Source organism: Nymphaea colorata, chromosome 7 (genome assembly GCF_008831285.2).
Source record: "Nymphaea colorata isolate Beijing-Zhang1983 chromosome 7, ASM883128v2, whole genome shotgun sequence".
NCBI lineage: Eukaryota > Viridiplantae > Streptophyta > Magnoliopsida > Nymphaeales > Nymphaeaceae > Nymphaea > Nymphaea colorata.
The window spans coordinates 12,589,758-12,695,304 of NC_045144.1; the positions used below are offsets into that span (position 1 = coordinate 12,589,758).

Consider the following 105,547-nt stretch of genomic DNA (forward strand, 5'->3'; position numbering starts at 1 on the left):
CAATTTCTGAATACGAAAAGAATAGCTTCGATACATTAATTCTACAGACTTTTTGGTGTATGGAATTACTGTACAGAGCAGTACAAAAAAAATGGAGTGGAACCACAAAGATAGAGAGGGGCGGTATCTATTTGGCGTCTGCTGTTGGCCAAGGTCAGGTCGCCAGTTCTCAGAACTTTGGGCACTCCATAAATGTTTTGGGAAGCTTCCTCCATATGCTGGTCCCATATTTGTTCAGACCAACTATGGTATTTCGAAGGATGGGCTCAGTACAGTAATGCAAGAGGAGATAGGTAGCCTGGGTCAACACTATCAAGTAGCGAAGCACATCAAAGGCTTAAAGAATCGGCAACCAGCAACCTCTTGTTGAAACCTGTATCATGATCTTTTTGTGTTCTGATGATATGGGATACAAGGAATGTGAGATGGGTCAGGTTGGCTGGGCTCCCAGTCAACTAAGTTTTTGGTAATGCCATCATCCTTGTTGGATTTTATTTTTGTCTTGTAAATATCCCATTTTTTGTGAATAAAAGGTAGAGGGTCTACCCCTCAGCAGGTTTTCACCGGAAGTTAATAAACATAAGTATTAAAATGTTCCTTATAAAAATAAGTGAGTTTTTGTTTCTTCTTGCTGCTATTCAGCTTCTTCGGTCCACCTACCACCATCACCAACTATATATCATCATTATCTTTAGTAAATGCTACCATGCAACAAGCAAAGCTACTTTGTCAACTTTCTTTCTATTACTAGAATTCACTACAAATTCATAACCGGAAATTCTCTTGGAGCTATTGTTACGGTGGCTTGTAATTTGCTAAGAATGTTTTTGCCAGAAGGCAAACAATGAACATTCTTAACTCTGTTGTTATCTCATAGCCATATCATTATCTCATAACCTTGCCGTTATCACATACCCAAGTATGAGATAATGACATGAGATATTAATGAAAGAGGTATGAGATCATGAGTACTAAATAATGATAGGATATGATAATGACATGAGCGAGACAAAAAAGCGAAGATGCTTCTTTGCTACTCATAGAGGTATATTGGTCATAATAACTTGCATATACATACTGACTGTGTGTTTCTCAAGATTGGGATCTCTGTAACGTGGATCATGTTAAAAAATATGGATTTAAGGTCTGACCTTAGGTATGTTTGTTTTACCACGAATCTTAGATCCGCAGTGATCTGAGATATAGATCTATTGATTCAAGGTTGGAACCACTCCTCCCCCACTTTGCTCTTCCCCTTCCCACAGCCCCACCCCAGCACACCCCTTCCTCTCGTCCTGCCCCAATCCGACCTTAAACCCATGGTTTTTAAAACCAAGATATAACATCATACAAAAAATAAGAAACAAAGCAGACAAAGAAAATCCATGGAGGATCTTAGATCATCGCAAGATCTATAGTCGCACCCAAGGTTGTGTTTGATAGCCTTGTATCTTAGATCCGAGGCTGCATAAAAATGTGTGTTTTGCCTGAGTTTTAGTATGAATTTTAAATTCATGCTACATTTTAAAAGCTATAAAATTAAGGTCAGATGGGCGGGTGGTCAGATCTTAAATCCATGCATCTTAAATCCTAGAATCTCAAATCACTGTGGATCAGAGATTTGTGGTGAAACAAACGCACCAACCTTAGGTATGATGTTATTTTGTGATGATTTTTTTAGTATGATGTTATTTTATCTTGTGAAACAGCTTATCCTTCTTTGAACAACGGTTAGCACTAGGTATGGTGAGTCTAAAACTGGAGATGAAAATCTCCCGCTAAAACAAAGAAGCTTGAAAGGGGCAAAGAACAAACCCAACTAGCTAGATCTGCTGAAAGATCAGGATTGATTGAGTCTAATCAGTTTATATTTGGTCTCTTTCATTTTCACGACTTTCTTTTTATATCTATAGCTATGAAGGAAGAATACCAACTCCGACCTCATACCCCTATGGATGGCAACTATTGTTTTGTCGTTGCATGTCGAAAATGAACAAGGACAAAACCATGCTGCTGGAAACAAGCATATTATATCAATACATCACATCTATATGATGGTGCTTTCAATAAGCTATGATATGATGTCTGCTTGGCTCTCATTGAGAATCACTAATTGAAGGATATATTGATTGAGCTGATCAACCTCTAGCTTGAAGGTTCAAGCCTTCTAGTTCCTGGTTACTTGCTTCAAGCCTCCTGAAACCTTTAGGAGCTCTTCCAAGAAATAACCATTCCACTTGAGAAAACATCTTCTTCCACTTTTCAGGATTACATTGTACTTCACTTCTGTATATTGTTTTTTCTGTTTTCCTTGTGGTTTGTTTGATATACCGAGAAATCAACATGCTCCAAAAAACGGGATCGAAATCCATAGCCGACTGTCGGATTCTTGACTTATTTGGACAACTGAGATCGCTGGCATCTGAACCATTTATGTCCCTCCTAAATAGAATCAAATTCGGTTGTGAGTCCATTTTCTTTTGTACTTTGGAAGAACAGCAGCCCTCCAAAGAAGGGCTGAAGCGTTCTCTCTTTTCTTTGGCCTCCAAGGTCCAGGGCAGATTGGGGACCAGGGTGGACCCATGGTACACCTGTTTAGTAAACAGGTGTTGCACTATCACTATTTGCAGTTTCCATGGGAATAGAAACTCTTACAGGCCCGGCCAGCTGCTATGCTATGCTCCTCGGAGCAATTTTCTTTTGCACTTGAACCAAGTGAGAATGCAAGATGGATCGGATCAGCAATAAGGCAGGTGGATATCGGGGCATACTTATTTGGATCTACCTAACATAGGTCAATTAATTGCAGGATCTGTACCCTAAAACTGTAGGCACTACAGGTTTATTGGCCGCACTTGAAATTAGCAACTCTCTCGTAGTTGAATAAAAGCTTCATTTTTTTGGGATGTTCATTCTAACCAGCCACATGAAGGAATTTGCTTTGCCTATATTCACTTTTATCTTTTACTAAAAACTTTTTACTATGCTTAACACTCCCACTTATTCTCACATTGACCTAGCGCAACTAGTTTTAACATTTTTGAAGTTCATCGAAAGTTAAGAATCAGGACAACCAACATTTAACTACCAACTTTTTTAAAGATTTTCAAAAATCTTCAATACATGCTTTCATTTTTCTCTTTCCATTCTAACGTTTCTTGTAAAAGCCAAACCTATGTACGTCTCTTCCTCGAACCAAAAGGGTCCGCAAACCTGTATCTATCGTTGAAGAAACTTACGGCTGCATTTTTGGAATAATATTTTTCAAATATTTAATTTTGTCAGGATTCCGTGTCAATAGAGCGAAAAGTTCTTAGTTGAGGGGTATCAAATAGCTTTGATGAATTCTGATGAGTAGGGGCAAAGTTAAGATTTTTTTTTTTTTCTTAGAAAAGGGTCAATTACATTTTTCAAAGTTTTTGCAGGAGCCGAATGATATTTTCAAACTGTTGAGAAGGGCCAAATTAAAATTTTAAAATTAGGCCATGCACTTTTTTTTTTTTCAAAATCTCATAATAGAGAGAGCCATGGCCCCTATAGCTTCTTTGGTTGCGGTCCCTGTTCCTTAGAAAGGAGAGCACCTATTTGGATACCGGTACCTCTTCCTATGTGGATATGGTTTAGAAATAAGTTTCTTTGCGTTCTGAACAAATGACGCCGGCAATGACATAAAACCGAGGCGCGTCAATTGCTGGTTGCTATTTGAATGAAAGAAAAAGAAGAAAGAGGAAGAACAAAGTTTGACAATCTCAAACACGAAGGCCGACCAATGTTTACTTCTTCACCTTCCTCATCATTCCCTGTAAAGAAACAACGAGAATACATTTCAAAGAAGCTTATTCTAAGCTTCTTAAACTCATCTTCTATTTCTAAGAAGAGAAGAAAGTGCCTTGGATTTTTTGGATCGAACTTCTGGCAATTGGGGGGGTGCAAACTATGAATGATGAGAGAAAAGGAAAGAGAAGAGCAAGCAAGACGCCCATATCTCCCCTTTTTTTTTTTATGAATTTAAAAATGATTTAACATATTTCAAATGACTATTAAAAAAAACTAAAAGAAATATATTGCCCTTGCATCTAGTAGCAAGGGGTCCATGCACTCCGATAACCAGTTTGATTTGATGACACCATTCTAGGGTTGGATGTAACGCACTGGGTGGCAAGATGGTCCATTTTCTAAAAAGTTTGACTCATAAAGCTATGTTACAATAATCATGCCCAAAGATTGCTTACAAAGGAAAGACCTAAAATAAATAAAGAAAATTTGACGCATTTCGAAGTATACAAAAATATAGATGAAACTATTCGAAATGTTGAACAAAAAAAAGTTGTAATGATCAGTTGTCGTACTTTTAGTTTTTTACCATGTTATGTTATGATGAAGCTCCAATTCCTAATTTCCCTCTCTAATTGAGTTTCCAGAAAATATGTGCAGCATAATCCTCCCCATGCCACGGCATAAAACTCTACAGCTTGATAAAGCGGGTCTGGAGAAGCTCTCTGTCTCTCATCTTTATAGAGTCAACTTATGTTTCACCAGGGTTGGTTGGAGCCAGGCAGAGCCATGGCCCCACCTTAGGTTTTTTTTTTTTTTAAAAAAAAATCTAGATGTAATTTTTAAACAATTTTATTTAGCGTATATAAAATTTTGAAAAATTATACTTCGGCCCTTGACAAAATTTTGAAATTATGGTTCAACCCCCCAAATGAAAATTTCCTAACTTCGTCCATGTGTCTCACTATCTTCTTCCTGCTTTCTTTCTCTTATCCAAAATTACATATTTACTTATAATTAACATCAGGAAGAATTCATTCACCATACATTACAATTCTTCTGTTTAAACCATGATTCTGCAAAATTCAACCACACACTCACCAATGTTTCCAATAATCATAGAAGAGAAACTCCCATAGAGTTATTCCTATAAGCAAACAAATAGCTTTCCTGAGTCGATCCTGCATGCCTTCTTTCTTCCAGAAGTTTCAAGCATCAACTTAGATTTTGCTAAAACTGGCTTATTATTCATCATTCAAAACAAAAAAAAAAAAAAACACCACACAAGCGCTATTGACTTAGATAAGATTTTGTGGGGTCTGTATTATTTGACTTGTTTGGTGGGTGTTTTTTTTTTTAATATTTCATTAAGTCGAACTTTTAACTAGGGATGTCAACAGATTAGATTTGAATCGGATATACCCTTAACTATATTCATTTATTTTTTTATATTCATATATTCGGATTCAAATGCAAACCGGATTCAAATGCAAACAAAAGAAAGAAAAGCAACAAGGCAAAATTGCAAGATAAACTTGGGTTACTATTCCTCATTTTCACTATGAACCACACGTACGCTTCACAACAACACCCCCCAACCTTCTTTAAATAGGTGTTTAACTACTTTGGATCTTGGATTCATCATTGAGATAAAAGGTCCAAGTTCCACTTAATAAGTAAAAAATAAAGAATCCTACAAACAAACCAAATAATATGGAACCGATATGGACCCAAATAAATCTTATCCAAATTAATTAATAGCTCTTGCGTCAGAACTTTAGAAATAATCTATCTCTCTTCTATTCTCCAAATCTCTGTTTCCTAAGGATCAAGCAGAGAAAATGATGGGCACAGTTAGTTATTATTAAAATACCAAATCATTCACTTGAGAGTGGAGAACCGTGCCGGTTGTAAGTGATGCGAATGTGATTGCTTAACTGGTTTCTGGAGTGTTTCTTGTCTGTCTTGTCTTTACTATGAGCGATTTTTATTGGTTAGCAGGATTAAATTATAAGAATTTTTTTAGTTCAAAAAATAAATATTTATGAACAATGTGGATACCACGAGTAATTCGGATAGATTCAACTTTTTGATTGATCCAGGCACTTGGGACCCTACGGATGGTCTCTAACTAAGAGGACTCTTAGCGGGATTATATGTGCAGAAAGAACACAACGTCAGCACGATGAACAGACTCATTATCACCAACAAAAGAGCTTAATTTCATTTGGTATCTTTCATTTTAAAACATTGTTAATAAGTTCTGAGAAACATGACTATGAAAATGTTCCTTAGCCTTTTTGTTTCTTCCTGCCGCTATTCAGCTTCTTCCGTCCATTACCAACTGTATATATTATCAAGTGCTACGATGCAGCAAGAAAAGCAGCTTTGTCAAACTTTCTTTCAGTGACTATAAGTCATTACAAATTCAATATGGGATACGCCATCTCAGAGCTATTGGTATGCTCTTTTTACTTTTTACTTGGTGCTGCCTGGGAAATCTTAATGGCATTCTCATGCTCACCCACGTTATGTTCCTTGCATTTCTTACGGCCTATAGTTAATCCTTAATTTCCATTTTCCTTGCTTTTATGTTTCTCAAGGTGAATGCCATCTGACCGTGGGAAGCTCAGGAGGCAAGAATTTGATGTGACTCCCCGCTAATTGGAAGGTCTGCTTTTCTTTTTCTATTTAAAGGAAAAAATTGGTTGACTGACTATTGTATGTATGATGTTCTTTTATCATGTGAAACAGCATCCATTATCCTTCTTTGAACAAAGGTTAGCACTAGGTGTGGCGAGTCTGAATGAACCATAGTCACACAACACTTTTTTTGGCTTTTAAAAGATCATATTTCTCTCCGCTCAGGTATAATATGGTGAGCTTGAGAAATTCCAAAAAAATGGAAAAAAAAATTGAAAATTTAAAAAACTAAAACGAACGACAAATAAAATAAATAAATAACTAATAACACAAACACCAAAAAGTAGATTTTCAACGAATAAAAATTTAAAAATGAAAAGAAAAACTATTTGGTGTTAAAAAATGAATAAAATGATAAAACGTAAAAGAAACCATGTTTTTTCACTTTTTTTTTCAAAAAATGGCGCTTTTAAAAGTTTTATGCGGCAAATTCATTTATCATGTTTATATTTGACGAATAAGCTTTGAAGGAACAAAGAAGGAACCCAATTAGCTAGATCTGCTGAAAGGTCTGCATTGATGAGTCTAATCAGTTTATATTTGGTCTCTTTCATTTTCACAATTTTCTTTTGATGTCTATAGCTATTAAGGATGAATACCAACTTCGACCTCATTGGGCTGTTGATAGCAACCATTGCTTTGTCGTTGCATGTTGCAAATGAACAAGGAGGAAGCCACGCTGGGAGAAACAAGCTTATTATATTGCTTAGAGACCCTATCAAAACATTACAGATTGGCCGCGTGAAAACTGAATGACGCGTTCTAGACATATGCAAGAGTTGTATCCAAGTGAAAGGATCGAAAAAATCATCTTCAGCTGAAAGATATGAATGGCATGTTCTTTAAAAAACTGGGTTTTCATAGAAACAAAAAAGAAAAAAATTACAAAAACTAGTTTCGATATTTCTAAGCAAAAACCTATGAAACTACCATGGAAAAGGATGAAATTTTAACCTAAGTTACTAGATATGTGCATAAGTCAAACCAAGTTATAAAATGGAAAACTTTACCTAGAACTCGACAAACAATTTGAACAGGGAACGGAAAACAGCCATGTATAAGATCAACCAAAGACCAATCTAATGACCCCGGGTTCTCATAAATCTTTGAAGGGAGATATTAGATATGTCTGTGATAGAAAGCAACTTGCTGTAAAACTAACGAAAAGCATGTTAACTAAACATGGATTTGCTTCAACATTGAAAAAAGATATTAGACACATGTACAAAGCATTTCAAAATGGTAGAATAAAAAAGCTATTATAGAATGTGGGATATGAACCATATAAATCTGCTAAAATAGGCTTTATTGGAAACAAAAAGCAGAAATTATGCCAAAAAAATATTCTACTATAAAACTGGTCTGGGAATACTAGACATATGCACGAAACTGATCCAAGTGAAAAAATAGAAAAATTTGGTCTAGAACCAGAGATAGAATGCCAATAATCCATATAGAAGATGGGGATTTTGCATTATAAGGTATAAACGAAAGGAGGGTCAAAACTAGTTGGATTTTCATAAAAACTGGTCTGGATCAGCTAAGCGTGTGTTACAAAAAAGTCTCTTTGGAAGTGAAAAAATTGGTCTAGATTTTGAGAAATGAGTCCATGAAGTTGGGTGAAAATATGGATTTTTTTTAGCAATTTCAGCTCTTCTAGAAGATAGAATTTAAGGACCAAAGGATACATGAAGATGCACTTAGAAGATGGGGATTTTGCATTATAAGATAGAAACAAAAGCAGGGTCAAAACTAGTTGGATTTTCATAAAAACTGGTCTGGATCAGCTAAACGTGTGTTACAAAAAAGTCTCTTTGGAAATGAAAAAATTGGTCTAGATTTTGAGAAATGAGTCCATGAAGTTGGGTGAAAATCTGGATTTTTTTTAGCAATTTCAGCTCTTCTAGAAGATAGAATTTAAGGACCAAAGGATACATGAAGATGCACTTAGAAGATGGGGATTTTGCATTATAAGATAGAAACAAAAGGAGGGTCAAAACTAGTTGGATTTTCATAAAAACTGGTCTGGATCAGCTAAACGTGTGTTACAAAAAAGTCTCTTTGGAAATGAAAAAATTGGTCTAGATTTTGAGAAATGAGTCCATGAAGTTGGGTGAAAATCTGGATTTTTTTTAGCAATTTCAGCTCTTCTAGAAGATAGAATTTAAGGACCAAAGGATACATGAAGATGCACTTAGAAGATGGGGATTTTGCATTATAAGGTATAAACGAAAGGAGGGTCAAAACTAGTTGGATTTTCATAAAAACTGGTCTGGATCAGCTAAACATGTGTTACAAAAAAGACTCTTTGGAAGTGAAAAAAGAGGTCTAGATTTTGAGATATGAGTCCATGAAGTTGGGCGAAATCTGGTTTTTTAGCAATTTCAGCTTTTGTGGAAGATAGAATTTGAGGACCAAAATGCCTAGAGTACAGGAAGATGCACTTAGTCACGACTCTAATTTAACGAAAATACATGATGGATTAGCCTAACAGAGATACACATGAGAAAAACTAAAACAGAACAAAAACTAATCACTTTAACATGCAGGTTGAGCCTGGGCCTAAAACACATAGCAATAATTTAAATGCGTGAACATGGGCAGTCAAACTAGCCTTGGCTTGAAAAACCATGCATAGTTTGAGCATTGTGGACCATTAATGGCATGCGTGCAAATAACAAGGGAAAGCAGCCGTAGTTGATGTCAGCCTTCTTTTTGGGGCAACTGCTCTTATGATCGGTTCAACCCCACCCCATGTATGGCCCCTGGCCTTATGGTGACTGACATAAAACCATAATAAAGGTATGTAAAATAAAACAAGGGGAAAAAGAGGGATGAGGGGTTAGAACTTCTTTGGAAACTAGAACACAGACCTCAGCCTTGGACCACAAAGAAAAGACAAACAATTGAAGGGGAAAAAATAAAAGACAACTAAACCTGAAAATCCTGAATAGAAAGATACAAAGTACGTCCCCTCCTCTCTCTATTTACAAAGGAGGAAATCAATCCTGGAGAATGCAGACTTTCAGGAGGAAATTAACAGAGCGGAGAAAAAGAAAGGGAGAATGGGAAAAGAAAAAGAGAAGAAGAGAAGAAGGATGAAAATAGAGAAGGAGGAAGGAAGAAAGGTAGGAGTTGAATGGCACCACATCCTGCTCTGTTAATTATCTTGATTTGGATGGCACCTGGGTTTTTGAGGTTGTGTATCAAAATCTGGTTGATTTAGATCAAGATCTTAGACAAGAATCAAATATTTAGAATCGAAATTTGGATCCAGAATAGGGTGGTGCCACCTTTAGAGGATCCTAGGGTTCAAAGAATTTTTTAATACATGAAACTATGAGATGAAAGTCATCTAGGGATCCCCGGGTTTGGTGGCATGATGTTCATGCATTTAAATAATAGAACTGGCTGAAGTTTTGGATTGAAATTTGAATTTAGGAGCGGATTATTAATTATCTTGTTGTCGAATAGTTTACCTTTAGTAGACTGCCAGTTAAATCGTGTTGTGTGATCCATTCTAATACGTGCGAAACGTACTTTAGGTTGTCAGTGGTGTCGGTGTGTAGTCTCATTTATTTTTTTATAGGTAGCCATAACTTGGTTCATTAGTATTATTGATTTTTAGTTCAGAATTCATTTTTACTTATTTTGGTGACATAAAATATCATAGTAGAACCATTAACCGACATTTCTGGTAGACTGCTGGCTGATGGTGATGTAGGTTACAGCAGTTATTGGTAATAATGTTTAAGGTAAATCTTGCCTTTACTAGTTGTCTTTAATAATTAAATTTCATTCTGATACTTTTTTTAGTTGTTGCCCTGTTTGGTCATTAGGTAGTGTTCGAATACATGGTATTATATACTTGGGAATCATAATGATGGGTATTTAGTACCGGGTACCTTTCAGGTAGGACAAAAATTCCACCTTACATACCCCCCATGTTGTTTGAATACCTGGAAATTTTGTTCCAAGTAGATGTTTGTTTTGTGGATGTAACTAAAATTCCACATGGAAGGCGACCATGAAATATGTGTGCTATTTAAAATAGCACAGTGATCTCCTTCAACTAAGTAAAAAGGTGCTCAACAATCTCTCACTACCATTAACATTTCAAACGAACTAAGCAACAAATCAGTGACAAAAAACAAGAAAATTTTCTGTTACAGGACTGTTGTTGTCAGCATGGGGAGTCTATCTAATTGGTCATCCACGGTAAATTACTTCTTGAAATAGACATCAATCCCCTTCTGAAAAGGTGTAAAACAATCCTTATAATTCTCATCTCAAACGAGCTAAGCATTCGGGATACAAGGTTAGCATGCACTCGAATGGCGACAACAATTAGTGAGAAAAATTAAGACAAAATCATGTAATATTACACACCAACTCCCATGAGTCCATTAAAAACAGTGTCGGGAAGAAAGCAAAAAATGATGAGAAGAAAAACTAATCTGAAAAGCCCCAAATTACAGCAACCAAAGATCATTGGCCCTCCCTCCTCCAAATTACAGAGACCAAGATCTTCGCCCCTCCCTCCCGCAACCAGATAAATAAACAGGGAATCCGAGAATCGCATGCAAAGCTGGTGATTCAACTGGTCATCTCCGATGTTCTCACGGATGCACGGGACGATGATGGTCCAACTTCAATCCAAATTTATAGAGAGATGGCAAGAATACAATCATGGAAATGAGGAATACGATGGGAGGGAAAAGCTAATGTCGAGTGCTTCCTTTCGTTTGAGGAGATGCAGGAAAATAGGAAGCAAGAGGGAGAAGTGATGTAGAAAAATAAGAAGCAAGGGGAAGAGAAAAGGCCAAACGCCAATGACCAAAGCCGCCCGACGGATGACCGGAACCATCGAACATTTGGGCACTTCCTCTCTCCCTACATCTCAGATGCCGGTGGAGCACACGAAACAAAATTTGAAACGTGAATGGGGAGAATGATTGCCTTAACGGGCAAAAAATTTGCCCGGCATTTCAGTTCCACCACCTTTTTAGTTCGAACTTAAATGCCGGTACTAAAGTTTCATATATAGCCAAAACTTTCAGAACTATTGTTACAAGTTTTATTGGTGCTGGAACTTTTTCAAAAATCTGAATTAAAGTCTCACTGCTACAGTACAGTTCCAGCAGTTCAAACGGGCCCTTAGTTATTGATAGTTTAATAGTAAAAGTTCTTATTTTTAGGTTAGTGTATATGCATATTACTCTATTGCTTATTGTAGAATGGTAGGATAAATAGTAATTACAATAGTTTTTAGACAAAAAAAAAAATCCTTATTTATAGGTGATCTAATATTATGAACTATTGTGCTCTATATTTTCTGGTCTAAGAATAGGGCATGTGCATTTTATTTGGTTTCTTAGCATGTTTTACTTCAATTTCTTTGAAAAATAAAAGATAATCTATTATTTAGATTAGCTTTTAAGGGAAAACTAGTTGTGAATCATTAAACATAATTAATTTCAGCTTGTAGACTATTCCTCACTACAATTTCAGACTTATAGTATAATCCAGTATAGTCTACTCAACTATTTATTTATTAAGATTAATGTAAGTTTATGTTGTAGGTTCATAGCTTATATAGTTAACTAGTTGTTGAATTTACTGATTTGAAATGGAACCCAGATCCAATTACAGACATAAGTCTGTCTTCCTCAATTATGTTCCGGATCATGTGTGGAAATACGATACCAATACTAGTCGAGATCATGCAACTTCTTCCTTCTCTATCTCTGCAATATATCTAATTATACTTTAACCTTCACCCTTTATGCTAGCAGTTGCACAGGAAATCCAAGTGTTGAGATCTTTAGCCACATAACAGTTAACAAACTTGTCTTTGCAACAAGGTGTATTTTATTTCCTTGGCCATCAGGGAGTGGGCTTGGAACATTATTGTGGCACCATAATAGCCATCAAATACATATAATATTTGAAAATATCCTGGAGAGCTCAGAATTTTTTGGCATCCAATAATGCTGGTAAAAAGCCATGATATTTCAAGACATCACATGTACTAATGCCGTGTTATCAAGACCTTTTTGGAGTTGAAAAAAATTATTATTTTTTAAGCACGTTTCTAGAACAATTTTCTGAGGAAACCAACATTCAGAAAAAAAAAAAAAGGAATACCCTAAATTGTATAAAACGATGCCAATGACGATTTTTCTGACGATCCATCGTAAAAGGTCTTTACATATTCCAACGTTCCTTTTTACATCTAAATACGTTGTAATTTGCGTGAATCAATTAGACCACATGCCAACTATTTTTTCCTTGCTTTCAAGAATCTCGTGTTCTAGGAATCTGAACTTGTAGCAAATCATGAAAGCTAGAACCTAGGTGTTGTCCTCAAGGAGACACCAACACACATAGACAGGGGCATGCTGTGTGTGCATATATGCATGAGAGCACAAGTATGAGACACTGCCAGCACCAAGTGTAAAGTGTAAACTTCAGTACGCTGGGCAACTTTTAGCAAATAAAAGCATGCCAAATTGCAAGTAAAGTAATGGCCGCCTCTCAAATGGATAAAAACTCAGCTTATAAAGCATTCTCTCAACTTTCAGCAACTTCAAAGGAAAGAAAATTGTAGAAAAGAATGCATTGGATAGTTTACTTGAATAAGGGTGCTATGAACATGAGCATTATCAGTATATATGCATTACAAAGGGGAGGAAATGCTAGGGTGACAAGGGAAAATAAAAGACCTTGAACCACATTCAGCGTGCAACAAGGTTGGGCAAATAGCATTGGACAACATCCTTAAAGTCTTCTCAATGAAGCCACCATTTTTGTCTTTGCATATGAGAATTGTATGCATGGTGGGGAGAACAGACAGACAAACAAAAAGTCAGATTGTTCTCACAAGGTAGTCAGCATCAACGTCGGAATGTTGCCAAAAACAAATGAAATCATTACTCATATAATAGCAGCAGTACTCCCATTTCTTTGACGTAGGAATTTCATTTTCTGGCATCATTTCCACATAGGAGCCAAAGTAATCAATCAGAATAGCTCAAAGCAAATCTTAAACCTATTCTCTTTGTACCAACAAAAAGTACTGTTCTCAAAGTTTGTGCCAGTGAACTTTTTCTCTAAAGCTTCTAAATTTTGCTTTTCATGGTAAAATCTCGGAAGCTTCTAAAATAAAAAAGAATAATAGAAAAAAATGAAATTATGAATATTTAACTAATTGCTTGCAAAAATATACTAAAAAAAGTTTGTGTTTGCCTTCAGAATTTCAAGAAAAGGGAACAAATACGCACTATGTCTGCATACTTATTTCATATTGGGAGAAAGGGACAGAGATGGAATGAAAATCCACGCATATTTGCTTCTCCCTGCCACCCAATAAAGGATACCTTCTCTCTCTCATGCACACACAACAAAACATTGCAAACTTTTCCCATTTTTCCATTATCACAATATTATTTCCCTAATCATAGATATAAGCAAACATTTCAAAATATTCCATAATATCACCAAAAACAAGTGAAACCAAAACATGGGAATTTATCACAACCAGTGTTTAACTCACCGATTCAACTCGGGAACTGTGGACGCAGTTGACTTGGCTCACTCAGCACAGCTCCCTATCAGGTCAACCTGGTTGGGGGGACTCATTTATGCTTGAAGCAGCTGTAAGACTGATGCTGTGTACCGTTTCTAGTGCACATGCAGTGCCGATGTGGTACATCTCAAGACAATTAGATGCAGAACTGCGGAGAAGGGGTGTATATATATAAATTTATTTTATATATATATATATATATATATATATATATATATATATAATTATATGATTGTTTCTTAGTTTAATTCAAAACCGCAAAAAGAGCGTTATTTTAGAAAAAAAAACACGAGAAATTCATTTCCACTAAAAAAAATGAAAAATTCACATTTCTTTTAAAAAAACGGAAAAAATGGAAAAGACTAAAAAAAGCACTTAAAACGTGTTTTTCTCGCTTCTTTTTTGATGCATTCATTTTTTTGGGGTTCAATGGCATAACTTGTAATATTTGAACAATATAATGGCTTTAGAGTAAAGAGACGTAAAAAGAAAAGGTCCAGTTCATCGATTACACCTTAATCGAGTTCAAAGGAAAGAAATGAGCCTTGTGGATGGAAGCTCATCACCTGTCATGTTGTTTTTTTATGTTTTTATTGAACTGAAAAAAACAACCAGCGACGAAACAACGTCTACCCCGCAAACAAAAATGGAGAAGCTCTCTCCCGCTGTATTATCGATGGGCGGGAGGTTCCTCGCAGCGATGGCGGGAGGTTCCTCGGAGCTCACCGACAGGAAGCCCTCCACCCAGGGTGTCATTGTTGAGGTTGAGCCGCTGGAATGCAGCCATAATATCGACGACGGGAGGTTCCACGCAGAAGCCCTCTCCTTCTAGGGTGTCATCGTGGATATTTAGCCGCTGGAATGCGGCGATAAATTCATCAGAGAGGGCAGGATACAAGAGGTATCCATGACTCCACAACAAGCTGTTGAACATGATGAGCCTTCGGGTGAGATACGCGTTTGCCTCTCGAAGGATCACATTCTCTTCCTGCACAGCAGCAGCCTCCATGGCTGCCTCCCGAAGCATTGCGTTCTCCTCCCGAAGCATCAAGTTCACCTTCCCCGTTTCTATGGCTGCCTCCCGAAGCATTGCGTTCTCCTCCCGAAGCATCAAGTTCACCTTCCCCGTTTCTATGGCTGCCTCCCGAAGCATTGCGTTCTCCTCCCGAAGCATCAAGTTCACCTTCCCCGTTTCTATGGCTGCCTCCCGAAGCATTGCGTTCTCCTCCCGAAGCATCAAGTTCACCTTCCCCGTTTCTATGGCTGCCTCCCTAAGCATCGTGTTTTCCTTTCGAAGCATCACCCTTTCCCTAACTGCCTCCCGAAGCCTAGAAACCTGCCTCTCGGGCATCTCCTTGTAGTTGAAAATTAAGCGAGTGAGGGCTAGGGGGCTGATCTCTTCTTCCTCTTCCCGCGGAGAAATGAGTTCCGGAGCGACGGTAATGGCGGTGCTGTACCCTGGGGTACGGGCGGCACCGTTGCTTGAGCTATTTGTTGGCTGCATCCTCCTCAACAGAACCTGCAATGCCTAGAGCTTCTCCAAGAGAGTGAAATCAGACATGTTCGGAAACAAAGCTTCGAAATCATATAGCACTCCTTCCGATTTTCTGCTCCCCTTCTTCTTGCTCAGCAAGAAGAGAAAAAAGGATTAAAAAAAAAAGAGAGAGATACATGTAAGAAAACAAATATGAAATGATGCTCTCAAAAAGGGACGTACTGCATACCGGGAGCCCCGATCTGAAAACAGTTACAGTTTCCAACCCAATGAGGGTGGGCCCTTGAACTCCCGGCGAACGCTCCCCCCATCTGCGCGCTCTGAGCAGGGTGTGCGCCATATCCCGACGGAACTGACCACTAATGACCTTCAAGTCCTCCAGTCGAGTGGAAGCGCAAAATGCAAGGATGCAAACGCGGATTGTTTTATCTGGAAGGGCATTCTCGCCAATCGGAGCAGCGAGTGAACTTTCCACCCAGAGAGAGTATACTGGAGTCAGTCAGCACGAAATGCCCCCAAAACCTTTGGAGACTATCTTTTATTTTATTTGTTTGTGTTTGCTGGAATATTTTATATAAGTGTAAGCTTCTATGTAATACCACTAAACATTATGGAACCGTGTAGAACTCTAATAGTTGCAAAATGAATATTTCTTTGATTGTTATAATTCTTGCCTATCTTGATTCCATTTGAATTCATAGGTATTGACTTTATATATTATTACTCAATAGTTCGACCTGGATAAATAAATATAACTGGTTTGTGGTTTCACATTATAGTACAACAGATTATTTAATATTGTACATGTGAATAGGGATTTGAATGATACTACCAAATTATATCTATATCCAAAAAATGCACCATTGTGGCCAATAAAAAATCCTAGGCCCTATATAAGATGGTAGGGTTTCAAATTAATGTCTAACACGAGTTCTCCTTATAACTCATTGAATAATTCTCATTCAAAGTCTAGTATGTAAGGGTATGGTAGCTATTGGCTCATACATACACAAAGAAAGTTAATTAGCTTTCAAATATTCAATTTAGTGGTAATTTTTATATATACTTTAAAGAAGAAATTAAACAAAGAAAAATCTTAAAAATATTCCATACAACATTAGAAATGACATGTGGAAGAATCTATATCACCTATTTGTAGTTGAATAGGTTTGCTACCATTTGAATTGGTCAATACATCAGTTTCTATAACTACAACTTTACACATGGGAGATCCTTTCACATATTCACGTAGTTTGCCTTTTTTCGAAAATGATATTTTTTAATAACGAAAAATCAAGTTAGAAAAATTATTTTCCAAGTGTTACATTAGTTTAAAAACAAAAGTGAATTAGTTGTATTTGGATCAAGTAAATGCATAAAGAATTCAAGCTCGAAAAATTGATAAACTAAAATTTGCAAAGCCTCAACCCTGCATCAAACACCGTTGCTTTGCTTTCTACCGAAGAAGCTCCAATAGGAGAATCGACAAAAAAAGTGACAAAATTATGTAATGTTTTCCTGCTTTTTTGCTCACTGCAAACGTAAAAAAAAACACAATGAATACACGTTCTCAAGAAATATTGAAAACAATATTGTACAAATTGAGCGCAAATCAGGCTTAGCCGATTCACTGCTTGAGCTTGTGAATTGATAAAAATATAAATTATTCAAAGAATGGGCTCCATGGGATTTATTGGTCCACGGAGACCCGTCTACTTCCACCCATGTTCCGTCTCCCTTCCTACATGTTCAAGATTGACTTCACCAAAACCTTGGGCTTCTTGTCTTGGGACTTAAATTTTTCAGATCTGTTGTGTGTCATGCTTAGGTGAGCACTAGATGAGAGCCTGCTTCCACACTCTCCATCAATAGCATTCTAGGTGAATGCGTCCCCCACCTACATGGCATTTGTTAGGTTCCCTGCCATGGAGGAGCATTGCATGGGAGTCGGTGTAGTCTAGCAAATTTTCAAAAAGAAAAGTCCTCTTTTTATACTTTTAACTATTTCTTTACTTCTTTTGTTCTTTATTTAAAAAAAAAAAGACTTTTTTTTTTCAACAAAAGTACTATGGTCATTACACAAGGTGGTGCACAATTTTTTATGCACTTATAGCCCCTCTCATTCCATGCTCCACCTCTCTATCTCACTTAGTGTTTGTGTATACATATATACATATACAAAACTATGAGTGAGAGGAACAGGAAAGAGAAGAAATAAAAGGCCCATATCTACCGGCCATTTTTTAAAAAAAAAAATTATGAATTGAAAAATGATTTAACATATTTCATATGACTTTTAGAAATAAAAATAAAACAAATATATCACCCTTGCATTCTAGTAGAAAGGGGGTCAATACACCCACCCCTTAGAATGCTATTGACCGATTGTCATTGGGTCAAAATTATTGGGTCTAGAGAAGCTTTCTTTTAAAAGGTTAGACTCAACTTATTTTTCACCTATCCTCTTCCAATTTTCTTTCTCTGACCTGAAATTACATATTTATGAATAATTAACATCAAGAATAATTCATCCACCATAAATTACAATTCCTCTGATTAAACCATGATTCTGCAAAATTCAACCATGCAATCACCAATGTAGCCATGTCCAAGATGAGCAAATGGATTGCAATATCTTTGTTATCTAAAGGAGTAAATAATACTGCGAGTTCTTGTAATAGATGGGTCAGGGGAGCATCCATCCTGAACAACTAGAGGTTGAAGCTAGATTAATTCCATGGCATATTACTCTGTGATTCCGAAGCGATGACTTGATTGGGAACTTTTTTCAACTCTGATGACTTAGTCAATCTGAAATTTCCTGCGCATCCCGCTCATGGAAAGAAAGGAAGAGGATATCAGCTATACTTAGAAAATACGTTCTGCAACGGTGATAAAAAGTGGCAACAAGTGCTGTTAAGATAGAGCAGATTGTGGAAATGTTCCATTAAAACTGTCTGATAGATTAAAAATATAGTGCAAACCATACATATGTTCATATCATAGCATCTATGCATCGGGAAGATTCACATACCTCTTCGTTTGCAGTAGAGGATTCCAACAAAAATGAATGCTGCACAACTCTGATATCGACAGGTAGTGATGCCCTGTTTGGGTGAAGGGAAAGGGCATGAAAGAGAAGGTCAATCTTCTGTTTGGTTGGTTAATTAAGAAAGAGGTGAAGCAATGAAAATAGAAAAACATGTTTGGTTGCAAAGAAAATGAAAGGAAAATAATAGAGAGGAAATGGAGAAGGGATTGGGATGGAAAATAAAATAGATTTTTATTTCCTTTACTTTCCTTTTTTATCAAAACAAGCTTTATAATCATCTTTTTCCTTCTCTTTCCTTTCATCTCCTTTTCATTCCCCATTTCCTTTCCCTCTCCATCCTTCTCTTTCATTTCCTTTACAACCTTTATTGCTTCAAGGATCCTCACACGCTCTCTCCATCTTCACCCTTTGATTTTTCTATACCTTGTTGTATATCCTTTTCTATAACCACCACACTAGTGGTCGGTTTATGGGGGCGGTTAAGCAACTCATTTCAGTTTGTCTGTGGGTTCTGGATCCTATTCATCATGGGCATCTCCAGATCTGCAAGATCCAATGACACTGTCATTTCGCACTAACCATGAAACTAGTCGCCAAAGCAGTATTTTGCAAAGACCGAGAGACCAGAAAATGAATGGAATAAGTATGATTGATCATGACAAACTACAATATCTAGAAGCAGCAACAAATGCATATAAACACCATTGGAGCCTCCTGAGATACACATGTGTTAGGAACAACACAAACTCTTCTCACACACTCACAAGAGGGGTTAGAAGCAACAAGGAAGAAGACAAAGATTTACTTGGTTCGGAGCAATAATCTCCTACGTCCATGGTCGCACAGATCTTACACTATTTACTCATAGATGAACACAGACACTCTCAGAGAAGAAGACAGATGAAACTGCGGCCCTCCTCTCAACATAAGAATTATGGCAAAACCCGCATTTGTACAAAATAACATAAATATCCTTACAAAAATTTCCATGCAGGCAAATAAATTTGCATATATGCGCATTTGTATGTGTTCTTAATCATATTCTCTTAGATAAGATTTAGTGGGTTCCATGTAATTTGAGTTATCAAGACCCAAACAGGTTAGAAAACCTATTTAAGGGCGGCGTGTGGTTCGTGGAGAATTCATTGGGACATGGGATTCAATGGTCTCTGGATCCAGAAAATCATGATGGTTGTCTTGTCTGCACGATCAAGTCGGGGCAAGCAAGGAAGCTGGTTTGCTCCGTGAAGGGGACCCGCTCTTCCCCTATTCATAATAGTGATGGAGATAGTTTTCTAGAGGCCAAGATTAGAGGTAAGAAAATCAGTATGGGCGCAAAGAAAGACGGTACCTCCTGCTTCTTCCTTCTATGCAGATTGACATCTTATTTTTTTATATCCCTTAACAATTTCTTACTCCTGACAAATTCTCCAGCGGATCGGGACTGACTACTAGTGAGTATGGAGAAACAAGTGTGTTATTGGCCTTCAATATGGAAAGACCACCTGATTCGTTGGGTTGAAAGGGAAGTGGGCCGGAGGAGGGAGCAAATTCCCATGCTTTCCGGAGATTATCTTGGGATTCCACTTCAAACTCAAGATATACCTGAGGAAGAATGCAGACCTCGGGCTTGCCAGAAACTGACAGGCACTGTGGAAACAAAAAAGACCTCTCTTTTGCTGAACGGCTGTGCTTGACAAAACATGTTCATGTTCTGTCCACCCTTCAAGGATACTGGAGTCTTGTCATAAAATTACATCAACAAGTTAGCCGCTCACTTTCGTTGGGGTGATAGCTTAGATAACAAGGGAGCTCACAGAATCAGCTTCGATCCTTGGGAACACGAACATTCGCTTTTCATGGCCGGCCCTCGACCCCAACAAAGCTGACGCCTTAACTTGGAAAGGGGAAATTAGTAGAAAAAGGGTCTGTGAGCACTGGCATTCGATCATATGGCATGGTAGATGTCTGCCTCTCTACATTGGAGTTGCAGGTCGCCTTCTCACAGACTCTTACGTTTGTCCACAAGTAGCATAGACATCTTCAAAAATAAACGAACAAAGGCAACAAAGTGACAAACTGTTAACATTACATCCACCACAAAGAGTCTATTTTCTCACTGCTTCAAGGAGAGAGTTATTTATTGATATATATAGTTGGAGTTACAACAAAGATCCAATAATCATGGATCTTGATTTAGAAAAACAAGGCAATTTTGAATTTCAAATTATTTTTCTTTATCGTCTTCTGATTGCTTGATTTTAGGAAGTAATTCTCCATCATGGTCTTCAGCCAATTGCTTGATTTTAGGAAGTGATTCTCCATCGTGATATTCAGTCGAGTGCTTGATTTTAGGAGGAGATCTTCCATCGTGATCTTCAACCATTTCATCTAATGCTTTTATTTTATCATGCCCTCTCAAGTCAATACTTATGTCAACAAGATTGAGTTTGTCTTTGTGAAAATGAAGCCTCGGCCATAGTAATGTTTTAGTTAAAGTATATGCTATCTGATATTTAGATTTGACAAATTCAACGTGAATTTCTCCTTTAGCAATCTTCTCTCTAACAAAGTGAAAATATATTTCGATATGCTTTGCCAGAGCATGAAAGACAAGATTGGTTGCAAGATACGTGACTCCCAGATTATCACACTTTAATATAGAAACTTCTTGAAGTGGGACTTGTAAGTCGTTGAGAAGGTGCCTTAGCCATGTAAAGTTCTACAATAACTCCAACCATGACTTTATATTCTGCATCTGTACTTGAATGTTGTTTATTTGATCCCTAAGAAATTATGTTTCCTCCCAACATAGTGACGAAACTATTTATGGACCTTCTGTCATCAAGACAACCGGCCCAATTAGCATCTGAATATGCTTCAAGTTTCCAACGTGATGATGCATTTATGTATAGATCATAAGTCTGAGTTCCTTGAAGGTAGCGAAGAATCCGTTTTACATGAGTCTAGTGAAGATTTGTGGGTTCATGAAGAAACTGACACGCCTTGTTAACTGCAAATGCAATGTCTGGACGTGTGAGAGTCACATATTGTAGTGCACCCACAATGCTTCTATATAGAGTTTCGTCTTTGAGTTTTTCTCCTTCAAATTTTGAAAGAGATATTTTAGGGGCAACTGATTTGACATCTTTGGCGTCTCCCATTTGAGCTCTAATAAGAATGTCGCTTATGTATTTCGTTGTGAAAGATAAAGTTCAGATCTATTATATTCAACTTCTATCACAAGAAAGTAATAGATCTTTCCCAAATCCTTGATGGAGAATTTGTTACTCATCGTATTTCAAGTGGGGAGTTGTCTGTCAAAATAATATCATTAATGTATATGAGAATATATACAATGCATGATGGCGAAATATATATGAACAAAGACGGATCAGATTTGGATCTTGCAAATCCTTTAGATATGAGATACATGCTCAAACTTTCAAATCAAGCTCGAGGGGCTTGCTTAAGCTCATATAATGACTTTTTAATTTGTAGACATAATCAGGATGATCATTGCCTTCAAATCCTAGCAGTTGACTCATATATATTTCTTCTTTTAGTGTGTCATGCAAAAAGGCATTGTTAACATTCAGTTGGTGAATAATCCTTTTCCGACTTGTAGCAATAGATAAAACCAATCAAATAGTAATGAGTTTAATGACTGGACTGAATGTTTCTGAATAATCAATTCATTCTCTTTGACAGTACCCTTTGGCTACAAGACATGCCTTAAACTGAGCCATTGCATGTCTTTTGACTTTGTACATCAACCAGCAATCCACAACATTATAATGAGACTGACAAGGTACTAATTCCTAAGTTTTGTTTTTGTGAAAAGCATGGATTTCACTAGACATTGCATTGACCCGCCTAGTGTCACTTTGAGCTTCCTACTGAGATAAGAGAAAAAGTTGGGTCTTCATGTCCCATCTTGTGATCTAGTGATCATATAGTGACTTTTGTTATGGTTAGTATGTGACAATGGTGGTTGAGGTTCAGGTTGATGAAGATGTTCAATGTGTTCAATATTGGTTTCAATGCTAGTGAAAGTAGAATCAATATTTTCATGTTCAATACTTTGGTTACATGGTTCAATAATTTTGGAACAAGGGTTTGGCAAAGAAATTAGAGATTTTATTATTGGTGGATTAGGGTTTATTAAATGTTTTAGATTTTTTAAAAATTTGACAAAATTTTTCTGAGATATACAACTTTGCCATATTATACCCAAGAGATAACAATGATCTCAACATGAGTCACCATTGGTTTGGTGGCGAGGGACTTGCTAACTTGCTTCTTTTTCTTGAGGGGTCATTAATAATGGGCAGCACTTCCGTTCATCTACCTACTTATGCTAATTCAATGAGAACTTTTGCTTCCCCTACTCAACGGTTGTCATAATTTGATCATCGCCACGGGTAGGAAGCACCTTTGCACTTTTATGTGCTTTTGGGCCTGATTCATCGACTACATTTTCTTAGGTTGTTATGAATCAACTATTGCTGGCGATAAGCAGCATTTCCATAGTTTGTTCGGAGATTCAATATTAACATTTCTGGCAGCACTGTTATCTTTTGCAGAATATCTATCACTGCCTAAGTGCCTCAGTCGACAGCTACAAGCTCAGGACTTCATGATATGTTTAATAATACTTACCATCTACTCTAGTTCATTGTTTCATATTACGGAAAGTGCAGCTGTTACATTCGTCAATGATGTCCACTTCTTCCTTCTTCCCAACAGCTTTCTATTTGGTTTTCATTCTCATTTGTTTTAGTCGGCTGAGGATAGTTTGTCATCCTCTTTTTGAAACCACAAAGAGCAAGCAACCTGATCAAGACTGTACGTGAGAATACGACAAAAGAATCTCAGCAATGTATCGATGAAAATGTCTTCACGGTGTGCACCAAAAACTCTTCTCCAGAGACTTTGCCTGGAACATTGTGGATGCTCTTCTTTATTGCTGATTCTGTGCTCCTCTCGTTGCTGATGCTTACAAGGAAGGAAGAAGAAGAAAAAAAAAAAAACCAATAGAGAGGTCCCGATGATTCGCTGCTGGTCACTCTTCTTCACATATATGGTTCTCTAGAAACTCATATTCCCATAAAGAGGCTTCTTCACCACTGATGGTCGTACGGAACATGAACAGAGCAATAAAGCCAGAACGAATACAAAGAGAGAGGACGAGATGATTCAAATTCAAAGGGTCGGGGGGTCTTATTCGCAATGATTCGATTCCAAAGTATGGGGGCCAGAAAATTAGGGTGGTCATTGAGCCAGCCGAGGCTTGACCAGGTTCATTTTTAATAAAAATTCAAAATATATATTATATATATTTGTAAAAAAAAATATATATATATATATAATTGAAGTTACTAAAAAGTTGTCGAGCCTGACCCGATCTCACTCGACCAGATCGATTTGAACTCGGGCCCGGGCGACGGGCTCGAAAACCCGACGGGCCCACTCTTTTTAGCTACAACCATCGTCCAAGTTTTTTTTTGGCAAGAAGGTTAGGGTCATTCTAAATATAGGTGCAACTTCTGGGTTGCGTCAGAATTCGAATATGATGTTAGAATGACAAATGAGAATGAAGTTATCCAATTATATATAAATGTGGATCTGCTGATGCGTTTTGAATTTAACTTTTAAAAAGAAGCCATGTTTACAGTCTAATAAGCTTGAATCCAATCTTGTGAAATCCGATGGAAATAAGACCCCCGACCCTTTGTTGGCTACCGGCCTCGGCGTCTTTCCCATTCTCCTTCCGACCTGCCGGAGAGAGAGAGAGTCAGAGATGGTGCACAGCGCTTACGATTCCTTCCAGATCCTGAGAGACGTGCCCTCCCGGATCGAGACCGTCGCAGCCTGGAACTCGAAGCTCTTTTTGCCTGTGCCGACGGGTCCCTCAGAGTGTACAGCCTTCCCTCCGATCGCCTCGCAGTGGGAGGCACGACCCTTTCCAGGGACGAGCCACCCTCTTACGTGCTGGAGCGGACCTTCCCAGGCTTCTTCCGCAAAGGAACTTCCGTCTCCCTCCTTTCCTTAGGCTCCCGCAACCTCCTCCTCTCCCTGTCCGATGCCGTCGCATTCCACCGCCTTCCCAGCCTCGAGGCCGCTGTCTCCCTCAGTAAGACCAAAGGCGCAAGCTCTTACGACTGGGACGACCGCCGCGGCTTCCTCTGCGTCGGACGGCAGAGGAAGGTCATCATTTATCGCCATGAAGGTTATTTGTTCATCATCACATTCACAATCACCATCATCATGGTTCTAAAAATATCGGACAAGTGGTGTTGTTTGATCCAGCTTTCTGATATCCGGGACGCGTGCTTAAAATTTGGGCATTTTCGTACAACATTTATACCATCATTAGCATGATAGCCGGTTAACTATGAATGCCATGATCGTTGCCACCGAGATGGAAAAACGTCCTAGTGACAATTGACAACTATCTTATAACTTGTCTTCGTCCTTCCACTCTCTGCTCTATAAAAATGGCGAATATTTTGCCTACTGGAGAATGAGAAGTGTTTCTTATTTGTTGTTGATGCATTTTTCTGAACTTGTATCATAAACATCGTCTAGTGAAGTGCTGTTTGATCATTAGTACTCAAGGGTAGCGGTTTCTGCTTGAATAATCTGGGAAACATGCGAAACAACACCGTGAAGATCGTTAAATATAATTAATGTCTCCTGTCATTATTGTCATCATAAACGGTGGTGCTTTCGTCCTCGAGAATGATGCTGGAGCTGCATGATGGTTGCTGGACACCACCACCTAGCCTCTAAAATTTTGTCGGAGGAGCTGAATAATTTTAGGACCTCACAGTGGTGGCGATGGTCGGGATGAATATCCTTGCTTTGCCGGGGAATGATATGTTGTGGATTGGTACTTTTTTTGCAGTACGTTAAAACTACGCACCAGAATCACAGTGAGCGGACAAAATATTCATGCATGAGTGCCATATTAGTATTTATTTGGAAAGGGCTTGTGAATGGTGCATTTTGTATTATTTTGCGACTTTGAAGGAATGATCTCACTTTGGGGGCATTTGGTGAAAAATTTTAATATGTCCGGGAACCCTCTTTCCTTATCAAGGACTTTTTATTCCTGAGATTTTAAGCTTGTTAGTTGTAACACATGCTTGATTCAGGATGCTACGGGCAGGTGAAGGTTCAGCAGTCCAGTACACCATGATGTTTTCCCAGGATAATCAAATGCTCCCTTAACTTGCAGAATTATTGTTCTTGTTATGCACTTAAACCGGAGTTACAAATGATTAGGTCTATTAACAATTGATTATGCAAATGCACATGAACCATCTTGGCAATGGAAGCTCTGTATCACTTTAATTTTAAGAGATAATCTACGATTGATACATAAGAAGAATGTTAGTCCAATATTTGATGAAATGCAGTCGCTATGCACTGGTGCTATGTAAGGCTGAGATCTCAAGAATACATACCTGGTGGAGAAGAAGATGACATAATTGCCCTTGTGAAGATAATGATATATTAAGCAGAATAAAAAGGCTCCATTACTTGAGTTGGACCTGCATCTAGTGTGTTGATGAGTGTCAACATTGTCCTTATTATCTTCTCTCACACATTTTAGACACGTGCATTTTCATGTTGAGATTCCTGCTTGAATAGAATTTATTCCAATAGACGAGGCTTATGAGGCTTCACGTAATGTCTGTGGTTAGCAATGACTAAGGCATTATCATCCTCTTGTTGTCCCTTCTCATTTGTTTTCGATGACCAGGCAAAGAAAGCACATTTCATCTTCTTTATATTTGTGTCCAGGTTCCTCATTGCTCTAGTGATTGTTTTTCTCTATTTTTCTTGCTTATATCTTGTTCCTTAATAGTTAATACTCTAACAAGGGCATCCTCAATGGAGGTAGGGTGAGACCGTGAGAGTTAAAGAAAGGATGCCATTATTATAAAGGAAGTCTAGAAAATTCTCTTTTTAAGTTGCTTCGATTCCTTGTATGATTTTCACACTCTGGTAATGCAGGGTCATCCCATAAAATCCAAAGGCTGGTGAATCAGCCTCTTGCACTTCTACCTATTTGAAGTACTTAGCTTTATTTTGAAATTTCTGAGACATATCCTTTAATGTATTCATCCTCTCCCAAGTCTCACTAACCTTTTTAGTTTGAAGAGAAGGGTAAAGCTTAAACTGTGCTAAAATCCAACTATATATTTCTTGTCTAGTTTTTAATGCCTTCTCTCTTTGATGTGTCTCAAGCATCTTGACTTTGACTTTTTTCGGGTGAGCATGGGGAATAGTTTGAGAATGGTCTGTTGACAGATCCACAAGATTAAGGAGGGTAGGACAACATTGACCAAGACACTCAAGAAATAAAGGACAAGTAAAAATGAAAGAAAATAGAAAATATCATTAGAAAATAAAATTCCAAAGATTCTTTATAGGCAATGCACATTCATATTGTGAATCTGACAAAACTTAGTTATGCATGTGCACCAGTTTATATATGTGTTCTGCACGTTTACTTAGAGAGTTTATACAAAAGCAATATATTTGTTGTTTTTACAAAAAATGTAACATATGTAACTACCTCAACAATCTATGTGGAACAGTAATGAGAATTTTATGGTTTGGTTAGATAACATAGTTGCTCGATGTAGTTAATATGCTCAATTACTTCCTTGCTGAATGATATGCATTTTCTGGCTATGACTACCATTTCCTTCTCTAAAACAATCATCAGGCACTTCTGTCTTTGGCGTTTGGGTTATGAAAAGTCTATAGGCAGCACATTATAGGTACTTCTGCTGTTTCATGAACATATCAAGTAGTTTGTTAGTTTGTTATTTTGATGTTCAATTCCCTTTTCTTTGGTTTTCCTTTTCCTTGTGAAATGTGCGAAAGTTCAACTAAACAAGGCTCTATGATTATCACGTCCATCATGTGGACAATTCTTTGGCGATCTCTTGGATGCTGTTGGCTAACATTTACTAGAAATTGCTGTTTTCATGTTGATAGGAGGTAAGGACTTTACAGAGGTGAAAGAGTTCAATGTTCCTGATGTGATAAAGTCAATAATATGGTGTGGTGAAAATATTTGTTTGAGTATCAGAAAAGAATACATGATAATGAACAGCACAACCGGAGCACTATCTGAGGTGTTTCCCTGTGGGAGGATTGCTGCTCCCTTAATCACACCACTTCCATCAGAGCAACTACTACTGGGAAAGGTACTGTTCATGGTTCAATGTGCCTCTTGGGTCTAATGAGTCCTCAAGCTTGCTGACAAAATTTGCTTATGATAATAAAAAATCCTTGTATTTGGGATTGTTCATTCTACTATGTCATTTGCTTAATATGGTTTTCTAAATATTGATACCTATGTCACATAGGTACTGGTACGGGTGCCGGTGCGGGTATAGGTACGGACCATTTTTGAAAAACTTGGGTGCGGGGTTACGGCCGTACACACACGCATATATATATATATATATATATATATATATTTCAAACATAATAAGATATTCACACACACACACACACACACATATATATATATATATATATATATATATATATATATATATATATATATATATATATATATATATATATATATATATATATATATATATATATCAAAAAATTACAAATATATATGTATATATATATATTTCAAACATAATAAGATATTCACACATATATATATATATATCAAAAAATTACAAACAGAATAACATATTCATAAATCATAATCCAAGATTTATAGATACTGTCATATTACTAAGGGGGAGATCAACAAAGAGTCTTGACCATAATGAGGAACAAAAACTAGAACCGCTAGATTGCAACAATAAGCATGTAAAATGAGCATAGAACAAGGATCAGAGAGAATACCAGACGGATCCTCTCATAATCATTCAGACGAAAATAGAAACAGGGATCACGAAAGACTGAGAATGAAGTTTTCTTTTTCTTTTTTTTTTTTCTTTTAAAGGAACACTACGAAGCAAGAATGAAGAATCAACAACTATCAATATCATATCAGGGGAAACAAGGGAACTGAAAAAAGAGACACAAGATAGGCTAACAAGACAGAATCAAAGAAACGGTAAAGACTTTAGGCGAGAAAAAGAAAAGCCATCCCAAAGAGAGAGAGAGCATTGTTCCTCGACGCCGGCATCTGGTCCACTGGCACCGGAGACGATGGAAGCCTTAGCGCATTGACAGAAATTGAGAAGATGATGAAAGCAAGCAAATACCGTCGTCGTCTGCTGCCTGCCGTTGCCGTTCGCTACCTGCCGTCGCTGCTAGCCGCCTGCCATTGCTGTTTGCCACCTGCCTTCACCGCTTGCCGTGCGCCGTCGTCGGTCTTCGGTGAAGAGTGACGACAGACAAAATGAAACGAAATGAAACGAAACGAAAACATGTTTAAGGGTTTCGAAAATTTTAACGTTAAAATTGTTTAAAACATTAAAATGTAAAAATCGTTAAAATTAAAATAGGGCAATTTTGGACTCGGTCAACTTTGACCGAGTCTGAAAAAGGTCGAAAATGACCTTGGGTACGTTGACCATACCTGGTGCGGTCAACACCGCACCGTACCCGCACCGGTACCGGTGTCGTACCGGTTCCGTGCGGGTACTCCTCCTTAAGAAGAGTACTCGTGTGGCAGAGATTGATACAGTTAATTAACTATATAATAATATATATATTTGTATATATATATATATTATATATACACATGTCTAGATATATATATCCTCGCCACACCCGCACCTAAATCTTTTTGAAAATTGCTGCGTTTACAACCACACCTGCGTCTGCACCAGAACCCAAAGCCCTGCACCCATGTGACATCGGTTGATAATTATATTCTTATGGGGTTGATGGCTTAAAAAATTATATGTAGAATTATTTTTCTTGAAAATAATCATACAGAAAAAATTGCTCAAAAACATATAATTTAGAAACTAAATCATTTTCTTTATAAATATGATTGGCAGTTTAGGATAACTTAAAAATGGAGTCTAAAAATAACAAAAAGTATCCCCTTCTCTCTTGCTCTCCGTATGCAAACACACGCATCTACACACTTTTATTTAAGCTTGCTCTCATATGTGTGTGTGGTGTATGTATTTTATTAATGAAATTTGAGTAGAAGGCAGTTTTGGAAAAAGGGAACTGCAGTTACGACTTTTCAGAAAAGCCTTCAGCAAGTATATAGCTTCGAAGTGTTTTGTTAGACGTTTAAATTTTTGAGATAAAATTTCCCCTTCAACAACACATTAGATGTATCTACATAATAAACTCAACAAGCTATTTGATTTTCCTTGTAAAATAGAGCAAAGTGGACATCTAGAGAGAAAATGAAAATTATGTCTTGAGTACATCAGTCACATCAATCTCTCTCTCTCTCTCTTTTTCCCTCCCTCTCTCTGACTAGCAAACAAAAATCGGAGGAGCAGCTCTATGTTTTTCCAGCATATTTCCTGCAAGCTGCAACTTCTACATAGTGGTTGCTGAAGATACGCCTATCATGACTTGAAGGTGTTATTTTGGCACCATTTTGACTGCTTTTGGGAGAATTTCACTCAGGTTCAGTCTGCAAGAACATTAATTCTCTATAGAGTATGGTCAGTGACCTGAGTGCATGGTTTCTTGTGTGGTCTAAGGCACAATCAAATCTCTGACCTCATTCCAGTGAGACTATCCATTAGTTTGTTCATTGCTTTGTCAGAATTCTAGGTATCTGTGTCAAAGACAACCTCTTCATCAACCGGACATTCACAACTTTGTCAGGATGTATTTGCTAACTTAGTCCCTAGTCCCTGCATCCCTCTCTTTAACCTTATTCAAGTTTCATGATTTCATCACACTAGTTGTGGTACGAACAGGTCTGAGCATTTGTGCATTTCTTCATTTCAGTCCATCTTCATTTGTGTGTCAGTTCAAACCAGCGTCGCAGATATCAAGATATTTTCGAAAATATCACGATATTAACGTCAAAAATCAGAAAAACGAAAAAAAGAAAAAAATCGCGATGTTTGAAAAAATCGGGGAAAAATATTTATCGCGTTTTTTTCATGATTTTTTGCAATTTCTTAATTTTTTTATTTTTAGCATTGATATTATCATGGATTTAAATATAAACTTAAACTAAATTATTTTCATAATTTTTATTATCATTAAAACACTTCATTTTATCACTTTTAGTTTATATAGTTTTATTCATGTTTTCCTATTAGTTTCTCATTTCTTTCATTTATACCTAATTTTTTTATTTTTAAAAATTTCCAAATTTTTCCCTAGATTTTTCCAAACAAAAAAGACAACTTTGCCGTTAAAAACCCGAGAAAAATCTCGTCGATAAAAACCCGAGAATGATATTTGTGACACTGGTTCAAACTCCTAGTGCAAGAGACTGCTATTGCACTGCTGGCGCTTACTATAACTTTTGCAAATGAGTTTGCTGCATGCATTGTAGTTGTCATTGCTCTCAAGGCCGCAACATTTAGCTTCCTCTAGTTTCCATTCGTAGTAACATGGTGGGGCCAATCAAGACTTTCACCAATTACTCTCACTCAATGCCCTTTAGTCCCATTACTCATAAACTGGCTTGATTCAACGATGTTGTACAAATCAATTTCGATAGAACCTTTCTTCCATTCTCAGCATTTCGTGTTGGCTCCATTTTGGTTCCATTATTCCCATTCATGCAATAGGCCCTGCCCTCCACCTTCTACATTTATTTCCTTCTATAAGCTCAAGGCTAACTGCCTCGCTTACCCTTCCTTGGCTGACATTTCCTCTTCCCAAGTTGTAGCTAGCTCCATCCATCCCATCTTTTCTTACCCTTCTTGTCTTTTCACCCAAGGGCAGGTCAGTTGCCTCCCTCCTTTGCATGCCTAAAAGTCATGCACAAGCTTCTTTTTCGATCCTGCCAGTACGCCAGTTACCAACAAATTAAACGGCTTTTTCCCTCCTATCCTTTTTTTCACAATGTTACATTTGCTTCTTCTTTTCCCTTTCCTGATGTGCAACACTTCCCTTTAGATGCCTTCTCATCTCCCCTTGCCGCATCATCCTCTTTCTCCCTCTCCCTATTCATTCAGTCCACTTTCGTTTGCTTGTCAACATTGATTTTGGCTTTTAGGCGTTACCTTCTTTTGTTCTTCCATCAACTTTTCATTGCCTAAACCCTCATGCCGTATGATATCTCCTATTCCCATAGCGTACCTGCCCTATCTCCTCCACTTCCAAGTGCATGTCCTTGTTTGCTTTACCATAACTTTTTGCTCTAGGAAGAGGATGGCCTCACTACTGTTACTGCCAACTTCAGTTTTTTTAAAAGCCAGTCCACATACGACTATCAATTGAGCACCTGATGACTGTTATACTCCTCCATAGCGCACGACATAGGCTTCTCCACGAAAACTACTCCAGACGACATCCACGAATAGCTTTCATACCCATGATCAGCAGATCGATTCTACTCCACACGATCCACTTGAGGATTTGATCACGCTTTCCACATAGGCGTGATCAGGTCCTCCTCCACACAGCATGATTCCCTTACCGCCTCCTTGCTGGTGGATTAAGAGAAAGAAGACGAGACAGAGAAGAAGAGGGAGGGGTAGAAGGAAGGGAGTTGCTGGAAAAAAAAGGGTTGCCGCAAAACTTACTTGGCTGCCGGCGTTAGGGAAACCTTTGCTCTGATACCATGTTACGACCAGAGAGAGAGAGTGTAAAAACTTTTTATTAACTTTACCCTAATCTCAAAGTTAAAAGAGATAAGGGCTGGCAGTAACAAAAATTACAATATCAGTCCAAGTAAACTAAGATAATCTTTAAAAATGCACTCTAACTTCCTAATATTGTAGAAAGACTCTAGACAACAGTTAAAGATATTTGACAGAAATAAAAGCGGAAGTGACACTGATGTATTTATGCTGAGGTCCTGGGAACATATGTTTAACATTTCACGTAAAAAAATTTTCATATTGTTTGAACAATGTGGGTTCATATTTTTGTTTCTGTTTTTCTTGGCAACTTAACTTGCAATTATTTCTAAGAGTAAAACTGCATAAGCACCAAATTTTACTGTGTTAAAGTTAGTAAGTGGTCTTTACAACATGCAGGATAATATTGGAGTTTTTGTCGACCAAAATGGCAAGCTATTGCAAGAGGGTCGTATATGTTGGTCAGAGCCACCAGGATCTGTGACCATCCAAGTGCCGTATGCTATAGGCCATTTGCCAAGGCATATTGAGGTATAGTGATATGTTGTAACAAATTGGCCAAAGAAATAGCCACATGCCATGTTATTCCTTTTCCATGATCTTCATGTGGAAAATTGTTAAGACTTTGGTTAAGATATTGTCTTGCAGATTCGTTCTCTCCGCGTGCCTTATCAGTTGGTGCAAACTATTGCCCTCAGAGAAATCCGTCATCTTTTATCAGCTGATGGTTTTGTAGTAGCAGCATTAGACACTTCTGTTTATGGGTTATTACCCGTTCCTCTTGGTGCCCAGGTATTTATGTGTAATGTGTTCAAAATATGTGCGTTGATAACAGGGCTGAACATCTTTCTCTACAACCGTGTGTTGCTGAATGCTGTTATTACTTCCAACTTTTCTACTTTATTTTCCTTGATATTTTTTTCAGGTTCATTTGTTAGCTCATTTGTTTTAACCATTGTCACATATATCACTTCTTTTATGAAAAAATCCAATATTTATGTTCAAAATGATTAAAACAAAAAAAGGGAAAAACATATGTTTTAATGAAAAAAATGCTGAACTAAATTCAACATGTGCTTTTTTGTCATTTTATCACATTTTTTTCATGTTATTTTTACACTATTTGAGTTTTAAAGGCTAAAGGTTAAGTTGAATGATTAATCTTCATTTCTATCGTTTCGAAAGCATCATTTTATCTAGTTAGTTTTTTATGTTTTCAGTTTCTCATATATTTTGTTTTTATCTAATGTTTTGGATTTTAGTTTCTTAAAAAATTGCGGAAATTTACCCGAGAAAAACAATTGTGCAGAAGAATATCTGAGAAAATCTTTGCCACTTAAAACACGAGAAGAATATTTCTGACAGTGGTTTTAACTATTATAAGTGACTGATGTTCATGTAAATTATTAAAAATCTCCTGATATTGTTAATATAAAAAATCAGGACAACTATATTAAACTAGAAAACGAGCAATGCAAGAGAACAAAGGTGCATATAAACCATTTATGTCTAACAGCCAAAAGTTTACTTGTTTATATAAGTTTATCTGGCAATAAATTAATAGTTATCTCCCAAGAAGTCCTTGGAGCTCACAAACAAAACCAAGAAGACTAATAAATAGAGAATTACTGAACAAATATTTTTAATAATTCTATCATTATAAAAAAGTTCCTAAAAATTAGATGTAACCTTGCCTTCCTATCCTTAGCCTCACTCACAAGTATGGTAAGTTCTCACCACTTAAAGGGGTAATATGTAATAAGATGAAAACAACTACCCTTCTCAATGTGGAAAGAGTTACATGACATCGAAAATTAAGCAATTCAATACCGCATCTGTAGTAGTGCAACTTGTTCAATTATAAACAGCTATCAATTGCAACAGCCAATTGCAAAAGGAGAGAAGAAGATGCTCTGAAGGGCTGCATCAATCAATTGAAAACTCAACCCTAATTCCTAATGACTCCTAATCACATTTACAAGATGGACGATAATGCCCCCCATTACATAACAAGAGGTACATGTAATTAATGAAACAATTTGGCACATGTTAAATTGGACATGCAGCCCTATGCTGGATGTGTCTGGATCTTGATCCAGATCCAGACACGATCTTATGTTTTAACAGAAAGTTCATCTTGACAAGTATACCTTATAAGAGGTGGGCATTTACACGAACACCAATACGTATATCATATGGATTGGACTGGGTCCATATCTAATATGAACATAAATAAGAACAATGAAGATAAATGTATATACACACTTCTTAACAAGTATATTGCAGGATGTGAATGTAATCTTTCTGCACAGTGCAAACAAAGGTCTTTGCAATTGATTCTCTCATTGATCTCTCATATAGCACCTTATCTATCTATATATTTCGGCAGAAGGTAATAACTCTTTGGAATTTAGAGATGGCCTTATGCTAATTTTCTAAAGTATTGACAAGTTGAATATCAATTGCAAGCATTATACAAATTTGTGGCCAAACAAGGATTCAAAATATAAGCTGATTTTGACTAACAGAGCTGAATTTTGACAAGTTTTAGGCCTCTAACAACCATGATGAATAAAAAATTGGACCACTAAGGCAAAAAGTTCTAAGTAGATAAAGATGCACTACTGACAGGTTTAAGGCAGCATGTATAAAATCATAAAACTAGGTTTATAAAGAGTAGAATGTACAAATCATTAGGTTTAAATGCTCTATTGGAACTGTTGTTTTTCCATGTGGATCTGCATTTAATTTTTCTCTCGACAAGAGAGAGAGAGAGAGAGAGAGAGAGAGAGAGAGAGAGATCCTCCTCAAAGAGGTGCTGTTTCAGTAGAAATGTGTTTGGAGTCTTGTTATTTTCTGTAGCGAATTTTATCTCCACTTTATGTTGGTGCAACTTGAAAAGTAACTGTAGGTTCCCTCAACTACAGATAGTGCAGTTAGCAGCATCAGGGAACTTTGAGGAGGCACTGGCTTTATGTAAACAACTTCCTCCTGAGGATTCAACTATGATAGCTTCCAAGGAAAGGAGCATTCATCTCAGGCAATTTCACTGTTCTCAAATTTTATATTTCATTACCGCATCTTACTGATTTTGCTAATTCTAGACCTTTTGTCTCTTGATTCCTGGAGCTGATATTTATGTCTCTATCCGAGCTGGTTTCATGTAGCAGGTGCAAGTTAGTTTCGATCTTGTATTGAGCCTCGCTATTCATGTTGATATATTGTTAGCAGTCGATGTTGGTAAAATGGCTAATAAAAGTATTAAATGAATTCATTTGTATAAAATTGCAGCTAGTAGAAAATATCATGAGTGGCTGAAGTTCGATGAGGACGTAGAGGACTTTGGGAGGGCTGAGGTTGGATTTGACATTTATATGACAGCAATTACATACTTTTGCAGCAGAGTTGCTCTGATGCACTCTATGCTTCAGGTCTATACTGGCGCTACAGAGGTTAGGCTTAACATCTAAAAGATGGTCAACTACCTAAGTTTTGCAACTCTTCAATTAAGTCACATATCCTTCCAGCTTGAATCTGCCTTGCATGCACCAACAATGAAAATCAAATGGGTTCGGTGCAGTCAGACCTAACCTCTTCCATCAAATGCGTAGGTGCGCGCTAGAGTAAGCCTGATTCTCACCAGCCCATATTTGTCAGAAACCAGGTTCATTCTGCCACGGCACTGTCTATCTCATAAAATTTAACATCAAATGCGTAGGTGCGCACTAGAGTAAGCCTGATTCTCACCAGCCCATATTTGTCAGAAACCAGGTTCATTCTGCCACGGTACTGTCTATCTCATAAAATTTAAGTAAATTTATGAGAGGAATTGAAGAAAGGTTAAGGAAGTATGTCGAGTCTCCCTCTCTCTTTCTCTTCTGAACAGATATATCTCTCCCCTCTTGTATGCTATTTCTCCCTCCCTCAAGCCATTGCTCCATGGTGATCTCTCTCTCTCTCTCTCTATCTCTCTCTAGCAGACCTAGCTGTTGCAGGCCTACACATTGCTAGATCTGCTTAATGCAAACAGACCTCATGGTTGCCTACTGCTCCATGACTGGTTTTATCCTATGTCAACCAAACCTGGCTGCTGACCAATGCAAACTTGGACATGGCAATCATTTTTACTTAATGTAAACAGACTTGGGCTTTGGCAAGATCTATTCAGGCTTGGCGCCCTAGGTTTTCTTACTTTTGTGGAATGCAGTGCTTGTCATATCCAGGACTTCCTTCATGCCGTCGTGTTTTGTTCTTGGTTTTCTTTTCCCTGGTGATTGATTCCGTAAATCATGTTTGTTTATATACACATGTGTGTATGTGACTGTGTGTTTGTGTCCATATATGTGTATATTTATGTATGTGCACACACACTTTATACATTATAGCGTTTTGCATGTTTGTGGGGGTATGCATTTGAAATTCAGATTATGTTATGCAAGAAAATAACAGTTCAAACTGGTTGCTAACTGATAACATACACAGGGGTAACTTATGATTCAAACAAGTACAAAATATCTTCACATTCTGTAATGTGGGCTGCAGTTCCCTCTTTCTACAGAAACCTCCTTCCAGTTATGATACACAGCAACATAAGTGCCTTGCAGCAAAAGATATGAATACAAATATTAAGAATTGTAGGCGATACATCCCAATATCTATATCCACACAAATGTGCTATGCAACTAATTACATATTGTGATATCCTTCCACTAGTTTAGTTTGTCTGTCATGATAACTTGCTTTTAAGAATCTGATTTTTTGTCTCACTATATGTGGCCTTCTTAAATGTCTACCTCATACTTGATCAAATGCAGGTTGATTTCAATATGTTTTTTTTTTTCACCGTTCTGCTTGAGTTCGAGAAAATTTTGGTGGCACTTATGGCCATAAAATGAATTATGAAATAGATTTTGGCAAAAATTTGCCAGATTTGACTGAGAGTTGTTTTATCAAAGTCAACTCGGAGGTGACAGAACTAAGCAATCGCACGGTATTCAGCTTAGGTGCTTGATTCTGATTATTTTTTGTTTTTTCCTTCTCCATGAAATTAAATTTCCACCAATGAATATGTAATAAGTACACTGGCCTTTTAATTAGTGTCTTCAACCCTGTCTGCATTAGAGTATGCTTTCCTAATCAACATATTTTTTTTTTGTTTTCTTTTTTCATATAACAATTACCAAGCCATTTGTCTAGTGCCCTTTAAATGTTTCAATACTCTTGATGATCTTCATGTGAACAGTTCCGAGTTTGTGCATTAATTGTGATTTGTGACTCTTGATGAACTACATAAACTATATTTAGATTGGGAAAAGTCAAATATTGAAGCATGTTAATTGTGCTTCAATTTTGGGTAGCATCTGTATATATTTCTTCACCATTACCACTTGAATTTTTTTATGTATAGGAGGTGCTGTCATTGGCTTGCAATGTATCATCCACTTTTAGCATGTAAATCAAGAGTTACGTTCAGTCATTGTGAGTTCATTTTTCCCCTCCTGTCAGTCTCAATTCCAAAGAATGTCTCAGCTTTCTTAGACCTTTCATTTGAAATACAGAAGACCTTTAGTCTCCTGAATAAATTCCTTCTGAATTCCTTTTGTGGACATATCATTTACATATATAAGAACTGCTGGGCAAGTTTTTCCCTTACAGATAAACAAGGATTAGTCAAGTTATGATTCTAAAAGTACATGCCTGTGAATTTCCTTGGGAATCGAAAGAGTGATAAGACCTTCAATCCATAAACACACATCTTCAATCTATGGAGCTGGTTTCTACATATTTGCATGCAAAAATGCATTTCTTACATCCATTTGGTCAAATTATCATAAGCAATAACTAATGGAAAGATGATTCAGATAGTACCACCATTTTATATGATTAAATGTTTTATCGGAGTTCAACTCATGCTCTTAAGTGAACCTTTTTGCAATTGGTCTTGCTTTTTATGTTTATACACTTTTATTAGGACTGCATTTTGTTTTGTAAATCCATTTAGAGCCGATTGCATTCTTATCTAGTGGGCTTCTCACAATTTCTCATTTTTGACGCACAGAACTTTTATTTCTTCACGTGTAGCTTCAGATCTAGGGCAAATTCGGTTGATGAAGAAATAAGAGATGACAAGATAAAGAAAAAAAACTAGGATGGATCTGATTAAGAATGAAATTATAACCAGAACAAAAAGAATGAAATCGAGAACAGATGTATAGGACTGAGTGAAAGCAATGACATGCCAGAACTGACACACAAGGCAGCAAAGATTTTACTCAGAAAAGAAAAACAATATATATATATATATATATATATATATATATATATATAGAGAGAGAGAGAGAGAGAGAGAGAGAGAGAGAGAGGTATCTATTTTCTATACGGACCTTGAGAATGCTTGTAAACATGCATATGTATTATCTTTCTATGAAGAATTTTCTTTAGGGCCTGTTTGCTGGGCAGGAAATACATTGTTCACCAAGAAAAAAATTCAAATTTTTAAAAAAATTTCCTCCCCATCTAACTAGGGAAGGAAAATACCGTTGGGCTTCTTTGTCTCCGACTCTTCACAGCAGCGCCTCAGCCTCCTCTTCTCTCATTCGCAACAGCTCTTCTACGGCAGGAACTGTGAGAATCTTCACTAAAACACCACCGAATCACGTCTCTCCGTCTGAAAATAAGGAGGATGGAGAATAGAGAATAGAAGAAAGCAATGAAGGGAAGAGAACCGTCGGCCAATGCAGCCACACGATGCTTGATCTCTGTTAAAGATACAAAAAGGGGTTTTCTGAAATATTAGGAAGTGAGGGAGGATCTCTTTAAATGTTTTGTTATTTTTAGTGGACTTCTCTTGTAATTTTCCCTAACCCTAATCTCTTAATAGAGATTAGGGTCACGTAATGAACTTCAACTTTTTGCCGCCTCTCTCTCTCTCTCGCAACATGGTATCAGAGCGGGTGTGGGCGTCGACGGCAGGGTGTGCTTTCCGGTGACCTTCTCCGGCGACCATCTTCTCCGGCGAACAGCCAAGTGAGTTCCTTTCTTTTTCGTCCTCTCTCTTGTCATCGCTACTCCTTATTCCCTCTTATCACCCAATAAGGAGACAGTGAGGGAATAGGGGTTGGGCGTGCCGTGTGAAGGAGGACCTGATCACGCCTATGGGAAGGCGTGATCAGATCCTCATATTGGTCGTATGAAGCAGACTATTGTGGATGTAGCGTGACGTGTGACGCTGTGGTTTGTGATGATCGTAAATACAATTTCGGGAAAGTCAGGCTGCGTGAGGTGTTGTGGATGCTTTGTGGAGTCTATATGCTGCTTATAAATTCAGTTTTTTGAATATGATCAGAATTTTTCTATAGATCGTGGATACAAATTCAGTAAAGTAAGGCTGCGTGAGGACTGCTGCTGATCCTTAGTACAAGTTTTTGTTTGATTTTGTGGATTTCTTTGACACGTGGACAGGAAGTTTTATGAGAACTAGCTGCTGTTATAAGTGGCAGCAGTCTTCAGTCGTTGGGAGCAGCAGTCTTCAGTCGTTGGGAGTTCATTCTTGTTTTTTTTGTCATCGGCTGAACCAGATCTGAAGTGACAGTAATTTCCTAGCCCTCTTTCTTTAAACGTTTGCGTCAATCTGGTCTTCTTTATTTACTATGGCTGAAAACAGTAAATCTAAAGGGTCTACTGACTACAAGATGGTTGGGAATTCATTCTCTTATGGAACCACGATGAAACTTAATGGCTCAAATTATGAAATATGGTCTAGGGTATTCATAATGTCGGTGGCTGGTCATAGGAAGAAATATATTCTTGAGGAGGATGAACCTATTGAGAAAAAAGGAATATATGCTGCGTGGGATGAAGATAATTATATTGTTATGTCTTGGATTATGAATAGTGTGGAATCTCATATAGCCCCAACTATTGCATATTATACCAAGGCCAAGGATATGTGGTCTTTCTTGAGAAAGACATACTCGCATGCCACTAATGTAATCAAAATCCTACAACTAGAAGAGGAGTTATGTAACATTCGACAAGGGGATCAGGACCTATCCCAATATTTTGCTACTTTGACTGCTGCATATGAACGGTTAAAGGCTCTTCGTCCACCTTGCCAGCATTGTTATGTATCACACGTTGAGACTGGTATGGTGGCGAAGTTTTATTTGGCCTATCTTCAGAATACTCTGTGGCAAAGTCTCAAATTCTAACAGGCAGTGAACTTTCAGATTTAGCAGACACGTATAATAGGCTGAGTCGTTTTGCAGCCACTTTTTCTCAGACTACGCATGACACACCAGTCTCTGCACTTGTGATATCAGGAGGACGGGGCCCTAGTTCTTTTGGAGGCACTAGGGGACGTGGTACAGGCCGTGGTGCTGGACGTGGCAGATTTCAGTGCTCTTATTGTGGCAAAATTGGTCATCTAGAGGATCGTTGTTGGGACAAACATCCTCACCTCAGGTCTAATGTTTCATCTGGACGTGGTGGAGGTAGAATCACCACAAGCAGAGGTCCTTCTTCATCCCAAGCAACTCATTCAAAGGCAACAATATCTATGGTTGAGTCTTCTACTGATCCTTCTATATCTATGTCATATTCTCTTAACCTAAGTAAGGATGAATATGATCGTGTTCTTGCTCAGAGGTCTGCCTCTACATCTACCAATGCCGCTGTTGTAGATTCAGCATTCTCTGTTGGTGCTCCTACTGCTGATCCAGGTATGACATGGATGATAGACTCGGGCGCTTCTAGACATTGTTGTAATCAACCACAAAATTTTTCATCATTTGTCAGATTTTCTACACCACAACATGTTAAGCTGGCTGATGGCAAGTTGTCCCCTGTTTTGGGTAGTGGTGATATTTACCTTCCATGTTTAGGCACTATTACACATGTGCTATATGCTCCTCAGTTTCCTGTTAATTTGATATCTGTGAAACAGCTAGCTATCGACTTACAATGTAAAGTCATTTTTGAATCTGACTCTTGTTCTTTTCAGGACTTACCAACTGGGAAGATGATTGGTGGCGGCCATGAGCGTGAGAGCCTTTATTTTTTGTCAATCCCAGTTGATGTTGCTGCATCTTCAGTCCCTTCCAAGCCTTCTCCCTTCCAATGGCATCTCAGATTGGGTCATCCTTCAGTACCAAAACTTCGTCGCATGTTTCCAGATATTCCTGCATCAGAGTCCTTCTTATGTGATGCCTGTCAGTTTGGCAAGCATACACGGAGCAGCTTTCCTTCGAGTCAGAGTCCGTCGAGTCAGAGTCCTTTTGATCTCATTCATGTGGATGTATGGGGTCCTAGTCGGGTTCCTTTTCGATCATGTTTTCGATATTATCTTGTTCTAGTTGATGATTTTACTAGAGTCAGTTGGGTTTTCTTGTTAAGGGAAAGATCTGAAGTCATATATATTCTTCAAAAATTTATCAAGGAAATAAAAACTCAGTTTGGACTCATTGTCAAAAATATTCGCACTGATAATGCTCTTGAATTCAAGTCTTCCATTCTACTTCAGTTTTATGCCGACCATGGAATTCGACCTCAATATACTTGTCCACATACGTCCCAACAGAATGGTGTAGCCGAACGCAAACATCGGCAACTCCTAAACGTAGCTCGTACCCTCATGTTACATTCTCACATGCCTGCCTATTTTTGGGGTGATGCTATTCTTACTGCGTGTTACCTCATTAATAGATTACCCTCTTCCTCCATTCAAGACCGTATTCCAATTCAAATTCTATATCCAGGGCATTCATTATTTCATTTACCTCCCAAAGTTTTTGGAGGCACTTGCTTTGCACATATCCTAGGCCCGAACAAAAGCAAACTTGCTGTCCAAGCCATCAAATGTATTTTTATTGGCTATTCAGCCAATCAAAAGGGATACAAGTGCTTTGATCCCTTGACCAAGAAAGACATTATCAGTGCGGATGTTACCTTCTTTGAGTCTCATCCTTATTTCCCTCCGTCAAGTCCCTCTTCATCTGAGATGCATGCACCTATACCTCTTCCTATTCCACTAGTGTCACTTGAGTCATTTCCATCATCTCAACCTAGGTCACATGAACGTTTTCTTGAGCCTCCGTTGGTTTACACTCGTCGTCTTGGTCCCTCTCTCAACCGTCCACCAGCATCGTCTCAAGAGGTAAACTCTACTGATAAGACTGACTCAGGTTTAAGTAATGACTATTCTGCAGCAGATCTCCCTATTGCTATTCGCAAGGGCAAGCGACAGTGTACCTTACATCCTATATCTAATTCTGTCTCTACTGCTCATCTGAGTACACGCTTAGTACAGTTTGATCAAGCTCTATCTAGTCATGTTATCCCGTCCTCGCACCATCACGCCCTGTTAGATCCACGTTGGTGACAAGCTATGCAGGAGGAAATGGATGCTCTTCTTTCTCGGGAGACTTGGGATTTGGTAGACCCCCCAACACGCTGTGATGTGGTTAGCTCACGATGGGTATTCACCATCAAGTATCATTCTGATGGGTCAGTTGAAAGGTTCAAGGCCCGTCTTGTCGCAAAAGGGTATACTCAGACTTATGGTGTTGACTTCTTTGAGACCTTTTCGCCTGTGGCCCGGTTGGGCACTATTCGCTTGATTATCTCTCTTGCTGTCCAACGAGAGTGGCCTCTTTTTCAATTGGATGTAAAAAATGCCTTTCTGTATGGAGGCCTTTCTGAAATCGTTTATATGCAGCAACCACTTGGTTTTGAGCGACAAGGGGAGTGTTCCAAGGTATGCAAGTTAAAGAAGGCTATTTATGGACTCAAACAGAGTCCCCGTGCATGGTTCCAAAAGCTTGCTGAAGTGTTATCTAAGTGTGGATTTCGCCGATCCCAGCTTGATCACTCATTGTTTATCAAGCGAGGCTCAACAGGACTTGTGATATTGATTGTCTACGTGAATGATATTGTTCTTACAGGGGAAAATGATCAAGAGATAGCTCAAACAAAGGAGTTTTTACAGCAACACTTTGTTACGAAAGACCTTGGACAACTTCGTTATTTTCTTGGTATTGAGGTGGCTCGTAGTAATAAAGGAGTTGTAGTGTCTCAAAGGAAATATGTTCTTGATCTTTTGCAGGAAACGGGACTATTGGGGGCTAAACCTGCCATACTTCCCATGAATCCTCGCATTCATATACATGATGATGACTCAGAGCCGTTTGACTCTAGATCTTACAGATCTCTGATAGGGAAACTGTTATATTTGACTCACTCGTCCCGACATTAGCTTTGCTGTTAATAAGTTGAGCCAATTCATGGAAAAACCCCGAAAAGTTCACTGGGATGCAGCTCTAATGATTGTAAGATACTTGAAATCAGCCCCGGGAAAGGGGCTATGGTTCAAGAAAGGAGAATGTGTTGACATCGAGGCGTATAGTGATGCTGATTATGCTGGATCTGTAGATGACAGGAAGTCTACTACCGGTTTTTGTGTCTTTGTGGGCGGTAATCTTATTTCCTGGAGGAGCAAGAAGCAGAATGTTGTGGCTTGTTCTAGTGCTGAGTCGGAATATAGGGCTATGGCTCAAACTGCGGCTGAAATGTCGTGGGTTAGATCACTACTTGTAGAGTTGGGTGTCTCAGTGAATCTCCCAATGAAGATGTATTGTGACAACAAGGCAGCTACATATATCGCTAACAATCCTGTCTTCCATGAGAGGACTAAACACATTGAAGTGGATTGCCACTATATTCGGGACTTAGTTCAAGGAGGAATTGTTAGCACTATTCATCTCTCCTCTGAAGATCAGGCTGCAGATATTCTCACTAAAGCTCTTCCCATAGGCGATTTCCTGAGATGTTGTAACAAGCTGAGCATGATTGATATATATGCTCCAGCTTGAGGGGGAGTGTTAAAGATACAAAAAGGGGTTTTCTGAAATATTAGGAAGTTAGGGAGGATCTCTTTAAATGTTTTGTTATTTTTAGTGGACTTCTCTTGTAATTTTCCCTAACCCTAATCTCTTAATAGAGATTAGGGTCACGTAACGAACTTCAACTTTTTGTCGCCTCTCTCTCTCTCTCGCAACAATCTCTATATTAAAACATAAACCTAATTAGGTTACAACAAAAAGAGGAATAAAACATGAAGTAATTACAAGAGATGCCACCACTTAGGCGTGAAGACATAAAAACAAAGTGGATCAGGTCTGAACATACCCGATCCCCTTACACTTATACGTACAGACTTAACAGCCCCCCTCAAGTTGTGCATGAGATTTGATCATGCACAACTTGTTTTTCAAATCCCAAAAATGCTGCCCTGTAAGACCTTTGGTGAAAAGATCTGCGATCTGTTCACTGGTGGATATATAAGTAGGCAAGATCTCGGCTTCTTCAACCTTCTGACGAATGAAGTGTTGATCAATCTCAATGTGCTTGGTACGATTATGCAAAATGGGGTTGAAGGCAATTTTGATGGCGCTTTGATTATCGCATAGCAATGAGGACTGAACAATAGGTAGATGAAGCTCTCCAAGCAAATGTCGTAACCATGATGCCTCAGCTGTCCCTGCAGCCATTGCTCTATACTCTGCCTCAGCTGTCCCTGCAGCCATTGCTCTATACGGTGCTTTTTACTGCTCCAACAAATGAGATTAGAATCAAGAAAAAGGCAGAAACCTGAAACTGAGCGTCGATCATCAGGATCTCCTGCCCAGTCTGCATCAGTATAAATATATATGCTATGTCCAAGAGAAACATTGGGACACTTTAGATCAATCCATCCCCAAGAGTAGCTTTGAGATACCGTAAGATCCGTTTAGCGGCATCCATATGTCCTTCTGTGGGTGCATGCATAAATTGAGAGATCTGATTTACAGCATAGACTATGTCTGGGCGGGTAAATGTAAGGTATTGTAACATACCAACAATGCTGCGATAGAAGGTAGGATTTGAATAGGCAGCGGTTCCATCAGAGGCAGCCAATTTAGTGTTTAGAACACTAGGAGTAGTTATGAGTTTGCAATTAATCATACCTACCCTGTCCAAAATATCAAGAGTATACTTATGCTGCGTAAGAGTCAATCGATCATTTGCCCTGTCAAGTTCAACACCCAAGAAGTATCGAAGTTCGCTGAGATCTTTCATCTTGAATTCTTGCTGCAGCAGATCCTTAACATAAGATATATGAGAAGAAGAATTCCTAGTTATAACAATATCATCTACATAGATAAGTAACCAAGTAGTAGCTTCTTCGGTATGATACATAAACAAGGAATGATCTAGAGAGCTTCGTAGAAAACCAACTTGTTGTATATGATGAGAAAATCGATCGAACCATGATCTAGAAGCTTGCTTCAGCCCATATAAAGACTTGTGTAACTTACAAACCCATTTTTGAGGATCATGAGTATTGTAGCCGGGAGGTTGCTCCATGTATACCTCTTCCTTAAGAATCCCATGAAGAAAAGCATTTTTGACATCTAACTGATAAAGAGGCCACCCATATGAGACTGCAAGAGAAATAATCACACGTATTGTGCCCATCTTGATAACCGGACTGAATGTTTCATCATAATCTTCCCCATATTGCTGTGTGAAACCGCGCGCCACAAGACGTGCTTTATGTCGATCAATGCTACCATCTGGCTTATATTTCAGTTTGTAGACCCATTTGGAGCCCACAACATTCTTATCAGTTGGACGAGGGACAATCTGCCAAGTCTGACACTCATGCAAGGCTGCCATTTCCTCATTCATAGCTTCAACCCAACATTTTTCCGTACTTGCATGGTGATAGGATTTTGGTTCGACCTTCTTGCTGACTTTTGTCATAAACAACTGAAAATCTAAAGAAAAGTTGTTATAACCTACCCACCGATCAATGGGATGTCGCACACGTTGGGACTGACGTGGGGCTGCAGTAGGAGCTGATCGCCTAGAGTACACAAGGCCTGAGAACCGACTATGTATAGGTGAATCATGGGGTTGTGAGGATGAGGGCATGCTGTCCAAGGAATCGCTCACAAGTGTCTCAGGCTCATTAACATCTTGCTCCTCGTGCTCAATCAAACGGTCAGCCCCTTGTCTTAGGATTTCAGCATGCCCTTGTCTTAGGATTTCAGCATGCAGCCAAGTATCATAAACCTCATTTTTATCATTTTTATCCTTGAGTGTCATGCAAGTAGCCTTGGGATCTTGTAACTTGTTTTCATCAAAAACAACATGCCGTGAAATATAAACACGCCCAGTTTTAGGGTTGTAAAATCTATAACCCTTGTAGTTTCTGCATACCCTATAAATCTGCACAAAATAGCACGATCTTGAAACTTGTTACGTAAGGAAACATCAACATGCACATAGCAAACACATCCAAAAACACGCAATTCCTCATAGCGTGGCTGCTCTTGATGTAATAAAAAATATGGGGATTTGCCATCAAGCAAAGCCAATGGCAGTCGATTTATAACATGGACAGCCGTATGAAAAGCCTCAGTCCACAATGTCATGGGTAAGTCTGTGTCATGCATCATGCTGAGCGCACTTTCAACAATATGTCTATGTTTCCGTTCAGCAATTCCATTTTGCTGAGGAGTATGTGGGCATGAAAGCTGTCTAGTGATCGCATTATCTAGTAGATAATCAGTAAATTCATTAGAAATAAATTCACCACCACCATCACATTGAAAATGCACAATATTACTGGAGTATTTATTTCAAACCAAGGCATGGAATTGAGTAAACAAATAGAAAACTTCAGATTTGTGTTTCATGAAGTGTATCCAAGTATGTCGGGAATATGAATCTATAAAAATGACATAGTACCTACTCCCAGAAGAAGAGGGAATTGGAGCAGGCTCCCAAACATCAGAATATATAGTGTCAAAAATCCTTGAAGCTCTTTTATTAATTGGCTGAAAAGGAAGGGCATGACTCTTACAACGATGACAACTCGAGCACATGCTGGGCTCACTGACTGAACTCAGACTGGACTTATCTAAGAGCCCGTCTGCAACAAGACTTCGAACAAAAGACTGACTACAATGAGCTAATCGACCATGCCAAATGGATGGCTTATTATACTCTGCGACATTGACTTCATTATGACTTGAAGAACATGAATCTAGAGGGTGAGGTTTGGACAGCTTTGGAGCTTCTTCAAGGACATACATATCTCCTTTGCGAGTGCCCTCAGCGATTGTCTTCTTGGTTTGAGCATCCTTGACATAAACAGAAGATGGTGTGAATTCAACAGAAGAGTGAGTATCATCAATAAGTTTGGACACTGAGATAATATTTTTCTTGACACTTGGAACAACAAGGACATTCTTTAATGGAATGGAAGCAACATAAGGGGGAACACTAGAGAGATTACCTGTGTCACCAGTAACGTGGGCTGCTGCTCCAGAGTCCACATACCACTTTCCTTGCTCATTTTGCTTCAAGTTAAGTTTGGATAAGGCTGTCATTAGAAGTTGCTGCACGTCTGCTGAAACCTTTGAAGTTGGATTTGATCCAGATGAGGATGGAGCTGACCCCACTGCTGTCCTGTTCTCGCGCCTTACCTGATTATTCTTGTTCTGAGGATTGTGCCAACACTCTGATTTTACATGCCTCTTCTTGTTGCAATAGAAGCATGTCAGAATTCTTCTAGATGTGGCAGAGGTAGTATTCATGCTTGGCGGTGTTGGGAGAATCCCTCTTCCTATGCCTGCCTGAGGAGTCCAAGAGCGAGTGCGATTTCCTGCAGTGCGTGAGTTCCTGTGATCAATACATTGTGGCTGTTGGAAGGAACTAGATTATGTCGTTGAACTCGACTAGCTTCATGTTGAAAAAGCTTGGCCTTCTTCAAAAGATGGGAGAACAGGTAAGACTTCCATGGCTGTGCAAAAAATATCAAATTCTGTTCCCAGTCCACTCAAGGCTTGTTGGACTTTGTCCTTGTCGCTGACGGGATGTCCAATTGCAGCAAGCTGATCACTAACACTCTTGATTTCATTCAAATACTCCAAAACTGTACGCGTCCCACGCTTGATATCCTGAAATTGCCTTCTTAATTGTAGAAAACGTGCTTCCGAGACTTGAGAATATATTGTGAAGGGTAGACCACAACTCTAGGGCAGTTAAATCAGCATCAATACCTCCGAAGACCTCTTCTGACTAGGTAGAAGTGATATAAGCAACAAGAGACTGGTCGTGAGCCAGCCAAACTTCATATTCGGGATTGCTCTCAGGAAGAGTTTCATATTCAAAACTGATTTTACTTCCAGCCGAAGCCCCAGCACCTTTATCTCCCACGACTGTCTTCTTTACTTCACGGTTAACATACATTGGAGGTGCTGGAGTAGTCCCATCGATGTGCCCATACAGTCTATGGCTATTGATAAATGGGACAATTTGACGTTTCCAAGTCAAATAATTACTATGGTTCAGTTTTTGAGAGAAAACTAGAAGATAGAAGAGAGGGAGCCGGTTGGTCCATGATTGAAAGAGAGGATTAGAGCAGATAATTTGGGCAGAATTTTAAAGGTCACGACAGAAATTAGGGCAAATTAGGGCAAAACGTGTGATTTAGGGCAAAAAACAGAATTTAGGGCAACAAAAATTAGGGCAAATCGTGGGATTAGGGGTAGAAACAGAGTTTGGAGATAACCACGGCAGAAAATAAGATTTAGGGCAGAATACTCCAAGCTGAAATCACTCACCGGAGGACGATGTAACCTGGCTCTGATACCATGTGAGAATCTTCACTAAAACACCACCGAATCACGTCTCTCCGTCTAAGGAGGATGGAGAATAGAGAATAGAAGAAAGCAATGAAGGGAAGAGAACCGTCGGCCAATGCAGCCACACGATGCTTGATCTCTATATTAAAACATAAACCTAATTAGGTTACAACAAAAAGAGGAATAAAACATGGAGTAATTACAAGAGATGCCACCACTTAGGCGTGAAGACATAAAACAAAGTGGATTGGGTCTGAACAGACCCGATCCCCTTACACTTATACGTACAGACTTAACAGGAACGGCAACTCTCCGTGGCTTCCGACTATTTGTAAAAGGAAGACGGTCATTATGAAGCCGGAGACGACAGCCTTAACACCCTCTTCTTGGGTTTTTGGCAACCCATAGTCATGACAAAGGGTTTCAATGCCAAGGGTTAGAAAAAAGAGGAAGCGAGTAAGAGAGAGAAAGAGACACAGAGAGACAGAGAGAAAGAGATAACTAAAAATCGCCGGCAATTATTGAGACCACCAGCCACTGGTTTTTCCAGTGATAAAGAAAAATAAAACCTAAAGAAAAAGAATAGATAAAAAACCCCTCATCTCGCTACCATTTCGTCAGTCGCCGGTGGTTGTTGTCACCCATTTCTTCCGTCACCAGTACCGAACTGTCAATCGCCAGTCTCCAGCCACAGTTCATCGGTCTCCAGCTGCAGGTCGTCGAACGCCGGAAGGTGAAGAAAGAACCATGGGGTGAAGATGAAGATGAAAAACGAAAGAAGGAAAACGTTGAACCCCTTTTATAAAAAAATTTCACTTCAGCCCCAGTTACTTTTCTTTATTTTTATTATTATGTGGCATCCTTTACCAAAATTAGTTAGATGCACCATGTTTTTAGTAAAAATTCCAAACTAACTAATGTCACGTTGATTGGAGTGAATGCATTCTTCGAACAGTGAAAATGCAGAGACACATTCACACACACATAAGAAGCTGAAAAAAATTTCCAATCCATCAAACTAAGAAATAAGTTTCAAGGAAATTTTTTTCTCATTCATTACACATACATCAAAATGAGAATTGGAAAGATTTTTCCCATTCCTTTATTCCTGGAAATTTATTTCCAGAATTTTTTTTCCAATTCCAAGTTTCCTATCCATCAAACGGCCCCTTAAGGATTTGTTGTGTGTGCAACAAAGAGCCTTTGTATCTAAATGTGAGGACTTTACGCTAAACAACACGCACACCAACTCTTGGTGAAAGCCCAACCTCCACTTCTTAACAGCGAAAATCTTATTCGTATTAGGGTTGTAGTCCCCTACTTAGTTTTATACAAGCATTAAGTGGGTTGGGTTAGGCTTTCTAATACCTTTCCCGACCCAAGTACTGGGTCCATTAACCGACCCATTAACCACACAATAAAACAGATGAAAGCACATGCTAAAGCAAATTACTAAGCTTAACAGACGCCTAACAAGTTGGCTCTGACCGACTCCTAACAAGTATTTCCCCCTTTGAGTAACACCTTGTCCACAAGGTGTGAATTCAGGGAAACGGTGCTGAATATCTTCTGCACTTTCCCAGGTAGCTGGTAAGTCCTCATAGCTGTTCCATTCAATGAGCCATTTCGTAATGATGCTGTTATTCTTTGTTACCTTTCGCGTGCCCAATCTGCGATAAGGGAACAAGGCTAGGAGGTCATGCAGAGCTGGTGATAAACTTAGCTCTTCAGCTGTGGGAGTTAGATAGCATGCTTTGACTTGGACACATGAAAAACAGGGTCGATCTGGCTGCCTGCTGGCAGCTGTAATTCATAAGCCAAAGTTCCCATTTTTCTTGTAATGAAGTAAGGGCCTACAAAACGAGATGCCAGCTTGACATTACCTCACCTCATATTTATTTTGTTGGCAGGTGTAGCAGTTTTTGATATGCTCGATGATGGCCTTTTTCATCTCTGGCCAATAGAATGTGCCCTTGATACGTCTATATGTTTTCTCTCTCCTTGCATGGCCTGCTGTCTTGGAATCAGATAGTGTTCCAACAAGTACTGTGGAATTTCTGTTTCTGGAGGAATGTAAATTTTATCCTGATAATACAGATAAGGATCTCCCCATGTAGACCTGTATGTCTGGACTAGGCTGTTATCTAGTCGCTCTCTTATCTTGTGCACAGATTCAGCCTGTTGATGGGCTTGTTTGATCCTCGTCCATAGATCAGCCTGCACCTGCGAGAAGGACAGCAACAAGTCTTTTGGTGGAGTGCCTAGGCGCGACTATCTGCTGATACATTCTCCTTCCCTCTTGTGAATTGGACTTCAAAATCGAGGTCCATGAGCTTGAGTAGCCCTCGCTGTAGGGTGGGAGCGGTATTAAGCCAAGAACATCTGATTGCTTTCTTCAGCAAAGCAATGGGTTCTAACTTCAAAACCAAATCAGCATATGAGCCAGAGTTAATGGCTATGGTACTAGCAGTTATGAAATGGATTTGGTCAGTTCAGTTAGAGGGGTTTCTAACCACCCGTATCCTTTGACGAATCTTCTGTAGTATCTTGCTAGACCCAAAAAGGACCTTAAGTTCTTAACTCTTTTACTGAACCAGGCGTCTTGCACTCCCTCACAGCATTCACCTTGTCGTCTTCCATTTGAACTCTCCCTTTGCTGATCACATGACCCAAATATGCAGTCTGATCTGTCCCGAATGCACATTTTGATTGCCTGGGATGTAGGTCATGCTGCTGCAGTGTAGGCAAAACCAGTTGCAATTGCTGGAATTGTTCATCCTCCTTGGGACTGTACACTAAGATATCATCGAAGCAGACAAGTACAAATCGACGAAGGTAAGGACTGAAAAGATCATTCATTAAGGACTGGAATGTGGCAGGAGCATTAGTTAGCCCAAAGGGCATCACCTTGAATTCATAATGTCCGTCGTAAGTCTGGAAGACAGTTTTGTCCACATCTTGAGGCGCCATCTTGATTTGATGGTAGCCTGCCCCTAAATCCAACTAGAAAAATACGCAGCTCCATGTAACTCATCTAGTAATTCTCCAATAAGTGTAATGGGATAGCGATGCTTTACCGTGATGGCATTTAATGCACGATAGTCGACGCAAAATCTCCACCCTCTATCTTTTTTCTAACCAGCAATGCGGGTGATGCAAAGGGGCTGCAGCTGGGTTGTATGATGCCTTCAGTAATCACCTCCTTCACCAAATCTTCTAGCAACTGTCGTTGGTGTGGATTGTATTGGTTGGGTCGTCTATTGACTGCTCCCGCCTCACCTTGGAGTTCGATGCGATGATCATAGGTTCTCTGTGGGGGCAGACCCTTGGGGGTTCAAAAACCTCCTTGAACTCCTTCAATATCACCTACAATTGTTCGTGACAAACGTATCCCTGCTCCTCCAGCTTTCGATTTGTCTCTTCGTGCTGCTTGACTGCAGTCATCAACAACATAAGGGAGGTCATCGGGCCCTTCATCATCTTTGACACTTTCTGTTCACTCATATTTTTTCTAGGGACTGCTTCAAGAGTATGCCGCCCTTCCTTTGTTTGGCCAAAATGCATTCTCATCCCCACGAAGTCCCATACGACTTCACCTAGGCTGCGTAGCCACTGCACCCCTAACACCAGGTCTGCCCCTGCCATTGCCAATGTGAAGAGTTTCACCGGAAGCTTGTGGCCCTGGATTTCTAAGACCTCTTGGGCGCACCGGCCCCTACACTTCATTATGCCGCCATCTCCTACCACCACGTCAAATGCAAGCTGATTCTTTATGTGACAGCCCAAGGCCCCTTGCTGATTTCTCGCATATAAAATTATGGGTGGAGCCCATATCCACCAGTATACTCACCTTCTTGCCTCGCAGCTGACCCTCTATCCTCATCAACTGGGGAACTTCATCCCCTGCCAGCGCATGGAGAGAGATTTTAGGGGGACCCCCTTCGGTAACCTCTCCATCATTCTGCATGGTTGTTGATGGTTCGGTTCCTTCTTCGAACTCATCTGGCGGATCGTCGTCTTCTTCTTCCAGATACACATGAAGTTTTCGACAAGTGTGACCAGGTGTCCACAGTTGGTCACAGTGGAAGCAAATAATCTACGATGCTCCTCCTTGATCTGTTCCGGCATGAGGCGATGAACCACTTGACGACCCAATTTGTTCGACTTCTGAGTAGCCATCGGTGCTGCGACTGCCTCTATGCATAGGGTGGTCTGACGCTGGTTTCTCTCTAAGTATGGGATCCAACTGCCATAGATCAGTCTGCGCTGCTTTTCCTCCACCAGCTTTGCCAATTCAAAGCATTCCGACAGGTTTCTGGGCTTGGCCGCTTGGACCTCAATGTGCAGATCGTCTTGCAGTCCCCCCCACATACGCCCCAATCAGTGCATCTAAAGGCCACCCACGAACCATATTACTGAGGTCTTCAAAGCACTCCTGGTACTCCACCACAATGCCTTCTTGTCTGATTTTCGATAGTTCCACGTTGTAATCTAGGTATGTTGATGGACCAAACCGAGCTTTCATGGCATCGACCAGTCCTGTCCACGTCGTTCTCCCTTGCTGAGTGGCGAGCCATCTATACCGCCTGATGGCGACTCCTTCGAAGTGCACCGCAGCATGGCTGACCCTCTGTTCTCCTTCAATATTGTGGCAATCAAAAAATTGTTTTGCCTTGAAGATCCAACTTAAGGGATCCTCACCGGAGAAATGGGGAAAATCCATCTTGTGTTACTTCCATGGCGATGGACCCAGCCCTCTATCCCTGACTGCCGGTGAGGCCATCAGTGTGCCTCCTATTGCCAGCAGTGGAGGTGGATGCAGAGGCGAGATTGAAGATCGAGAAGAAGATGGAGGAGGGGGAGCATTTAGATTGGGAGATTGCAACTCACTGTCAGCGGTCTCCGTGCGATTGGCATTGGTCGATCCTGTTTCTTTGCCTGACTTCAACATTTCTCGCATCAAGGACATCAACTAGGAATGCTTTGCCATGAACGTCTGCATCCATGCTTCAGCCTCCATATTCTGGTGTTCGACTGCCTGCAGATGACGATTCATAATCTCCGTTGTCTCCTCCAAGTGTTCTTGATGGGCTTCTACGGCAGCCATAACATCCTTCGAGGTCACCTTGCTGGACGCAGCCATAGTTCTAGCTCTGATACCAATGTGAGGACTTTACGCTAAACAGCACTCACGCACACCAACTCTCGGTGAAAGCCCAGGCTCCACTTCTTAACAGCGAAAATTTCATTCGTGTTAGGGTTGTAATCCCCTGCTTATATACAAGCATTAAGTGGGTTGGGTTAGGCTTTCTAATACCTTTCCCGACCCAAGTACTGGGTTCATTAACCGACCCATTAACCACACACTAAAACAAACGAAAGCACATACTAATGCAAATTACTAAGCTTAACAGACGCCTAACAAGGTGGCTTAGACTGACTCCTAACACTAAAATTGTCCCAGCATGAATGGTCTGGTTGCCTTAGCCTCCATGTGTTCTGCCTGGTTAAATTTGTCTTCTATTCCTCTAGGAAAGGACTGGCTGTTAAGACTCTCTTGGCTTCTTGTATGCCTTGGGCACACAAACACTTAGAAGAAGAAAAGTTACCTGTGATAGAGTGGTATACATGTATTCACATGCTTCTCCAATTTACACCTGTAATAGGCTTCTGCATCTTGCCTGCTCTGAGCTGTATGAAAGAAATTGAATATTATCTTGAAGTTTCATGTATAATTAATGGAGGAAGAAGTGAATTTCATTTGCTTACAAGTGTTTTGTTATCTGATGAATGAGCTGATCTAATCTATTTTGAACAAGTGATAGTCCAGGGAGTTGATTTATATGTCTCTAATTGTTCTCATAATCAGATACGGACATCACCTGTTTGATAGTGGAAACTATGAGGAAGCCATGGACCAGTTTGCAGCCTCTAAAGTGGATATCAATTCTGTTCTGTCTCTTTATCCATTTATACTTCTTCCAAAAGCACCGGATCTTCCTGAATCTGGGGGGCTGGAGTCACATTCCGATGCTTCACTTCTTTCTAGGATGCCATCTGATGTCTCAGATGACATGGAGGGAACATCTCCTTCAAGGATTCCAGAGACGCCAGTGGAATCTACTGATATAGCAGCATTGGAACAGAAGAAGATGAGCCATAATGCCCTTGTAGCTCTTATCAAGTTTTTGCAGAAAAAGAGAAACACTGTAATTGAGAAGGCTACTTCAGAAGGAACAGAAGAAGCAGTTGCAGATGCTGTGCAGGGTAGTATTGCTTCATCTGATTACTATCAGCCAACCCGTTTAAGAAAGGTAAGAGTTAGTCCAAAATAGTGTATATTATGCTTTTCCCTTTTTTGCATTGTCTTGGTTAAGTTACTTTCAGTTTTTCATCTGCCTCACAACCTTCTGTAAAATTGTTATTCGCTTGGTTTTTTGTACACGTTATTTAGTTCTGGAACAAAGCAGGAATCAAAGCAGGCACACAATTGTCCGTTAAGAGTCTAAGAATAGGTTAACATCTGCCCAGCCAGCTATCATTTGTTTTTCTCACTTCTTGGTAGGTCTTCACCTTCAGTTGTACTTGACAGTTCTCTTGAGCAAATATTAATAAATGAAGTTCATAATATGCATGAGTTCTGTAGATTATATGAGCTCTCTGGAGTCTAGGCTTTGGACTTTAAGCAAAAGTTGTCAGTTGTGATTTCTGGAAAATGAGGGTTACAAATGTTAAAGAACTTCATGCCTTCTGGATTACTGTAGGGAGAAGTTATGCTGTCAAAGGCCATCCGAAAATGTTAGTGATGCATCAAGAAAAAGCATATCGTGGCTTTGCACTCTCCCATGTAAATCTGTAGGTAGAGAACTGTGGCTTTGCAATATCCCGTATAAATCTGTCGTTAATAGTTAATACAGTAATCTGTTAGGCTGCCATTTCACCATTAGCATCAGTACCTCAAATTACTATGGTGATATATCCAACTTCTACTATTTATGCATTGAATGGTCATTGATGCTGTCCTCATTATATGGTTCCCTCTTCTATCCAGTGAATCTAATTTGCTTTGCTTATCACATTTCTTTGATCTTCTGAAGCTTGGTTGGTGTTATTGGTGTTGCTAATTTTTTTTCCATTGCCAACTTGTGGAGTTTATTTGTGACATCTCTTGTATCTGTTGGAAAACATTTACTTATTCTGTTGGATGGAAATTTTTGTCTCACAAATTTATGAGAAGGATAGAAGTAGTGTCATACAGTATCTAAGAGGATGATTCACACTACTCCCTGGAAATTATCGTTTGTTTTTAGAAGTGTTTAGTGAAGCATGGTAGCTCATGGCAAAAAAGAGAGGACAAGAGCATAAATTTGTGCAGCATGTCAGTTTGCAGTAGTGTCGGCTCATCTCTTCTGTGATTCTAAGAGGAAACAACATCATTAAATTTGACTAAATTCAAAAGTATTAATTCATTATGGTGTCTCATCATGTCATGTGGATCTATGTGCATGTGAAACCAATGCACATGCATGTGGTTGATATTTTTTTTATAATGTTTTCATCATTGGATTGTGGATCCGGACATAGTCTTCAGTCAGAATATGCTCGTATGTGGTTTTATCCAGCAAGATGGATTTATCTCTCTGTTTTAATTCCTTTCACATAAAGGCTTCAAATCTAGTACTTCCAGGAACTGCTGTATGACTATTTGAACTCTAAATGGATTCTAAAAATTTGAAGATCAATGTTCTCTCTTATTCGAAGTTGTCTACCTTTTGGTTCTGCTTTGCAGCTTTATAATGATATTTGTTTAAAGGTTCTGTTATGCAAGGCATTGTCATTCTACAGTTCTGAGTTCTCATAAATCAAGTTGTCTTCCAGAGCCATGTTGATGTCCATGTAAGTTCAGGTGCTAGAGAAATCGCATCTATTCTTGATACTGCACTAATTCAAGCTCTGTTGCTCACTGGGCAATCATCAAGTGCATTAGAGCTATTGAAAGGTCCCAACTATTGTAATGTAAAAATCTGTGAGGGCTTCCTAAGGCAGCATAAGTTTTACTTGGTTCTAATTGAGTTATTGAAATGCAATGACATGCATCGTGAGGCACTTAATCTTCTCAGCCAATTAGTAGAAGAAACAGACAGTGATCATGCTGATCCCGTCCACAAGTTCACTCCAGAGATGGTTCTTCAATACCTTAAGGTATGGTTTTCTGCTGATTTAATGTTTGTTAGTTTTGCTTGGTCCCAGTTTCTGAAATAATGAGATGCTATTTCTCTTGACCTTCTTACTTGTGGATATAATTGGTTGCTAAGTTGCTTGGCATCTTAGGTGTGCCAAGTTGTCCTACACTTTTTTTAGAATGCAAACTGGCATTTGAAAAATCTTCATGTAATTAACATACAAATATAGTAGATTTTCACGCCTGGGTTCAAAACCCAATATGATTTTTCCTAAACTGACCTGAAGTACTCCTTTAATTTGTTATCATACAATAAGTTAATAGTTCTTACCTGGTCACTTTATTTTCTGCAACTTTGTCTCAATAGCTGACCTTTCTTTGATTCTGTTTTTGCAGCCTCTATGTGGATCTGATCCTATACTTGTTCTGGACTTTTCTATGAGAGTTCTTGAAAGGCATCCATCAGAAACTATTGAGCTTTTCCTGTCTGGGGGTGTTCCACCAGATCTGGTTAATTCTTACTTAAAACAACATTCACCACAAATGCAGGCAACTTACTTGGAACACATGCTTTCTATGAACGAGCATGGGATCACGGCCAACCTTCAGAATGAATTGGTATATTGTCTCTTATTCTTCTTATATTACATTCGTTGCATATCTCACTTTTATAAGTCTCTGCTGACATGGTGGAATATGCTTTCAGGTGCAATTCTATCTTTCCCAAGTTCTTGATTGCTATGCTTCGCTTTCTGCTCAGAAAAAGTGGAATGAGGAAGAGTATTCCCCTACTAGGCGAAAGTTGATCTCTGCATTAGAGAACACAACTGGATATAACCCAGAGAATTTGTTGAAGCGCCTTCCTTTGGATGCTCTATACGAGGAGCGTGCGTTACTGTTAGGCAGAATGCAACAGCATCATCTTGCCCTCTCTCTCTATGTACACAAGGTACACAAAAATGTAATTTTGTTGATCTACTTCCTGGTTGATCACAATGTATTATGACCAATGTTGTAAAGTGCCTACCATGATGTGTATCGGTTGGGCAACAGTTATGCTGTACCATATTATAAAAAATTGTACATTGTTTTTTTAATGTTTAAAAAATCTAAAAACTTGAAAAAATAAATAAAAATCAGGAAAAATAAGAAAGTATGGTTTTTATGAAAACATGTTATAAATAATGCTGATACATAAAATTCATCAAATTAACATAACATAATCATAATTCATAAATCATTACACATCAAGGAATATGTTTAAACTTTAAACTTTAAACTTGAAGGTCTTTACAACACCAAATGAACTTGTTCAATGCAAACAACAAATGAAAAATATCATCTTCTTATCATTGTTCAGTTTTATTCTCATCGTCATTTCATTTCGATCATCTTTTTCAACTTCAACATCCTCACCAATATTTACAGGCTCTTTATGATCACCATCCTATGTTCCTTGGATGTTCAACCGCTCAAGATCCTACTCTTAAAATATGGTGGATGGTTCTTCTTCAACTCATTCAACACATTAAGTTCTTTAAGTTTATAAGATCAACTTGAGATCTACCCTTGCTGAAATTTTTTTCTAATTGCCTAAAATAAATAAGAAAACATCTTTAATATATATTATATTGGCATGAACAAGGTCATTCAACCTTTTACTTCTAGATTGTGTTCTTTTTCTTACTATGGATATTTGTGACAACACTCCAATGTTTTCACATCCATTTGCACTGCATGCTGAACTGAGGGTTCTAATTGCAGAACTTCTAAGGTTTGGGCAGTCACTCCAGAATGTATTCCACCACATATCTAAATACAAATAAAACATTATGAGAACTAACATATAAAATTATTAAAATACAATTATGAAAAATAAAATGAAGTCTTGCGTATAATACCTTAATGCATGGTTGTCCTGTTCAAAATGACTGCATTTCTTCTCATGTTACCTTGGCAATTATCATATATTTCCATCCCACGATTGGATGGCATCTTGTATGCTTGACTCAATGACTAATATGCCAGTGCTATTCAACAAACCTTTGTTCACCTCTCTATCCATTTTAAACGTGGCAGAATACCTTAAGGCAAGATTGAAATGGTATTCTGCTTACACAATGAAGTTGGTTAGTCCACTTTTGGTTTATGATTCTCCATATAGGCATGTATTACTTATTTTTTAACTTCAAGTTATCTCTAGTGGCCTCTTTGCTTCACTGTAGCTTCATAGAGGTATACAATGGTAAGCCTATCTTTGCTGTCAACTAACCTTGAGGTTTTAATGAGAACTGTGACATAGGTACGTTGAAATGGCCCAGGTACTTGCATCAGTATGGTGGTATATACCAATGCGGCTGCACATGACAAGCAGGTCGGGCTTGGATTGGGTCTTGGTCTCACCCAATTCAAACCCCCAAATATATTTTAGAATGCTAAAAAAAAAAACTTGTAGTTCTCCCTATGTCTTAGGGCAAGTGAAGCGAAACCCCCCCACCCACAGAGAGAGAGAGAGAGAGAGAGAGGGTTTTAAGACTTTTGGGGAGGGTTGGGGGTGCGGATGGAGGGAGGGAGAGATGGACTTTTGGGGAAGGCAGTATCAACACACACACACAAACGAGAGAGAGAGAGAGAGGGTTTTAAGACTTCTGGGGAGGGTTGGGGGGTGCGGATGGAGGGAGGGAGAGATGGACTTTGGGGGAAGACAGTATCAACACACACACCCAAACACACACACACACAAACAACCCATCCTTCAACCCTGACACCGTTTTAAACCCATCTTTCTATTTCTTTATAAAATTACTTAGCTATAACTATATTTAGTTATATTACAAAAACAGTTACATTTTGTTTATATTACAAAAACAGACTCATTTTTTTTAAACTTAGGAATTAAAAAACAATTTATATTTCTTTTAACTTTGGCTGCAGACACATGCACACACACACACACACATGCACACACGCACACACACATATAGGTGGTGAAAGTTATTAAAAGTTGGTTTCGGTCACATAATTTAGCAGCATAACAAGTATCATTGAGATAAGTAGGCAGACTGGATGTACCTGAAGGAGGCATTTATATGACACCCTCATTTTACATAGTTTTGTGAAAACTTAAATTTTTAATGAGTTTTGAGAACCTGATTTGTGTGTGTGTGGGTGACACACCCAACACCTAATTTTTTGTGAATAACCTGGGATCTGTCAGGTTTTCGACTCTTTGGAAAACCAGGTTTTGTCAAAACTAAGTATTTCTCAAACCCAGTTTTGATGTCACCCAAGCACCCCAGAAAATGCTTTTTTGGAGCCAAAACCAGGACCTCCAAGAGTTTTGGAGTGTCATCCAAATGCTTTCTAAAAGTTCTCCTATAGGCAAGGTACAATGAAGTGCAGTTAGAGTGCATAAGCTGTTAGCCAAATATTTGGGTTCCCTTTCAAATCCTAAAACGAATTGGACATATTGCTTACAAACTTCAATTTTTTGAGGATTGATTCTATTATTTGGCCCATCTTCATGTTTCACCGCTGAAACCCTGCTATCAGGGCCACACTTTACTAGCTCTTCTCACTTGCCTTCCATCCCACAGGATGCACTTGCTCCATTCTGAATCTTGTGGCCAAGTTGTTTGCAGGTTAGGGCAATCAGTTACCCAATGTATGGCAAAGACAAAGACACAACTATCTCCACATGGGAAGACTCTATCCAACTGCATCATTGGTTTCCCATATTCATACCTTGATGAAAAGGTATTTTTCAAAGGGAGGATATTGGTAGCCGCCTAGGGTAATTAGGAGGCAAATGTAAAAGAAGTTAGGATTGGAAGTAGGTGGGTTGGCTTGAGTCGTACCATAGACATGTGTTCATACTTCATACCCTTTAAAAGAGGGGTTGTTACACGACTTCATTAGTTAGGTAGCTGCAGGTACCATACATTTTCATGCATCTTGGCTACTGGTGTTTTGGTTGACAGATCCTTGCTGATAAATCTTGTGTACAAGACTTGCAAAAGAGATTTTCAACCGATCATGTTCCAAAACCTGTGCACCATTTCTGTGAGGGTTCATTTGAAGGTATTTCTTTACAAAACAATATAAATTTAGGATAATTTTCACAAGGCAATAGAAATTTACTGTAAAGGGAGAGATTTTATACCTTTCATGGAAGAAATTGGAAACCTCTAAATCAATCTTTCATGTGCAAATCTAATGTCAAATTGATGTTGTTTCCCTCAAAGCAGCAAAATCTCACCTTCGCTGAAGTTGTAAGTGTTTAGAAGCTGCGGGACGGGGGCTAGATGTCCAACTCAAAAAAAAAAAAAAGAGTGGCTCAGATGTTTTTTCTTTTTTGGCATTGACCCCATATCACATGATACTAGTTGATACCCCTAGATACGGGGGGGTCTGTCTTGTTGTTTACTTTGTTAGTTACAATGTGGCATATTGCAGTGCTACACTGAGTTGGAGAGGTGGGCTTTACTATGATGCTTCATGTGGATTTCAAAGCAAAAATTGTCTTTTGCTTCCAAAATTGGTTTTCTCATCTTCCATCAGTGCATATTTTGCTTCATAACCATATAAAAAAACCTGTTTCACAATAAATAAGATGAAAAAAAAAAACTTACATAATCATGATACCAAATAATTTTACTATATTTTCAGAAACTTATATCAAGTTACCTTTATTTGTTCGTTAGCACAATGCATGGCCTCATATATATAACCTATTGATGGCTTGATGGTTTTTACTATCTATCTTTTATGGTAAACTTACTAATCGACTCACAACTGCATATATTTCAGTGCTATGATCTATACGTAGATTAATAATAATATATGAACAAATAAGAAATGACAAAAAGGAAGAAAAGGAAAGAAAGAAAAGAAAGAAGTGGAAGAGTAGAAAAAGAGACAAGAAGCCGAAGGGTAGAAAAAGTAGAAATATAATCATTTACAATCAGGTAGCCCAGTATTTTCACTTTGTGTGTGTGTGTTGTTAAAATATAAATCCTTCACCAGCACGTTGAAGAGGAGTCTCTTAGGATTCCACCTCCTTGTAGAATGTGTTAAGATATTTAATGTCCTTGTAACATGTGAAGAGTCTCCTAGGATTCTATGTTGTAGTTAATATCCTTGTTATATGTGAAGTCTCTTAGGTTTCTATGATGTAATTAATGTCCTTGGAGCTTGTGAAATCTCCTAGGATTCTACGATTGGAGACTCTTAGAATTTTGGAAATGGGATTATAAATAGAGGCCGTGCAAACCATTTTGGCTACGGCTTCTTCTCCTCAGTTTCTTCTTGTTTTCATTCTCTCTTTCCCTCTCTCTCTCTCTCCCTCTCTCTCTCTCTATCTCTATCTTCCTGCGTGAGTGCTGTTTTCTGGTTACAGATATTGGTGCTAGATTTCTATCATGGTATCAGAGCGCCAGGTTACGTTATCTCTACCAAACGAAATGCCCAAACAGGTCTGATCTGGTTAGAACTCTTTTCTCATCTTGTCTCTATCCTGAATTTACTTTTTTCTTGCGCAATTCTTGTTCCTTTTTCTTCTTGCTTACCCAAGGACACATCTTGTTATATCGTGTCTTCTTTCCCTCTCATCTTCTACCTATATACCATTCCTTTCTGCTGTCATGGAAAACCTTTCGCATTCTAGCATGTCCTCAAGTTTTCTTCCTCACCTTATTACCGAAAAACTCAACCATGAGAATTATCTTATCTGGAAAAGGCAAATCATGCCTTTCATAAGAAGTCAAGGCCTCTTTGGACATCTCGATGGTTCAACAAAGGCTCCACCAATATCCGTCTTACAGGAAATAAAAAATGAGGCAGGAGAAGTTATTGCTGTTCATGAAGACAACAATCCTGAACATGCTATGTGGATGAGACGTGATCAAAGTCTGGTTGCGTATATTTTGTCCACTTTATCTCAACAAGTGTTACTTTCAGTTTCTGATGATTGTACTGCAGAAGAATTATGGGAAACCCTTGCTTATACCTTTTCCCAAATATCAGAAGCTCGAATTATGTACTTAAAGAAAGAATTTCAGAATTTGAGCAAAGGTTCAACGTCTATCATGGATTATTTGGGGCGTATTAAGGCCGTCGCAGACCAACTTGCTGCCTCAGGGAATAACATTTCTGATAAGGAAAAGGTGCAGCAAACCTTGAATGGACTTGGGCATGATTATCATGCTTTTATTACAGCTCTTGAGGTCCTTCCTGTTCTGCCTTCCTTCAACGAACTACAAGGTAAACTTCTCCAACATGAAATGAATATGAAAAGAGTCATTGAAAGGACTGATCAAGGGAACTCCCAAAATGTATTGGCTATGAATGTAAAGTTTGGTAAGAGCCATGGGAACTCCAACCATGGTGGTCGTGGCATTCTACCAACACCACATAACCAAGGTATGTCTCCTTTGGACACTTCAAGAAAAATACCAATTTGTTTTCAGTGCAACAAGAAAGGACACATGAAGGCACAATGTTGGTTTAATCCTCAAAATAAAAACAAAGGGGTAAGACATGATTATAAACAAGGAGGACAAAGTTCTAAATCCACCGCTGAAGATATGCAACAGCTATTGATGACCGCATTCTCAAAGATGACTATAAAGCAAAATGAGCAAGGAGAATGGTTCTTGGATTCAGGTGCAGCTACCCATGTGACAGGAAATGCAGATAAATTGACTAACTTATCCCCTCATTACGGTAGAAGTTGCATTATAACAGGTGATGGAAAATCTCATCCTATTACACATATTGGAAATGCACATATTCCATTGTCATCCTCGTCTCTATCACTGTCTAATGTTGTTCTTGCTCCCAATATCAAAAAGAACATCATATCCATTTCTAAACTCATTGATGATACAAGCTCTTCTGTTGAATTCACACCTTCTTCTGTCTATGTCAAGGACCTCCAAACGAAGAAAATGTTCGCTAGAGGGGAGCGTCAAGGGAATATGTACGTCCTCAAGGAATGTCTACCCAAGGATTCATCCACTTTTGATATAGGATTGAAGACATTTTCTCTTTCTCATAATGCGTCATCAGTGCCAAGTTCTTGCCATTTTCAATCAAAAGTAAGGGGCCCTAACCAATTTTTGGAGTCTGATTTGTGGCATAGTCGGCTAGGACACTGTGGTCGACATTTCATTGAAAAACTTGTCACAGATAGTCTCATTCCAAGATCAAGTTTACCTCTTACTTCAAGTGTCAAAAAATGTTCAAGTTGTGGACTTTGTAAGAGTCATGTTTTACCTTTCCATAATATAAATCAAAGGGCTTCCAAACCTTTTGAAACTATTTTTTCTGATGTATGGGGGCCAGCCCCTATTGATTCCATGTCTGGGTCAAGATATTATGTCTTATTCATTGACTCTTACTCACGTTTCACCTGGATTTACTTCATGAAACACAAATCAGAAGTACCTCACATATTTCGAAACTTCTATGCCATGATTCAAACTAAATTTTCATCCAATGTGGTGCATTTTCAATGTGATGGAGGGGGAGAATATTCCTCGCTTGATTTTATTGAATTTCTACGTGAAAAAGGGATAACTAGACAAATTTCCTGCCCTTACACACCACAACAAAATGGTGTAGTTGAGCGGAAACATCGACATATAGTTGAAAGCGCCATGAGCATGATGCATGATACTAATGTGCCCATTTCCTTGTGGACTGAAGCCTTCCATACTGCTGTATACATAATAAATTGTTTGCCTATGACACTCTTGATGTCTAAATCGCCATATTTTACACTCTTAGGCAAACAACCTGATTACAAGAACTTGAAGGTTTTTGGTTGTGTATGCTATGTTCACGTTGATGCTGCCTTGAGGAACAAGTTTCAAGACAAAGCGATTCAATGTAGATTCGTTGGATATGCTGATGAATATAAAGGTTTTCGATGCTATGATCCAACAACTAAACGTATCAAAACTTCAAGAAATGTCATTTTTGATGAACATAGTTTTGATAATACAAATGAAATGCCTATGACCATTGAATCTTATGATCCCTGGACCAGTACACAGTTATTTAATGCAGATCCTGTTATAGAAAATGATGTGCCTCAAAGTGAAGATTCAGAGAGAGCAATACAACCGTCGGATATGGCTCAAAGTGAAAATCAAGAAGATCCAACACAGTCATCAAGTCATCACGAAAACAATAATGAAGAACAGAGCAACGATGCACATCGGTATTCGGGTCTTATCTACAGTCGACGACTAAGGGACAGAGATGCTCACAGTGAAGAAGACAACATGCCCCACCTTAGAAGATCCCAACGCATTCGTCATCCCATTCACAGGTGGGTTAGCTATGATTCTTTATCACTTGATTTTCAGTTATTCATGGCAAAAGTTGGCAAGGAGGAAGAACCTACTTCATTTGATCAAGCATCAAAATCACATCATTGGAGAAAGGCTATGAAAGAAGAAATGGATGCCTTGCATGAATGTGGAACATGGGAGATCGTTCCGAGGCCACACGAAAAGAACGTAGTGGGCTCCAAATGGGTATACAAAATTAAATACAAACCTGACGGCAGCATAGAAAGACACAAAGCAAGGTTAGTAGCAAAAGGGTTTACACAACAATATGGAGAAGATTATGATGAGACATTCAGCCCTGTGATCAAAATGGGAACAATTCGCGTGATTATATCATTGGCAGTTGAATATGGATGGAGACTACATCAAATGGACGTGAAGAATGCTTTTCTTCATGGTGATTTAAGGGAGGAAGTATATATGGAACAACCTCCAGGATACACGAAAGGAGACTCTCATGCATGGGTTTGCAAACTAAGAAAATCTATTTATGGACTTAAACAGGCCTCACGTTCGTGGTTTGACAGTTTCTCTTGCAAGATTCAAGAATGTGGTTTTCGGAGATGTCCTCTAGATCACTCTCTTTTCATTTATCGAAAGGAAAACATATTTACTTTACTTCTTATATATGTTGATGATATTGTTATCACAGGCAATTCAGAAAAACACATAGAAGAAGCTAAAGTTTTGATGATGCAAAACTTCAAAATGAAAGAGCTTGGTGATTTACGATTCTTTCTTGGAGTGGAGATTGATAGGGACAATAATCGCCTCACATTGACACAACAGAAATACACGTTGGATCTGCTGAAAAAGTCAGGTATGTCTGATTGTAAGCCTGTTGGAACTCCTAGTGTTCTAAATCAAAGACTAAGTGCTCAAGATGGGGAGTTATATGAAGATCCTACGCAATATCGAAGTATTGTTGGGGCACTTCAATATCTTACATTTACTAGACCAGATATTATATATGCTGTGAATCAAGTATCTCAATTTATGCATGCACCTAAAGATACTCACATGGATGCTGTCAAAAGAATATTAAGATATCTTAAAGGGACAGCAAGAGATGGCTTAGTTTATGGTAAGAGTGAAAATATAACTACTGGACATCAACTTATGACATTCACAGATGCAGATTGGGCTGGAGATCCCGATCAAAGAAAGTCCATTTCTGGTTTTTGTATTTTCATTGGACGTAATCTTGTGTCTTGGAGTTGTCGAAAGCAAAAGGCAGTAGCAAGATCCAGCACTGAAGCTGAATACAGATGCATGGCTGCAGGTACTGCTGAAGTTACATGGGTTAGACATTTGCTAGAAGACATTGGAGAAAAGATTAAAACATCAATGTTAATGTGCGATAATCAAAGCGCTATTAACATTGCCTTTAATCCCGTACAACATGGTCGAACAAAGCACATTGAGATTGATCAACACTTTGTTAGACAAAAGGTGGAAGACAAGGAGATTCAGCCTATTTATGTTCGTACAGATGAACAAGTTGCAGACTTATTTACAAAAGGATTAACAAAGGAACGATTCTGGTTTCTAAAAGGCAAGTTGTACATGGTGCAAAACCATGCACAACTTGAGGGAGGGTGTTAAAATATAAATCCTTCACCAGCACGTTGAAGAGGAGTCTCTTAGGATTCCACCTCCTTGTAGAATGTGTTAAGATATTTAATGTCCTTGTAACATGTGAAGAGTCTCCTAGGATTCTATGTTGTAGTTAATATCCTTGTTATATGTGAAGTCTCTTAGGTTTCTATGATGTAATTAATGTCCTTGGAGCTTGTGAAATCTCCTAGGATTCTACGATTGGAGACTCTTAGAATTCTGGAAATGGGATTATAAATAGAGGCCGTGCAAACCATTTTGGCTACGGCTTCTTCTCCTCAGTTTCTTCTTGTTTTCATTCTCTCTTTCCCTCTCTCTCTCTCTCCCTCTCTCTCTCTCTATCTCTATCTTCCTGCGTGAGTGCTGTTTTCTGGTTACAGATATTGGTGCTAGATTTCTATCATGTGTGACCCCATGAGTCTTTTCCTTTTTCAACTTTAAATTAGGTATAGTGTTCAACATAGTTTTATTTCAGTTATAGATTTCTACTAGCTCATTTATTATATATTTGTCAGTATATATTTTGTCAAAAAATAGTGTTGCTCTGAAAGATCACCTTATATAAATTTTCTAGATTATTGACAATTAGAAAAAACCACTTGCACTAAGCACTTTCCAAGTTGTTGGTCAAACAACAACTCAAGAAAAGCTTACGTTGACCAATAGAGGTGCTGTCTAACAGGTTTAGATCTTGATAACTATGACAAACAAAAAGAAATTCAAGTAGATGTACATGCTTAATAACAAGATTACAACAACAAAGCATATAAAATCATAAAATTAGGCTTATAAAATATAAACAATAGAATATGTAAATAATAAGATTTAGTCCTGTTAGAATATGTTGTTGTGGGAACCGGGTCCATATCTGGACCCGATTCTATGGGGCGCGGGTACCGAGGTGGGCTCGGTACCCTAGGCGGCTTCTCCTCTCTCCTTCTTTATATTGTCACTTATGTATAAGTGTTGAATTAAGTGAAATAGAATTTCCTTCTCTCCTAGGGTTGCGGGTGTGCACCTAGGTAGAGCTTCCCGTGGTTTTTTCCTCGTCCGAGGTTTTTCCACGTACATCGTGTGTTCTTCCTCTTCTTCCTCTACGGGGTTCGTGTTTCTACATGGTATCAGAGCCATCGAAGTTGGAGAAGAGTTTTTTTCCCGAGGATCGTTAGACGTGGAAGTTTTTCGTCGCCCGACGCCATTGAAGTTCCGGCGCCGCTGCTGCCCTTGTGACGTCGCCCTGCTCTGCCGCCGCCGTCCTCCGTTCTGCCGCTGGTTGCGCCTCCGCAGTCCTCCGTTCGGCCCGTTCTAGGTTTCTGCCACCGTGGGTGGCCTCTGTTTTGCGCCGTCGCCTGCCTTCCGTCGCCGCTGCCTCATTCCCGCCGCCGTCAACTCTCCGTTTCTGTGCCTCTTGTTGCTGTGTGCTTGTTTGTGATGGCAGAAGCGATGGGGACTCAAAAAGATGCCGTTCTTGACGCGGGCAGCGTCTCCAAGACTGAGAACGTGCCGATCCAGGTCACCTCCATCCGTCTGACCAAGGACAATTACCTATCTTGGTCTGCCGCTCTCGAGATTGGGATTACTAGCCGTGGGCGTCTCTCTTACATCACTGGCGACAAACCTGCGCCCATCAAATCTGATCCTCAATGGGCGACGTGGGCGTTGGAGGACAGCCAGGTGAAGGTGTGGATTATCAGCTCCGTGTCCTCCGATATCCAGCCCCTCATTCTGCGGAAGCCGACCTCTTTCGATATGTGGACTGTGCTTGCAAAGATGTATGGTTGCAAGAAGAGACATCTGCGCACCTATCAGATTAAACGCAGTATTTACTCCCTGACACAGGGTGACTTGTCTGTGGCTGCCTTCTATGCTGCCCTGAAGACCAAATGGGAGGAGCTAGATTATCATGTGACTGATGAGTGGAAGTGCGGTTCAGATCATTCCCTCTACTGGGAAAAGGAATGGATGGACCGTACGTTTCTGTTTCTGGGAGGCCTGCGGGATGAATTTGAGTCTATTCGTAGCCAGATTCTTAATGGTGATGAGATTTCGGGGATAGAGGAAGTATATGCTCGTGTTGAGTCTGAAGAAGAACGTCGCCAGGTGATGCATCTTGACACCGGTCATGGCCCTTCTGCCTTTGTCAGCCGTGCCTCAGGGACTGGGTAGCGTCCTGCCCGGCATTGCACTCATTGCAACAAGTTGGGGCATTCGGTGGATTTCTGTTGGGATCTTCATCCCGAGAAGAGACTGGTCAGAGGTCGTCCTCCCTCTGGCAAGCGTAGCCCTTCTGTGTCTGATTCCAGTCAGAGCAATCCTTCTAGTGGTGCAAAGTCCAAGCTGTCCCCTGATCCAACTCAAGGAGCTACAGGCGTACATCAGCCGCCTATCTACTACCCCTGCGGAGTCCTCCACTCAGCTAGCCCAAGCCCTCGTTGCCTCGACTGATCAAGGTAACCCTTCTCTTGGCGATTGGATTGTTGATAGTGGAGCCACTCACCACATGACAGGGGACTCTAAACTCTTTCAAGAATATCAACTTTCCTCTGGCAAGCAACGTGTGTCTATGGCAGATGGGTCTTCTATCTCTGTGGCTGGGAAAGGGAGCTTGTCCCTGTTGAACAAATACCGTCTCCACAATGCCCTGCATGTTCCAAATATTCCTGTGAACTTACTCTTGAACTTACTCTCTGTCAGCAGTATTACTAAAGAATTAAACTGTAATCTGATTTTTTCTGCTGATCACTGTTCTCTGCAGGACTTGGTGACGGGGAAGAAGATTGGGATTGGTTCGGTTACTGATGGGCTCTACAGGCTGCCGGTAAAAGTTGCTTCAGCATTGATTTCTGCCACGAGTGGTCACTTGTCTGGTGTGAACGATAGATCTACTGTTCTGCGATGGCACGAGCGTCTTGGACATCTCCCCTTTCCGTTAATAAAGAAGTTGTTTCCTCATTTGTTTGCTTCTGTCTCCATTGACTCCTTCGCTTGTGAAGTGTGTCAATTGGCTAAACATGTCAGGGCTTCGTACCCTATTTCATTGAATAAAACCACTCATCCGTTTGCCTTAGTTCATTCCGATGTTTGGGGTCCTTCTGGCGTACCCACGTGTGGTGGTTGTCACTATTTTTTGACGCTTATTGATGATTACTCTAGATGTACGTTCGTGTACTTGTTGCGAGAACGTAGTGAGGTTCCAGCAGTTGTGAAAAACTTTGTTGCCTTTGTTGAGACTCAATTCCATACAACTGTTCAAGCTTTCCGTACGGATAATGCAAGGGAATATGTCTCCCAATCCCTTGATGATTTCTTGAAAGGCAAGGGTATTGTTCATGAAACCTCTTGTAGTTATACCCCTCCTCAAAATGATATAGCTGAACGAAAAAATCGTCATCTTTTGAATGTTACCCGGGCCATTATGTTCCAACGTCATGTCCCTAAGCGGTATTGGGGTGATGCACTTCTCACTAGTGCACATCTCATTAACCGTATGCCTACTAGGGTGTTGGATGGTCAGTCTCCTTATTCTACCCTGTGGCCCACTCAGAATCCGTGGCCTCTTACTCCTCGTGTCTTTGGGTGCAGTTGTTTTGTGCATAATCATAGCCCTACTCTCAAAAAACTTGATCCCCGGTCTATTAAAGGAGTTTTCTTTGGGTACTCTTCCACTCAGAAGGGGTACAAATGTGTGGATCCCACTACTTCCAAAGTGTATGTTTCGAGGGATGTCACATTTCATGAACATGAGTCGTATTTTCCGGTGAATCCTCTTCAGGGGGAGTATCTTGGGAACAAAGGGGAAGAGTATTCTTCTAATCAGTTGATTCAGTTTATGGAGTTTTTGGAGTACAAGGTTAGTCCCAGTGTGATTGACACAGTCACGGTCAGTAATGAGAAGGGCAGTCATATGGAAGGGGTCACGGTGGATGCTCAGCCCACTGTTGCCCGGGATCACTTGTTTGGCCAGGTTTATGTCAGAAAGGAGAAAGCTACAGTGGAAGATGTTGGTGATGAGGATAGAACCAATCCCAATCCTGTGATCTCCTCGGATGACCCAAGTCCATCGAATGAAGAGCTCCCTATTGCTTTGCGCAAAGGCACCAGGTCATGTACTTCTCACCCTATTCAGAGATTTGTTTCTTATGCTAAGCTCAGTACAAATTACAAGTGTTTTATCACAACCTTATCCAAAGTTGTTATTCCCAGGTCGGTGGATGATGCTAAGGATGATCCCAAGTGGTTACATGCTATGACGGAGGAGATGGGTGCGTTAGCTAAGAACAAAACATGGGAAGTTGTTGATATCCCTAAAGGGACACACTTAGTTGGCTCTAAGTGGGTTTACAACGTGAAGTACAAACCTGATGGCACTGTAGATCGATATAAAGCTCGTCTGGTTGCAAAGGGGTTCAGCCAGAAGTATGGGATCGACTATCTTGAGACCTTTGCCCCTGTTGCAAAGTTGAAGACCGTGAGGGTTATTCTTGCTCTTGCTGTGCACAGGAAGTGGCGCATGGACCAGCTTGATGTTAAAAATGCGTTCTTGAACGGCCATCTGGAGGAAGAAGTCTATATGAGCATGCCTCCCGGGTATGTTCAAGAGGGAAAATGTTGTCACCTCAAGAAAGCTTTGTATGGCCTGAAGCAGTCGCCTAGAGCTTGGTTTGAGAGACTAAGGATCGTTATGAAGTCTACTGGGTACAAGCAAGGAAATGGAGATCATACCCTATTCATAAAGCAGAGAGATGGTCTGGTGAGTCTTCTCCTTGTCTACGTTGATGATATGATTGTCACTGGCAGTGATGAAGAAGAAAACAGAAAGATGAAGGAGAGATTAGCTAAAGAATTCGACCTCAAGGATCTGGGTAAGCTGAGATACTTTCTGGGGATAGAGATTGCTCGATCAGAGACAGGGCTGGTTATGAATCAAAGGAAGTACACTCTTGACTTACTAAAGGAGACAGGTAAACTTGGTTGTAGGCCCTATCTTACTCCTATGGAGTCGGGGACTAAGATAAGTATCAAGACGGGCACTATTCTGGATGAGGAAGGAAAAGGGCGATATCAGAGGCTAGTCGGCAAGCTTATCTATCTTACTCTAACTCGCCCTGATATCACGTATGCGGTAAATGTGCTAAGTCAATTTATGCATGCTCCCACGGATTGTCACTGGAAGAGTGCAGAAAGAGTGTTGGGATATCTAAAGAATGACCCAGGAAAAGGACTGCTGTATACTCGACAAGACAAACTTACTATTGAGGGCTACTCAGATGCAGATTGGGCAGGTTGCACTGACACAAGGAGGTCCACTACAGGGTATTGTATCTTTCTTGGAGGTAACCTAGTTGTTTGGAGAAGTAAGAGGCAAGAAGTATGTTCGAGGTCTAGTGTTGAGGCTGAGTACAGGGCTGTTGCAATGGGGGTTACAGAGATGCTGTGGCTGAAGATTCTTTTGACTGATATTGGTGTGGAACTGGGAGATAAAATGAAGATGTACTGTGACAACAAGTCTGCGATTAATCTTGCCAATAATCCAGTTCTACACGACAGGACCAAACATGTGGAGATTGACCGTCATTTTATCCGGGAACGCATTGACTCAAGGGAGCTGATTCTGCCATATATGAAGTCTGAAGATCAAGTTGCAGACGTCCTAACTAAAGGGCTTTGTACTTCTTCATTCGAAAAGAATGTTAGCAAGCTTGGCATGTTTGACATGTATCCCAAGCTTGAGGGGGAGTGTTAGAATATGTTGTTGTGGGAACCGGGTCCATATCTGGACCCGATTCTATGGGGCGTGGGTACCGAGGTGGGCTCGGTACCCTAGGCGGCTTCTCCTCTCTCCTTCTTTATATTGTCACTTATGTATAAGTGTTGAATTAAGTGAAATAGAATTTCCTTCTCTCCTAGGGTTGCGGGTGTGCACCTAGGTAGAGCTTCCCGTGGTTTTTTCCTCGTCCGAGTTTTTCCACGTACATCGTGTGTTCTTCCTCTTCTTCCTCTACGTGGTTCGTGTTTCTACAAGTCCCACCCACCTGCTGTTCCATATAAAATTAACAAAAGTAGAGCTTGTAAATCATTATGTGTGCAGCTAGGCAGGCCTGGGCATTGAATACAGTCTCATTGCCTAGAACCTTTAGGCTCGACCATAGTTGGCAAACCCATGACTTGGGGTCGGATTCTCCGAGGTGACTAGGTCAGGAAGTTGACTTGACAACTTGGCTGAGTTAGGTCATTAATTTTTACTGTATACTTTTACTGCAACTAGATAAAGAAGGCAAGTCTATTGGGACGTGATGCTTGATTTTTGCCTTAGATAAAACTTAATAACATGTAATATGAGTGTTTTGTGTACATGTTTAGTAAGGTTAGTGGTTGGATGTCTAAAAAAGCAATGACTTGGAGAGAAGACAACTTTAATGTGCATTTATTTTCTGCTCTCTTGTCATTAGCAAGTTGCTGAGAGTGAACGTAGATACAAGCTTACAACATGACCAAAACCACTTTAAAATCATCACATATTGATATACATTTCACAATTTACAATATAACAAACTTCAGGTTTTATCAATACGAGATAAAAGCATTGCCTGTAATTAGTTGATGATCTCTGTCAACTCAAGCGGGTCCTGACTCGTGACTCAGTAAGTGGACGATACCAGCTGTGACTTGAGCGATTCACAAGTCAGATTGGCGAGTTTGCCAACTATGGACTAGACAATGATCACCGGCTGGCACACCTATACTGCTAGGTGCTCCTTTGTCTAACAGCTTTGAGTTTTAATTGGTACATATCTCTTTTTACTTTTTCATTGATGGTTGGAGTAAAGTTCTATTTTTCCTTGTAATTCAAACTTTAATGCTGTATAGATACCCTGGTTTAGACAGTCAGAGGCGGGGAATATCTGACCTAAATGGATCTGGAATTTATTTGTTTTATAGTCTTCAAACAAATTCAAGTGGCTAGTGTAATTAGGATCTAGCTAGATATCTGTTCTCAAGTCTAGTGAGTTAATGTCTGTAAAAAACCAAAAGATAAGTGGCAATGCTAATTCTATGATAAAACAGACTAGGTTGCATAGTTGAGTAACTTAAACACATCTGTTAGTTGTGGCACTGGCACTGTCAGGTCATTTGCTTTTATGGTTTTACCAAGTAAAAGGTGATTCATAAAATAAAATGATTCAATCTGCATCGTAAAGGAGCTTTCCTCTAACCAAATAGCTTCTGATCTTATATCATTCCTCTGTCATCTGGATGGGTATATTGTCCATATAGAATTGGTGCTGATGGGCAGGTTTTTATTTTCTTTTAATGAATTTGCAGCTTCATAGGCCTGAACTGGCATTGGCTTACTGCGATCGTGTATATGAGAATGCATTATGTCAAACTGGGTCCACAGTGTTCAGTAACATCTATCTAATTCTTCTGCAAATATATCTCAACCCTGAGAAGTCAACAAAAGAGAGTGAACAACGAATGCTGAATTTGTCTTCATCTCAAGTTCCAGGAAGCCAGAAAGTTGGTGCAATTATTAGAGGTAAAGGCGCGCGTGGGATGAAAAAGATTGCTGAAATAGAAGGTGCAGATGACTTGCGTTGGAATGCAAGCAGTACTGACAGTGGTAAGAGTGATGTGGATGGAGATGAAATAAACAAGGAAGTTGGCTTTATCATGACTGATGAGGCTATAGATCTGTTAAGCCGGAAATGGAATCGGATAAATGGTGCTCAAGCTCTTAGGCTTCTGCCAAAATACACCAAGCTGCAGGTATGCTTTTAAAATCTCAGTAGGTACTGCTTTAATAATTTTGGTCAACTTTGAAAATTTCTGGAAATTGTTGGCAACGATAGTTCATATGGAATAAGTGAATAAAATAAGAATAATATGAAATCTAAAAAATGAGTTTGAGCTAGTGACCTATGTCACATAGGTGGGGGGTGTGGGTGCTGGAGCGGCACATCCCAAAAAAATTAGGTGTGGCGGTGTGGTGGTGGTATTTATTATTATTATTAATTATTATAAAAGCAAATATATAGCTATATAATTTAATTACATGAAAGTTGAAACTGAAAATCTTTCTAAACAAGCAAAAACAGACACCGAAAAACAACAAAATATAAATGGGAAAATAGCAAAAACAGCAAATGTGCAAGTTAATAAAATGAAACTAAAAGTCATGCTAAACAAGTAAAAACAAGACATGGAAAAACAACAAATATAAACTAGGAGAAACAGCAAAAACAATACATGTAAGTTAATAATTTAATAATATGAACTGATTTAAGCATAAAACAGAAAAATAAAGCGCCTGTGGGCCCGTGGCCATGAGTGGTTAGTTGAATCGATGATTCAATGGAGACAGAACATGGAAAAACAATAAAATGAGATAAGGCTGAGAAGTGCAGATGATAGAAATCAAACAACAGATAGTTGAAGGAAAGAGCTTGTTTGGGGGTTAGGCCCCTTACCTTTATTTCAACAAAATGGTTATATACAAGGGAAGGCCAAGCACAAAGGATTGACCCAACCGTTCACAAAAAAAAATGATATAGAACATAGCCTACAAGTTATGTATTTACATATTCAAGCCTTCAAAATTAGTCATGAAGGTCATTGGCATGATCCATGATCAGTTGTCCTATGTCAACTGTAGCAGCATCCTGCTGCACAGAAATTCTCATATGAAGTTGATCAAATCACTTGGTCCAGCCTGCATTTGGCCGTCGTCCTTCCAGTCTCTGTCTAATTTTCCTCACCCAACCTTTGATAGGGGAAACGACTGCACAGTCACCACCATATTCCTTATGGAAGCTGAGGATGCTCTCCAAGACTTCCATTTCTCCTTCATGAATCCTTCCACGATCCTTGATATTCATTACACAACCCAATTGCCCATTACCCACATAGCTCAAGCCAGCTATTTTCGGTGCATGTTTGGTATAATGTTAATTAACCTACAATTTCTATCAGAGCTGATGGTGTCTTCACTGTATAGCCCAGTCTCCATCCAAATTCTCAGTTTAATTTCTGTCTCAAGAGGCCACTTGACAGAGAAAAGCTATCCATGCAGCTCTTCCAAACTTCTTTTTTGAACCTACTAACTTGGGGTTCAAAACTGTAATGGAAACATCTGTTCCTAAGTCATCACATATTTCAGCAAACAATTAAGAAGGTCATCCTCCAGCACCAACGCTTCCACTTCCCCGATATCCTTGCTTGCAGCCATCTCTTGAACTCGTGTACAATCTTGCCTTGGGGAAATTTAACTCTACCAAACTTTGCAGCAATATACCTTCAAACTTCCTTTGCTAGCTTACATTTTATCAAGACATGGGCATTTGTCTCACCACAACGGCAAAAGGAACAGCGGTTTGCTAGCTGAATCCCAGCCATTTGGATCCTATCAAGGGTGGGTAGCCTGCCTTCACAAGCAATGTAGGAATACCAGCAGCTCTTGGATGGGACGTGGCTAGTCCAAATCTTCTTCTGCCACCAATCTCTAGTACCCCAGACTCTACACATCTTGAAAATCTCTCTTGCCTTGAAGCTCTCCTTACCACCATCACTCCAAACTTGATCGAACCAGATCTAATACTCAAGCTTGAGTCCTACCACGTCCTTGTGAAATTGTACTTGCACCTCTTCTCTTTGTGGTTGCAGTTGAAGAACCACCTCTATGCATGATGCCTTTCCCTTTATCTATTCCCAAATTGACACCAACATCTTCTTGGAGCTCAACACCTTCACCTTCGCTTCCTTTCTTTTCATATGGGTCCCCATATCCTACATCTGCCTCATGCATTTCCTTTTCAATATTATCTGCTTTCACGACATTAATAAGCTCCAAACATTGGCGCTTGACATTGGGTGGCAATGGGTTTTCTTGGGAGCCAGTGCATTGAGCTACATCGTTGTGTGTACCAGCTATATGGTGTTTAAAGCGAGAGATCCCTCCTGATATGATTTGCTTACAAAAATTACGTGCAACTTTTAACCTATCTTTGGGATTCACCCTTGTACACCACTACCATGTAGGGTTTGACATTATATCTTCACAAACAAGTAAAAACCTACGATTAATTGTAGGAAATAGGAAAGATGAACGATTCAATGGTGAAAATAAGTAATTTTTGTACCTTCTTGGTGTTAGAAACCAAAAAACCCTCTTTCTCCAAGCTTCTTTCCCACTACGAAAAAGCTTCTTCACCGACTAGTAGGCTCTCCCAAATCGATGAATCCTCAATGATTTTTGATGAAAATAGGCAAAATCTCTCTCTCCCCCACTTCTCTTGGAGTCTTTAGAAACAAGAAGACAGAGAGAGAGAGAGAAAAGTGTTTAAACTTTAAAACATAACACCCCTTTTTGCGTTTTCCCCGTAGCATACGATACGGGCGATACGCTTATGATACACGGGCGTATCATGTACCGTAAGCACACGTATCATACAATATAGGTGACATTGGTTTATGGTGCTTTCAGTGACAGATTTTGACATATATATATATATATATATATATATATATATTATATATATAAATTATTGCTAGATACCAGACCTCTTGGGTAAGGGATAAAGACCAGACCTATTAAATTCAAGTTGAAAAGTATTTTAAACAAAATGTGAACCTTCTAATGTGTTTATAAACACTAATTTTGTATAAATCATGCTTTAGTTCAAGCCATTTTTCTAAAAATAATTGATTTTTTATACTATAAAAAAATTGATGTTATAAGAGCCATTCATGTTTTTTACTATTAAAAAGCAGTATTTAATTATCAAAACAACTTACCTAATATGTGTTTCTCATCAAATCCCTCTTAAGATCATATCTGCAAGGTTAGGCTCCCCAAAAAAAAAAAAAAGTAATTTTAATAGGTCTGTTTTTGCCTCTTGCCCAAGTGGCCTGGTTTTTACCAAATTCCTATATATATATATATATATATATATATATATATATATATAGAGAGAGAGAGAGAGAGAGAGAGAGTGCCAACTGGATTTACACAGATATGCATGCATGAGTGCACACAGACATTATTTCAATAGTGGTTGAAACTCAGCTTGGGGATTGCTGATATTGATGACTTTTTGTAGAATTTGCTTCCATTTCTTGAACCACTTTTGAGGAAATCAAGTGAGGGGAGGCGCAACTACTCTGTGGTCAGCAGCTTGCGCCAAAGTGAAAACCTGCAGGTATGCCCTATTAAAGCTTGCAGAACTATCTAGGATTGCACATTATCAGTTGCATGCTATGAACATCAAGATAGTGTCATCGCAACAGTTTAGCTTGTTGTGCCATTCTCCAACCCCTTTTATTCTTGTGTTTGTTTATGTGTGGTCTTTCTTGTCGTTGGAAAATCTGGATTTTGATTTGTTGCTGTCATTGTCAAGGTGAAGGAAGAACTGTATATGAATAGAAAGCGAATGGTGACAATAAGCAGTGAAAGCATGTGTTCACTATGCAACAAACGGATTGGCACTAGTGTTTTTGCAGTATACCCGAATGGCACCACACTTGTTCACTTTGTTTGCTTCAGAGATTCTCAAAATATGAAGGCTCTACGTGGCTCACCTGTTGTCAGAGGTGCTTAGCCGGCACCGTGAATTCCAGAGAATGGTTTAGTTGTCCTATTCATTTTGTTCCCAGTGGCTTCAGCAGCCCATGATGTTCGTTCAGTCTCCTTCTGTTAAGGAAGAACAGTATTGGCAACAGCTAAATCTTATGTGCTTACTCGAATGCCAAATACGTATCTTCCAATTCCAACCAGCGTTGGAGTCCTGTTTCATTTTGCTCAATCAATGATTTGTCTGTGTGTGTGTGACTCTGGGTAGCATGTACAATGTCAAGCCGTTGTATTGTCCTTTTTAATTGCAGTAAAGCATGTGTTGTATAAAACGTTTTGCCTTTGTAATAAATGATATTGCTTTGGTTTCTTTCCAGTTTTAGTTGGCTATTTAGACGGCATCTGATATGAAGAACCTTATTTTCTTAGAACACGTTTTCAAAATAGATGTTCTAAGAACCATGTTCTTCTTCAAGGAAAGAAGACGGAATTATGTCCATCATTTTTTAGTTATTGAATCTAGGAACAATCACTCTTTTCTTGCTTTGCTTTCTTTCCAGTTTAAGCAAACAACGCTCATTTGACCAAATACCCTCGTAGAGAACTTGTTTATATCAGCCTCTCTCTCCTCCTGGATCACTAAGGGCATTTTCGCCTGATAGAAATAAAAAAACTTGGCATTATAATTGGCTGTAGACCCTCCATTCAAACATGGTCTCAATTAAATCCCTCTGAACTTGGGATTTGACCCAAAAAAATATTTTACCTGTACTTTTACTAGCCTCGAACTCTACACAGCCAGACAGCCAGACGAGTAACGAAATCTCTTCACCCAAAATTGAATCCCATTTAAGCAGTTAGGGGCTGCTTTTTACCATTCCACTTGCAAGATCAATCGTCAAACAATATTTGATCCAACATTGGTAGTTGAACATGGATTTCTTATTTTTTGTATCTTTGTTTGTTGTATGCTGAATATAGCTAGGTACTTGGGTCCATAGGTACTTCGGTCCATAAGATAGGGTGAAGCTTGATTTTTTTCAGGGGCGAGTCAAATGATCCATCGAACTTATCGGGATAGGGCCAAACTAAATCTGAGTAGGACCAAACTAAATCCAAATAAAAAATACATTACCCAACAAAAAATTTTCAATTTTTGTAATGTATTTTTTTTTTCCAAGTAATTGGGGCAGGCCACTGCCTAGGGCTCCCCCTCTCTGCCTTTGCATGGACGTAAAGGATGGAGGTAAAGGTTAGATGAATGTAAAGCTTATCCTGAACATGCTGCCATATGTGATATGAGATACAGAGAGAGAAAAAGTTATTTTATGAAGTCGATTTACTAAAACGGATAGGATAGTAATAAACTAACATTTTTTTAGGATTAACATTATATATATATATATATATATATATATATATATATATATAGAGAGAGAGAGAGAGAGAGAGAGAGAGAGAGAGAGATGGAGATGGAGAGAGAGAGAGAGAGGCGAATCTAACATTTTTTTTTTAAAAATCGTGATAAATTAAATGGCCATTTAAGACTTAAAAAACCACATCTTTTTAAAAACAACGTATTTTTTTTGAAAAAAACATTAAAAACGAAACGAACACTTTTTTTCATTTTTTTCAGTGTTTTAATGCTAAATAATTTTTTTTTATTTATTGCAAATCTATTTATCTTTTGATGTTCATGTTATTAGTTTTTCACTTATTTTATTTTTCTCTTACTTTCATTTTTTTAAAATTTTTTTAAAAAATTTATGAAATAAACCACACCATTTAAAACTCAAAGATAAACTCCAGGATGTTATTTGTATAGGAAAACATCAAATGAGGACCCTCAACTGATCTTTTTTAATATTACTTTCTTTTTTTTTTTTGTTGTGATGGAGGAGGGAAGGAGTATTCTTACCGTCAAATGATGGTGCCCAGGTCACCGGCTGGTGCCCCCGACAGTCCCAAACCGCTGGACTACAACGACGGACGGCCTGGGCACCGCCATCGGCCTTCAGAGGAGGATGATTCCCTCTCCCTCTGAACATACGGGACGAAGGAATACCATCCCCTCACAGGTCGACAGCTGCACACAAACTGTTGGTACGTACTACGTGGCTGTCAGTTCGTTGGGCGGGGAGGGCCGATGGGTTGGGCGGCACTGGCGTTAGCTGGTAGGAGGGAGGGAGCGGGGTTACTCCCCTTCCATCGCCTGACAGGGGCACCCAAGCCGTCAGCTGCTGGGAGGGGGAGGAACCCTTCTCCCTCCTGCACGCTTGGGAGGAACGGGGAACTCCTGCCTTCTGGTCAGCAGGCACCCCTGAATGGTGGTAGACCGTCCAGCGGCACTGCTGTTGGATGGCGGAAGGAAAAATTTCATGAAAAGAAGATATGACTTATAATTTGTAAAAAAACAAATGAAATGAGGACCATCAGATCAAAAAATGAATGATTATCAACCTTTGATGTCTTTAGATGTCACCTGAATTGTAGAGGTAGTTGGTTGCTGTCTATTAAGATATGACAGACAGGATGTCATTTACATCACATTAGGATTAGGATATGACATACACGATCTCATTTTCATCCCACTATTGTCTGTTTTCATGTGTTTGTGTTTTTTAAGATCAGTTTTATCTATTATATATGTTTGTCAGCTATATGAAATTATATCCATATCAAATCAAATTTGGTGCATTAGAAGAACACTAAGTCGAACCCCACAAGAAAGAACACATTCAACTGGCAAGTTTAACTTTTTTTTCCCTTTCTTTTGTGAAACATTGGAAAGGGAAAGACACAAAATCTTTGTTTTTTAATCGACATAAAAAGATATTTTATGAGCATTTCCTTAAAAGGATAGCGGTAGCTGGGGCAAAGCCCGCTTTCTTTGCTCAGCGAATGAGAGAGATATTGAGAGGAAAAAACACGTTGTTTGTCTTTCTTTCCGATTAATGAACAAGAAGGAAGCTCGCGACTATCCTTGCTTCGCAGCTCTCTCCTACAAGTCCACTTCGCTCGTACAAAGCACTAGAAAGTAGTCTGTCGCAAAAAAGAAAGAAAGCCCATCTGATAGGGATCACTTGGATTATTAAAATAACTACGTTACCTGTTCCATATGTCATGAATATTTATATCTACATGTTTTAAGCAACACACAGGCAATCTCACGTTAGATTGGTTATGTCAAAATAGTCTTTTCAAGTTGCAATCAGCAAACATTTATTAAGAGAATATTACAGTTTGAGGTAACAACGTGTAAGCCCCCTAATTCAGAACATTCAATTTATTGAACATTAGTTTCCGATAGTAGTCTTTTTTCTCGGTTTTTACATTCCAAGAGCATGCCCCATAGTTATTATAAGGAAATAAAAAAGGAGAATATACATAAAAATGTATGACATGAAGGTGGTACATGAGTCCACAGAGCCAACTTTACCATGTTCTTCAACTTTGGATCTTATTTAATGATACAACTATAGAAAAAATCTTGGTTCTGTCACTGGTCAGTTTAGGCCTCGAGCTCCATAAGCACTAGTTTTCAACGCATGCAAATCTATAGGCCACGGTTTGTATGACCAGGGGAAGTCCACCAGCCTCTCAACCAACCGAGGCTTGGGCTTCCCTTCTAAGACACGATGGGCAATTATACCAGAAACCGATATTACATACAAACTAACAAAGTAGAAAGAAAAGAAAACATGCCACAAAGATAACACTACTCTTTCTTTGCCGAACGAAGGAAGAATATGAAGTAATTAAACAAGCAACACACTGCCCTTATTTATCCAGCCTATGAAATTTCATCAACATTCACACTACAAAGAGCTAAAAGTTCGGCACTAGACTACCAGGCCAAGCAGCCATGGGTGCTCGCACCTCTACTGTCCATCCATTTCAATTTCGATGGAACAATTATATGGCCAGCTTCTGTCAAGAACGGCAGCAACTCTGCCTTCAATCTTTACAGGCTTTAAACAATATTTACAAATTCATGTTGCTCGCTGCATATGCTTTGTTTCTAACTATAATACAAGTGAAAGAAAGAAAAAGAAAAAAGGAAAAAGCAATTGATACTTTGACATCTGTAAACAGTCTTTGGAGTGAATTAAACTAATGGGCTGAGGCATGTTGCAATGAGATCTGGCACACCATCGAAAACCAAGAATTACATTTTCTACAAATAGCAGGGGCAAGAGAATGAGCTATTGTTTTTTCAGCAGTAACAAAAATGGTCGTTGTTTCTGTCATTTTTTCCTGGCATTTTTTCCTGGCCAATGGGGGAATGACATCACCCCCACTCTACTCGCTTGTTCCTCAAGGCGCAACTTGACACAGAGCCCGTGAACTGCAGCACCTCTCTTTTCAAAATAAACATTTTCTTTACAAAGAAGAGAAATACAATGCGAGGCAAAGAAATCGTACAGCACTGCTAACCCTGTATTTAAGAGACAAAGAACATACAAAGGTGAGAATATGATGACTATAAGTGCTCTGCTAATCATGTAAAAGTAAAAGCCACAGAACATGAAGTTATTTTAAAAATATAGCCGCAGAATGCCCTCATGACCACAAAATAACAATCAGTTATATTAGTAAGAAAAGCATTGAGTTGTCAATTGAAGAAAAGAGATTAGTGATAACATGTTGCACAGGATCTGTAAGGAGAACCATACAGCTGTGAAAACCTTAAAAGAGAAAAAACGACCAAAGTAGATAATGTAGATCAAACTCCCCAACAGATTATACAGGAAAGAAATTCGATGAGATCCAACGAAAAACAAAACAAAATGAAGAGGAAAAGATTGCGATGTTGCCAAATAGAACACATCTTAGAAAGAAAAACAATAGGCAAAAACAAAATTGACCGAAAGGGATCACTTTTTATTCTAGATGAAAAAAGAATCAGGAAGAAGTTCCAAGACTAAGAACATCAACTAAAGACTACTTTTCGTTCTCCACCAACACATACTAAAAGGGGAAACCAAATACTACAATGGAAAAACAGAGCAAAAATAGAAACAGCCACCTTATTCATCGGATTCAGGGGCAATAGTCACTCACTCGAGGAAAGATGACGTGAAAGAGGGGAAAACACAAAGGAAACAACCGTTAGAAGAATGAAAAGAAAACATCGGTGGAAAAAGGAATTGATTCAAGTTCGCATCGAATTGCAGCATTTGAAAACAAAAACCCCAGATTGAATCATCAAAAAACAATTCAACAAACTGATCCACAGAACAAAGGACATATAATCAGTATCATAATTTCATTTTAATCAATACCTCGACTGCGAGATACTCGAGCACGGCAGAGAGGTACTGAGGCGCACCCGTACCGACTCGCTCTGCATACTTTCCGACTTTGAGAAATCGGGCGATCCTACCCACTGAAAACTGCAGAGCGGTCTTCTGCGATCGAGATACCGACTTTGATGACTTGGGTGTCCCAGGCCCGCCCTTGGTTCCTGTAGAACTCATCCTCCTTCTTCTTTTCCTTGCAGAATACAATAACAGAAGATGCAGGAAACCCTAACCCTGAGAGGAGACGAAGGAGAAGGAGAGAAAGATTATTTAATGACAGCGTTCAAACTAGATTGATCAGCAACAGATTCCACAGCTTAAAAATACAGCAATCTGTCGATGAGGACGAGGGCAGCTCGGAGCGGAGTCAGAGGAGAAGGAGAGAAAGAGAAAGGGCAATGGCAGCTCAGGGCGGAGATGGAGACGGAGGAGAAGGAGAGAAAGAGAAAGGGCGACGGCAGCAGAGGCCCAGGTTGCTCTGTTCCACACCTCGGAACAGCATGGAACAAAGATAATTTATACTCTCTGTCCAACAATCCACTACATCCATCCTGTATTGCAAGTGGTGTTTGATAAAAAAAATCCAATAATTAGGATACGCGTGATCCTTTTTGTGTGTTCAATGACTATATTTATTGGGTGTGATGGAAAGTTAAAGGTTTGAAATGGGATTGTCCATGTCAAATGTCTGTTTGTTTATTGTCTCTATCGCTCTCGTCAAAGACTTTTTTAGAAACAAGCATATCTCCAAGGCTGGGTGGAGTTATTTATGGTTCTTAATAGGTTTAAGAACAACAATGATATGATATGGGTAAAAGACTTGTAACGAATCTTCTCTTGAATATGATTTTAAAATTCATGTTCAAGGGAGTGATGTAGAGAGCTAAAAAAATTAAAAGGAAAGCAAAAGGGAATGGTTACAAATTTGCAAGTGGAGATTATGGTCAAACAGTTCTAGCTGAAAGAAAAATGTTTGTTGTACATGGTGGAGAGGCCAGAGTAGGTATTTTAAAACTAGACTCTCCACCAACCTATGATAAAGCCGTGTTCATCAAAGCTTATGCCACTTGATAAAGGAAAGTAACATATGTGAATGGCATGTGAAAATTGGTTGTAGAAGTTGTGAAAGGAAAGAATAAGCAACCCCCAAATCAATGCATCTTTGTATCCTCCTCTTACTTGAATCAAAGCATTTATTGGTTCGGCAGGCTAAATCGCTGCTTCTATATATGGATCCATGGCACTAAAGGCAGGGCGGAGCAAAAAATATTCTGTCAAAAGACATTCACTTAAAAAAACTTGGACAACACAAAATGAGCAAAGGGCACTAGACAAATATTAAAGGGTAGGAAGTATATATACATAATAAAGGATAATTTATACTCTCTGTCCAACCGTCTACCGTGTCCATATTGTATTGCAGACAGTATTTCATAAAAAAATCAAATAAATAAAACACGTGTGTTCCTTTCTACGTGTCTTGTAGCCATCAAACGCCCTCTTAGAGTCACGATGTAGTAACTATATTATTGGGTGTGATGGAAAGTTAAGGTTTAAAATAGAACTGTCCATGTCCAACGTCTGTTTGTTTGCTTGGTGGAGTTATCTATGGTTCTTTAATAGGTTTAAGGGGAACGATGATCTGATATGGGTAAAGGACTTGTAAACGAATCTTCTCTTGAATATGATTTAAAATTCACGTTCAAGGGAGCAATGAAATGAACTAAAAAAATTAGAAGGAAAGCAAAATGAAATGGTTACAAATTAGCAAATGGAGATTATGGTCAAACAGTTCTAGCCAAAAAAAAAATGTTTGTCGTGCATGGTGGAGAGGCTAGGGTAGGTATCTTTAAAACTCGACTCTCCACCAACCAGTGATAAAGCCGTGTTCATCAAAGCTGATGCGACTTGATAAAGGACAGGAACATATGTGAACGGGAGGTGAAAATTGGTTGTAGAAGTTGTGTAAGGAAAGAATAGCCAACCCCCAAATGAATGCATCTTTGCATCCTCTTACTTGAATCAAAGCATTTATTGGTTTGGCAGGTAAATGCTTTGGCAGGCTAAACCACTGCTTCTATACATGGATCCATGGCACTAAAAGGCAGGCACAAAGCCCCTTCGAAAGAAGGGACCAAAAAAAGTTCTTTTAGTTCCACCTTCACAATCAGAAGCCGGTGTTATTTTGTCAAAAGGCAATCAGAAAAACTTGGACATTACAAAATGATCAAAGGGTAGTAAACAAATAATCAAGAGGTAGAAAGTATATATACATAACAAAAGAAAATTTATGCTCTCTGTTAGACCGTCCACCACGTCCATCCTGTATTGCAAACGGTGTTTGATAAAAAATCAAATAAATAGGACACACATGTTCCGTTCTGCATGTCCTGTGGCTATCAAATGCCCTCTTCGAGTGACAGTTTAGTGACTATATATATTGGGTGTGATGGAAAGTCAAGGTTTAAAATAGGATTGTTTATGTCAAACGTCTGTTTGTTTGTTTGCTCTACCGCCCTAGTCAAAAGCTTTTCTGGAAAGAAGCATATCTCCATGCTGGGTGGAGTTACCTATGGTTCTAAATAGGTTTAAGCACAACGATGATGTGATATGGGTAAAGGACTTATAAATGAATGTTCTCTTAAATATGATTTTAAACCATGTCCAAGTGAGTGATGAAAAGAGCTAAAGAAATTAAAAGGAAAGCAAAAGGGAATAGTTACAAATTAGCAAATGGAGATTATGGTCAACAGTTTTAGATGAAAGAAAAATGTCTATCGTGCATGGTGGAGAGGCTAAAGTAGGTATCCTTAAAACTTGACTCTCTACCAGCTTGTGATAAAGCGGTGTTCATCAAAGCCGATGGCACTTGATAAAGGACAGGAACATATGTGAACGGGATGTGAAAATTGGTTGCAGAAGTTGTGAAAGGGAAGAATAGGCAAACCCCAAATGAATGCATCTTTGCATCCTCTTACTTGAATCAAAGCATTTATTGGTTTGGTAGGCTAAAAAGATGCTTCTATACATGGATCCATGGCACTAAAAGGCAGGGGTGGAGCCAAAAATATTTTGTCAAAATGCACTCATTCAAAAAAACTTGGACATCACAAAATGAGCAAAGGGCACTAGACAAAATGCCATTTTTTTTTTACACCAACAAACTTTTGCAAGACTTGATCTCCAAAAGCAAACCATCAACCTTTTTCTGAGAGATTTATTGTCTGAAGTGTGGCACTAGCAAACACTTAATTTGATATCTAAACGACCTACGTGCAAGCAACGTCTAGGGTGGCGTTTAAACACAGAGATTGAATTTAGCCTCATTTACTTGAAGAACTGAAATGTGTCGAAAAGCCTTTATGAGAATCCAACTGTGGTAAGTGGACCAAGCGACATGACAAAAGGTAGAGAATGATTTGCATGTTGAAGCCATCCCAGTTATGCAAGACTGAGTGACCCCAAATACACTTGTAAGATATTTTACTAGCAAGAGTTAGCACCCCAAATTTTCTAGTTTTCCATTTTTATGTTTTAATCTCGTTTTACTGATCTTCCAACCATTTTAGACTATTTATCCTACTATTTTCCAAGTCATTTTCCCAATATTTCTAAAGGTTTTGAATCCATGTCAGCCCTTTATCTAAAATTATCCTTAACCTGCTTTGTTGTAAGATATTTTACTAACAAGTGTTAGCATCCCAGATTTTTCACTTCTTTGTTTGTGTGTTTTACTCTCACTCTACTAATCTTCAAACCATTTTAGACTATTTGTCCGGCTATTATCAATTATTTTAACTATTTTCTCAATATTTCTAACTGTACTTTCATTAGATAAGACATACCTAGATATGATGGTATGTTTGTCTAAGGGATTATAGTAAATATAACCTTTATGACATTTACAAGCCAAGAAAAATGCAAACATAAGATTTTGGTGCAAGTTTGGATTTGCGTTGAGACCCAGCAAGAGGGTATACAGTACATCCAAAAACCTTTAGATGTTCTAGTTGAGGTTTTTCACCAAGTAACTTTTCATATGGTGTCACCTTATGTATGTCGATTATAGGTAATCTATTGATAATGTAGACCGCCATTTTAAAAGCATCAATCCAAAAACGTGCAAGCATAACAATCTCATTTCCACAATATGTCAATGTTTTCGCTCTGCAATGCCATTTTATTGTGGTGTGTGGGGACATGAAAGCCATCATCGAATGCCTTGAGCATTAAGATAATCAGAAAAAGTGTGACTCAAAAATTCTCCACCAGAATCACTATGAAAGATTTTCACTTTGTGTTCAAGTTGCCACTCAACAATCTTGTGAAAATTCTGAAAAGAAGCGAAAACTTCTAATTTTTTGACTAAAGAGAAAATCCATGTAAAACGTGAGTAATCATCTACTATCACTAAATAGTAGTAGCCTTCTCTGGATGTCCAGGGAGCAGGTCCCCATAGATATGCATGAAGCATTTCTAAAAGAGATGATGCCTTGAAATCTGCTTTAGAGAAAGGTAATTGATGCATTGGCTAAGGCACAAACATAACAAAATTTATATTTATGCATAGAATTAGCAGAGATTAATCTTGATGCAATCATCTTATTCATCAAATGAACATTTCCAGGTCTCAAGTGTGTATGCCATAAAACAAATAACTTATCGGTCTGATTAGAGTCACCTATAGAATGTTTAGAAGCATCAACAACTTCCTTTGAAACAGAAAAATAACTTTTGCAACCTTGATGTTGCACTTTATTCCTTGTCCCAACAACTGCAATGTCTCCAAGAGCACTTGACCATGAATATAATCCTCCTTTAAGAAGTCCTTTGTGCATTATCTCTCCTGTTTGCATGTTCTTAACAGTAAAAACATGAGTGAATTCCATTTTGCAAGAGTTGTCCTTTGTAAACTTTGCCAAGAAAGCAAGTTCTTGTGTAATGATGGCACATGCAGGACATTCTTTGAAGTAAACAAAGTATTCTTAGATGGCAGCGACACATTACTAATATTTTTAATAGCAAGCCTTTCTCCACTGCCTACAACAACAGAATCAGATCCAAAGTAAGAAGTGGTACCTTGCATAGACTGATTGGTGCTGGTCATGTAGCGGGTGGCACATGTATTAGGGTAGCACTCTTGACTATCATCAGCTGCATTGGAAGGAGATGCATCAGTAGTAGCCTGATTTGTGTTTGCTCCAATATTAAGTGCCATGGCCATAAGTGCCTTTGGTATGTCGTAATACTGGCAGGCCATATGATTTATGCGGCCACAATATTGACATATGACGCCTTGAGTAGACTTGAAGTTGGGATTATTGTTGAAGTTGAGATTATTGTTTCCATGCCCACTATAGCCGTAGTTACTTATCAGTACAGGCGTGGCCACCATTGCGACCACTACCTATACCTCTTGCATAGTTGAAGCCACCTCGGCCTCACCCAAGTTGGGCTACAAAGGCGACAATGGAGGAGTCTCTATTATTGTTTGATGGTGGCGCAAGAATGTGAAGATGATTCTCTTGAGTGACCAGCATATCAAAAATTTCGAAAAAACTTGGTAATGGCTTGAAGGTGGTAACGGTGGTGATAAACGCTTCAGATTCACTAGATAATCCATTAAGAGTATAATGAACCAAATCTGAATCAGAAACCACATGATTGACAACAACTAATGAGTCGTGCAGAAATTTAATGTGATTCAAGTAATCAGCCATGATCATGTCACCCTTTTTCGCAATTTATAAATAACAAGAATAGAGTTTCACGTGGACAAAAGAGAACTAAATGAAGGGGCAGATGAAGAGAAGAAAAATGAAAATTATAATTGAACTTCAAAATATGTTGTGTTTGGATGAGGAGTGGCATGATAATGAAGTGAGGATGGTGAATATGAGTATGTAGAAGTGAAGAGGAGGAGCAAAGTGTGGATAAGGAGACAAAGTTGGAGGAAGATGATGAATTATGGCTTCAGGATAGGACAGGAGGAAGAAGGAAAGTGGTCGTATGGGGGAAAAATAGAAGGAAGAATAGGTACAATGATGTTTTTTAATAGCATGTTTCAATGCTAAGTTGTTTTGTTTTTGCTTGTCATGGACTCATGGTTGTTAGGTGTTTTTTATCCTCAATCACCAGTGTATTCATTTTTCTGGTGTCCCTTATCCTCAATTACTAGTGTTTTGATTGTTTCTTTCCATTTGTTTGTTGTCTCTTATCCTCATTCACCAGTGTTTTTATTTTAATTTTATCCTCAATCAGTAGCACTGATTTTGTTGAGTCATGTCCTCAGTTGTTTTCAGCTATGCTTGTGTCTAAGAGTTTGGAAAAATATGTTTTATTGTTGTAGTATTTACTGCTCAATTTTGTGGTACTATTTGTTAGTGACAAGTTGAGTTAGTCAGATTTTCCTTCCATTGTTAGCAAGTGCATATTGTGTTTGTATTCATGGTGGTATTTGTCAATATTTTTACATGTTGCTGATTGATTTTTTCCAATTAGGTAACACATAAGCTTGCACAACCAACTTAAATTGATACACAAAAAGAGTCAGAGGTCGCTCTCCATTTGTAAAATGCATGTTTCCTTCAGTAGCGTTTGTCGACACATATCAAAGAATAGTTCTCAAAGAATATATAGTGTTGTATTAAAACCCAAAGGTTTATTGCAGGCAATAGTCATTTTTTGTTGTCTCATATTCATTACCTAGCATTTATTGCAAGCAACTACTATCAGGCTGTCCCCTTCTTTATGAGCATCTTCACCTCCTCAACATTCAACCTTACACAATCAAGCCCCTACTTCTATTGTATATGCCCTTTTTCTTAAATGTTACTTTCAAAATGTTCGAGGTCCTAAATTCATAATCTGAATTTCAATTACTGATGGTCACAGTTCTAGCTATGATCTATAACACACTCAGAGTGGAATTGATTGAAATGGGGCCAAGTTTTGGCCTACCATTAAACAAGTCATCTTAACTTTTTGTTGATGTAATTTATCTCTCGAGATGCAAATTCTAACATGCACACAATGATTATTGTGGCTAATGGAACAAATGGTAGCTAGTGTTGATTGTAGGCGGCAACCAACACCAGTGCAGTAGGAATTGTTAGCAATCATAATATTCTAGACCAAATATACTGGCAAAACCAGATTTTGCAAGGAGTTGTTCGATTGGGCACAACTATTCAAGTACTCTAGTTCATTTGGTATCCAAAAAATTGACAGTTTTATTACAATAATCTAATTTATATAATAATCTAATTCGACCCAAAAACAAAAAGAAGTTTTGAATGTTTCAAGATTATAGTTCCATTATTGAGCTATGCAGCCTTGTAGATATTTTCCATTACCCATTTGCTTAATGTGACTGGAGAGTGCCTTGCACAACTACCTCCATATTTAACGTGCTTCTTTTTGGGCAAAGTTCACAGGTTGGTTTAGAAAAGGAACTTCATGTATTTATTAATGAAAACCATATAGTCATATGAATTTATTTGCATGGGCATCTAAAATGAATGAATGTATGTGATATCCTCTAAATCCTTGTCAAAATGAAGATGAAAAAAATTATTCACCACGTTTTATTTGTGAGGACATTGGTTGTGAACTTCAACGGGCTATAAAGTGTTAAATGTTTTCCATTTGAAGCATTGAACATCTAAGAATCAATGTCGTGCTTCTCTCCACAATGTTGGAAACAATATCTACATCACACGGGATGTTATGGTGCATTACAATAGACAGTAAGTACTAAACCAAAAACCAAGATGCTGGTATTTATCATAGCTAAATGGTCATTGGAGTTGGGCATTATGGACCTTGCTAGGTTGGAGAATGTAGTGAATGGGAAAACACAACATTAGTTTGGTGGGGGTTACAAATGTACCAATTTTAGCTTTATATACATATGTATGTATCAAGTACTCACACAAGAATTCAACTATAAGGTTCCACACCAAGTGATGAGTGGTTAGTTGAATGCATACACTGTAATTGGGGATTCAATTGGTTCATGCCCCATGTTCATATGCTGCACGGGTCTCAGAACTTCTTCCTCATTGTTGAATATCTTATGTAGGATAAGAACAACAGAAAAATTAAAGAAACATGCAAGTAGCTTTTACATAATATGACAAACGCATACCTTTGGGTCAAACAAGGATGTTGCTATGGAAGAAGGATAGCTATCCAAACTTGGAGGAATGGCAGGAAGATATTTGTGTAAAATTTTACTAGTGGTGAAAGATGAAGAGAGATACCCTAACATGTTGAATGAAGATAAAGAAAAATAGAAAAACAATCTAAACCAGTTTGACAGTGATGTCTATATTGTAATTGGGGATTCAATTGGTTCAAGCTCCATGTTCATATGTCTATAGAGGGCTCCAAACTTCTTCCTCATTGTGGAATCCCTTGTGTAGAATAATAAAACCATAAAAGTTAACAAAACATGCAAGTAGCTTTGATAGAACCTGACAAACACATACTTCTTTATTGGGTCAAACAAGGATGTGGTTATGGAAGTAGAATGTTAGTGTACGAAGAAGGATAGCTATCCAAACTTTGGGGGAATGGCAGGAAAAGATTTGTATATGATTGTACTAGTGGTGAAAGATGAAGAGACATCCTAATGTGGTGAATGAAGATAAAGAAAAACAGAAAACAATATAAAACAGTTTCGTAGTGATGTCTACAAGGGGGCATTTGATTGCTCAGGAATTTTGATTTTGGAATGAAAATTTCATAATCAAAATTTCACTTGAAAATGGAATTGAAATTTTCGTTCCAATTCCAATCTCTATCTGTGCTTGATAACTTAGAATGATAATTCTAGAATAGAAAATTCTGTGTTTGATTAAAATGTAATAAAGATTTGGAATTGGGAGTCCAATTGAATTCAAATAAACTGCCACATCCAATTGAAAGCACAACTCCATTACAATATACAAATCTAACAACAAAAATAGTTGGAATACTCGAAAACTGACACACACCTCTATAAACATGCTTGTTGCTGATAACAAAAACAGCTGGAATGCTCAAAATTTACACTTGGATCACTTTCCTTGAAATGTTGGCAGAGTTGAACATAGACAACCTCCTCTGGTTTTTCCACTCCATGTAGAATAGGCACTTCTGGAGCACTGCATGTGCTGCAACCATGACACAACCACTCTTCATCTCGGACCATGAGCCATACTTGGGGTCATAGAAATCTATGAACCTCGAGTTGCGAATCATAAAACTTGATTGGCTGCCCTGACACAAAGGGCCAGAGTTCCATTGCCAACCCAACACACAACCAATGGGCCTAGGTGCAACCTAGGTTGTACCATCACTCTTGCATCTAGAAACCTGCCCAATTCCAAGTTTAGCATCCAACTCAATCACCCCTGCTATGAGAAAGTGATCAACCGCCTATTTCTTATTTATTGAAGTTTTAGATATGGAACATTACCATGTTTTATACATGGACACAAAACAGAAACACATGAATGACAAAGTTAAAATGAATGCAACTTTAGAGGCACAAGGCTGCACATGATTGGAATAAGATGGACGCATTCAATTAGAATTTCAACCACACAAATGTGCTTTTGTGTGTGTTGTCTGAAAAAGGATCAAGTAGCTACTTGTTTCACCTCACAAGGTCACCTTAGTAACAAGAGCCCTACACTTGACAAAATGATGTGGCGATGAGCTTGTGGGACATCAAGATAACATGTCAATTTGATGCAATTCAACGGCAAAAATAAAAAATGGAGCTGAGAAGATGGAATTGATAAAAGTTCAAATTTTCGAAAGCAAAAGGCAGCAACTTGATAAGCATTACCCACATTGCCATCTCAAAGTCTCCCCACTATCATTGTAAGCCTATTCCTGAGCATGCAAAAAAAGAAGAAACTGATTCCAACTAATCAATAACAAAGTTCTGAGAACTGGAACTAGAAATTCTGAGACATTAATTTGTCCTGAAAACATTGGAATATTACCTTTTTCTACTAGTGACAGTAATGTAGTTGAGAAATCAGCAACTAAGGGAGAATTCAACTGATTTCTGTTCAACATGCAAAAGAAGAAGTCAAAAAAGATTTAAGGGACAGCTATGCATGAAATAAAAGGGAAAGAAAAGCACATGTAAAAACCACATGTTAAGCTTCAACATAAACAATCTCCTCAATGATCCAACAAGAAAAGGACATCTATGACTTGACCTAAAAAGCATCCTGCAAGTTCAGACCCATATGTTAATTATGGATGAATATCAATTTTTAGTTTTCCACCTATTAAAAGTCAAGAAATAGATATTTTAATACTCTGTGAAAATTGGGTTGACAGAATTATGAAAGCTATAAACATAAAATGCCCACAAAATTCTCAAAACAACAACCATGTCCTGGAAAGCATACCAATATGCATCCTTAGTACACCATCACCACATAAAATTCTCTGATCTAATCTAGGAATAACATGCATGCAGATAAAGTCAAAATGATAAAAACAAACACAGTGGCTCAACTGTTATGATACAAACAAAAAAATGGTCAACCTCTTAATATAGTTCATGTATCGTTGTCAATCATATGATTTTCACATCCTAACAATGTCCAAATGCAACAAACTAAAGTGTGAACGTAACAATAATCAACATATCCTATATCATTTCCATCCATACAATGACAACCATGTTCCATCCATGCAACCATGTTCCAAAACTATGACATTCCGGTCATCCATGCAATCATAACCCTATTCACAAACCTCCATATTTTAGGCAACTATAGACCAACATTCACTTTCTATATCATCCAATCATGTCTATAAGAAGCCACACACATTGATATTCACATGTAGTTGTCCATCTACTAACAAAACCAAAAAGTCAATGGTTAAAGTGTTAAGAGTATCATATAGATGCCCCATGCTCCCAACTATCATACATGTCTCGTGCTCCACCTTCATAACACTTCTTATGGGGTTTCATCTTTGAAGTCCTATGAATCATACGTACATCACACCATCTAATTAGCACAATAATGATAGAACGTCATGAACAAAATTTGCTAACATAAATAAAACTACCAAACGCAGAGGTAACTAAATCAACCTTCCCAATGAACATAAGAGAGGATCTTGAATGGAAAATAAAATGACTTCCACCCATGATATAGTACTTAAATAAAAACTAAAAACAGAGAAGAAAAGTTTGATATAATACTAGTTTGTTGACGGACTTTCCTTCAATGACTTCTTCACATTGATGACAGATTGATAATCATAAACAGTCGCTAGAACTCATTCAAGCAATGAAACGTTGTGATACACAAGTAATGTAACAAATGAGGCAAAAAACTAAAAGGACAAAGAAGGAGATAATATTGACAATGGCTTCAAAAGATTAACAATTTCTATGTAAACATATCATTAATAAGTCAAATTATTGTGTAAAAAAAAATCGTAGGAGAAAGACGAAGAGAATGGGAATCGTGCAGCCTCTGTAAACAACATTGATGCAACACGGCTTGCAAAACAGACTTTGCAACGTCAACTTGCAGAAGAAAACAAACTTTCTAAACTAACTAGTTACACTAGGCGACAAGAAGAAGTAGAAGATGAAAGCAACACAAATGATAAATAAACCTTTTCTTCATTCGACATCAAGTATCGACAAAATAACTTTGTCGTCCATTTATACGGACGAGAATAGCAACGGGTCGAGTCCTGCACCAGTGCCCGAATCCAAACAGACCCACTTAGATACAAAATGAATAAAAAATAACATATGTAAATCAAAATTACATGTCAACCCTTGGTCCGCCTCGAGTACCTACGCAGAGGGACCTCCTCTCGCGTAAGCTCTGGGTCCACAGGGGATCCCACGGTTGAAGGTTCATGGACTGCACTGATGCCCGAAGGTTGAACCTGAGGCGAGGAACTGGACCCAGGAGGGTGACGGGTTTGGTCCTGCCCTGCATCATTCTCCCCTGGTTGGAGAGAAGTCGTCTCCGATGAATCATTGTCACCAGAGTAGGAAAACAGTTCAGAAACATTGAAGATAGACGAAATTTCCGAATCCTCGGGAAGTTCAACCACATATGCATTTTTTCAAGGGCCATATTTCCTAGGACTTAACTTACAAGTACCAAGAGGACATCGTTCAGGTTGTAGGTAGACCCAAAACTTGTTGACCCACTTCAAAATTGACATCTCAACGACTCCGATCAACACGGGACTTGTAGGTTTTATAGCTCTCCTGTAGCTTCTACTTCACTTGACTATGGATATCACGCATATATTCAACAACATCTAGTGCCGCCGGAGCATGCTCTCCAGCACCTGGTACTGGGAATAAATCAACAGCATGGTTAGGGGACTGACCATACACCACTTGAAAAGGAGTCTTTCTAGTGGAATGGTTGACTGAGTTATTATATGCAAACTCAGCTTGTGGTAGCACTAAGTCCCAGTTTTTGATATTTTCTCCTACAAGACACCTAAGTAAGTTTCCTAAAATCCTATTAACTACCTCGGTTTGGCCATCGGTCTGGGGGTGGTAAGCACTACTGAATTGAAGTTTTGTATTAAGCAGAGACCATAGGGAATGCCAAAAATGACTCAAGAACCTCGTATCTCGATCTGATGTGATTGAACGAGGAAGTCCAGGAAACCGTGCCACATCTTTGAAAAAGTAAGAGGCAACCAATGACGCATCTGGCGTCCTCTTTCATGGAATGAAAACGGCCATCTTCGAAAATCTGTCTACCACAACCATGATTGAATCCACTCTACGGATCGTCCTGGGAAGCCCGACGATGAAATCCATAGAAACATGCTCCCAAGGCCTATCTGTAATAGGTAGGGGAGTATACAAACCACTATTTTGACTATGCCCCTTTGCGATTTGGCAAGTACGACAACATTGAACAAACTTGATGACATCATTCCTCATCTTGGGCCAATAGTAGCGTTCATCCATCAAAGAATATGTCTTGTTTTGCCCAAAATGCCCCGACATTCCATTACTATGGAGTTCTACAATAAGTTGTAATCGTAATGAGTACTGAGGGATACACAACTTATTCCCATGAAAAAGGTAACCATTGTGAATGGAAAATTTAGAGTCCAGGGGTTGAGACGCACTAGAGCCCTCAGACCAAATGTGGCTAAACTCCAGGTCAGCATGATACATGTCCTTGCAACTTTCAAATCTGACTACTTCCACAGACATAGACATCAGTAGGTTGTTCTTTCTACTAAGGGCGTCTGCAACTCTATTGAGCTTTCCTGATTAATGGCGAATGGAGAATGTGTACTCTTGCATGAAATTAACCCACTTGACATGACGAGCACTCATCTTCTTTTGGTTATGGAGATACTTAAGTGCCTCATGATTTGTAAACAGAACAAATTCTTTGTAGATTAAATAGTATCTCCAATATCGAAGAGCCTGTACAACAGCGTAGAATTTCAAGCCATAGGTGGAGTACTGACATTTTGCTCCGCTTAGCTTCTCGCTATAGAAAGCGAATGACCTCTTGTTCTGACTAAGCACTGCTCCAATTCCAACCTTGGACGCATCACATTCTACCTCAGATACCTTAGTGAAGTCTGGTAAACCCAATACGAGGGCATGAGTTATCTGATCCTTGATATTGCAAAAGGCGTCCTCAGCCGCTTTCATCCACTTAAAAGTCTCACCCTTGAGACACTCTATGATAGGAGCCATAATGGTGCTGAAGTTTCTGATGAACCTGTGATAGAAAGGGGCTAGACCATGAAAGCTCCTAACATCGCCTACTCTTCTCGGCGTTGACCAATTTACGATAGTTTGCACCTTAGAGAGATCAGCCTGCACTCCTTTTGACAAAAAAATGAACCCCAAGAAGACAAGGTTTGAAGTGAGGAAACTACATTTCTTGGCATTGACGAACAACTTTTCCTTATGCAAGGTCTCTAGGACTTGACACAGGTGACCAAGGTGATAAAAAATTGTGAGGGTAAAGAACAAAATATCATCGAAGTACACTACAACAAATTTTCCAATGTATGGCCGAAGGACTTGCATCATGGCGCTCATGAAGGTGTTGGGTGCATTTGATAGTCCAAATGGCATAACTAGCAACTCATAGAGTCCATCTCATGTTTTAAATGCGGTTTTCCATTCATCTCCTTCTCAAATCTTTATCTGATGGTATCCACTTTTCAAATCAATCTTCGAGAACACTTGAGCTCCCACTAGCATGTCCAACATATCATCCAATCTTGGAATGGGGAAACGGTACTTAATAGTGATCTTATTGATAGTCCGACTATCAACACACATCCGTTTCATGCATCTTTCTTTGGGGTCAGTAAAACTGGAACTGCACACAGACTAACACTCTCTCAAATGTGACCCTTTTGCAATAATTCATTCACTTGCCTCTACAACTCAGCATGCTCAATGGGGTTCATCCGATCGGCTGGTAAGTTGGGTAAACTAGCACCCGGGACAAAGTCTATAGCATGTTGAACATCCTGATTTGGTGGCAATCCCGAAAGTAGATCGTTTGGCATAATGTCTTGAAACTCATAAATGAGTGGTGCTACCTCTTTTGGAATGTCTGAAGAGTTCAAAGACACAGGTTTAACAATCAAATAATAACAAAATCCATCTTCGTTACAATGATCCAAGAATTCTTTACGAGATAACCCCACAAAACTGAATGGTTGCACTGGACGACCAACTCGTTGTGTTGTGGTTTCCTTAGTGTGTAGCAAGACGACCTTTCGGCCCTTAAAACAAAATGTGTAGGTATTCTTGTGCCCATTGTGAACAGTCTTTCGATCATATTGCCATGGTCGACCAAGAAGAATGTGACATGCATTCATTGGAACAACGTCGCACCACACTTCATCCAGGTAATGTGGTCCCATAGAAAGCTTTACTAGGCACCGTTGGGTGATATGAACTTCTTCTCCCTTTTTAAACCAAGCCATCTTGTAAGGTTGAGTGCACTTCTTGAGCTTCAGGCCCATGGTAGTAACTGCTTCTTGTGAAACTAGGTTCTCACATGCACCACTATCAATAATTACATCACAAATATATCCCTCACACTTGCATCGAGTCCTAAAAATGTTACTACGCAACCACAAAGAATCTGACTTTCTCTTATGTGTAGTCAAGACGTGACATATTGATAAGAGGTTGCTTATGTCATCACCATCAAAGTGTACAACATCATCCTGATCAGAACTTGCATCAGATGAGCCACTCGAGACTACCTTACCATCAGAATCTGGCGGTTCCTCTATAGTCTCTTCTAGGTGAGTTTTCTTTTGGTAATTTGGACATTTTGAAGCCAAGTGACCTAACTCATGACACCTAAAACAATTGATGGTCTGGTCAGAACTACGATTTTTAGACCGGGTGTTATAGGCTGGACCTGATTGCTCGTCTTTACCAAAGAAGGTGGTATAGGTCTGGACACAACAGGCTTCGAGGAGCTAGCTCCCCTAGTTGGAAAACTTGACTTGGGACGATGCAAGGCGTCACCCCTAGACACTCGGGTTTCATGCTTACGTTTCAAGGTGTCTTCTATGTTCATTGCATAACTGCTTGCCTGATCTAGAGTATCTACTCTGGTACAATTAAATTCATCAGAAATAGAGGGACGAAGACCAGAAACGTACCTGGTAACCTATTGACGCTCAGTCTTGACAATCTAGACGCGCAGTGACAGCCGATGAAACTCTGCCGTGTAATCCGCTACAGATCTCGAACCCTGGCGAAGATTGAGGTACTCCTTGTAGGCCTCTCAGTGTGGTCCAAAGGTACAAACTTGGTCTGCATCAGCCTCTGCATCTCGTCCCAAGCCTGCACGGGTCGCTGACCACGGCGCTCATACGATCTCTGAAGCTCAAACCACCATGTCAGCTAGCCCACGCAGTCTAGTCGTAGCAAGTGGCACTCTTTGATGCTCCTCCACGTGGTGGTAGTCGAAGAAAAACTGGACTGCATATGCCCAGTCAAAGTACTCCTGTGTGTCAAATCGCCCAACAAACTCTGGAAGGTCCAACCTCACCCCATATCTGGCAGGGCGATCTGGACGATCAGCGGTACGCCTTTGTCGATGGTCAACTGGTCCTGTTGGATGCGCACGCCAAAACTCGTCATCATTTGAATAGGCTGACTCACTGTCATTTTCGGCTGGGGCACGGGATCGGTACGGCTCAACAGGAGGTGGCCTCGGGCGGGTCTGATCTGCAAGGGGACCCATCCGCTGGCACCTCTATGGTGGAGCCTGCAGTAGCGGCAGCTTTGTGACTGCACCAACACAAAAATGGAAGTAGATATGGGGCTTGGGTCACATGGGCAGTTAGATTGGGATATGGGTATGGATTTGGGAATGGATATGGGGCGTGAAAAGGATTCACATGTGGATTTGGGTATGGGTTTGTGAACGGATTTGGATAGGGGTTTGGATAAAGGTTTGGGTTGGATTGGGTTTGGATCGGGTTTGCTCCTAAACTATTCGTCGGACCAGTGGTCTAGGTTGGATTCTGGATCGGGTTTTGTGGATAAAAGGCTGGGTTTGAACTTGATCCAGAATCCATAAGAGAATGGGTCTGGTTCTGACCCGGTCCAGGAAACAAAATGGGTGGGTTCTGGGTCCGATTATGGTCTTGGTTGGATCTGGGATTAGGTCCAAAGTCAAATATGTAGGACTGGTTGGATTTGAAGATAATATCGGATCCAAGCTGGTTTGAAAAGGAGTGTTTATGTAAATTGGACCCAGATTCAGACCCATATACCCATGAATGGGGCGATATGGATCTAAATCGGGGTCATTTCCCGATTCAGTCCGAACCGGTCTCATGAGAGACCGGCTCGACCCATCGGGCCGCTCGAAAGATTTCGAGCGGTCGGGCTTGAGGTTTCCCCTTTCTGCATGAGGCAGAGAGGGGAAACCAGCAGCAGGGGGAGAGGCGCCCACTGCCCCCACCCGTAATGATGATGGGTGAACGGCGGAGGGTGACTCTCCCTCGGTCCACGATCTGCGGCGGCGGTGGGAGGCAAGGCGACGGGCGGCCGGTCGAATGGAGGTGCCACCAAGTTTGCCCCCTTTCGTCGAGTGGAGCTGCTTGCAACGTCTCCATCTCCACCACCGACCGGCGACGGAAATGGTGATGCCCCCTGCTCATCCCCTTGCCCACCCAACGTGACAGGAAGACCCACCGACGTTCCTTTTGCTGAGCAGAGCACCAGCGCCTGCCGACCGGTGGGTAGGGACGAGTCCATGGCTGTCGTTCCTGCCTGACGATGGGAGGAAGACGGCCCAGACGGATGCAGTAGAACTCCGGTGAGGAGTCTCGACGCCGGGTGGCATTCGATGGCCAGTGACAGAGCTCTTGTTTCCCCCAAACTCCTATTTCCAGCAGGGCTCCCATCTGACATGGCTCGTGTTTCCCCCAAACTCCCAACGCTTCTCCATGACTGCTTACCTCCGTCTACTCCCAATGCGCAGATGTTGGGAGTATAGTTTGCAGTAGGAAACACCTGTGGGTGCTGCAAAAATGAACATAGCAGTTCTCTAATCTCGTCAATGTTCCTAGTTACAACAATAAGATCCTGCCTCATATGGATGATTTCAGAGTCATGCTTTGCCACAGTTTGTAGTAAAACTTCTTGATTATCTTCTTCTGTTTGCACAATTTCTGTTTGATTTTTCTCACTTACATTTGATGCAAGCTCTGTAACTTTTTTTCCTGTAGCAGTAGCATCGTTTGTCTTTTCTTTTTCCTTTGATTCTTTTGCAGCCACTTCTCTTGTAGCCATAGGACGATGGGGCAGGGACGAAGCCTTGCTTTGATACCAGTTTGATGCAACACGACTTGCAAATCAGACTTTGCAACGTCCATTTATACGAACGATAATAGCAACGGGTCGGGCCTGCACCAGTGACCGAATCCAAATAGACCCACTTAGATACAAAATGAATAGTGGCCCTTGATGAAAGCAACCTGAAAGGGGTTAATGATAGACATCAAAACAGGTGTAAGCCGTAAGGAAAGCAACTTAGCAATAATATTGTAATGAGTGCCTAAGATGGAGATCGGGCAAAAGTGAGCGACGTCCGTAGGGTTAGAATGCTTAGACACCAAGACATAGGTGGCTTGATTAAACTCGTTAAGAAAGATGGAGTTGGAGGCAAATTCATCACAAAACTCAAACACATCAGCGCTACAATCCTCCCAAAAGGTGTGAAAAAATTCAATAGGAAAACCATCAATGACGGGCGTCTTACTAGAGCCAAGGGCCCAGACTGCGTTCTTGATCTCTTCGTGCAGGAAAGGCCGCTCAAGAGAAATCGCACATGAGACGGGGAGGAAGGAGAGATGAAAATCCAGCAACCGGGCACGAAAGCGAAGGGGTTTAGAGTAAAAATCTCAAAAATGGGCGGTCAAAGCTGGGAGAATATCATCACCAAGAAAAACCTGCTTCTGATAACCATGGACTGGAGCAACGCCTGACGATGCTTTTGAGATGCGACCAAGTGAAAGAATCTGGAGTTCTATTCTCCGTACGAAAGCCAACCCAGCCTAGAACGCTGTTGTCAATGGATGGATTCCCTAATCCGCCACTCTTGAGCAAGACACTAGAGACAAAGGAGACGGGAAGACTGATCCGAAGAAATATTGCCAAAAGACTAGATGGATAGGATCTCCTCATCCCAAACGTTGGACCAGGTGAACTTATCATTACTCAGAGGCATGTCAAAGAGACTAAACTCTTCAATGAACGAGCGAAAAGCAGATAGAGACGGACCAAAAGTGATAGGGGAGGAAGGGTCAGCAGGGCTAAGCAAGCAATTGAAGTCCCCTGCCAAAAGCCAAGGCGAAGATGCAAGCCGACGAGCATGACGCAGCTCAACCCACAGATGGCCACGCAAAGCCCCAACGCAAGGGCCATATACTGCAGTAACTAAGACCGGGCCATTGGGTGAGAGACCATTGAGAGAAGCTGAGATCGAGTACCTACCAACATGCACAACAACCCCTGTAAGAGGTGGAGACCATGCGAGCAGGATGCTGCCAGCGGCGTCATTAGCCGGTACGAACACAAAGGACGGTTGACGCATCAGAGTACGAACACAAGCATAAGAGACCATAGACAGCTTGGTCTCAACCACGATAAGCATAGAAGGTCCATGTTGCCAGACCCAAGAAGAGAGATATATACACCGATAATGGGTACTCAAGCCCCACACATTCCAACACGCAACCCTCATGGGGAAACCACGCGATGCGATGTACGTTTGACCATCCTAGCAGCACCAGGAGGGAGGTTGGACGCTTGGTATGGACATGAGGGAGGAGGAGACAAACAACAGATCTAGTGTAGGGCCAGGCAACCGAGCAGGCGAGACATGAGAGAGGAGGAGACAAACAACAGATCTAGTGTAGGGCCAGGCAACCGAGCAGGCGAGAGAGGGGGGGGCGAGAGGGTAGAGGCGGACACAGAATCAAGATGCAGGGTAGGGGAAAAAGTCATGACACAAGGGAACTAGGTGGGGAAAGGGCTAATAGGGGGAAGGGGTAGGTAGGCGGGGTTGCGAGGACAGCCGCAACTGAGCCCAAAGAGCAATTCTTGCCAGGAAGACTAGCCGATGGTAAAGCTACAACCAAAGGAAACAGAAGAAAAACAGAGTAGATGGGCAAATGAGGAGGTTCTGGGTGGTAAAGGGGGACCGGTAACAATGGTACAGATCAAGGAACAAGCAACAGAGGGAGAAAGGCTGACTGGGGGTGACAAAACGGTAGAGGCCAAGGCAATAGAGGCCACAGTCGAAAAAGAGCGAGCAACAACAAAGACCTCAAGGGGACGACCCCCTGCAGATGGGCGGGCAGACAACTGCGACGGTGCAAAGGACTGGGTGTCACCAAGATCAGCATGAGCAACAAGCAGCACTGTGTCGTGGCAACTTGAGGTGGACAAGCGCGAACCCCCAGCTCACAAAGAAGAAAAAGGAAGGGGCAAGCAAGGTACCTCGGGAGAGCGCGATAGAGAGCAGGCAGGACTCCATGTTGATGGCGAGGCTGGCTCCAGTGGTGAGGGAAGCAAGGGCGGGAGCTGCAACGGCGGGAGCTCGGCAAGCAAAGAACATTGGTGAAATAGACCACTTGGGCTGAAGATCTGCAGAACCTCTACCAAGAAAGGTGGACCACGTGAGCCAGGGAAAGCAAACCCAGGCCAAGGAAGTCTGATAGAGCCAAAGAAAATAGTGCTAGCATCTGAAGAAGGCGACTGAAGAGTAACTGGCAGAGGGACCCGAACCCAAAAGGAGGAAGCAACCGCAGCAAAGCCATGCCGCTGACCAAAAAGTCGAGGATCATTTTGACAAGTAGGAAAACGATAGTGAGAACACATGCCAGACCGACAGCCATTCAAGGTAGCATACCTCTGACACCACCACTGGCCCCATCTGACACGGATAGAAGAGACATACCGAAGAAGGTGACAAAGCCTGGAAGCACGACATGAAGAGGGGACACACCAAGGTGAGGGGGCAGGCCTACCAACGGAGACCACTTTTGGTAGCCTAGGCCGCAATGAACAATCACCCATCTGCAGAAGAAGAAAACAACGCTTGGGTGGGAGGAATGCCTGGAGGAGGTCGCGGGCGTCTTGCAGTTGAAGCGAGCCAGCGAAGACACAACTGAAGATGGTAGACTGCCAACTGAAAGACAACGTCAAAGCCTGATGGACCCCCTCAGGCGAGCAAAGGAAACTGACCGCTGCACGACAAAGCAACTGATTAAGAGGGAGAGGGTTACCCGGCTTGATACCATAAAGACTGGTACCACCAACCCAAACCCCCCTTTGACGGTCGCAATGGCGGAGGAGGAGGGAGAGTGGCCATGACACCCAACTTGTGCAAGAGCAAAGTGGTCGGTCCAAAGCAACAAAGCCAAGCACACGTGTGTGCCCACCCACTGCCAAGGCAGCTGTGTCCAGACCAGCTCAAAGCCTAAGCTGAGCACAGTCCCGTAGGCTGGTGAGACACAACTTAGCACAACGTGAGAGCAAGGCACCGAAAGAGGACCGGTCAGCTAACAAAATGCTCCCACAAGTTGTAATGGACATATCATTGAACAGTTACTGCGCAGCTCCAAGGAGAGGAGAGGAGCCCCCAAATCAAAACACCCTCCATAACCAGACGCCCCACTGGATCAAAGAGAGAGAAGAACGCCGTCGGTCGCAACGGGCACCCCAGCCACACTAACTGCATCCAAGGGAGGAGAGCAATGGGTGGGAGGTGAGCAAACAGTTACGGGATGGGCGATGGGAGAGATGGGAGGTGGGGGAAGAGGATCGGCGAGGATGGGCAGAGGGAGTAGATTGTCAGCAAGGCAGAGGGTGGGCAGCGAGGCACACGGATGGGTGGTCGGCGAGGCAGAGGGTGGGCAAGACCAGGGAGATGGGCGATG

General features: G+C 39.7%; 2 protein-coding genes and 1 long non-coding RNA gene across 4 annotated transcripts; 1 reads left to right on the forward strand and 2 right to left on the reverse strand.

Moving 5' to 3' along the window:
• Positions 1-14,705: 14,705 nt before the first annotated feature.
• LOC126410261 (uncharacterized) lies at positions 14,706-16,084 on the reverse strand. Of its 2 annotated transcripts, none has more exons than XM_050078880.1 (2): positions 15,790-16,084; positions 14,706-15,599 (listed from the first exon to the last, which is right to left on the reverse strand). In XM_050078880.1, exon 2 carries the CDS (start codon positions 15,567-15,569, stop codon positions 14,736-14,738), a length of 834 nt encoding a protein of 277 aa, XP_049934837.1. In that variant the 5' UTR covers positions 15,570-15,599; positions 15,790-16,084; the 3' UTR covers positions 14,706-14,735. The 2 variants fall into 2 exon arrangements, with proteins under 2 accessions (XP_049934837.1, XP_049934836.1); XM_050078879.1 differs by having other exon boundaries at positions 14,706-15,683.
• Positions 16,085-24,311: 8,227 nt separating this feature from the next.
• Positions 24,312-79,137, forward strand: LOC116257010 (vacuolar sorting protein 39). The gene is given in 13 exon segments (XM_031633596.2): positions 24,312-24,503; positions 24,506-24,844; positions 27,631-27,842; positions 32,754-32,885; positions 33,003-33,146; positions 35,282-35,394; positions 54,915-55,359; positions 56,924-57,247; positions 57,624-57,845; positions 57,934-58,176; positions 74,525-74,968; positions 78,298-78,396; positions 78,595-79,137. Coding segments are annotated over 13 exon segments (3,006 nt in total). The 5' UTR covers positions 24,312-24,415; the 3' UTR covers positions 78,796-79,137.
• A 3,410-nt stretch (positions 79,138-82,547) lies between these two features.
• Positions 82,548-84,666, reverse strand: LOC126410245 (uncharacterized). Its single transcript, XR_007573879.1, has 2 exons — positions 84,053-84,666; positions 82,548-83,205 (listed from the first exon to the last, which is right to left on the reverse strand). It is a non-coding gene; the product is annotated as an uncharacterized LOC126410245 (long non-coding RNA).
• Positions 84,667-105,547: the final 20,881 nt, after the last annotated feature.

Coding starts and splice junctions, on each gene's coding strand:
- LOC126410261 (XM_050078880.1), bottom strand. CDS start 15,569: ATGCAGCCAACAAATAGCTCAAGCAACGGTGCCGCCCGTACCCCAGGG.